The sequence below is a fragment of the Tenrec ecaudatus genome, chromosome 12, assembly GCF_050624435.1.
Source record: "Tenrec ecaudatus isolate mTenEca1 chromosome 12, mTenEca1.hap1, whole genome shotgun sequence".
NCBI classification, from domain to species: Eukaryota; Metazoa; Chordata; class Mammalia; order Afrosoricida; family Tenrecidae; genus Tenrec; species Tenrec ecaudatus.
The window spans coordinates 111,849,442-111,973,405 of NC_134541.1; the positions used below are offsets into that span (position 1 = coordinate 111,849,442).

The following is a 123,964-nucleotide window of genomic DNA, read 5'->3' on the forward strand; positions in this document are numbered from 1 at the left end:
TCAGGCAAAATTTGTCCTTTTTTTAAAAAAAAAAAACATTTTATTGGGGGCTCATACAACTCGTATCACAGTCCATACATACACCAATTGTGTAAAGCACATTTATACATCCATTGCCCTCATCATTCTCAAAACACTTGCTCTCCACGTAAGTCCCTGGCATCAGCTCCTCATTTCCCCCCTCCCTCCTCACTCCCTCATGCACACTTGATAATTTATAAGTCATTATTTTGTCCTATCTCACACTGTCCGACATTTCCCTTCTCCCACTTTTCTGTTGTCCATCCCGATTTGTCCTCTTGTGATGGAATTATTTCTCTTGGAAAATGTCCTTCAGGTTGTTTTTTTTTTCCGTGCCCCTCCCCTTCCATGTCCTTCAGTTTCATCGCTATTATTTTCCATCCTCTGTGTCCCACTGGGCGTTCACGCCACAGCTGTGCATCCGTTCACCTATCCACAGGCCTTTGGCTGTTGGCATCTCTGCTGCTGTGCATGGTGCTGCAGTAAACACGGTGCACGTCTGTCTGTGTGTGTGCTGGCGCCTGTCTCTTTAGAATACAGGCCTAGCAGTGGGATTGCTGGATCAAATGACATTCCCATTTCCAAATTTTTAAGGAAGTGCCGTACCATTTTTCACAGTTAGTACCGTTTACGGTGCTACCAACAGTGTAGGAGTGTGCCAGTCTCTCCACACCCTCACCAGAACGTATTGTTTTCTGCCCCACTGAACATAATTACTAAAACAGTTTTATTATTTTAAAAAATTTGGGGGAGGGAGGGGAAAAAAAGACGAGCTGATACCAAGGGCTCAAAAGAAAGCAAATGTCTAGAAGAGAATGACCGCAACATATGCACAAACATGCGCGATGCAATCGATGTATGGACTGTGACAAGAACTGTATAAGCCCCCAATAAAATGATCTTTTAATTAAAAAAACATTTTTTAACAATGAAAATGTTTTTTTTTATTGGCAAATTAGTAAAACTCATTGCAATAACTCCAAAAAAGTAACGGGGCACAACAAAAACTACAGAAAAATAACCGAGAATCTCATTTCCAATAAATGATTTGTGCTAACTTTAAAAAAAAATCATTTTATTGGGGGCTCATACATCTCTTATGTGTTAACTTTTTGGAGTGTATCTTTCCACCCCTTTTTGAGAGTGGTTATGCCAATCCAAACATAGATTGTCTTTATTACGCCAAGACACAAAAGGAGCTTATAAAACAGTTTTGTTTTTTTTAAACTTATTAATTAATTAATTAATTTTTGCTTATAAAACAGTTTTAATGACATATATGCATATTTAAATAATTGGCATATCATACAATTCAGTGGTTTGAATATATTAAACAGAGTTGAGCAATCATCAGTACAATCAATTTTAGAACATTCTCGGACTCGTTGTTAGAAACTCCCCTTTCCCCCCAGCCCCCTGCCATTATCCTCTTGTCCCTGGGTGCTGTCATCCTGCCCGGCCCTGCCCCTCACCACGACTGTTCACTTGTCTGAGCCTACTGATGCAGCCACCGTGTCAATTCACCCCACAAGGGCCGTCCTCTTTTTTGCTTCTGCTCCACTTTACCAAGTTCATGTCCTTTTCCAGGAACCGGTCTTTCCTGATACCATGCCCCAGGTGCCATCACCCTAAGACACTATTGATCTAGTTACCGTCTCTGTAGATAGAGCATCCTGGATCTCGCATATTATTGAACTTCGTTTTGTCTTGGCTTGGGAGCATGTCAAATAAATGGAGCCACACAGCATGTACTATTTTAAGACTGGCTTCTTTAATTAGGATAATGCCTTTGAGATTCGTTCAAATGCTGGGCGTATCAATAGTTTTCTCCTTAATTGCTGAGTGACATCCTATAGTACATACCACACTGCTCATCCATCACTTGTTGAAAGGCTTTTTCAGGTTGTCTCTAGTCTGGGGCTATGATGGATAAAGCTGATGTGCATGCTATGTCTGGGCCCCTGTTTCTCGAGGGGAGCACCCTATCTTGGAGCAGGCTGGCTGGCTCGGAAGGCGTGTTTCACTTTATCAGAAACTGCCAAACAGCTCTCCAGAGGGATCGGGGAGGCCGGGCTGCCACTGTGCCAGCACTGCGCCTTCCAGTGTGTCTCTCTACCAGGACTCATCCCCCTCATGGCTCGTGATGTCGGCCATCTTTCTAGACCAGGGGTCCTCACACTTTTTAAACAGGGGGCCAGTTCACTGTCCCTCAGACCCGTTGGAGGGCCGGACTATCGTTTTAAAAAAAACTATGAGCAAATTCCTAGGCACACTGCACATGTCTTATTTTGGAGTGAAAAAGAAATGAGGACAAAAACAGGAGCACTGACTATTTGCATTATCACTGTGATGCAACCCCCTTAGAAACCAGCCAACCAACTAACCAACTTAAAGAAGAAGAGCTCCTAACTCCAGAAAAAAAGACCCCCTGCAACCACACAAAAAAGGCCCCACTAACTGGAAAAAACTATATAGACCTCCTAACTTCAAAAAAACCTCCTAACTTGTCCTTACCTAGGTCCTCAGGCTGCAGCAGCAGGCTCTGCGCAGGCAAGATCACGACTCCTCCGATCACACCTGAGACTGAGAGGAGGCGTCGAGAGGCAGAGGGAAGGAGGGGAGTCGGAGAGTGCGGAGCACATTCCACACGTGTGCACTGCACGTGTGCACTGCGGGCCCCGGGGCCGAGTCAGCTGCTAAGCAGGACAGGCAAAAACCCCCGGCGGGCCGGATAGGATAAACGTCCTCGGGCCGTAGTTTGAGGACTCGTTCCAGACGCTTGTTTCCAGTCCAGATGTCCGTCTTTTAGTGGCGTTTTTGAGGGTCTTGCGTACATCAGCTCTCAACTCAAACAGCCCTTTGTCAGATGCCGGGCGGGCAGAATGCCCTCCGTGACTTGTCACATCCTCAGTTCCCCAAGAGAGACCTGACCTGGGCTGGTGCCTAAAGCCCAAGCAGGTCCCTCCGAGTGTGCCTGGCCTCCCTGCGGTGGCTGGTCTCTGTCGGGCCCTGCCCCTGGCTCTCAGGGGTCCCTTTTGTCCACTGGAAAATTCAGAGGCCCCATTTTCGGAGGTTTGCTGGCTTACACTCAGGTAGGGAACAGAGTGAACAGGAGTGAACAAAGGCCCGTGTGGCTGGCACGGGGCCTCCTGCAGACCTTTGCTGTGGCCTGGGGGCTCTCTCCAGGAGAACGCAGACCGAGCCCAGGGCCCTGGGAGAAAACCATGCAGACCAAACCTCATCTCCTAAATCAAGCTTGCACGGTATCATCCTGGCCCTGGTGGCTCTGTGAGTCAGGCATGGGGAGAGAGAGACACGAGGTTGTCTGCTTCTGTAAAGATTTACAGTCCTGGGGTCTTAAAGGCTTGAAGGTGAACAAGCGGCCATCTAGCTCAGAAGCAAAAAAGCCCACATGGAAGAAGCACACCGGCCAGTGCGATCACGAGGTGCCAAGGGACCAGGTATAAGGCATCATGCAAAAAAAACAACAACGATATAAGTGTGTGTATATAAGTGTATATGTATATATATACCATATTAAATGAAGGGGGAAGTGCAGAGTGGAGACCCAAGGCCCAAGTGTCAGCCAATGGAGATCCCCTCATAGAGGGGTTTAGGAGAGGAGATGGGTTAATTAGGGTGCGAGGTAGTACCGATGAAGAACACAGCTTTCCCCCAGATCCTGGATGCTTCCTCCCCCCAACTACCATGATCCGAATTCTACCTTGCAGGACTGGATAGGGTAGAGGTTGTACACTGGTACATATGAGGGCTGGAGGCACAGGGAATCCAGGGTGGATGATACCTTCAGGACCAAGGGTGTGAGGGGCTATGCTGGGAGAGTGTAGGGTGAGTGGGTTGGAAGGGGGGAACTGATTACAAGGATCCACATGTGACCTCTTCCCTGGGAGAGGGACAGCAGAGAAGGGGGGAAGGGAGACTCCGGATAGGGCAAGATATGACAAAATAACAATGTATAAATTACCAAGGGCACATGAGGGAGGGGGGAAAGGGGAGGGAGGGGAAAAAAAAAAAAGAGGACCTGATGCAAGGGGCTTAAGTGGAGAGCAAATGCTTTGAGAATGATTGGGGCAGGGAATGTATGGATGTGCTTTATACAATTGATGTATGTATATGTATGGATGGTGATAAGAGTTGTATGGGTCCCTAATAAAATGTAAAAAAAGAAGAGAAAAAAATGATTAGGGCAAAAAAAATGATTAGGGCAGGGACTGTACAGATGTGCTTTATACAATTGATGTATGTATATGTATGAACTGTGATAAGAATTGTAAGAGCCCCTAATAAATTGTTAAAATTAAAAAAAATTTTTTAAAAATGATTAGGGCAAAGAATGTACAGATGTGTTTTATACAATTGATGTATGTATATGTATGGATTGTGATAAGAGTTGTATGAGCCCCTAATAAAATGTTTTTTAATTAAAAAAAAAAGATTTACAGTCCCAGAAACCCCATGTGGGGTCATGAGCAGTCAGAATTGACTGGATTGCAGTTGGTTTGTTTGGGGGCCAGTCTCAAGACGCTCAGAGTGAGGAGCATCTCAGAGAGGAGCCAGGCTTATGGCCAGAGGGGGACCCTGAGGGACAGAGAAACAGAGACTTGCTCTAAGTCCCACTGAGCCTCTTTCCATTGAAACAGGGGCACACTTCTTCTGAACTCGCAGCGAGGGACAGAGTATCAGAGAGAGGTCTAGACAGACTCCAAGGCCCTAATGCTGGGCAGAGGCTATACCTCTAGAGAGAGAGCTCTGAGGGGACACAAGACCAAGGATGGACCCCTCAGCTCAGGTCTGCGACACCTCCTTGAGGCGTCATCGGGGGGGCAGGTGTTAGAGGTCCCAGGAGCTGCTCACTGTGGCCCCTGGGGTTCCCCCAGTGAGTCTTCTTCAGTAGGGAGACCGACTGGGACCCTCAGGCTCCCAGGGAGGGGCAGATAGGCTCTTCCCCGGAGTGAGAGGCGACCAGGTTAGCTAAGCTATGCTGCCCTCCCTTCCTGTCCCAGCCCGCATAACTGTGGTCAGCTCCAAAGGTGTTCTCTGGACTCAGCTGGCCACCCCTGCCAACAGCCTGCCAGCTCAGGGATGTGTCTGTGACTGTCTGTGTCTGTGACTATGACTGGGACCGGCCTGTACGACTGGGGACTGTGTGGCCAGGACTGGGACTTTGAGAGAAGCCAGTTTGGAAAGCTCTGGCTCCTTGAGGCCTGTTTGCAGGCGTGGTGGTGGTGGTGGTGGGATTGGGGTGTGTGTGTGTCAGGTGACCTGGGTGTCAGGTGTCCAAGGAGCAGGAGCCCAGGGTTAAAGTCACATGCTCGCTTGTTGGTGGCACCAGGGACTGGCTACTCAGAGTTGTCCTACAAGGGAGCCAAGGGTCTTCGGCCTTTGGGGGCTGCTGTTTGAGGCTGCTGGGGCATTGCATCTTCTGGCATGGGCACGGGGGAGGCTGGCACCTGCTCCCTCACCTCCCTTCAGGGCCAGCCCACGGCCAGGGCCCTGTTCGCTGCCTCAGCAGCTGAGGTCCAGCAGCCTCAGGGGTTCTTAGGCGCCTCATCAGAAACAGACCTGGAGACGCATCAGGGCTGAGATTCTGATGGGACCAGAAGCCACGACTTCCCCGCATGGACAGTTCTGATAAGGAATATGTTGGGTTTTTCTCAGAGAGACTGTGGAGCTTAGACAAGCCCTCTGATGAGAACCAAGCCTTCCTCACTGCCATCAAGTCCATGCCGACTCCCAGAGACCCCAGAGGACAGGGTAGACTGTGGGCTTCTGAGACGGCAATTCTTTTTTGGGAGGTGGGAGTGGAGAGTTTGTGGGAAATGAAAAGATCCTGGAATTTCTTTCTTTCTTTCTTGTTACAGCTTTATTGGCATATAATCCACATATCATATAATTTAATGGTTCAATCATATCAAGAATTGTGTAATCATTACAACAATCTTAGAACATTTTTTTTCATGGTTAAATCATTTTTCAAATGAGTTGTATAATCACTATCAATTCTAGTGCTCCCTCCCCCTTCTCACATAGTTTGCTCCCCAAATCTCCTTACCCTTCCCATCTCCCTCCCCCACCCCCACCTCCCCTATCAATCCTTGCCTCAGTTATTATTTCTACACATCTACTCTGTCTGTGCTCCACAAACAGGGAAACACAATAGAAGCGGTGAAAAACACACTAAAGTGGTAAGGATAAAATAATAATATGATAAAAATATAAAAAATGGGTAAGAAAAGACCGCCATCAATGTATAAAAGTCCAGGGAGGAAATGTTTGTCACAGAACAAGCAAGAAACACTTGCATCTAGAACCATTTCAGGTTGGGTCAGGAGGGAGGTCAACTGACCAAGTAACCAGTTCGATCCAGTATCATCACAATCACAAGGATCTCCATCTGAGAGTAAAGCTGTTGGAGACCCTGGCCTGTGGCCAGAGGGGATCCGTCAGTGGCTCAGTCTGACCAGGTGCTCTGCAGACGGGTTTGGGCTCCCACTGTCCTCCACAGCCTTCTACCAATTGGGTGCTCGCCATTTAAGCCCTGCTACTTTTCCCTTCGTCATATTTGGATTTTGTTATTGTCACCTTTGGATCACACAAGCTGGTGTGCTTCGTCCGTGTGGAATTAGTTGACTTCTCACTTAGATGGCTGCTTGTTTGAATATAAGGCTTTAAGACCCCAGACACTATTCAGATTGATAGCCGGGCACTATCTGCTTTCTTCACCACACTGTGGAAGTCTTTATGGGAGCAGACGGCCTCGTCTTTCTCCTGTGGGGCAGCCTCTCTTTCTCTCTTTTTAAACAAACCCTGTTTTCCTTGTGAAGATTTCTGGTGCCAAAGTGGTTACACATTGGGCCGAGACCTGTAAGGTCCAATGTTCGAAACCAGCAGCTGCTCCTCGGGAGAAAGATGAGGCTTCTATACCCATAAAGAGTTATAGTCACAGCTCCCAATAAGATGATTTTTAAAAAGAGCTACTGTCTCTGAGACCCACAAGGGCAGTTCTACCCTGTCTTCTAGGATCACTGTGAGTTGTCATCGACTCGGTAGCACAGGCGTATTTCAGAGCTTAATGAACTGTTACGGTGCCAGACTCAGGGCTCCAGTCACCTCCCTGAAGGTGAGGCCCACCTTGATTTAGTCTCTTGCTTCAAGACTGTCTCCCATGCCCACCCTGAGCCAGCTGCTCTCCTGGCAGGGATGCAGGCCCAGCAGGCAGGCCCCGCTTGACTGGCATTGTGTCTTGTAAGACAAGGGAATGACTTATTGGGGTGATCCATGGGCCCTGTGGAGAAAGATCAGCCCAGCCTGGGAGTACAGTCCTCGGTGGGCCTCCGTTTCTCTACCCAGGATGAGAGGCTACTTGGCCCAGAGCTGCTGGTCTCTGGACTGAGCTCCAAGCCCAGGGAGGGCCTGTGGTGGGGTGGCGGGCTGAGCTCTGGGCTGCTCACCCAAAGGTGGGTGGTTCAAATCCCCCAGAGAGGGAGACCAGCCAGCCTGCCTCCGTGGGGGCACAGACTCAGTAGCAATCCCACTTTATCCTACAGGCTGATGACCATGGGGTTGCTTGGGGTTTCCATGGGTTCTGAGGCTGAGGGTGACCGGTCACCCCTGCAGGTGTGAGGTGGGGGCCAGAGGTCAGCAGAGTAAACCTCTGAGCCCCAGTTTCATTCTTTGAGCCTTTGAGAGGGGTGATGGAGCCCCTACCTCAGGTGAGGCAGTGAACTGTGCCGAATCCCCCTGGAGATGCTTAGGGTGTGGGCCCCAATATTATTGCCACTGTCCTCAGAGCAGCTCTTCCTAGGGGACGGAGGTGCAGCTGAGGGAGTGGGGGTGGCGAGGTGGTCCCCCAGATAGCCAGCTGGGAGCCCCACCCAGCCCCGAGAGCTCCACCCAGCACTATCTGGCAGATGGTGGCAGACTGATCTCAGTCGGCCAGGTGGCAGGACCGATAAGGCCCAGTTGGTCCAAGGGGCCTCCAGTCCTGCTGCCCCCCCTCCCATTCAGGGTGGCTCAGGTGCTGGTTTTCCAAACTCCATTGACCATGAAAAAGGCAGGCTCTTTGGAGCTGTCCCAACTGGTTTGAACTTTGAACTTAGGGGTCTGGGTCAATGCAGAGAGGATCCTGAGGTCCACCCCTGAGGGGAGTAGAGGTTTGGCACCTCTCCACTGCCCACTGCCTCCGCCCCTCACTTCTAGTCCAGAGATTCTCCTGGGAAGTGTGGGAAGGACTGAGAATGCTTTGGATTCTACCTAAATCAAAACAGATGTGGCTGAGGATGCTGGGAATATGGTAACACAGGATGACCACCCAGGTCATCACTACTGGACCGACCACCCACAGGTCAGGAGAAAAGAGAGGCTCTGAACTTAGGCAGAATTCTCCACCTCTGCAGTAACTAAACACCCAGGACCGGGAACAAGATCCCACTCCTGTCGTTGTAGCTCACCGTCCTGGCTGTTACTTGTTTCGCCCCTGTCCGTGTGTGTTGGGTGAGGTTTTATCTGTCAACCTTCCATGTTTCCATCCAGCAGAACTTCATACACATTGACTGGCAGCCTCTCACTGTTCCCACCTCCTCCCCGTATACTGCTCCACTCCTCCTTTCCCGGCCCTTCTGAACGTGGTCCTTGGGGAAAGGCTGCCCTTCTGATCCTAAAAGGTTGAGCATTCTACCCCGAATACCCTGTGGCTTGGCTGAGGATGGAGCCATAAGGAATAAGAATGCTCGCCCTTGGTCAGATGGTTACAATCCAATGTGTTTCACTTGCTTGGGCAAGATCAGCAATGGCCACAGCAGGCTGTTTCTTCTTGTCACTTCCTGATGCCCCTGGGGGTCAGTAAGGTGGTTTTTACTTACTGTTTTTGAATTTCATTTTAAGAGCAGTATACAAGTGAATCCACAGAGAGAGTAACTAGATGACTAGTTCACTGGGGTTGTGGCAGGACAGGTAGGGGCTACTGGGGAGCTAATTGTCATGGGTCCCAGAAGGAAGAGAATGCTCTAACATTGACTGTGAGGACCATTACACAATTCACCTTCATATAGTTAAACCCTTGAATTGTATGGTACATCAAGCACATGTCAATAAAACTTCAAGAGAAATACAATGTACAGTGGTCTTTAGTATTTTCACAAAGCTGTGCAACCATCACCACAGTCTAATTTTCTAAGATATCACCATTACCAGTCCCTTAGTACCCTCCCCCTCTCCCCTTTTCCCTGGGCCTAGTCTGCTTTCTTCCTCTAGGGCAATGGTTCTCCACCTGTGGGTTGTGACCCCTTTGGGGGTCAAATGAGCCTTTCACAGGGGTCACCCAATTCATGACAGTGATGAAGTAGCAACAAAAAAATAATCTTATGCTTGGGGTCATCACAACAGGAGGAACTGTATTGAAGGGTCACGGCATTAGGAAGGTTGAGAACCACTGCTCCAGGGGTTTGCTTGCTCCGCACACTTCCAAGAGATGGACGAATACGTATGTGGCTTTTGCTGTTGACTCCATTCATGCATTACATTTTCAAGCTTCTCCACGATGTAGGCCGTGATTGTGAACGTAGCAGGTAGCACAGATGACAGACATTCCATCATATAATGGACCACACCTTTTAATCCACCCCCCCCTCCCACCACCAATCTGGTGATAGGCATTTGGAGTGCTTCCACTTTTTGTCAGTGATGAATCAGGCAGCAAGGAACCCTCTTGTGTAGCGGTGTCTGTGTGTGCTTGTGCTTTCACCAGAATGGAGTGACGTGGCAAAAGCCTTTGGGAGAAATGTCAAACTATGCATATCCGGGTCATATAGGGTCAGCAATGGGTCAAGGGTTTGTGTTTCCACAGCCTCTCCAACACTTGATGTTTGACCTGGTTTTTCTTTTTCTTTCTAATCATTTTATTGGGGGCTCATACAACTCTTAACACAATCCATACATAGATCCAGTGTGTCAAGCACATTTGTATATTTGTTGCCTTCATCACCTTCAAAGCATTCTCTCTCTACCTGAGGCCCTGGCATCAACTCCTCATTTTTTCCCCTTCCCTCCACCCTCTTTTTTCTTTCAAGGTCCTAAAAATACTTTTTAGTGTAAATTAATTCACCTTCCTTTTTATTTGCTTTTCATTAGCTTGTGTCATCCCAGTCTTCAGGTCCCTCTTCAATTAGACTTGATCTCCTTTATAACCAACTCACTCCAGGGTTTAGGTCTTAGCTTACCTGTTTTACTGTCTAAGTATAAAGGCAACAAAATGTTTTCCATCTCAATATGCTTCCCATGGCTAATTCAGCAAAGTTCTGTACATCATGTTGTGCAACCATCCCCAACATTCCAGAATGTTCCATGACCCTTAACAGAAGCTGTGTCTCATAAATGAGTCCCTTTCTCCAGACAACACTGGTAATTCACTAGTACCTTAGGTCTGTGTGCACTGCCTATTCTGAATCAGTTCCTGTTTGAGGCAGATCCATGCAGTACCTGTCATTTGTCACTGACTTTGTTTTTCCCAGCATGGTGGTTTCAAGGCCTGCTGATGCAGCAGGCATCAGGGCTTTCTTTCTGGGATGTTTATATTGCACTGTGTGTGAGCACCTTAGGTCAGTTATCTATTCACCGGGGGTTTCCCTCGTTTGCATTACGAATAGTGCTGCGATGAAAGGTGTTGTACCATCGTTTGTGGGATTGCTGGATCTTATGTAATTCTATGGGCAGGGGCAGCGAAAAAGAGGAAAGCCCTCCGCGAGACGGATGGACCCAGGGGCAGCCACCCTGGGCTCAGACGCAAGAGCGAGTGTGAGGATGGCCCAGGACTGGGCAGTGTCGTGTTCTGCTGTGCGCTGGGCCCCTTTGAATCGGAACTGACAACACCTAATTCGATGTTCAACTTTTTGAGGAAGCGTCCAGTAAACTTCAACAGCTGTCACACCAGTTCACATCCCTCCTAGTCATGGAGGAAGGTTCTCTCCATCCTCACTAACACCCGATGGTTTCCGTGTTTTCACAAGCAGTCATAGCCATCTGAGTGGTCATGAAGTGACATCTTCTCTCTTTGATTGGAGTCATACTAGTTGGTGTGAAGTGTTACATCACGGTGGTTTTGATGTGCATTTTCTTGGTGACTAATACCCTTGGGTGTCTTTTCGTGTGCATCCTTGCCCTGCAAGTATTTATTTCCCTGGGAGAAATGTCTGTTCCAGTCCTTTGCTTACTTTGTAATTGGTTGTCGTTTTATTGAGTTTGAGTTTTTACAGCTGGACTCGGGATAAAAGTTGTGATTGACAATGATTTTTTCCCATTCTTCGTGTGGTCTTTTCACTTTTTCTCCCTTTTCCGATGGTGTGTTTGAGTAGAAAAACTTTTGAGTTACTGAGTAAAAAAAAAAGGTTTTAAGTCCAATTGAGCTATGCTTTGTACAATTAGTGTTAAGAAACCATAACCTATCCAGTGTTCTGATGAGTTCCTTTTCACACAAAAATATCCTATTGTGTTTTCTGTGGAAAAGTGCACAGCAAATCAGATTCCCATGCAACAATTTCTACAAACTGTCCGGTGGCCTGGGCGACCCTTTTCACAGTGAGCCCCCTGCTTTCCCTGCCCCCTTAACTCTCCTCTTGGCTTTAGATCTCATTGTGACCACTTGTCCTCAGAGAATGATTTCTGAAAAGATCGCAGTACTCATTGATGATACTGTTTGTGAGCCAGTCTCTCACTGAGCTGAAAGACCATCTCCAGTAGTTTCAGCTCAGAGTTTAAAGCATAAAGCATAGTTCTCTGGCCTGTCATCTCTGAGTTCCTCTAGTCTTAATTAACCTAGTAAATCTGCACTTTTAAAGAGAGTTTGAGTTTGTTTTACGAATATATATCTATATCCCATTTTTATCAGGCCCTGTGTTTTGTTTCTACTCAGAAGTCTGTCATGGTACCTGGGCACCACCTAGTTCTGATCTCAGGGTGGGCACGGTTGTGGTTTGTTTAAGCTACTTAACTACTCCCGTCGACGAGTTTCTTCTTGAACCTTGCTTCCCTCTTTCTCCCCAGGACTACTTGTGTAACCACACGCTCATGCTTTGGTGATGGCTGGAAAGTTGTACCTGTTATGGCATCTACCCTGCAACGTCCTTTACCGGGTACTCCTAAGGGGCGGCATTTGCTTACCCACACTTCCCTACCTATCGCATCGCGGAAGTCACCAGAGCCTGATTGGTAGGGTCTCCTCCTCCTCCACCGTTTCGCTTATGATCGAAAACTTACTTGTCTGCTTTCTTCTCAAGTTTCAGCACTTACGTTTAGGCTGGTGATACCTCAATTCGATTGTTTCAGTTTTATGCAAAGTTTAATGTCTGCCCAAGGCAAGGGCTACTCTCCGAGCACCCACTGCGTCTCCCACCCCGGACGCGGGGAGCCGGCGCCACACGTGGCACGGAGGACGCCCCGCGCATGCGCGCGCGCTCAGGCCTCTTCCGCGCGGCGTCCGGACTCTCGGAGGAAGTCTCGCGAACGCGGAGGGAGGCACTTCCGGCGTCCGGCTTCCGGCGTCCGGCCCCGCCCCGCCCCCGGCCCCGGCCGCCTCTGACTCCCTCCCGCCCCCGCCCCCGCCCCCGCCCCCGGTTCTGTCAGCCCCCAACTCCCTCGGCCCCAGCCCCCAGCCCCCCTTCTCTCAGGATGGGGGACAACACGAGCCCCATCAGCGTGATTCTGGTGAGCTCGGGGAGCAGGGGCAATAAGCTGCTGTTCAGGTACCCCTTCCAGAGAAGCCAGGAGCACCCCGCGTCCCAGACAAGTAAGTGGGCGCTGGGCACGCCCCTTGGCGGCCCCTCTGCCGGGGTCTGGCCGCGTCTCTTCCTGGCCGTGCATAGCAGCCCCCTGCAAGGCAGAGAATCGAGGAAGCAATTCACTCAGCCCACTCTCCCCCAAGCCACTGTCGCTCACCGGGGGACCAGCTTGTAAGAGTTACATTCTTTACAAAAAGAGTTACATTCTTTTGATGTGTGAATATACGGAATGTGTTAGGGGGGTGTGTGTCAAATTACATGTGAAGTTTTCGTTGACCCCCCCATCCCCGTCTCCCCCACCCCCACCCCCGCTTCCCCCCAGATGAGCACTTCTTCTGGTAATGACTCCTAACCGCTACCCAGTGGCATGGAGTCCTTTCCAGCTCACAGGCCCCTCCAGAGTGTTGCTGAGGCTGCAGATCTTTCCAGGAGCCCATAACCTCAGCTGGTGGTTTTGAACAATCCGATGCTCACCCCACAGATGAAGTTCCTCTCACATATATGCATCGGCAGCCTCCCTCTCCCCTGCAAGCACCTGCCACTCTGTGCAATTGGGGCCAATCTCATTCTCTCTGGCAGCACCCCACTGCGTCCCTCTCACGTGGTTAGCCATTTCTGATACTTGGGATTTTTTTACTGTTAAGGGTGTGTGATTTTTAATTTAAAGGTTGTTCAACGATTACCTTTAAACTTGCAAAAATGATACAAAGTTTAAAGGTAGAAGGGGGTTTAGATTATGCAAGGGCTGTTCTTTCCTACAGCTGACGCCTAGTAACCCTAGTCTATTTGTGGGGGCACTCACAGCGACCATTTCCACATAGATCTTTCCAGAACCTTCTAGGTAAATGCAAGCATGTACATGCCTTTTCTAAGCTAAGCTGCACACTCTTCTGCTTGTGCTGGGTTTGTTTTCCTCTACAGGCTGGGTAGGTAGTGCATGGAAGCTCCCTTCTTCTTTTTTTTTTTTTTAACATTTTATTAGGGGCTCATACAACTCTTATCACAATCCATACGTATACATACATCAATTGTATAAAGCACATCTGTACATTCTTTGCCCTAGTCATTTTCTTTTTTTCCCCTCCTCTTTTCTTTTTTTATATTTTATTAGGGGCTCATACAACTCTTATCACAATCCATACATATACATACATCAATTGTATAAAGCACATCTGCACATTCCCTGCCCCAATCATTCTCCAAGCATTTGCTGTCCACTTAAGCCCTTTGCACAGGTCCTCTTTTTTGCCCCCTCCTTCCCTGCTCCCCCCTCCCTCATGTGCCCTTGGTAATTTATAGATTGTTATTTTGTCATATCTTGCCCTATCTGGAGTCTCCCTTCCCCCCCCTTCTCTGCCGTCCCTCTCCCAGGGAGGAGGTCACATGTGGATCCTTGTAATCAGTTCCCCCTTTCCAACCCACTCACCCTCCACTCTCCCAGCATCGCCCCTCACACACTTGGTCCTGAAGGTATCATCCACCCTGAATTCCCTGTGCCTCCAGCCCTCATATGTACCAGTGTACAACCTCTGCCCTATCCAGCCCTGCAAGGTAGAATTTAGATCATGGTAGTTGGGGGGAGGACAGCTCCCTTCTTAATTACTGCAGCGAATTCCAGGGACTGAAATACCGGCATGGGTTCATCTGGGTCTCTGTTGATACCTGCTTAAGTTGTTCCCAATCTTTTGTTTATACAAACAGTGGCCTGGCTTTGTGTATGCTATTGTTACAGATTACCTATGAATCAGTTTCCAGGAGTGGAAATTTTGGAGTCTTAAAGAATAATGAGTATTTATAATAGATTTTACTAGGTTTAATGGCATTATTAATCTTTGCTGATCTGATAGTTCAAAAAATTGTGTCTTATAAGTTGCCTTTTAATTGTTTTAGAATTGTCATGGCAATATACACTCAAATATTTGCAACATACCTTCCACATTTGCAATGGATAATTAAATTGATTACATTTTTCATGCCGTACCACCATCATCTCCAGAATACTCCACCATAGTTAGTATGCACCCCAAGCTCCCCAAATGAACATGCCACCTATTTTTCTTCCCTTTTACTCCTTGTAATCATGAATAATCTTTGGTTTCTATATAATTTATTTAATATAAGTAAGATTTAAATCGTTTTCCCTTTTGCAACTGGCTTGATTCACTTAGGATGATGTTTTCAAGGCCCACCCGTATTCTGGTAGGCATAACTTCTCTCTCTTTGGCTGCACAATATCACGTTACATGTTTACACCACGTTTTACTTCTGCCTTCACCTGCTGATGGACATTTCAGTTGCTCCCTCCTTTGATTATTGTAGAAAGTGTTGCGTTGAACCTTGGGGAACTAGTTTTATTTATGTTTTCACTTCTCGTAGTTTTAATGTGCACCGAATCATTTGTGAATGAAAGTGAGCATATGTTCAGCGTTGTATTTGTCTGCACTGCTCTGGCTCTACTTTAGTGTCTATGAGCACGCAGACTCACGAGCTTTAGGCCCTGCTCCCAAACCTGTTGATGTCTTTATTGGAGGTTGCTTTGAATGTGTTACCCGCAAAGGGAATCTTTATGTTGAAGCTTCCTTTTTGCGAATATGGTATGTCTTTTAAGCTTCTGTTTCCCGTTTTCTTTTGGTTACGCTCGGATGTGTCTTAAATTCAACCCTAGAGTTTTAAACTTTTTTTTTTACCTTTATAAAAGGTTGATCTGTATGAAGACTATTGATACATCAGCACTTAAAATGCATCCTTTGGCTGATGCCGTTCCCAACCTCGTTGCCATTTGACTGAGACTTTATGAGTTTGTATAAACACTCGCATATAAAATCCTATTTTAAAAATTTGACGTGATAGCAAAAGCACTTCCCGGGGTTACCATAATCACTGGGAAACCACCCAGTAGAGGGCTTCATGGTGCTGTCGTGTATGGATGCGCCCATCTCCCGGCCGTCTTCTTCTCTGCCCTCACCCAGATAAGCCGAGGAGCAGGTATGCTGTTAACAGCACCGGTGATCACTCTGAGGACCAGGACGGAGACTCGAGGTAAGGGTTACCCTGAGGCTAGTGTGCCTCAGCCTGGTCTGGCTTCGGCGGTGAAATGGGAAACAGGGCTGAGACCTGGGGCTGGCATGAGCCTTAAAGCTCTTTGAAGGTAAGGGCCTCTTGCTTCGCAGCCTTGGAAGCTTGGTCTCTGGGGAAAGCTGTCAGGGTGGAAATCATCAGACGTGAGCTCTGTGGCCTTATGTTGGCTTTCAAGCATAGTAAGTGGCAACACAGGCTCAGCTGAAGATAGACGTTTCTGAGATGCCATCTTGGACCCTCTCTGTGGGGGAGGACTCAGCCTCTGGTGTCGGGGAGAAAGGACCGAGACCTTTGCGTCAGGCTTTTGCCTGCAACCTGATCCCCTCCGGGCCCCTTGCAGGCAGCCTGGCTGCCACCGATGTACATCTGTGCGTTTCAGGAGTGACGTTGGCTCTGTTTGTGGAGACGTTTGTCTCCATCATGACCAGTAAGGAAGAGGAGCTAGTTTCAGAAGAGAGAGCTGCAGGAGTAGCTGGGAGGCGTGGGGGCTGGTCTGCTTGGCGTTGAGGCTTGTGGCAACTGGGGACACAGTTAACGTTGTCTTGGTCACAGTGTTTGAGGCAGTGGTTCACTTCCTGCCTGCCTGCTGTGGGTGTGTGCTCAGCTGGCACAGACCCGCTTTCAGCACGGCTGAGTCCTGCCCCTTTCTCCTTCCACGTCCACAAGCTCCTCTGGGCACCTGAGGTCTGGAGATCAGACACCCTGTCTGACCAAGGGCAGGGCCTTCTGCCAGGGGCTGGAGGGCTTCACCCTGAAGAGCATGCTCTCCAGAAGCTTGTACTGAAATCACCCGAGAGCAGGAGGATCTGCAGGGAATGCAGAGAGGCCTGAGAATGCGTGGGTTCCTCAGCGGGGCTTCCCCGGAGGAGCAGATTCTCCTTAGACTCCCTTACTAAATGCCAGCATTGCTTCATTGGATACTTTTAACCCATTGTCGCCTGTGAACATCCCCTCCCCCCACCCCACACGTGCTTTACTATTAGGCCAGGTTCCATTGCCCTCCCACCCAGATTTGTCACCAAGGAGGCCTGGGGGACCCCTTGCTGCCCTTGGCCCTGGTGAGAACACGCTCCAGGCCCCGCCACAGCACCTTGTCTCCCTGGTTGCTGCTCTATAGCTGGTTCTTTCTCTCGGGAGCCTTGGGGAACCCCTCTCCCCAGTCCCTTTGCTAGAGTGGAGCAGCCCCGATGCCAGGGCCCTAGTCCTTTCTGAGGTGGACTGGCCTGCCTGCGGCCACTAAACTGAAGTGGACTCCGACGAAGTAGAAACCAGCCACACCTCAGGGGCTCAACAACCACTTGTAGCCTAATGGGAAGTTGCCAACTTGGGAGCTTTCCATCTCTTTGGGCGGCTCTGGCCTAGAGAGTGGCTCGTGTGTGCATCTCAGGGCCTCAGGACTCGCTGTCCAGTCAGGAGGGAAGGCACTGGCCTTGGCATCCATGTTCAGAGGAGTGGTGGTGTTCCGCCCCTTGGGTATTAGAGGCCAGGATGTTCTGTGATTGTGTCATGGGTCTCCACCCTGGAAAGCGGGAGAGAAGCCATCAAGAGAGGCTCCAGGGGAGAGCGTGGGTCCCTCAGAAGGGCTGGCATGCGCCCGACCTGTCCTGTGGTGCTGTCTCACCTCCTCCCCCGGCAGCAGTCAGAACCACGCTCCAAGCCCTGGGCTGAGCCACCTCTGAGAATTCATTGTTGACTTCTGGTATCACATGCTCAGGATTTGTTCTACTTTGGACAAGGTAGAAGGCTTTTGCAGGCCTTCCTGCCCCATCCTGCAGTCGGATGCTTCCTCAGAGCCATGGGCCCTGGCAGCTGGACTCCTGGGCTATCTCCGGGCTTTGGGGCAGCTCTGCCTCAGCTGTGGGTTTCCTGCAGTGCTTTCCTGAGGGGTGGGGTGGGGTGGGGCCCATTGCTGGAACAATCCAGGGGGACTGCAAATGCAGATAGCCACAGTTCACCCTGGAATATGGAATATAGTTCAGAAGTTTTCATTGCCAGAGGTGTGCAAAAGAAATTTTTTTTTAAGGAGGCAATAGGCCAAATAGACATTGGGACCTATAGTTTAGAGTTTTTTCTCCGGAGTTTAGAGAGGTGCCGCCTCCCACCTGGGCATGGAGTCAGTACACAGAGCTGAGACACACAGCATCAGGCCTGGGCCTGGGAATCATCCACCCTGGCTCAGCCCTTAGTAACTGCATCCATGTCTGTCAGGTCCCCGAGGGCAGCGGGCAGTGACCGGGCAGCAGAGGGTACGTCCCATCTGGGCCTGCTTTGGGTGTATTCCCTGCCCTGCAAGGCATGGCTCCTCAGTAGGGCAGTGGTGTGTTTGGGCCTGTGGTTGTGGGTGCTCCTGCCATATCTCGCTCTGAGGGCTAGACATGCTCACACCCTGCTCAGAGAGCTCTAGCACAGGGGACAGAGCTGGGTCAGGCCGGGACGCTCTCTGGAAGGCGCCTTGCAGCCTGGAGGCCTCGGCCTGCATGCAGCTCCCATCCTCAGCCACATTGTCACCCGCTGCCCTCCGTGGGGCTGGGATCCGGTGTACCTCTGCTTGCCAGGGCGCAGGCCAGAGGTGGCCCTGGGGCTGCAACCCTGTTCAAAAGTGTGTGCGCCTCCTGGGCCCCCTGGAAATGGGTGTGTGCAGGTGTCTGGCTAAGCGGTGTGGAGCTGGGGTCTGCTGCACCTGGCCTTCCAGCCACACCTGGCCCGCCAGCCCATTGGTCCTTGTGAGTGTGAGCTTTCCTGAGGGAACCACGGGGAAGTTGCCCGGCCCACCGCTCAGCAGGATGGTGGCGCAGCGCCTGCCAGATGAACATGCAGCTAGCTGGTGGCTTCCCGTGGTTACAGCACTGTGTTTCTGTTTGGTCATGGCGGCCCTGTTCCCATCCCAGAGAGCTCTGCCCACCAGCCGATGAGCACGAGGTTGCAGGGTAAGACTGACCCTCCCCCGGCCTCCTGCCACCCTGACTTCTCATCATTGTGCCAACTGTCCCTTCCCCTCAATGTCAAAGAATGAACGAATGACGTGCACAGCCCTGGCTCGAGCTCACTGCCGCCCCTCCCTGCCACCACCTCCCCCTCGCCCCTCACAGGTTAAGGAGCCTTGCTCTCTCACTTCCCTTCCCCTTTGAGGCAGAGTCGGGGGTGGGAGCATGCAGGGAACCAGCAGCAGTGGCCCTCTCCACTCTGCTCTGCTTCTGAGAAGGGGCCCACTCCCCGGGGGGTGGTGAGGGGTGGTCCTCAGGCAGGCTTTCTCCATGGGGTGTGCCGAACTTGTGTGAGCTGAGACCCTCCCCACTAGCCCCATGTCTCCTGACCTGATTGAGTTCCCCTGGAGGTGACTCTGATGGACCATATAGGGCCTGAGCCTGAGAGCCAAGCCTGAAGGTGGGGGTGGGGGCTCAAGCTGCCTCAGCAGGGAGATGATGGCCCGTGGCCAGGACCCTTGGCTTCTCCCGAGGAGTCTCGAAATGGGCTCAGCAGGCAACGCCCTTGCTGGCAGCGCAGAGGAAAAGGATTTTTCTTTCTTTCTTTCTTTTTCAGGCATAGGACTTTCATAATTCTGGGACCGTGCAGAACACTGCTCGCACATGGGGCTGGCCTTGCTTTCTCAGCCACGTGCACGTCATCTCATGACATGGCTGTGTTTCTGTGGGTCATGGCACCAGAGCCAAGCATTTGTTACCAGATTACTTCATTAAGGACTATGAAGCTGCAGGGAGTGGATTTGGGGGGACAGAGGTGCAGACAGACTTGCCAAGCCCCATGACAGTCTCGATCACTGCCTGCTGGCCACCCAGAGCCCCTGAGATGGCCTCATTCCCCCAGCTCTTGGCCATCTGCTTGCAGACTTGAGGCCACGCTGACCTGGTCCTGCCCTTTCCTGGCCCAGGGAGAGCCTCCGAGGTTGGGATCTTTATAGTTGTGACCAGAGCCATCTCTGCCGGCCTCCCCTCCGAGTAGCCCAGGGCCCTGTCCCATGCTGAGCTACCTCAGGGCCCTGGGAGGGAGGCAAGCTGTGCTGGCAGCCAGGGTTGCTGGGGATTTCTGGCTGTCACGGGTCAAGTGAGCTTTCTCTAACCTCCGTGTCCTGAGTCACTGTGAGTGAAGTGGGACAGGCAGTTTTGATGGCATATGGAATGTTGGCACTGGGCCAGTCTGTAGGGCAGCCGTGTGCGCGCACGCGTGTGTGTGTGTGTGTGTGTGTGTGTGTGTGTGTTGGTGGTGGTGGTGACTCCCCACTGTCGCCCTCAACATGACAAGAGTTCCAGGGTAGAGAGCGCCACCTTGAGGGCATGCCTCCAGCACCACCTGTGCCTCTGGCCTGGTAGCCGAGAGCAGGGGGATGGGCGCCCTGGCCCTGCTCACACCAACCTCATCGAGGCCCGGCTGTAGTCCTGGGCATGCCTTCTGTACACAGCAAAGCCACCTCAGAACTAGAGGTCCCGGGGAACCCTGGCTGAGGCTGGGGGACCAGCAGAGTCTCTGGACCCCCTGGGCCTTGAGGGGGGCCCATCCTAGACCCTCATATCCATTGTCTTTGCTGCCACAGTTTGAGGTGCAGTGGCAGAACCCCCTCCCCTCACAAGGCAAGCCTTGCATGTTGACAACCCTCCCATGGTGGGGGCCTGAGGGGGGTGGGCCTGGAACCCCTGTCTTCCAGGGCCTGGTTTAGGTCCAGGTGGGAGGTAGGTGAGGTCAGGGAACACCCTTAGCCTCTCCTCTGATGGCCACTTGCTGCTCTCCCTCTCTGAGGTGCCCCTGGACCTGTTTTGCACCTCATAGCTCGCTTCCTGATGCAGAAGGGCCGGCCTGGGGCTCGGCTGGAGAGGGAGGGAGGGACTAGGAGGCTGTGTGAGGCAACCCGTAGCACCTGGGCCGCAGTGGTGAGGGCTGTCCCCCTGGTGACAGGCCTGGTCACACAGGAGAACCACTTCTCCCTGCCCCTAGCCAGTTTGGAGGGCATGACCCGCTCCCGCCACTGCCCCCGTCCAGAAAGCCCCTGTCCGTGTTTCCTCCCGATCCAGCAGCACACTGGAGAGATGACCGCACATGCCCTTCTGCTTCTTTTGCTTCTCCACCTTGTGATTCCAATGATTGACACCCTGAACTTGAGGACAGCCTCAGACGACTTGAAGCTGCCTACTACGGAGATGGTGGGGAGGGGGGATGGTGGGTGTGGCGCTAAGGCATGTGTTCACTCACTTTTCTGTCGCCCCCCCCCCCTTTTAACTTTTAAGGTTTTCAGATGTTATTTTAGCAACAATTTTGGCAACCAAGTCTGAAATGTGCGGCCAGAAGTTTGAGCTGAAGATCGATAACGTGCGGTTTGTTGGCCATCCCACCCTGCTGCAGCACGCGCTGGGGCAGGTACAGCAGAGACATCCCTCCTGGGCAGTGACAGCCATCCTGGTCTCTGGGGTATGCCTCTTGAGACTCTGGAAGACAGTGCAGAAGGAGAGGGAGGCTTCCTAACCCTGTGTGCATCTGTGTCTGCCCCACATTTGGGTAAAGTTGCTTGTATCCTGGGTCTCTGCTATTTCTGACCATCCCTCATGTAGGGTGCCTGCTCACAGGGAAGCCAAGGAAGCGGGTGAAGTCATATCTACCAAGCCCTGGGACTTTGTATGACGGGGAACAAGCATTGCTCACAAGGCAGGGATGCTGAAGAGCATCCTCACCTGTCCAAGAGCTCCTGGCGCCCAGGAGCCAGGTCCCTGATGGACAATGCCGGGCAGACGCAGGCTACAGGGTTTCTCTGCGAAGATGGTGGGGAGCTTCATGTGCAGGCAGCAGGAGCTGTGTAACTCCAAGCCTGCTTCTTAAACCAGGGCCAGGAAGGAACTCAGAGTTGGGTGGATATGCATACGAGGCTGCCTCACTTCCCTTAGCTGGTGGCCTGTCCCCCATGGGGGGAGAAGGGGAGATTTGGCGCCTTCTTGTAGCTATATGCAGGGGTAGCAGGTGGCCATGCCCAGTCCTGGGTCTGATGTGCCTGGAGATGGCACTGGGCTATCTTCTTGGGCCCAGGAAGAGGGCAGGTACTGAGAGGGCTGGCTGTCAGTGCTGCATCCACTGATCAGGCCTCTGCTCCATGTAGCTCATTGCCTGACCTGCAGCAGGGGCACATCAGCCCCTCTGTCCTCCTTCCTCCAGGCACTTGCAGTCGCAGGTCGGTCCCATCCCACTGGGTCTCATCCTTCCACCTGTGGCCCGGGGCTCCAGGGCTCCAAGTTGTTGCTGCTCTCAATTAGAGCCTGTGTCTTACAGGTGTCTAAGACGGACCCATCCCCAAAGAGAGAGGCGCCCACCATGATTCTCTTCAATGTGGTATTTGCACTGAGGGTGAGTGGGGGGGACCCGCGGGGGGTGCTGCGTCATTTCGAGTGTGTATGCCCTCAGCTCAGAGGGCAGACTGCGGGGAGGGGGACCTCCTAGAGCTCAGATCCCCTTCTTGAGATATGGGTACCTCCTGGGTATGTAACCCCCCCCCCCCACCTGGAATGGAGACCTCCCTCCTGGGTGTCCTCATTGTTTACTGAGTACTTTCTAGCTCTGTCCAAGGTTGTATCCCAACCAAATATAGGACCTTTCTGTCTGATGAAGCTGTCGGGACACAGAGAGGCAGCTAACCAGAAGTGCTCCCTGGTGAGGGCGCTCTGTGAAGGGCGGCAGGATGCTGCAGTGGGGTGGCTGCACTCAGTGAGGGGGCTGGGAGGGATAGCATAGGCCCTGTCCAGTGAGTGGCCCTGCTGCTTTACCGTTGGTGAGGTCCCAGGCACCTGGCTCACAATCAGCTGTGGATGGCACTCTCCCAGTGAGCCCACAGCACCACTGGTGACCACGGCTGGCACAGGGGTAGATTCAGAGAGGAGAGGCACTCCTCTCCCACTCCCTGTATTACCCTGATGAGACAGCCAGAGCGAGGCAATTAGGTAAACACACAAACGAGAACCGGGACAGCACCGTCCCTGTCAGCACCGATAGCAGGCTCCCGGCCCCTCCCAGGTGGTACAGCAGGCCCTCTGCTGAGCGGCAGATGTGGGCCCTCTGCCCAAGGTTCCATGGCATTCAGGAACATATCAGGAAGTGTGCAGATTGCAAGCTGATGCAAAGATTTTTCAGGCCATAGTTACTCAGGAAACCCATGCCCCGCTGGGGGTCACCAGTCAAGGCATTTTCGTAGGGTGAGAGGCCAGAGGTGAGGCGAGGTGCGGATGGCTTCTGCCAGGTGGGAGCCCAGGGTTTGAGCTGTTAGGCGCCCACCAGGCGGGGGCGGGGAGGCCGGGCTGGACGAGATCCTGCCATCTTTCAGCATTGTTTGAAATAGTCGGAAGGGCCCTGCAGACCTGCCCGTCCAGGTCCATAGCCGGCCCACTGTTGGCCCTTGTTCTGGCTCAGCTGGGGGACAGCAGGCCAGGCTCTGTGACACACGGACATTCATTCCATTTGATGCCCCAGCCCGGGAGATGCCCCAGCTGCTAACACTTGGGTCCAGTCCTTCCAGCACCGGGCCTCGACAGCCTAGGATGCTCTGACCGGTCTTGTCCTCGCAGACCTTCTCTGTGTCAGAGTTTGGTCTGGAGGCTGCTCCCCCCCCCCCCCCCCCGCCCTTCCCCGCCCCCAGGCCAAGTTGCCAGCCAAGGCCAGCTCAGGTGTGTGGCTATCAGACCCCATGGGAGCTGCCTGGCCTGGCCCAGCTTTGTGTGTGCACAGGAGCAGGGAGCTGACAGGACCCGCCCCCCATGTTGCATGCAGCACTGGTGTGGCTCGCTCGCAGGCAGCGCTGTGGCCCTGCTGCACTCGGGAGCTCCCTAGCCAGCATCTCTTTCACCTGTGTCTGATTTTGAGGCAATAGTGTTTGCTCTGCAAAACTGGGTCCCAGTCCTTTAATTTCTGGAGGGACACCGTTGAAGGGACACTGTGGACGGGGAGAGTGTACTGCCTGGGGTGAGGCCATGTTTGTAGCCGGCAGGTGGATGCTGCCAGGCACAGGTTGTCTGTGTGACTGTCCAGTCCAGATGGAGGCCAGGCCTGCTGCCCCCAGGTTGGGGTTCTGCCCAGAGGCTGGCTGTGGTCCTCAGTGGGGCTGGGCCTGTTTACTAGATAAACAGGAGGGGGCCGCACCCAAGGCCCCAATCAGTGTCACCACCCATCCCTCTGTCTTCACCCTGCTCCCATGATGACTCATCAGTTCAGGCACCTCCCGAAACTCTGAGTCATGGTGGCCTCTATCTGTCCCTGGGGCGCCCTTGGTCCTGCCCAGCCCACCTGTGGCCCCTGATAGACTCCAGAGGCTGGGGTGAGATGTCCCCCCACCCCCATTCCTGAGAACCCATTCACTTCCTTGAAACACACAGCAGGGTGGGCCTTGGAGTGGGCTTTGCTCCCACAGAGGAGGGGGCAAGAGGGTGTGGAAGAGCCCCTGCTGCTCAGGCACGGCCACAGCACAGTCAGCACTTGTCCTGTGTGTCCCTGCCCCAGCAGCTCACATGGTTGACCAGACCCCCTGCTCAGTAACCATTGTTTTCCTCAAATGAGGCTGGGGCCAGGGTGACCTGGCAGTGGGTGGCAGCCTGGCCAGGCCCCCAGTGGAAGCCCCCCTCGTGCCTTCCTGTGCAGGCCTAACACGGTGGCCCTGCCATGTGGCATTGCTCACAGCAAGCCCCACGCTGCTGCCCTTACAGTGACTCCAGGACAGGGTCAGGCACATCTGTCCATACCGTTCCTCCTCCTGGGCTGCTGGGTGGTCACTTCTAAGGACTGTCTCTGGAAGGGACATGGGAAATGGCCTGGGTGGGTGTCCAACCAGGGGGCCCCTGTAGGGCTCCCTGCACACCTGAGTGGCCCCTGCTTCCGCCCGCAGGCCAACGCGGACCCGTCGGTCATCAGCTGCCTGCACACGCTGTCTCGGCGCATCGCCGTGGTGCTGCAGCACGAGGAGCGGCGCTGCCAGTACCTCACTCGCGAGGCCAAGCTGATCCTGGCGCTGCAGGACGAGCTGGCCGCCATGGCCGATGGTGAGGGAGCGGGGTGGGCAACGGGCCCTGTTTGCCAAGTCTGCGCAGGAAATCTCTTGGGCCTTGATGTCCTCTTTGGGGGTGGCTCTCCGACTCTGTGCCAGGTCAGTGATGAGGATTCTCACTGGCACTCTGAGCCCATCGAAGTTGTGTTTGCTTATTTGTTAACCTTCTCATCAAAGACTTGAGGTCGCAGAGGAAAGGCAGTGAAGAGGTTTCAACCTAAGTCCTGATTGGGGGGGGGGGGGCTCATGACTCAGGCCAGTGAGAGACTTTCCCTCCCTCATGAACTAGCTAGCAGGACGCCTGCCCAATTGTGGGTGGGGGTGCCAGCTCTCGGGGCTGCACATGGGCTGGAAGGTGCCCCACGGGACACTGCTCTGAGCAGGCCCTGGGAGTTCTGGTTCCGCCAGATGCAGAGAGTTTATGGAAATGTTTGATTCAGTCACTAGTGCTTCATTAGTCTCCCGGTCTGGCCTGTGGCTCTGACCTGTCTTCTGCTTCCTGCAGCCAACGAGGGTCCCCAGTCACCGTTCCACCACATCCTGCCCAAGTGCAAGCTGGCCAGGGACCTGAAGGAGGCCTACGACAGGTGAGACAGGGCACTGCGCCCTGCCTGGCCTCCCTCTCCCCACAGTGCTCTCCCACGCTGTGCAGGTGTTGGAAGCCACTTGGAGGCTGGGGTCAGGTAGACCCTGAGGGGAGGTTCCATGCACACCCAGCAGCTGTTCTCTTGGAGCCTCGTGCCAGGCCCTGTTTGTCTCCTGTGGGGTCTCGCCGTCCTGAGCTCACCTAGGGGCCTGCCTGTCTGTGGGCAGTGGAGTCAGGAGCAAGCCTGCGGGGGCGCTTTGGTTTCCAGCCCTTCAGCTCTGGCAGTCCCAGGCCATCCCCGTCTCCTTGGGTCACATGGCGTTGTTTCTGTCGTGGTCATCACTGCCCTCCTGCTGGCGTGGCTTATCCCAGAAGCTCCTCATCTGGAGAGTGGGGATCTGTGGGCCTTAGCTGGATTAACCTGCAGCTAATCTGCGATTTGAGAAACACAGACCAACTGCTTCCTGCTTCTGAAGGGTAGAGGGACTGTGGCTTTTTTGCTGAGTGGCATCTGCTACACAGTGTGGCGCTGGGGGACACTGGAGGCCGCCCCAGGTCAGGACAGATGGCTGTGGGGCCAGACTGAGGCGCAGCGCCACCTACAGGCCATGCTCCAGAACTTCCTTTTCACTGGCCCAGGTCCCTTCCTGTGAGCCACCCCCCACCTCCCTGCCTGCTGCCCACTCCTTAGTGACCAGCTTCCGGCTCCTCTCATGATGTGGGACAGGCCAGAGTGCTGGCCCAGGTGGTGGAGACCTCCCTCGGTGCCTGGGGCTGCCCTGGCAGTCACAGGAGCCTCGCATTGACTCTGGGTTAACAGCAATATGGAGAGACCCCAGGACTCTGGGGACAGGAGAGCCTCTGATATCATCTGGACCCTCTGCAGACACCTGGGATCCAAAGCCCCCCGCCCTCAGTGCTGCCATCAGGGGCTCTGGGGCGGCTGCAGTCTGAAGTGACCACATGGGACCAAAAGCGGGGTTCAGTGCTCCTTCCCAAGTGCTGACACGGGGTGATGGGCTGTGTACCGCCACTCTGAGTGGCTAGCGGGCCAGCCTTTGCCCCTGTGGCCCTGCACAGCCTCAGGGCACAGATGCTGTAGGATCAAGGTCGTAGCTCCTCTGCCTCTCAGCTGAGCGTCCTGGGGCCAGAAATGATGGCCAGCTTCCTGGTGGCCTCAGCGCGTGGGTGTGCCTGAGAGATGGAGTGAGGTCTGCATGGGGGCTAGCGGTGCTGTATAACTGGACATGTGTGGCAGGGCTGTCTCTTGGTCCCCTCCTGCTGACCTGGCGGCAGTTTGACATGCCCCCAGCCAGTCTCGCTCCCTTCTTCCTGGGAGTGCCCCCTCCTGCCCCTGGCAGTGTGCTAGTCCTGAGTGGTGGGTGCTTCACCCATGCCCACAGGAGCAGGCTGGTGGTGCTGTGGATGCTGCCCACTGAGCCAGGCAGTGCTCAGAGCAGGGCTGGGCAGGGGACCGAGAGACGTGGGACACAAAGGCACAGTAGGCACGGGGCGGGGTTCCTGCTCAGTGGGCTCTGAGATGGGTCAGTGACAGTGGCTGAGGTGGGGTGTGGCAGGTTTGAGTGGAGCCTGGATGGACACATTGGGACGGAGAGACTGATGGAGGGTAGGTGAGGACAGTTGGGGGGGGTTGAGGAGTTGACAGTGGGGGCGGGTGGAGGCTGGTGGGTGAAGCGCTGGCTGCAACACGTAGCAGGTGGCCAGGACCAGAGGCAGCCTTGGGTTGTGGCTGCGCCCTGCAGGCAGAGCAGACCAGACTGGGATGGTGTCACAGTGTGGGGCCTGAAGGAATGGAGTCACCATCTCCAGGTGGCTGCTCACAGTAACAGGTGGTCTCCACTTGTAAGAGGCACCAGTATCATGAGGTGGGGGGGGGGGGCGGCACCAGTACTGAGGGGTTCTGGTGGAGTCTCCCACCCCTCACTCTTTCTTCTGGAGATAGGACCTTGCCCCAGGCAGACCTGTGACTAGGCCTCCGTCAGGGGTCAGTGCAGGTATCAGGTGGGCGGGTGGGGGAGGGGCATGGGAATTGGGTTGCACCCGGGTTCTTGGTCTTGGGACAGACAGCATGCTCCTGGCTCTGGTGCACTGGCTGCCAGCACGTCGTCACCTGGTCAGCCTGGGTGGGCTCGGGGTGTGCAGGGTGAGGACCACCCCCCGCGCCTGTCCCCCAGTCTCTGCTCCTCAGGCGTGGTGCAGTTGCATGTCAACAACTGGCTGGAGGTGAGCTTCTGCCTGCCGCACAAGATCCACTATGTGGCCGAGAGCCTCATCCCGCCCGCGGCCATCGAGCGCAGCCTCAAGGCCATCCGGTGGGTGGCCCCAGCCCTGCATGCGTGCTCTGTCTCGTCAGCCTTGGGTGCCAGGCTCACCCACTGACCTGTTCTGCTGGCAGCCCCTACCACGCCCTGCTGCTGCTGAGTGACGAGAAGGCCCTGCTGGCCGAGCTGCCCGTGGACTGCTCCCCAGCCCTGGTGCGTGTGGTCAAGACCACCACGGCCGTGAAGAACCTGCAGCAGCTGGCGCAGGACGCCGACCTGGCTTTGCTGCAGGTAGGCCCCGTCCCCATGCAGGCGCCTCTCTGGGTTCTGCTGTCTCAGTCACACCGGGGTCAGAGCCCCGCCTGTCAGGACACTAGCTGTTGGAGGGTCGGGGATGTTCCTCGTGCTGGGGCCGGAGCTCAGGGAGAGCAGTTGGTGTTAGGGTGAGGTCACGGACCTTCACTCTGGGTGCTCTGCCATTCAGAGGTAGAGCAGTCTGGAAGCAGAGACTGGACCCCACGAGCCGAGCACAGCCCAGTCTCAGGCCTGTGGCTCTGATTGCTTCCCTGGGTCTGTGGCCTGGGCATGAGAAGTTAGAGGTGGTGGGCAGGGGCTCTTGGGGGCAGGTGGCTCTGGCAGCAGCTCACTGACCTCACCAGTCACTTGGGACCCAACAGGCAGCAGCGCTGGTGGCTGGGTTGGCACAGAGCATGAAGGTTCCTGGTTGGATGGGAAGAATGTGGGCACCAGAGGCCGGTTCTGGCATGGCTCTGAGCCCAACATGGTGCAGTCTCTGCCAGCTGGGGAAGGGTGCCCTGCAGGGCCCGAGACAGGAGCCCCAGCACCTGGTGGTGGTGGTTCTGTTATTGCAGCCCACCCACCGGGCTCCAAGCCTGCTGGCTTTCCCAGAGGTCTTCTGAGGGTCTGTCAAGCATAGTCAGGCAGCCTGGTGGTGCAGTGATTAAGCATCAGGCAAGGAACCCAAAGATGAGGCGCTCCTCTCCCCTTAAGAGGGTGCTGCAGAGACCCCTGGGCAGCTCTGCTGCCCTACCAGGTCACTGAGTGTTTCTTCACCCCAAGTGCCTTCTGCTGATTTTTCAAACCACTGTGCCCTCCCCCATTGGACACCCTGCAAGGCCTGCATGTTGCTGCCCGGTGCCCACGGTGCTGGGCCACCCCTGCAGGCCACACTTAAGCCATGACTAGAGCCAGTGGCTCTGCATGGGGACTGTCCCTTTGGAGGCCACATCTGTCTTCCTGGCCCTGGCTTCAGAAGTGCCTCCCACATGGTCAGTGGTCCTCTCGTGCCCCACCCCCACTTTCTGCCCAGCCTCCCTGAAGCCCTGTTTCTTGGTGGGGGTTGCTGGTGTGGCCCCACAGAACTCAGGTGGACACAGGCTGACCTCTGGGGATGGTGGCATCGTCAGGCCCAGGTGTGCCTGGAGCCAGTGTTGGGGACCCTGGAAGTGGGCCAGCCCATACTTCTCCCTACAGCATTGGTTTCCAGGCTCTGGTCAGCTGGGTCTTGGTTGGTGTCCCTGCCTGAGGCTACTGGTGAGCCTGGCCTGATCCCAGCCTTGGCGACCAGCTGTCAGAGGGGCCTGTAGGGCGCTCTCCCAGCCAGCCCTCTGGGCCCACAGGTGTTCCAGCTGGCGGCCCACCTGGTGTACTGGGGGAAGGCCATCATTGTCTACCCGCTGTGCGAGAACAACATCTACATGCTGTCACCCAACGCCAACGTGTGTCTGTGAGTGACGGGCCAGGGGCTGGCAGGGCTCCACCTCCTACCCCAGCTGAGGGCATTGGGTGGGCACCATTACCCCCCAGGGCCCCGCCTCCCCACCTGGAAAGCTGGGTGCCAAGTCCAAGGCGCAGTGGGCCCTGTGCTGAGCCCGTTCCCGCCCATCTACTCCAGGTCTTCCCCGCTGGCCGAGCAGTTCTCCCGCCAGTTCCCATCTCACGACCTGCCGTCGGTCCTGGCCAAGTTCTCCTTGCCCGTCTCCTTAGCGGAGTTCCGGAGCCCCCTTGCGCCCCCGGTGCCAGAGGTAAGGCCAGGTGCACGTGGGCCTCAGGTAGCCTCAGCACCTCTGGGACTGAGCAGGGCAGGCCTGGGGTCCTGCTTGGCGGGGCAGCCTCCTGAGGGCCTCACCTGAGCCTCAGCCTCCAGACAGCATGGGTATTGGTGACACACAGTTGGGATTCTCAAGGTTTTGTCTTCAGGAGCAAGGGCCAGGTAGGCCAGGTCAGGCCTATGGACTGCACCAGGGGACAGCCTGCTCAGATGGTGACGGCTTGAGGCTGGCACTGAATGAAAGCCCAGCAGGGCTGTCTGCCCCTGTCCTCCCCCTCCCAGGCTGCCCTCTTTCAGGATAGAGGTAGCTGGTGGGGGCCCTGCTTCCCCACCATGTTGGCTGAAGCCCTATCCATTTTTCAGCTTGGTCACAGTGTGAGGTTCACAGGGAGTCCGTTCCCTTTGGCTCTGACCAGTTGCCCACTCCTGCGGGGGTGGCCTAGTCCTTTCCAAGGACACTCACTACACTCCTTCCAATCTAGGGGTGCTTTCTCAGTCGTGGGGCAGCAGGGAGGCTAACACCACACTCGAGGGGTTCCTTGTCCTCTTCTGACCCTACTTGGGCAGGCTTTCTGCTCTGGAGTGCAGCCTGCAGAACGGAGGGCAGGTGGGCACAGAGCAGGAGGCAGATCCAGGTGAAGGGGAGGTGCTAAGAGATCCTGTCCACCTGCCAAGGTGGCTGTGCGAGGTGCGGGCCTCTGCCTCCAGGGACAGGTTGTCTCCCGTGATGACTTACGGGAAGGAAGGGCGTGAGGAGCCCCACCCACTGCCAGTCTCGCCCCGCCCCGCCCCGCCCCGCAGACCCAGCTCATCCAGATGGTGGTGTGGCTGCTGCAGCGGCGACTGCTGGTCCAGCTGCACACATACGTCTGCCTCATGGCCGCACCCCGCGAGGAGGAGGCACCGCCACGGGAAGATGACCCACCGCTCCCCGCCCGCGTTGGGGGCCGCAGCCTCAGCACGCCTAACGCCCTCAGCTTCGGCTCCCCAAGTAGGGGACAGATGGGGTGGGGGTGGGGGGCATGGCAGGTGGTTCTCCTAGTAGGGGACAGACTTACAGGGCAGAGAGGGGCACATGGTTCTCTAAGTAGGGAGCAGATGTCCCAGGACAGGGTGGGGACACCAGGGCCACGTGGGCACCACTGTCTGTAGGTGTACATCTGCACACACAGGCTCATACTCACGTGTATACCCACACACACGTGCACCCTCACGTATATCTGCAAGCATGCACAGACACCCCTTGCACACAGTACACATGTGCTAATACACTTGCATGGCACACCCCACCCTGCCCCTTCCCCCTTCTCTCCAGAAGGCAGGCCGATCCAAGCTGTCAGCCCTACAAGGTCCACATGGAGGGGCAGTTCATTCAGGGTCCTGGACACTGATGGGGCTTGACGGGGCTGTGCTTTCTTGACTCGGGGGTCCTCAGGTCCAGGGAATGGAGCCCTGACTTTGCCCACGCCCCCCGGCCCCTCCCACAGCCAGCAGCGATGACATGACTCTGACGAGCCCCAGCATGGACAACTCCAGTGCTGAGCTGCTGCCCAGCGGGGACTCGCCACTCAACAAGCGGATGACCGAGAGCCTGCTGGCCAGCCTGTCGGAGCATGAGCGGGAGGCCATTCTCAGCGTGCCAGCCGCCCAGAACCCCGAGGATCTGCGCATGTTCGCCAGGTAGGCTGACCTGAGAGGCCAGCTGCATGGGGCAGCCCAGGTAGTAGGTGGTGGGGACCCAGATAGGGTTGGAGGGCTGCAAGGGGCTGGGGAGTTGAGGGTGACCCAGAGGCCAGGAAGCCTGGGGCTAGCAGCTGGAGTTGGGGTATCTGATGTGCCCCAGGCTGCTGCACTACTTCCGGGGCCGCCACCACCTGGAGGAGATCATGTACAACGAGAACACGCGGCGCTCACAGCTGCTCACGCTCCTGGACAAGTTCCGCAGCGTGCTAGTCGTCACCACCCACGAGGACCCCGTCATCGCCGTCTTCCAGGCACTGCTGCCCTGAGCCGCCGGCTGCACCGGGAACACCCAGGGCCAGGCCCCACTCCTCCTGTCCGTGGACACGGGGAGCACACCCCACTCTAGAACAAGAGCATTTATTTGTAGCCTAAACAAGTAAAAACCACCTGGTGGGCCTCAGTTCAGGGCTGCACCCGCTCAGCCGCTCTGTCCACCACGCTGACAAAGGGGCTGCCCCGCACGTAGAAGCGCAGGGCCTTGTGGGTCCACTCCCCTGCTTGACCGATGCCCACCCGGGCTGCAGCCACTATGGCGGGTTCAGGCCCTGGGGGGCCAGGCTCCATCCACACTGCCCTGTCTGTGGCCAGGTCACGCTGGTCGAAGCTCTTATCGATGGCCAGGGCCTGGCATAGCTTTGAGGGGCCACTGCAGAGCTGGCGGTCCTTGAGGGCTCGCCCGGAGGTGCCCTTGCCCAGGGAACTCCGCAGCTGCCTCATGCTCTCCAGGCCCTCCAGGGGCTCCAGGGCCCGCAGCAGGACACACGCCCCATCCCCTGCAGGACAGACGGACAGGTTGCAGGAAGACACAGCTGCCTTGGGGAGATGGGGGGTGGTGGCCGTGCCAACGCTCAGGAGCGTCAGGCAGCCCTTAAGGAAGTTCCCAATCCCACTTCCACCCAGCCAGCTCTGGGAGTCCATACTGGGTAAAGCAGGAGCAGTGTTCCCCTCCTCCCCAAGCCACTCAGGCTGACTTAGAGGCCCAAGATGATGACCGGCCTGGATGAAGAGATGGCACTGCCCAAATCCTCTGCTTGTAAAGGTGGGGCTGAGTCCTCCAGAGACCTACCAGCCCCAGCCACCTCAGCTGGCTTCTCCCACCTGCATTGCCAAGGTCACCTGTAGCTCTGAGGGTCAGTCTTGCTCCTGGGTGGACACCTGCTGACACTGGGCTTGTGGCCAGATGTCCCTCAACTAGTCAGTTTTCAAAAAAACATGACCTAAGGCAAGGGCAGGCCTGACACTCAGCCCTGTCTGCTGCCCTGGGCTGCTCCAGCCACCATCTACAGCTCAGCGTCACGTTTGGGCAAGAGTGGGCCCAGCCCCTGGGCAGCTCATCTTCCTACTTCACAGGCGAAGGAATGGCTTGCCCTCTTCCCACAGGTGGGCTGTGAGTTTCCACACCTGACCAATAAAGCACACTGACAACTGACCACCCCCCCTTCCTGTGAGCCTTTCCCTCGCCCTCTTGTGGGCTCTAACCCAACCCCCATCCTTGCTGCTCCCCCTGCATAATCCTGGCACTGACCATTGGAGACATGGCCACTCAAGGAGATCCTCCCTGTGTTGCCCAAGCTCATTGCAGCCCCACATCAGGACCCATAGGCAGTCAGGCAAGCCTGCAGGGGGCCACCACCATCTGACACTGCAGTCTCGCTAAACACCTGCTCAGCAGGTGCGGGGCCTGGCCCCAGGTTCTCCTGTTCTCACCACCCCCTTGGTTGTGGCACCCCCGGGCTCACAGCTACCACTTCAGCAGCTCACCTGCCAGTACTCATGTGCTCTGACACCCCCTCAGGTAACCTCACACCTGGGGGTGCTGCTCAGGCCTCCCCACCCCAATGCTAATGGCATCTGCCTCGCTGGGCCAGCTACTGGCAACCAGACCCGGCTCCTGACGAGACCTGTGAGAATTAGTGGCCAGGACTCCACCCATGGACAGTCATGCAGAAGCACATGCTGCAGATGATGTGCCTGTATGGGGTGCCCCACACCAACCTGGGCCCAGCCTGTGCCCCATATCCACCTGCTCACCTTGGCTGGACACGTTCATGCAGAAGTACATGCCGTAGATGATGTACACGTACAGGGTGCCCGGCTTCATGAACATGCCGCGGTTCCGGGCTGTCTGCCGGCCGCCCCTCGAGTGAGCTGCCTCATCTTCAGGGCCCAGGTATGCCTCAGTCTCCACAATTCGACCCCGGAGCTCCGTGTGGTCAGCCAGCTGCCGCACCAGGACCTGCAGGTCATGTTCTGTCTGCTGGGGCCCTAGCCCTGACACCCCCTCTGCTCTGCATCCACCTTCACCCACCAACCGAGTCCTGGCCACAGGTTTGCAGTCCCTCAAGGCAGCCATCCACTGTCTGTCCCTTGCTGCCTCCTCCAAGAGTCCCTGCAGAACCCCAGTCCTCAGCAGAGAGCTAGGTGGGTGGGCAGGCAGGGTACAGCCCAAGGAGCCCCCACCATCATAGGCTGCCAAAAAGGACTCCCCCCCCCCCCCCCAAGCTTCCGCTGGTGTGGCTCTGGATGGCTGCCCGGTTCAGAGGCTTTTCAAAGGGGCTTTGAGTGAGGAGCCAGCTGCCTGCAGTGCCTCCGGTCCATGAGGGGGAGGGGAAGCGGGCCAGTTTGGGGGGGGGGGTCAGGTCTCCTCACTGGGACCACACCTGGGTCAGCCAGAGAAGCCTGTAGCTCGGGCTCAAGCCCCAAGCCCAGCTGGAGGCCCCAGCTGCCAATGGAAGCCTCAGCTCTGGGACCAAAGGATTAGGAAAGGTCCCAGCCATTGGGGGTGGGGGGGTTGGGGTAGACTCATGGAATGCCACTATGCTTGGAGCCAAAGCCTGTGGGCCTCTCAGCCAAACAGTGGCCACTGTGCCCCGGCTGTGCGGCAAGGCCGTGGCCAGGGCCCAGGAATGGCTGGAGGCCATGCCTGAGCCAGGACACCAGGGCCTGACTGAGCCTCAGGGCCAGCCCACATCCCTGGGGACATGCCAACTCCCACACCCTCCACAGCCCTGGGCAGCCTCCACCAGAACAGGAGAGGGGAGAGGGGAGCTTCAGTCACCACCAGAAGCCAGGAATCTTCAGGAAAGATGGGGAACAAGAGGGCATTCCCTGGCCCCCTCTCTGGGGCCCTGGTACCAATGTTCCTCAGGGTCAGAGCCCACCCCGGGCACTATGGTTGGATCAGTCACTATGCCTTCCCACCCCGCCTGCCAGAGCCCCCAGGGTGGTCCCACATGGAGGGTGCTGCAGCCCCTCCCCACTGCTCTGAGCCTCAGCCCTGGTGACCTTGCCTGGGGAGCCCACTCCCCTTAGCACTATGCGGTTGCATGGCAATTCGCCACACCAAGGACCTGCTTCCAGTGTCAGTGAGGGGTCACCCACGGTCACCCCATCCCAAGGGGTGACCCAATCCTGGCTGACCGAGGAGCTGAGAGTCTCATTCCCAAAGGGCCCAAAGGTTCAGGTGTGCTCTTTCCTGTCACGTCCCGGCTGTGGGAAGCCCCATCCATAATCCATACCAGGGCTTGGCTCTGGAATGCCTCACCTGAGGGAGGGGTCTATCAAGTTCACGCACCCCATGGCCAAGAGACATCCTTGTGGGTGGGCTCTGGGCCCCTGCTCTGCTGCCCAGGTCATGCATCAGCCCTGGTCCATGCAGCAGTGACCCCTGGCCTGGCTTTGTGACCAGCCATGAACCCAGCTCTCTGGAGCATTTCACCTTTTCGGTGGGTCAGGGCACCTCTCACGGAGACAGTGAGGCCCCTATCCCAGGGACCCCAATCAGCTGATGCTGTCACCCGATGCTCAGGCACGGCTGCAGCTGGATGGGCCCTGGGCAGGGCTCACTCTCGTCCTGGAGGGGCCGGCCCTGAGGGAGTCCTAGTGGAGCAGCAGCAGGTGTGGCATCACCCGAGGGCACAATCCAGGTGTCCGGACTCGGCCCCAGGTAAGTGGGCCCTGTGAAACAAGTCACCTGCATGGCGACACCTGTTCCTGCCAAGGCCAACTTTCCCAGGCTCCTGCCCACTTTACCTGTCCCAGAAACGCCTGGGCTAAGGCAACCGCAGGTTGGTCAAAGAACTCAGGTCCCAGTCGGGCAGGGGGTTCCGGTGGGCTCAGGAAGTAGACACTGCGTTGGGGGCCGAGGATGGCGGGGGGCCCTGAGCAGGGCTTTTTGCTGGGTGGCGTCCTGGCCGTGTCCGGTGGCTCTGCCTCTGCCCGGCGCTGCTGCTTCTGCCTGGCCCTGCGTAAAAGCTGCAACAGGAACGGGGCAGGTGAGGACAGGTCAGAGCACAGCTGAGGGGTGGCCTTGCCTGCTTTCTCATCCACAACTAGGGACGGCCACCTCATGGCACCAATAGGAGGTGCCGACAGAATGCCTGTACCCAGGGCTGCACAGCACTGGGGACCCCCGTGGTGATAGGCGGGCACAGCTGGGTGGATGCTCTGAGCTGCGTTAGAAGTGGCCTGGGCTGGCAGGAGGGTGGAGACAGAGCAGGAGGCACATCCTCAGGACCCAGGGTGGCACCCCACGGCTTCTTATCGGACAGCAATGCTGAGCTTGGCCAGCAGGCCTGCCCACCCCCCACCCCCACTCCTGCTTTCTGCTCTTCACACAAGGGGCAGACTTCCTGAGCTTGTTCCTGAACTTTGCCCTTGGGCCCCTCACCCTGACTCAGAATTTAAAAATACAGACAGGAAGTCTCCAGTCCAGTATGTAGGGGACTTGAAAGCCATTGCTCCTGTGTCCACAGCAGGAGGAAAGCTAACAACTCTGCAGAGACTCGAGGTTTCGAGGGAGACTGCCCGCAGGGCCTGGAGCCAGAGTCGGTCCACAGCTGGAAGAGAAGGGCACCCCGAGGCCCATCAGGTTCTCACAGTTGGGTTCAGGCATGTCGGGGCCAGGGAGAGGGGTGGGGTGATGGACAACCATTTGGAAACACTGCTCTCAGCACCCCAAGCCCACCAGCTGCAGGAATGGGTAACAAGTTGGACTGCTCCTGGGAGAAAGGCGAGGTTCCTGCTCCCGTACACAAGGGTCATTATGAGTTAGCGTCTGCTGGATGGCGGCAGTGAGCCTGGGTTTCGTGTTTCCTTCCAGAGAAAGTACTGGAGCCACACCAAAGTGGGCTCTATCATCATGGCATCGAAGCAAGCGCTGTGGGCTGCGTGTTGCCTATGAAGGGCAAGGTCAGTGGTTCAAACCCACCACCCTACCACAGGAGACAGAGGCTGTCTGCGCTCGAACAGAGCCACAGCCTCAGAAACCAGTACATGGAGGAAACATTAACGAACTAGAGGGAAGCTGTGCGTTTCATCCGTGCTACACTGCACCCTGACTGGCTCATCTCTTCCCGTGGCCCTTCAGGAAGGGGATGTCCAGTTGTCAACAGATGGGCTTTGGGTCTCCACTCTGTCCTCCCCTTCATTCACGTCAATGATTTTTTGTTCTGATGATGCCTGATACCTGATCCTATCAACAACACCTCATGATCACACAGGCTGGTGTGCTTCTTCACGTGGGCTTTGTTGCTTCCCAGCTAGATGGCCGCTTGCTTATCTTCATGCCTTTAAGACCCCAGACGTTATATGTTTTGATAGCCGGGCACCATCAGCTTTCTTCACATTTTTGTATGTACCCATTTTGTCTTCAGCAATCATGTCAGGAAGGTGACCTCAATTCTACCTTACAAATCTGGCTAGACCAGAGGATGTACACTGGTACAGATAAGAGCTGGAAACACAGGGAATCCAGGACAGATAAACCCCTTAAGACCAATAATGAGAGTAGCAACACCAGGAAAGGGGAAGGTGGGGGAGAAATGGTGAACTGATCACAGCAATCTACATATAACCCCTCCCTGGGGGACAGACACCAGAAAAGTGGGTGAAGGGATACATCAGACAGTGTAAGACATGAAAAAATAATAATTTATAAATTATCAAGGGTTCAGGAGGGAGGGAGGTTGGAGGAGGGAGGGAGAAAATGAGGAGCTGACACCAAGGGCTCAAGAAGAAAGAAAATGTTTTGTAAATTATGATGGCAACATATATACAAATGTGCTTGACACAATGGATGTATGTGTGGCTTGTGATAGGAGTTGTATGAGCCCCTAATAAATGATTTAAAAAAAAGACATGGACCAGGGGTCTGAGGGGCAATACTGGAAGGGTAGAGGGTGAGTGGGTTGGAAAGGGGGAACTGAGTACAAGGATCCACATGTGACCTCCTCCCTGGGGGACGGACAACAGAGGAGGGGGTGTGGGGAGACTACGGATAGGGCAAGATATGACAAAATAATAATCTATAAATTATCAAGTGCTCATGAGGGAGCAGGGAGCAGGGAGGGAGAGGGAAAAAAGAGGACCTGATGCAAAGGGCTTAAGTGGAGAGCAAATGCTTTGAAAATGATGAGGGCCAAGAATGTACAGATGTGCTTTATACAATGGATGAATGTATGGATTGTGGTAAAAGTTGTACGAGCCCCCAATAAAATGATTTTTTAAAATGTGCTGGAAAAAAAAGACATGGAAAAATGAGTATAAATTATCAAGAGTTCATGAGAGAGGGAGGAGGTGGGGGATATGAGCTAATACCAAGGGCTCAAGTAGAAAGAAAATGTTTTGAAAATGATGATGGCAACATATATACAAATGTGCTTGACACAATGGATGTATGTGTGGATCGTGATAAGAGCTGTAAGAACCCCCCAATAAAATGATATATAATAAAAACAAAAGAAACCAATACCCAGTCTTTAAGGGGGAATCCACCTGAGTGCTGTGTGTGGGAAGTGCTGGTAATAGAAAAGGAAGTGCCCAGTCTGGTCCTCTGGCCTTTCTGTTTCACGTAAGGCCTGGGGCACAAGCTCGCTACAAGACTGAGCCCTATGCCTAGAGTCACAGCACCTTCCTCTCGCCACCCTGTACCGCACATCAAGGCCAACACAGCTGCACATGGGATTGCAACAGAAAGAGCCTCAGCCCTTTGGCCTGATGGAAAACATCTGGATTTCAGCCCTGTTGATACTGCTCAGCATCACAGCACCCATGAGCCTCTGGGACAGAGGTGGTGGCCACCCTTCAGGACTCAAAACCAAATCTTGTGAAGGAGAAGGAAACCGAGGACAGGGGCAAACAGTCCCAAGGACTGCTGGGTCAGGTCAACTCTGGCCTCCACAGCCTTGAGACTTGCCAACCATTCCTGAAAGGGGTCACGATAGAGCAGGTCCTAGATAGTGGGAGAAAAATAATGGTCCAGAACTTGAAAAAAACAAAACAAAAAAGCCCCAGGCTTCCTGGTCTCATAGGGTCTATTGAACTCCCTAGACTGTGGGCCAGGACACCCTTCGAGATTAAGGCAGTGACCTCTACAGCTCAACATTTAGCTGAACCACGGACAGGCCTTTAGGAGTCAAATGGTAATGGCAGGGAGGTAAAGCTAGTCTAGAACAACCAACAACAAGGGCTCCAGGGGGAATCTTTAGCAGGGATGATTTGGGGCAGGTCTGGAAGCTGGAAACACACAGGCAGTGGGCAGACTGCTGTTACCTGCCGGGGGACTGTAGTCACTGGCAGGAAGCAGATGCCCATGCCCATGCATCCTTCTGGGGAAGACCAATTTGCTCAATTTTCACCCACATGATCAAGAGTAAACACACACACACACACACACACACACACACACACACACACACACACACACACGTCCCCCGCATGGATGGGGAGAATTCTACGGTAGCTGTCTGTGGTATGGACAACCAGACTTATTCGGATGTCAGTTATTCCCAATTTGATCTCTAAATGCAATAATACATCCCAATCAAAATCCCAGCAAGTTACTTTAAGAATATTGACAAACTGAGGCTTGGGCCAACACGATCTGGAGAGCAGGGCTGGAGGGTGGGCAGTGGGGTACCCAGTAAAGGGACCACTCATGGGAACAGAAGAGCCCAGAATCAGTCCAGTCCAGTCCACCTCAGGCGACACCCAGCAAAGGTGATCCAATGGAGAAAGGGGTCTCCCACAATCAGGGTTGCAACAATGCCACATGCAAAAATAAATGCAGACCCCCCCAAATTAACTCAAAATGGGGTCATAATTCTATTCCTGTAAAGAATTAAAGTCTTGGAAACTCACAGGGGCAGACCTGCCCTGTCTTGTAGGATCCCCATGAGTGAGAATCAACACAAAGGCAGTGCGCTGAGGGCGTGTGGGATGGACCAACGGAAGAACAGCTGGAGTGTGGAAGTAAACCAGCGATTGTTGGGGGTGGGGTGGGGGGGGAGCGGGGGGCATCCCATGGAAACCTCATCTCCTCGATAAGAAGTGTTGGACAACTGAGAGAACGAAGGTTGGCACATACCAGTTAGAAAAATTAACTAACCTCGGAGCAAAAAGTCAACCCCACTGCTATGAAGCCAACTGACTCCAACTCACAGTGACCGTCCAGGGCAGAGAACTGCCCTGTGAGATTTCCAAGCCATGCACGACCACATCGTGAGCTCTGGGCAGCCTTCACCACGGAGAAGTACAGTACAGCTCTAGAACTTAGTTAGACGGGGTCTCCCGTGCACGGGGCAGCCCCGCTGTTTAGGACCAAGTGGGAGGGTCCACGTTGGACCGAGCGCCCAGGCAACCGGGAGCGAGGCGGGCCCAGCGGCGAGCGCGGGGGTTGTCCCCAGGTGTCCGCCTCCTCGTCTGCAAAGACGAAGGGCCGCCCCGGCCGCAGGCCGTGGATCTGGGAACAGGGTGAAGTCCAGGTGCAAGCTCGGCGGGAAACACCCAGAGGAAGCCCCTCTCCCGGGAAGCTCGGAGCGAAACCTGGGACGCGCCGGCAGCCTGGACGCTCTGGGCCCGCCCCGTGGGCAGCGGAACCTCCTGGGGCTGAGCCCGCCGGAAGGCGCACTCACCTGGGCCCCGCTGCGCTCGGGCATCTGGCGGCTCCGGCGGGCGGACAGCCCACCCCAGAGCAGACCCCGCGACACGGCCCAGGGACCACAAGTCCGGAAGCGCGCTGCAAGCCGGGGGTGGGCTTGGCGCCTGCGCAGTAGGAACAAAGGCGGAGCGTGAACTCCGCCCACCACGGGGCGTGCTCATGGGCGGGGCGTCAGTGTAGGGCCCGCCCCCAACCCGGAGTAAGAGGCGGGGCGGTGGGCGGAGCGGGCCAATACCTTCCCCGCCCAGAGACCCACCCACGTCTGTGCCTCAGCTTCCCAACGCTGCAGAACTAACTTTCCCTGCTGCTGGTGGTCCCACCACCAAGAGGATACCTGGTGTGGGGATGTCATGGGTTGGGGGCACAGGGTGCATTCAGTGGGGTCCATGAATAGCTCCAGAAGCATGAGCGTGGGTGGGGGGCTGTTGGGCACAAAGGGGAAATTGATGGGGCAGAGTGGTCCGAGGTACCTCTTCCAGGGAGTGGACGTTAGGCCTGGCCTGGATCGGTGGTCACAGACCAGTGTGAGGACTGGAAAGGGCGATAGATCAGTGTCTTGGTGGTGAATTCTTGGGGTGCCACCCACCTGTTCGCCTGACTGCACTGATCCAGGCTGGGAGCAGGGGTGTGGGGCAGCCACCCTGCCAGACTGGCACAGGGGCTGCCTGGGAGGGTACCACTCCCTGTCTCTGACATCCCTGTCTTTCTCCCAAAGGGTGGATCTCACATCCCAACGCTTAACCACTATTCCACCAGGACGAAAGAGAGAGAGAGAGAGAGAGAGAGAGAGAGAGAGAGAGAGAGAGAGAGAGAGAGAGAGAGAGAGAGAGAGAGAGAGAGAGAGAGAGAGAGAGAGAGAGCTTTTTTCGCTCCTGCAGAGTGAAGCCCATAGAGTAAGTTTGGTTTTAGTTTTGATGGTGTTGCGTGGGAAGTGGTGGGGCGGACAGAGTCAGGGATGGTCAGATAGGCCTGGCCCTGTCGTCATCAAGGCGGCAGGACCCTGGCCCCCAGTGGCTCCAGACCATCCTCAGGCAGGACTTCCTGGGGAGGGACGGGCAGCGCTGGCTGGAGTCCGCCCACCGCTTTGTGGCTCAGCAGCAGCTTCCCATGGGGGGCAGGGGCAACAATGTGCCATTAACCCTCAGCTTCTCCAAGCTACCCCTCCCCACCTCGTCCCCCCCACAGCCATTCTGCCCCAACACTGCCACCCCTTGTTGGGGCCTAGTGGAGAAACTGAGACTGAGTGTCAGCAGGCACGGCTGGCTCCCTGGAGAGGGCAGGGGGAGGGGCAAGCCTCTTTTGTACTAATTTTTTTCCGAATTCTCAAGTGTAGGAGATCCGGGTTCTCTTCCAGGAGGGTCAGGGCAGCCCGGAGGCCCACACTAGAGAGGCAGCTATGGGGGTGGTACTTTTCCACTTTGCCAGATGTTCTGGCGCCTCAGCTGTGGGGGTTTCACAACATCTGGCCCCCGCTCCCACTTCCTGTGGCTTAGGCCCTTGCCACAAACTGGAAGTGGTGGGCTGAATGCCTTTGTGGCCTGGAGGCCGGCAGACCCCTCTGGCCCCTGGGTCCCCACAATGGTAGCAGGAGAGCCTTGGAGGAGGGAGCTGGGCGGCCCCCTCAGGCTTGGGCAGTGTGATCTGTGGTTGAGCTGGCTGGCATCGCTGAGCTCCCTACAGGCGGTCACCCTTGGGGCACACTGTCTCTGACCAGTCCTGGAGGGCCAGGCACACACTGGGCTTGAGCTCAGGTGTTTCCAGGCACCCAACCCCCCCACCCCACCCCATCACACCCCAAGCCAGTTCAGGGGGCGGCTGCTTCAGAAATAGCCAGTGACATCAGGCCTTGGGCTGGCCTGGCCCACCTCCGCCTCCACTCCCAAATAGCTCTGCCCACCCCCACCCAGGCCTAGCTTAGCCTAGGCTAGGACAGGGGTCTGAGCACTCAGGGGCCGTTTCTCCAGGGTCTCCTGAGGAGAAATAGATGGTGAGTTCTTCCACCAGAACATGCCTGCCCATTGGACAGCCCCCCACCCAAGAGCCCCATTCACTCAGCCCTTGGAGAGCCCCTGAATCATGCAGGGTGGCTTCTGTCACTGTCTCTGGACACAAACAGCTGGCCTGCCTTAGGACAGAGGGCCATCCCTCCAGGGCAGACTCTAACACCACAGGAGTTTAGTATGCAGTCATGGAGATGAGCCCTAACTGTGGAACACGGGCTCTCCCAGTCTACTGGCCGTGTTCCCTGTCTGAGCATCCAGGCCATGCAGATGTGATCTCTGGCTGCCTTGAGGACGGTCCTGCCTCTGGCCCAGAGCCTGGCACCAGAGGTCTGCGCCTGAGGCCCCGGGGGCCATCAGAGTCAGCTCTCCACACCCAAAAGCTTAGTGCCAGGGCTCCTCGGCCTTGGACACGCCTGTCACCTGACTTTCCCAAGGGTCCTTATACCCATGGGCAGCAGCAGGTCAGCTGGCCCTTGCCCTGGGACACCCCCCCCCCCCAGCCAAACACACCTCCACAGCTTACACTGTCCTGAGCTTCTGTCTCCCAGGATGGAGTGGGTGAGCACAGTACTGGGCCAGCCTGCGGTGGGGGTTCTGGGAGGCGTGGAGGTTTTCAGAGGAGAAAGCAGGTATGTGAAGGATGCCATTCCAAACCTAGGCACAGAGTGTCTGGTCTCTTCCCACAGCTGCTGGGGCTCCCTCTCCAGTCACCTTCACTCCCACACCTACACTGAGCAGTAGGGGTACATGTGTACACACACATATACACACACACACACTCTCTCTCTCTCTCTCTTTCTCTCTCTCTGCTGGTTCCACAACTTCCTCTGGGTGGGTCCCCCCAGGAACGAGAGAGGAATGCTGGGAAGGTCCCACCCTCAAACAGAAGCCCTCTGTGTGTCTCTGGAGACTCCGGGCAGAAGATGGAGGGGGAGGTCCAGGCCTTTAGCAGGAGAGAGGCAAAGCCCAGTGGGCACAGCCTCTGCACGCTTAGCCCAATCCTGCTAGGGCCAGGGGCCCAGGGAGGTCACACGCACACGCGTGTGTCATGACGGCCTGGGTACACAGATGAGCCTGGGTGTATGGATGTGTGTCCTCGTCAAAGTAAGCTTTTGTGGGCCAAGTGGACTTGTCCTTGTCAGTGCGCTGGGCTCAGCCCCCTGACTGCCCCGCAGGCCTGAGCCCCCAGCTCGCAGGACCAGGGGTGGGGAAAGCTTGGGGTCCAGCCTGGGACCCTGAGTACGCTCCTCCCTCCCCGGCCTAGGCGGTCTGCGCTCAGCCGCCGGAGGCTCCCCACTGGGACTCCTGCACCCCGAGGGGGAACCCCGAGGCCTCCCCGGAGGAGGAGGTGATGGGGGGCCAGCGCCCGCGCATTCCCGAGCCCTGAGTCAGAGGGCCGCCCCCTCCGGCCGGGCCCGCCCCCGGCGCGCACGCCCCTCGCTCCCTGGCATTCCCGGGCGGGCCGAGGGCGCGCGGGCGGGGACTCGGCGCGGGCGCCCTCCCGGCCGGCGGCGGCCGCTCCCTGGACCCCCGGAGCCGGCGGCGGCGGTGAGTGGCACGCAGGAGGGGCGCGGTCCCGAGGCGGCTCGCCCGGCGGTCCCGGGGCAGCCGGCTGGCAGCGCGGGGCCGGCTGGACTTTCCGCCGGAGTTCCCCCGGCCGCCCCGGAGGCGGCCCAGCCCCGGATTCCGCCCGGTCCGCGCGCCGCAAAAATAGCCTTTGGCCGGATTAGCGCGTCCCGGCGGCCTGAGCGCGCGGCCGGCCCGGCCCCAGCCCCCGCCGACAGCTGAGGGTCCCGGAGTCCAGGGGTGCCAGGCGTGTCCGGGCACCCCACGTTCCCCTTCCGGCCGCAGCGGGCGGCGTCTCGGCCTGGAACTCACTCGGGCTCCGAGGGCGGAACTTTCCGGGATCGACCCAAGATGGGAATGGTGCCCTAGACGGGGCCGCGGCCACCCGGGCGGGGGGACGGGGCGCGTCTTCCGTTACAGCCCCTGCCCCCGCCTGTCAGCCGCGAACCCGGAGCCAGGAACCGCGTCCCAAAGCCCCCGCCCGCACCCGAGCGGCAGGCCGCGCCACAGCCTGCGGCCACTGCCCAGTGCTTTGGGCAGAAGGGCCTGTTCCGAAGTGGGGTGACAGCTGGACCCCAGCGCTCTGCGCAGGGGGTCGGGAAGCTGGCTGTTTGTCCAGCTGAGCCTGTGTGTGGGGTCTCCCACCCAGCCAGCCTCAGCCTGCATGGTTGTTCCACTGTGAGTCTGTGTGTCTGTCTGGGAGGGTGGGGCTTGGGTCTGGAGGTTGGGGCTCCATGCTGGCATCCCCCGCCCCCACCCCACCATGAGACTTCCTGGTGAAGACAGAACATTCTAGGATGAAACTGGCTTTTCAGGTTTGGCCCCGCTGGATGGGTTGCTGGGGCAGTCCCTTCCTGGGTCTCCCCACCCTTCCAACTACCCTCAGCCCCCTGGCCCCCAACCCCTAAATCGAAGCAGCTGGAGGGGCCGGTGCCCAGTACTGGCTGAGGGGTGCCCTAGACTAAGACTCTTTCACCTGCCTGGGTCCTCTGAGATGGGGTGAGGGAGGTAGGGGTTGCTGGCCCCAGACTGAAGGCCCCTTGCAGCCCCCCTTTGCTGCCTGTCCAGCCCCACCTTCTGCCCAGACAGGCCACCCACCTAAGACTGAGCTGGGGCCCCTCTTCCACTCCCTCCTTCTAGGAACCACCCTGGGCCACAGGATCTTCCCAGCTCCAGGGGCTCTTTGGGGTTCCCCAGCTCTGTCCCTGGGATGTGAGGCCCCCTCTCACTGGCTCCAGTTAGCCGCTGCCCCCACCGGGTATCAGTGACAGACTGACTCTCAGCCCAGACTGGAGTTCCTGGATTTCTAGTGGAGACAGACCTGCTTTATGGGCTGGGGGTGTTTTAGGGCAGCTCCCTCCTCCCCCAGTGGAGATGCCTGGCGGGAAGTGGCCAGTGTGGGGCAGGGCGCCTGTTCCCACAGTCCAGAGCCCGCCTCCCCTTTCCCTAGGGCTTTGGCCAGGCTCTGCAGGGCCTAGAGCCTCTGTCCACTTTTACCCTCAGTTCCTGGACTGGTCAGGGGAGAGGTTTCTAACCCAGTCAAGGTTCTGGGAAGGCATGACTCCTCCCTCTCAGGATCTGGGAAGGTTCACTGGGATCAGGTAGGGTCAGAGCCAATGCAGGTGTGGGGGTGTTGTTCTCCTTGGGCCACCCCCAAGGAGCATTCATGGGGGTCCGTGGGGGCCCTTCTGGGGCATTGTATTGGGGTGCAGCCTCTCCTGGTTCCAGCCAGACCTCTGATTAGGGCCCCTAAGTGCCCATCTCTGAAGGCAGAGTCCTAGCCCACGGGGAAGGCTGTGGGGTCAGGGACTTCTGTCTGGTCATCTCTGTGTGGGCTGGACAGTGGACAGACCCTGCTCCCCCCACCCCAGGGCAGTCATTGCTCTATGCTTTTGGCTCCTCTGCCGGCTGGTGGCCAGGCCTCTACTCAAAACACCATTGCCTCCTGGGAAGCTGGCAGTGACTGTATTTTGGGGTCCTTGGGTGAGTAGAAGGCTGTCTGTGTCTCAGAGGCCTGGAATTAAATGTGAGTGCCTTCACAGATGAGGGCACAGAGGCACCGAGGGGCCAGCTACTTTTCCTCAGCTGCCCAACAGCGTGTGAGGATGCGAACGCCAAGCTGCTGGCTAGCTGGTGGCCCTCACCCCAAGGGAGATCCTGAGCTGGAGGTCAGATTGGGCATCAGGCAGAAGTCAGGATCAGAGATTGGGGTGCAAACAAGGAGTCCTGGGGAGCCAGCCCTCTTGGGACAGTCTGGTGAGCTGAGGACATGACTGGGCAGGTGTCCTAGGTGGGGCCAGTGCCCCAGCTGACCTCGGTGGCATGGCGGACAGCCCCCTGGGTGGGGCCTAGGCGGGGTGAGGCTTGAGGCCTGGCTGTCCATGCCCCAGCCAGCCATCCCTGCTGCTGGAATTGTCCTGAGGGTGTGGGGGGCAGGCTCGAGTGGCTCTGCTGCTTGAGAAGATGAGGGTTCCTCTTTCCAGGTCCCCGATGACCTCACCTCCCTGCCCACACCTGTCACTTGGCCATCTCCTCTCCCTTAGTCCTGAGCCAACTCCAGCTGGTGGTCACTTCTCTTGAGTCGTGGACACCTCAGTGTGTTCTCCCTGCACTGCTTCCTGTCACCTGACCCGTGGCCGACCTTAATTTTATTCCTGTGAGATTCCCTGTGTAACTCCACTGGTGACTGTCAGGCAGGGGACTGGGCTGGGCAGGGGGTGGCTAGGCAGTGTGACCCTGCTGCTGTGGAGATGCGGTTGGAATTCCCCATGAGGGGCTGCTCAGAACAAGAGCCCACTGTGGGGCTGCGGCAGGGGTGGCAAACACTGACCCACTGTCTGCTCCGCACCCTCCCAGCTCAGCCTTTGTCTGCCCTGGGCCTGTCCCCGCCTGCCTGTGGACCCTCTCATGAACCCCACCCACATGAGATCTAGATGGGATGCTGGGTGCAGGGGGCCACCTCCCCATTATAGAGAGGGGGCATCCAGGGAAGGGAGGGTCAGACAAGAGGGGCATGGTGTGGGTTCAGCCTTGGGGCTGCACTGAACGCCTGCCCTCTGTGGCCCGAGTCTCCCCTCTGTTTGCACAGAATCTGGCTGTCCGTCCTGCAGCTTCTAGAATCAGGGTGTGCACCCTGAGGACAGAGGGGAGCAGCAGGGACCAATCTTACCACAGGAAGCTCTCTCTCTCTCTCTCTCTCTCTCTCTCTCTCTCTCTCTCTCTCTCTCTGTGTGTGTGTGTGTGTGTCCCAGTAGCAGGAGTCCTCTGTGTCCCTGGGTGTGGAGGCTCTTAGGGGTGGCTGCCCTACTGGTCTACTAACTTTCCCCCTTTATAGCGGACAGCAGTTTTTTTTGGGGGGAACATCAGCCACTTTTTAGGCTGAGTCATGTGGTAATGAGAGGGGAGGTTATGGATGACGCTGTCCCCCAGCCTCAGACACAGGGGAGGCCCCTAAACTGCTAAGGCGGTCTCTGTCCTGCCCAGGACTTAGTACTTACCCCATGGGCGGTTCTCAATGAGAGAGCGCCGCCCCCTCCAGGCACACAGTTGTCACCTCTGCAGGTGGAGGGGCAGGACACCTGGGCACTGAGCACAGGAAGCTTGGCTGGGTCATAGGGTCTGCCTGGGGCTAGGTGCCCAGGCCTGTGAGGACTGAATGGGTGGCCCTAAGCCCTCTTAGATGCTGCTGTCGGGCACGTGGCTCCCCCTGGTGGCAGCTGCAGGCTCTGCAAGGTTGCTGCCACACCTGCTGCCCCCTCTCCAAGTCTAGGAGGCCTCACCTGCCAGGGTCACCCCAGCCACCCTTCTGCAGGTTCTGCAGGTCTGGAAAGGAAGCATGTGGGGGGGGGGCTCCTGCCTGCATCCCTTTATTCCTCAGCCGATGTACTGTGAGCACCAGTGACAAGACCTGGGCGCAGCAAATTTGGTCACTTTGGACCACATGGTGTGTGTGGTGTGTGTCGGGGTCCACAGCAATAGTGCAGTGAGCCTCAGGGTCAATGCTGAGCCCGGCCTGTGCCCCCAGCTCCCGTGCACCATGACTGAGGCCCGCAGGGACAGCACGAGCAGCCTACAGCGCAAGAAACCGCCCTGGCTGAAGCTCGACATCCCAGCTGCAACGCCCCTGGCCGCAGAGGAGGCCAGCTTTCTGCAGGTAAGCCTGGGCCAGGAGGGGCTTTGGGGACTGCCCTCACTGGCTCTCTCACTCCAGCCCCTTTCCCAGCCGCTGAGACGCCAGGCTTTCCTCCGGAGTGTGAGCATGCCCGCCGAGACTGCCCGAGTGCCCTCACCTCACCCCGAGCCCCGGAGGCCTGTGCTGCAGCGTCAGGCTTCTATCACGCAGACCATCCGCAGGTATCACTTCTGGGGAGCTGCGGCTGGGGCAGGCCCCCAGCACGCGTCACCCTTGCTCTTGTGCCTCCAGCACCCACTGCACCCCTCGGCTCCCCTCAGCCTTTCTCTTGTTCTGTCTCCCCCACCTCCACTGCCGGCCCACCCAGCAGCCGACAGGTCCGCTTTGAGCATGTCCACACATTGCCTTTGTGGGGCCCCCGGGCTGCCCGCAGGGCCCTCCCACAGCGCCGGTCTCTCTCCCGGTCCCTGCTCAGGTACTCACAGCGCATGTGTGTGCCAACGTGTGCATGGTGTGCAACCTCAGAGGGGGCCTGTCCAGCAGGGCAGCTGAGCCCCAAAGCTCCAAAGGGCACCATGTCTCAGCCTGCATGCCCCAATGCTGTGGGCTGCCTGCAGCAGCCACTAAGTTGGGGTCCCCTTGGCCGTGGCGACTACCTGGGTAGGCTCTTGGGTGACATGTTCACCTGAGCGAGGCGGTTGCGTTTCAAGTGGGAATTCCGAGTGGGCTTTGACTGGGCAGGGTAACCAAGCTCGGGCTGTTCTTCCGTCTGCTTAATCAGACCTTGCCTGCTGGACCTGTGCCCAGGAGGAGGGCTTGGGGGCTGAGGAGGGGCCCTGGTGGCACTGTGCTCCCCTGGCAGGGGCACTGCCGACTGGTTCGGCGTGAGCAAGGACAGTGACAGCACACAGAAATGGCAGCGGAAGAGCATCCGACACTGCAGCCAGCGCTATGGGAAGCTGAAACCGCAGGTCATCCGGGAGCTGGACCTGCCCAGCCAGGACAACGTCTCCATGACCAGCACCGAGACGCCTCCCCCACTGTATGTCGGCCCGTCCCAGCTGGGCATGCAGAAGGTGGGCGTGCCTCCTGCCCCACCCCTGACAACATCCCACGCCCCCCTGCCCTGGGGTTGGGGTGGCAGCTGGTGGCTGAGGATGGCAGGAACTCAGCCGGTGGTCATCTGATGGCCCCTAATCCTAACCCTTGGGGAAAGGGTCTCTGGGGGGGGGGGGTTCCCAGGTCCAGGGGGTAGCCTTAAGGCTCCCGGGAAGAACTGACCCCGCTCCACTCAGGCCGGATAGGTTTGGTAAATCACAGTGCCCTTCTGGTGCCTGCTCTAGCCCGACTCCACTGTATCCTCTCCTCCACGCAGATCATCGACCCCTTGGCACGCGGACGGGCTTTCCGCCTGGCGGACGACACCTGCGACGGACTGAGCGCGCCTCACACACCTATCACGCCAGGCGCCGCCTCCCTGTGCTCGTTCTCCAGTTCCCGCTCCGGCTTCAACCGCTTCCCTCGGCGGCGGAAGCGAGAGTCTGTGGCCAAGATGAGCTTTCGGGCTGCCGCCGCGCTGGTGAAGGTGAACCCGGTGAAATGTGCTGACCGTGAGGCGCGGGCAGCCCCTCCAGAGCCACACTCACGCCCCCCACTCACGCGCAGGGCCGCTCGGTTCGCGACGGTGCAGGGCGCAGGGCCCAGCGGCGCAGCTTCACCCCGGCCAGCTTCTTGGAGGAGGACACGGCGGACTTCCCTGATGAGCTGGACACGTCCTTCTTCGCCAGGGTAAGTTCCGGGTGCCGGTGCCTCCCACCTTGCGCCAACCCCGGGCCCTGATCGTGCGTTTTTGCTTAGGAAGGAGTCCTCCACGAGGAACTGTCCACTTACCCGGATGAGGTTTTCGAGTCGCCGTCGGAGGCGGCGCTCAAGGAGTGGGACAAGGCCCCCGAGCAGGCCGACCTCACGGGCGGGGCCCTGGACCGCAGCGAGCTCGAACGCAGCCATCTGATGCTGTGAGTCGCGCACCCTGCGCATCGCGCTGGGGTGGGCTCACGGCCCACAGGGCCCAGGGGAGAGGGCTCCCTGCGTCGCCGGGAGCCAGCCTGGCCATCGTGGCTGGGGACACAAGGCTGGACGTGGAGGAGTCCGCAAGCTGGGGAGGACGCCCGAGGCAGCTCCTAGTTTCCTGACTCCATTATGCCCCAGGGGTCGGCCAGGGCCCCGCTGGGAAGGGACCACAGGAGGACTCCCCCCTTTGGGGGCTGACTATGGCCCCTTCCAGGCCCCTGGAACGCGGCTGGCGGAAGCAGAAGGAGGGCGGCCCGGCGGCCCAGCAGCCCAAAGTCCGGCTGCGGCAGGAGGTGGTCAGCGCAGCAGGTCCACGGCGCGGCCAGCGTATCGCAGTGCCAGTGCGCAAGCTCTTTGCCCGGGAGAAGCGGCCATACGGGCTGGGCATGGTAGGCCGCCTCACCAACCGCACGTACCGCAAGCGCATCGACAGTTACGTCAAGCGGCAGATCGAGGACATGGATGACCACAGGTGAGCAGCAGGTGGGCGGGGCCTGGGGCGGGGCCTGGGGCGGGGCCCGCTGACCCTCCGCCCACGCAGGCCCTTCTTCACCTACTGGCTTACATTCGTGCACTTGCTCATCACCATCCTGGCCGTCTGCATCTACGGCATCGCGCCTGTGGGCTTCTCACAGCACGAGACAGTGGACTCGGTGAGCCCCGGGGTGTGTGGGCTCGGACCAGCACCCTGCCAGCGCCTGAGGCCCCGCCACCCGCTTGATACACGCTCTTACGCAGGTGCTGCGGAACCGCGGCGTCTATGAGAACGTCAAGTACGTGCAGCAGGAGAACTTCTGGATTGGACCTAGCTCGGTGAGGAGAGCGGGCCTGCGGGGCGAGGGTGGCCGGCTGGGCAGGGCGAGGGGCCGGCCATGGTACCATGTGCCACTCGCTCACCCGCAGGAGGCTCTCATCCATCTGGGTGCCAAGTTCTCCCCCTGCATGCGCCAGGACCCACAGGTGCACAGCCTCATCCGCACAGCACGAGAGCGCGAGAGGCACTCGGCCTGCTGCGTGCGCAACGACCGCTCGGGCTGCGTGCAGACCTCGGAGGAGGAGTGCTCGGTGGGTGTGCGCGCAGGGCTGCCGCCCTCTCTGTGCCATGTGTTCATAGGGAGCTTGCAGGGCACCGCTGCCGGGTCTGTGCAGGCCCCTTGCACATTCCTCCTGTACCCCCCCAAACTGCTCTTCTAGCGAAGCACTTAAGACCACTGGTGTGTGGCATCTTGGTGTGTCCCTTTGAGCACGTGTCCCTTTTGTGTGCCTGCGTCTTTCTTAGTCATTAAGTAATTTAAAAAAAAGTCCCATCCATTGCTTGAGGATCATAGTTCTTACCACTTCCTTCATTTGGGGGCTGTTTTGCAATTTTAACAATACAAATTATGCTGTTGAAAAACGTCCTCTGGATCAGAAATTCTGGAGGCCGAGCTGTGGGGTCAGAGGCTGCCAGCCCCTGCTCCCACCCCCAGGATCTGAGCAGTTCATTTGGACCCTGAGCTACCTGAGCCCCTCTTGCTGCCAACTTGGGGCTGAACCCATGTCTCTCACAGTCCACCCTGGCTGTTTGGGTTAAGTGGCCCGTCCACCCCAGTGCCCCAGACCTCGATGGCCACAAGAGGCAGTTTGGTTCCGTCTGCCACCAGGACCCCAGGTGAGTCCCCGTAGCTACTCACCTATGGGAACAGGGCTGTACAGTGGGTGGGTCTGACCAGGTGCTGTGATCCTGCAGGGTGTGTGATGAGCCCTCTTCCGAGGACCCTCATGAGTGGCCTGATGACATCACCAAGTGGCCGGTGAGTGAAGATCCTTGGGGTGCCACCTTCTCGTGGGGTGGGATCACCCTCACATCTTTCCCATCAGTGAGAGTCCTAAGGCCTTCACTTAGGCCTCTTAGTAGATGGTATGAGCAGGGCCGGCAGATGTGGAGGGCTGGGGACTCAGGGTGTGGGTACAGTGGCCTGTGCAAAGCCCAGGGTGGGCCCTGTTCTACCCTTGGAGCTGCCTGCACCCTTCCCCCAAGTGTGGAATAATGGCAGGGTTGGGAGGCCATTACCCAGCTGCTGTTCATCCCCATCTCTGACCCAGATCTGCACGAAAAGCAGTGCTGGGAACCACACCAACCACCCCCACATGGACTGTGTCATCACCGGCCGCCCCTGCTGCATCGGCACCAAGGGCAGGTGTGTGTGTCTACAGGAGGGAGTGCACACAGGCTTGTGTGTGCTCACAGGTGCCTGGGAGATGGGTGCGTATGCATGTGTGTGCAAACTTGCAGAACAGGGTGGACACATGCGTGCAGGCACAAAGAGGGACATGTAACTGAAGCAGCAGATTTAGCTGTCTGCAGCCACTGAAGGCAGGCAGGACTGGAGTGTGCCCCTCTGTCCCTGGGGCCTCAGTTCTCTGACACGGATACCCTCCCACCTGGCCCTGTCTCGACAGGTGTGAGATCACCTCCCGGGAGTACTGTGACTTCATGAGGGGCTACTTTCATGAAGAGGCCACACTCTGCTCACAGGTAGGGATTGGGTGGGGCAGAGTGAGGTGCCCACCCCTTGCCTGGGTGCTGACAGCCCTTCTGTGCAGGTGCACTGCATGGATGATGTTTGTGGGCTCCTGCCCTTCCTCAACCCCGAGGTCCCTGACCAGTTCTACCGCCTCTGGCTGTCGCTCTTCTTGCACGCAGGGCAAGTGACACCCTGGGTGGGGTGGGTGTGGGTGTGGAGTCGCCGGGCTGGAAGAGCGTGCCCACTCTGCTGGCTGAGCACCCCCTGCCCTCCCCACCTCAGGGTCCTGCACTGCCTGGTGTCCGTCTGCTTCCAGATGACCATCCTGCGGGACCTGGAGAAGCTGGCTGGCTGGCATCGCATCTCCATCATCTACCTGCTGAGCGGCATCACTGGGAACCTGGCCAGCGCCATATTCTTGCCATACCGGGCGGAGGTGAGCCTCTCGGGGGGAGATGCTCATGCACGCGCCCCACGCCAACAGTGGCCTGGGGCCTTCTCTCTCTCTGGCCCTTGGTGCTGACGGGCACCTAGCCTCAGCACCCCAATTCCCACAGGTGGGCCCGGCTGGCTCGCAGTTTGGCATCCTGGCGTGCCTCTTCGTGGAGCTCTTCCAGAGCTGGCAGGTCCTGGCGCGGCCCTGGCGCGCCTTCTTCAAGCTGCTGGCCGTGGTGCTCTTCCTCTTTGCCTTCGGGCTGCTGCCCTGGATCGACAACTTCGCCCACATCTCCGGCTTCGTCAGTGGCCTCTTCCTCTCCTTCGCCTTCCTACCCTACATCAGCTTTGGCAAGTTCGACCTGTACCGCAAGCGGTGCCAGATCATCATCTTCCAGGCTGTGTTCCTGGGGCTGCTCGCGGGCCTTGTGGTCCTCTTCTACTTCTCCCCTGTGCGGTGTGAGTGGTGCGAGGCCCTCACCTGCATCCCCTTCACCGACAAGTTCTGTGAGAAGTACGAGCTGGATGCGCAGTTGCACTGAGCCGGCCCGGGGGGTGGGGGCTGCGTCTGGCCAAGCTCCAGCAGGCCTGGAGCCCCGTGCCAAGGCTGCCCCTGCCCCTGGCGGGAACCCTGTGTGACTCAACACAGACCTCGTGCCTTGTTCGTTTCTGAACCCCCTTGAGCTGCCATGTTCGTTATGCTACCTTCTAACGAGTCTCTGGACAACCACCTCATGTGACCAGTAAACCGACGGGAGCGTTTTAGCTGCCAGTACCTTGGTACTCCCTGCCTCCTCCTTCAGGGTCTGGTTTGGGGGGGGCGGGGGCGGTGACCACACACATGGCACCTGCCCACTGGTGACTGGGAGGGATAATGGGGAGACCCCGACTTTGGGTTCTACTTTTTGCCTCTTGCTCCCTCCTTTTCAGAGTGAGGCCTGAGAAAACCTGGTCCAGCAGCTCAGCCCGCCCCCTGGCTGGACAAGATCTGGCAGGAACAGTGAGGTCGGGGATACTATGTGGCCCTAGAACTCAGATGAAGTGACATGTACCTTGAGGCCCACCTGCTCCCAACCTCCCTGATGGGCAGCATCTTTCCTTCCTGCCCAGGAGAGTGTAGCCTTTTGACTTTAACACCAAAGAAACCTATATAGATTTATTTTGTATACAGGGTATACCCATAGCCCTGTGGGGTCCACATGTGCCAGGTTTAGGTCTTGGTAGGGGGTGGGGGGCCAGGCCGAGTGAACAAGAGAAGCATGAGGGCTGATTTTGTCAGATGGAGGAGGCAGAGCCTGCAGGGGAGGCTGTAACCTGGTGTCTGAAGGAGGCAGTACCAGGGCAGTGACCCGCTTAGCCCCCACCCCTCTGTTGTCCTGGCAGGGGTTAGGGTGGGGGGGGTTCATTTTTGCCTCAGTTTTTTGATGAAAGAGACTTCATCCCGATTCCGGATGCCGTAACTGAAAGAGGAGGAAAGTGGGGTCTGACTACAGTGATACCCACCTGGGCTGTGTGGGGAATAAAAAGGTTTGGGAGTACGGGGGAGGGGGCGCGGGCAGAGTGAGAGTTTGATTCATGCTGGCCAACAGGAGGCCTTTCCCTCCTACTCGTTCTTGGTCCTTCCACCTGGCCCGGGCAGCCATAGGACGCAGGGCCTCCGGCAGTGGCTTTGGGAGCCTGAGCCCTTGCCTGAATGCCCAAGAGTTCAGTGAAGCACTGAACGGCCAGCAGAGGGCAGGGATCAGCCCCTCTCACACTGTGGCCCAGTACGTACTCTCGGAGCTGCTTCGTGTCCTCCGTGAGCTTCTCTCCTGTGAAGGTCAGGTGGTAGGTTCTCCACACATAGGACCTGCGAGAGAGGGTGCTGGGAAGCAGGGGGCACTCTTCCTGCAGGAGGTGCACACCAGCCACAGGCAGCTGCAGGCTGCGGAGGAGCTTGTGCAGAAAAGCACTGGCTAGGAGGGTGGGCTCTGCTAAGCTGGGTTGCCTACATCTAGGGAGACCACTTCTGGTCACGCTGGAAACCCCCAGAGGTGACCTGGAGAGACCATTCCAGCAGTGAGGGTGGGAGGCACAGAGGAGTGTGCTCAGAGAGAAGATGGATGTGTCCTGCAGACAGGTTGCGGCTTAGTCACGTGGCACTGGAGACAGCTGCCTTCCCCACTCACCAGCTGATGTGCCGGATGCCACCTTCTCGCTCCTGGCGGAGCTGCATGTATCTCTGAATGGCCTTCTTCAGGTCCAGGACCGTGGCATTCTGCACCACGACCACAGCTGCAGCCAGGGACACAAGGGGGAAAGGATCCTGGGTCGGTGGGCACCACAAGCCAGTCCTGATGCCCCCTGCAACCCCCAGGAGGGCACTTGCTTACGCATGACCTCTCCGTCCATCTTGCACACGCGGACTGTCATGGCCTGGCCGTACTCCAGCGCTATCTGGGAGTTGACCTCTTCTAAAGTAACCTAGAAGGGAAGACAGAAGCTTACCGCTCTCCCCATCCCAAGCGACCAGGAGCAAACACCGACAGGCCAAAACAGGGTACCTGTGTTTTAGGAGCCCCGGTGGCAGAATGTTAAAACCGTGGCCTGCTAACCCCAAGGTCTGCCTGTCTAAACCACCAGCAGCCCCATGGGAGGAAAATGAGGCTTTCAGAGGCACAGATGTACCCTGGCTTTAAAAAAAAGTCGCCATTAAGTCGGAATCCACTCCACAGCGGTACATTTTTGCATTTTTAGGGGGTGTGATTTAGGAAATGCAAAGGCAGAGAGACCCAAGTTAGGGCTCTTGGCTTCTCTGCACCCCGATCTCACATTGCACCCACACTTGGAGGCCCAGCGTGGATTGACGTTCCGTGGCAACGGCGGCACAGAGCAAGGCTGGAGGGGCGACCGGGCGTGTGCCCCACCCGGGGCGTCCTCCAGCCCGGGGCGCCCACAGGGCCTCGGGGTCCGCCCTTGCCCGGCCGTGCACCTGGATCGGCAGGTCGCAGAGCAGCGGGTCCTGCACCACCATGGCGAGCCCCTCCTGGAACACGTCCACCACCTCCGAGTGCGGCAGTGCCTCGTCGTCGTCCTCATCGTCCTCGGGCCGCGCCGCGGCCTCTGCCCGCTCCAGGTCCGCGTCTGCCGCCAGGCTCTGGGTCCCGGCAGTCTGGGTCCGGGTGCTCCCGCTGGGAAACTGTGGTCCTCAGAGCGAATCCAGGCGGCCATTGGCGCTCCTGGGGCCGGAGCGGCCGCCATGGCCAATGAGAAGAGCGAGTCCGTTCTGCCGCAGGGCCCGCTGGGAGCGCGAGTCCTGAGTGTCTATTGGTGGGATGGAGGGGCGGGGCACGCCTAAGCCAATGCGAGCTCGAGGCGGGCGGGCGCTTGCCCTGAGCCGCCGCGGAGGCTGCTGGGAGTTGAGCGCACTCTGAAGCTTCCCGGAAGCGCGATCACTTCGCTATCATGCTGCTCTTCTGCCCGGGCTGTGGCAACGGACTGATCGTGGAGGAGGGCCAGCGCTGTCACCGCTTCGCCTGCAACACCTGTCCATACGTGCACAACATCACCCGAAAGGTGGGGCGCGCTGTCAGCCAGCGCACGCCCAAGGCCGCGCTGCCTCTGCCTCTGGCCTCTCGCGGGTCCGGGTAGCCCCGCGCCGAGTCAGGTCCCGGGAGTCTGGACCCTTCGGTGGCCTGGGCCACCTCGGAGTCAAAGATAAATTCCGCCCGCCCCTCGGAGTTCGCTTCCCGCTGCCCTCGCTGCCCGACGGTTATTGGTCTCCAGCAGCGCCGGCCCGGAGCGCCTTCCGCACTCGGAGCTGCAGCCGCAGTGCGTTTGCTCTGGTTGGTCTCCTTCGGGGAGATTGGACCGCGCGACTTTGGTAGTCCGGCTGGACCAAACCGTTCTAAGACTGCTGCCCTCTTTCCAGTTTGCCCTCGGTTTTATGTTTTGCGTGGGACTGATCACCGTACACGCTGAGCAATCGTGCTCACGTGCTTTGATGGTTACTCCGACAACTTCAGCTGCGGGTGGATGGAGGGTTTTCTCTGTCTCCGATGTGAGAACACCCGGAATGAGAAGCCCGCATGCCTGTCATTCCCATTTGCTAACCAGAAGGCCTTGGAATGCGCTGTGTTATAAGTGGTTAATGTTTTAGTGTTCCCGTGGTAAAACATTTTGAACACTGTGTTTCAGAAGTTGAGTGCGTTGGCACTCCCTTATGCCTGGTGTTTGCACAGTACTCCACGACTGGGGGAATTTAACGTCCAAAACGGAGAAGAATGGGACTTTAAGTAACTGAAGTTTCCAATTGTAACCTGCTTTGAAAGCTCTTGCCATCTGCGTGGGGAGTGTATGGCTACCCCGTTAAGTGGTAACTGTTTAGCGCTCCCCTGCCTCCCCCACTCCACAGTTTCATTTTATTTTTTACCCTTTTCCTGGGAGTTCTTACAGATATTCTGACATTCCATAGTTCCATCACCTCAAGCAGTATTGTAGAATCGCTTCCACAGTTTCAAAACATTCTTCTTGAACTTGATACCAGCTCTCCTTTATCCCCTCCCACCCCATTAGCTGACCTTTTATCTGTTTCATCTTCGATTAGCAAATATCTCGGAGAGGTGGGCAAGGATGAAGGCTGAATCTAACCCAGTTTTCGTCCTCATCCTCCCAGACTGACTGCAAAAACCCTCCCTCTCTCCCCAGTGGGCAACTTGATGGGACCCTGTGTACAAGGAGGAAGCCCTGTCTGGTTCTGTGCCCCCCTCACAATTGTTCTTTGGTTTGAGTCCATCCGTGGACTCAGACAAACCTGCTGCAGATTCTGTAAGGCCCAGTGGCAAGGCAGAGCTTGTCCTGGGAGGGCAGGAACTTGGTATAGACAGCCCCACTGCCTATGGGAGGAAGTAAGTCTGGGCAGACACTCCAGGGCCCTGTGGTCTTGGTGGCTCAGAGTTTGTACTAGTGACTTCCTTGTCCTGTAGGTGACAACCCGGAAGTACCCCAAGCTGAAAGAGGTGGATGACGTTCTTGGAGGAGCAGCTGCCTGGGAGAATGTAGACTCCACTGCAGGTGAGAGAACTTTCTTAGGTGTCCAGCGGTACGGAAGCACCAGGCTACCTGGTGGTCTTCCTGGCAAAGGCTCCCTCATTGCGATGGGGCTTCAAAGAGTAGAAAACACGTACTGTCTTCCTTTAAAAGTGCACTTGTCCCAGCATCTGCTGCTGCCAGCTCGGCATCACGGAGACCGGGCCAGATTCTCCAGGACCCCTTGCTGAGCCCTTGGAGAGGGCCTTGGAGAGCCCCTGGCCTTGTGGGGCTGATGGCAGCTCATGGGTTGTGCTAGAATGAAGTGACTTGTATTGCTGGGATTCCAGAAGCACTTGGCTTACAGTAACTATGGCCATGCTAGCAATTTAAGGAGACTGGATGATCTTTCTGCTTAAATATAGAGGGGAGGAAATAGGTTAGCATTTTTCTTTTTTCCGCTCATTGGGAAACATACAGATGACTAAATCAAAGAGATACACTTGTGGAATTTGCCATGCATGCATACATGCACACACACACAAACTCACTTGAGTGGATTCTTTATTTTTTTAATCATTTTATTGGGGGCTCATACAAGTCTTATCACAATCCATATATCCATCCATTGTGTCAAGCACATTTGTAGCCATCATCATTCTCAAAACATTTGCTTTCTACTTGAGCCCTTGATATCAGCTCCTCATTTTCCTCCCTCCCTCCCCTCACCCCCTCCCTCATGAACCCACTTGAGTGGATTCTGACAGACTCAGTGACCCTACAGGACGAGTGGAACCACCCTCCTGTTTTCCAAGGGAAGCCTCATTTTTCTCCCACTTGATGGTTGGTGGATTTGAACTGCCATCCTGTGGTTGGCAGCCTCTCACGTCACCCACGGAACCACTAGAGCCATCGAATTAGCCACGGGAAATGGAATGTGCACTGAATGTTCCAGCGTTTTGAGAGTGTTGTTGGTTACTCAAAGGATCCCTGGTGGCAAAACAGGGTAGGCACTGAGCTGCTAATGGCAATGGCGAAGTCTGCAGTTTGAAACCCCCAGCTCCCCCACCCCACAGGAGGGAGATGAGGCTTTCTGCCCCATTGAAGAGTTACAGTCTGTTACCCACATGGACAATTCTGCCCTCCCTGTAGAGGCACTGAGTCAGATGGCCTTGAGTGTGAAGATGCCCCTGAGGCACTTTGTAAGGAATGGGGTGTTTGCTGAGCTCCTAAGAGTGGCCCGAGGGCAGGTTGCACCACTGGTTTCTGAACACAGTGGGGAGGGGTGGTCTCAGGCTTAGCATGAGAAAGCCAGTTAGAAACCTAGGGTGTGGGTGTGGGCCCAGAGTCACCTACCCCTCTCCCCAACCGGTTTCCATCCTGGCAGGAGCAAAAGGTGGGGCCCTGAGAGCCCAGAAGGGTGTTTTCAAGGCCCCCTGTCCTCTGGGACCTGAGCACGTGGGAATGATGTCACTGGTAGTGAATTTCAGGGGAGAGGTAGGTGCCTGTTAGGAAGGTCAGGTTAGCAGAGGCCCTCGCCACCTCCTTCAGGTGCTCTGATCCTGAGCAATGATGCGGGGAGGAGGTGGGGGCATATCTGACCTGTGGTTTCCCCATTGCCATGAGGCAGGGGTCAGACACGCCTCCATGCCCCCTCCTCCTTTACCTATTCTCACCCACTCCTTCGCCCACAGCACGTGACATCTCGCTGGGCTCCTTAATTCACTGCAGCCGCCACACAAAGCCTCAGTAGGGAAGTCAGTAGGGTACCACAGTGAGGAGCAGTAAACAGTAGGGATGCAGTCTTTGACCTCCTCAGCCAGCATTTAGGTCTCTCTGGTCCTCAGTCTTAGCCGGGTAGTCCCTTGGCCTTTGCCTCCGTGGCCCAGGAAGCCAGCGGCCTGTCGCTCTGTCCCACAGTTCCCTAGTCTGGTGTCCCACAGTCTCTGCGCTGCTCCTCTGAACCTCTGAGTCACAGTCTCCGGTACATTGGTCCCAGTGGCCTCAACCACTGGGCGTGCTCAAGTCAGGCCCTAGCCCCACCTTACTCATGTAGCGGAGAACTCCGTCCAGTGTGGTTCCCAGCCACAGGCCTGGAGCCCAGAGATATAATCCATCCCATACAGAGTGAGGGAAGGTCTTATCTCACTGGGTTACAAGTGTGTTTTTCTTGTTGCCAGAACCGTGCCCCAAATGCGAGCACCCCCGAGCCTACTTCATGCAGCTGCAGACCCGCTCCGCCGATGAGCCGATGACCACCTTCTACAAGTGCTGCAATGCCCAGTGTGGGCACCGCTGGCGGGACTAGGGCCAGGCTGGCCGGGCAGCCCTGTCTGCTCTTGTGTGGCCTCGGGGGCCATGCTTCGGAGCCTGAAGACTTACAGACCCTTTTGAGGTGACGAGACGCCGCAGCCCCTGTGCAGTCGGGATGGGCAACTTCATTTCTGCCCAGGGAGTTCTTGTTGCATGAGCAAGGACCCCCACCGCTACGTCTGCCATGTTTAAGGTCTGGGCAGCTGACGCCTTCCTTCGCCACCGTCCACGCTCGTCTGTCCATACTGTCCATGCCAATAGTCAAGCGGAGCCCTCAGCCTCAAACATGACATCTGCCTCCACCTCGAAGCGTTCCTTGGGAACCTGTTTAATAAACATGCAGCCTGAATATTAATGTGTTTATTCTTGTTATTCTATTTTTCAAAACATGGGGTTTAAGGCCTGCCTTCCAAATTGCCCCTGGATGAGCGTGAAGCACCAGCCTCCCTGTCTTGTGTGCAGTGCTTAACTGCTTGTGCCACCTGGGACACTGATTTGGGTCCTAGGACTGTGTTAAATATCGTAGGCTTTAAAACACTTTAAGGATTAGATTTAATTAGATTGTTTTATTTTAATTTGACAGTGCTTTTAAAAAAATTTAATAGTTTTTTTACTTGTTTCAATTTCCTCTAAAGACCAGGACGCCTCAGGACAGTGGGGAAAGTGGTTGTTCTTCAGGGCAAATGCAAATCTCTTCAATGATGGATTCTTGATTATTAAATCACAGGGCTCCCTCTGCCCTTGAGTCTCACTTCTGTAAACCTCTGCCGTGGAGCAGGGCTCAGACAGGCCCGCACTCCATCCCCACCCAGCCCACAACACTGCTTCTTTACCGGGCTTAGAAGTTCAGGGTGGTCACACAGCTTGCGGTCACCCGTGGTTACTGGGGGTTTATTAGGGAAGTTAACAGTACAGTATTTAGTCTACAACAATGGCTCTTTGCAGCCAGTACCCAAGTGTCTCTGGTCCTCGGCCTCTCAGCCACGTGGTCACTTGGCCTCTCCCTCCGCGGTCCAGGAAGCACACCTGCCACTCTGCCACACAGCCACATAGTCTGCGCTGCACCTCTGCTGTCTCACGGTCTCCTTGCCTCGGCCTCTGGTCTCAGCCTGGCTCCTTGGCTCTGCCCCGTGGTCTCTGCCACAGGCTCTGGTGCAGTGGTTCTCAACCTTCCTAATGCCGTGACCCTTTAATACAGTTCCTCATGTTGTGATTCCCCCCAGCCCTAAAATTATTTTCATTGTTACTTCACGACGAATTTTGCTACTGTTATGAATTGGATGCCCCCTGTGAAAAAGTTATTCAACCCCCCAAAGGGGTCACGACCCACAGGTTGAGAACCACTGCTCTGGTGCCTCTAGCCTTAATGCTGCCGCTTCAGAGATCTTGGGTGTGCCCCATTGTTGACTCGTATTCCAAGGGTCCTGGGATTTCTCTGGGTCCTAGGTGGCACTTCCACACCGAGGAATGGCTTTGAAGGAGATGGGCTTTTGTCAGCTGACCGCACCCCTAAGAAAACAAAGTGGGGAGGCTTAGCCGTACCCTCTTCTAAGGTGGAAATTGAACCCCACCTTAATCTTGTCATAAGCATGGCAGAGAAGTCCCTCCCAAATGGGATTATAGGCATAGACATAAGGGCTAGACTTTGTTACATCACACAGGATTGACAGGATTGCATCTGTCTCTCTAGTATTGATGTGGTCGTTCCAGGCAGCTTGGTAGCTGTTTTGTTGGAACACACTGACCAGGTGGTAGGTCTTTTCCTCTTGTTGGCTCTTTCCCCCAAAATCTCCATTCCCAAGTCTGATGCTTTCAGTTGAGGCCAGTGATTGTGGGGTGTCCGCTTCTGGTGTTTGAATTTGTTGTTGGGTGTGGCATGGACAGGTGTGACACGCAGACCCTCCAGCCAGCCTGCCTGACTGTACCTTAGCTTAAATCCCATACCTTCCTTTCGGCAACTGTAGACCGGGGACAGTAAATGTATTTCAGAGGTTTGCCAACTTGTAGAAGGGGCCAGGTAGTGATCGTGTTAGGGTCAGCTGACTCCAACAGGTAGTAGTAATGAACGAATGTACCCTTCGCGATCATGTCGATTAGTGAGGAGCGTGGATGGCATTTTGATTAATTGGGGTTCAAAGTCCAAGGACGACTGGTGACATGGGGGTCAGAGGTCGGGTTACTCACTGGAGAGCCGGCAGTTCAGCCCGTGTGCCCACAAGATTGTACAGCTCTGCCAGCCCTACAGAGCAATTCAACTCCCCAGAGATTGACCGGAGTCGGAGCCCACCCACTGCAGGGGGCCTGCAAAGATTCATGCTAGTGATAGTTCCATTCCAAGAGGCCCCGTGAAGTATGAGTGGGGGTGGCCATTGAGTAGCCGCACATGGCAGCCTCCGATGTCTCTGCAGAGTCCCTGTGGGTGAGCGGGACAGTGGAAAACCACAGAGGTTACCAGAGATCGGCTTCACAAGTCTCGTGACTTTGACCCGCTAAACCCTGTACAGCTTCATGCATACTTTTACCACCAGGGATCAGAACATGTGATCTATGGATTTCACATCCATCTGGCTGTGAGGATTAGGTTTCCGCAATGGCTTTTAAATGTGTCCACCTGGAGTTAGTGGGGACCCCCGTGGCATAGTGGTTGCTTGCCAGGCTGCTCACCGCAAGGTCGCCTTAAAAACTTAGTCTTGGAACCCACAGAGGCAGTGCTGCCCTGTCCTATAGGGTCGCTGTCAGAATCGACTTGATGACCGTGGGGTTTGAGTTGGGGAGTTGGTTATCCCACGGTGGCAGGGTACGAAGGCCCTTCCCACATGAAGAAACCCCCCACAGCTGAGATGTGTCCATCACCTCCCTGGGGCCATCAGGAGGCAAGGACACCTCTTAAAGGCACCTGCTTTGTCATGGATCCTGAGACTGGCCTCTGACAGGCTTAACCACAGAGCAGCTCTGCTCGCCCCGAGGCTGGCACGTGGGCATTCCTTCTCCCTGCCCTGTGTTGGCTGTAGGCCGTCCTGACTCATTGAACACCCTGTCCATAAATAGCCTTCCTTGGCTGGCTTACAAGCCAGTCCTTCAGAAACTTGAGTGCCTTATGGCCTGGCTTTCCATCAGCTTCTGCTGCCGCCACCGCCCTGCTTCCCAGGCACTGATTGGTCTGACTCGCTTCTCTGTGAGTTGGGGCTGGTCTGGGAACTTGCACTGAGCACAGCCGTGGGCGCCCAGGGTTTCGAAGCCCACTCCCTGGCTTGATGTATGGTCAGTGCACCGCCATCAAAGCCGTCACAGTGCAGAAGGGCAAGGCCCTTGTCGCTCGCAGCTCACGCTCCAGGAGGAGGGACTTGGAGGCCACGCCTGCACCCGACCGCGTGGTCGGTCCTGCGCACGGACGTGGGGATTTCATGATGTGGGTCACGGAATTTCACCCTTGGACACGTCTTTGAAAGCTGTGGAAAGACACAAAGCTGTCCGGGCGCTCTGTGCAGAGATGCGGGTGTGCAGGCTCCGGGGGCTGTCGGTTTCCCCCAGGGCTGCTTTCTGGGGAGGGGTGCTGGCTCCTGGCTGTGCCCTTGTGGTACTTGAGCCCCACCCCGGGGCCCTGCCCCATCCCGATTGATCTCTGAATCTGATTTCTATTTCACTCCTGTGGGCAGCTGGGTGGGTGTCAGCAGGGCGGGCCTCCCTTGGGTTTCCTGGGGCTTTGGGCTGACTTTGCAGTTAGCAGCGCAGCGGGCTCCTCACAGGCACCTAGCCTGTCCGATGGAGTGCGCCTGACAGCGGCCCCATGGGACAGAGCAGACGCCCTCTCAGGGGTCTCGACCCCTTTGGGGGTCAAACGATCCTTTTACAGGGTCGCCTAAGACCATCGGAAAACAGATATTTCCAATGGTCTTAGGAACCGAGACTGCGCTCCTCTCTCTGACCCACATGCTAATACCCTGCGTGAAGACTGTTACTCATGAGTAATACTGTTACCCATGATACACCAAGCTTCAAGACAAAAATCTCACTTATTTGTAATTACTAATAACTATTTCATAATCTATAATTACATATTGTTTTTTGTGATTCATCACTATGCTTCAATGACGTTCAATTTGTAGCAATGAAAATACATCCTGCCTATCAGATATTTACATGACGATTCATAACAGTAGCAAAATTACGGTTGTGAAGTAGCAACGAAAATAATGTTATGGTTGGGGGTCAACACAACACCAGGAACTGTATGAAAGGGTCGAGGCTTTAGGAAGGTTGAGAAGCACTGCTCTAGAGGGACAGGCAGTCTCATCTCTTCTCCTTGAAGCAGCTGGGGGGCTCGAACCATGAGCCTTCCCTTCACAGTCCAGTGGTTTACCTGCAGCACCACTAGGACTCCCTTCATACACAGATAGATGGAAATGCGCCCTTATTTGGTAGGACAGAGCACAGGCAGTCAATGCTGGCAAGAGTTCTAATCTTTACTAGCTCTCAAAAAACCACACCAAGCTCACCATCAGTCCTGACTGAAGGAAATGCAAATTAAAGCAACATTGAAATAGCTTCACCTATCAGATTGCCAAAGATGGACAAGGCTGATAAGTTGCAAAGGGTGGGGCTAGCAGGGGGACAATTCTGGAGGGCATTTGGCAGTGTGGACCAGCAGCAGGTGCTGGCCTGGGGAGCCCTGGGCAGCGTGGGCCTGTAGGTGTGGGGTGCTTCCTGCTCACTGGTCAGCACTGCCTCTGGGGCATGTGAAAGAAGGCTTCCACGAGGCTCTCCAAATTTCTTTTGTGTTTAAAACCCCTGTCCTGCCCGGACTCCCAGTCTCCGCGGGACAGCAGAGCCTGCCCTTAAAGGCCGAGGCTCCCATCTGCTGGGAGGGGGAGCTCCCTGACAGCCTGCAGCCTCGCTGGCCTCTCAGCCCGTGGTGGTGGCTTGAGGTAGCTCTTGGTTTCCATGTGGGCGGTGTGTCCGCCTCTAGCTGACTCCCATCAGCACTGCGGTACTGGTCCCCAGCAGGCTAGGGGCTTTGCTGTCACCAGACTGAAGGTGCCACGGCCTCCAGCTCCCAGAGCACGATGACCCAGGTCTGGAGCCTCCGGGAAGGTGAGTGTGCCAATGGCCGGCCAACTGGCCGGCCACAAATTCAGGGCTCCAGACTCACTTGGGGTCTAAGGTGGCCGAAGGCGCCCTTGCAAAGAGGTGAGTGTTGCCCCTCTCGCCAGCAAAGTCCTGAGCCATTGTCCTCCAGCTATGTTGTCTGAGGGCATGCTCTGCCGGGGCCCAAGGACCAGTGTTTCTAGCATGGCCAAGATGACTGTGGGGAGGAGGGCAGCTGGGCTTTTCTGGGCTGGAGGAGGAGGCTTGGGAGTGGGCTCTGCCAAGACAGCAGGGAAGGAGATGTGGCTGAGTGCCCCGACTCAGGGGGTCCCTGTGGGGCCCTCCCCCGGAGGCAGCCCTTGCCCTCCAACACTTGGGTTCCACCTGTGCCCAACCTGGCCTGGCCTTTCCTCACATCCATGTCCCTGAGTGGAGGATCTGTGTGTTGTGCAAGGCCAGCTGTGAGTCCAGGACTGCTTGACCCGTCCCAGGCTGGGTGGCCAGCCCCAGCTCTGAGGGGTGGAGGGAGACAGCTCTGAGAAGGGACCCACTGGCCACAGGGGGCGGCAGAACCACAGAGGAGATGTCCCGAGGATGGACACTGCTTCCCTCTGCCCACAGCTGGCCTGTGACCTGGGGTTGTCCTATCCAGGAGCAGGCCCCTCTGACCTTATCTGGCGACTTCCTGGACTGACAGTGTATGGGTGGGGGCATCTGTGGTCAGGGTCAGGGTGGTGCTGCCTTGGAAATGCCCCTTCCCAGTGCCCAAGGGACTCCGAGGAGAGGGAGGCTGGGGCCAGCCTACAGCATCTTTCATGTTTCCATAGCCATCCTGTCCCCCAAGGGGCACTCAGCCCTGTAACGGTCATTGTGAGGACAGAGGGGACAGGGGTCTAGCTGTTTTCAGCCCTGGCTGGCCTGAGTCTCTCCATCTGAGTGGGGCTTCCCAGTGATGTGGACAGACATGAAGTGGGCGGCCTCGAGGCTGGGAGCTGGCCTGGGGGGCACCCTGCAGACCCGGGTGCCTGGGGCTGAAACAGCTCTCTGCAGGGGGCACTGTGTTCCAGCTGCCCTCATGCCCCCCAGAGCTGGCCAGGACACCAGCCTTTCACCCCTGCAGGACGGCTGAAGAGAATGCTGGGACACCTCCTGGGGTCCACCCTGAGGGCAGGGTGGTGGGGCACTGAGAACTTCCGGTGGGACCTGCAACACGCACAGGGCCACTTCCTCGCCCCTTATCAAGCATCAGACTTGCTTAATTAACTGGCGCCTGTCTTCCTGCTGGGCTCTTATCAGTGCTCCATCTGGGTACTAGGCAGCCTCCCGGCACCTCAGCACTTCCTGACACCCAGTCTGGTTCCAGGGCCTGAGGGGAGGTGGGGGCTCTCTGCAGGGCACAGCAGAGCAGGGCTTGGGGAGCCCCGGGCTGTATGCTGCATAAGCCTCCTGCTGCGTGTACTTTCTCACTTTCCTGGGGTTGGTCTTTACTGGAGGGGTGTGTGTGTGTGTGTGTGCGTGTGCCGGTGTGCACACTGTGTGGTGTATATGTATCCCATGTGTATGTTTGTGTGTGTAATGTGCACTGCTGTGTGTGTGTGCAGGTGTGCATGCTGTGTGCGGTGTGTGTATATAGGTATGTGGTGTGTTATGTGTGTGCGCGCACATGTGCAAGCATGCATGTTGTGGGTGTGGAGTGGGGGCATCCCATATGCATGTGTATGCGAGTGCATGTGTCTGCATGTTGGTGTGTGCTTGGTGTGTGTGTGGGGGCTGGGGGGACCTGCCCCTTGGGTGAGGGAGGGTCCTCCCACAGTCTCTGTGAGGATTCCAATGGCAGGACACCAGCTTGAGATGGGGCACCAGGTGTGTGAGTGGCACTAAGAATTATCCTCAGCAAGACCCCTGTCCTGCCGCTGCTGCAGGGTGGGCCTGGGCTGGACAGAGCCCTGCTCAGGAGACATGAGACCAGGGCTTGAGTCTGGGATGTCAGGTGATTTCAGCTCCTCAGGGTGCAATAGGAATGGGGTCCGCCTAACTGAGCCAACCACTCCGAGCCCCAGTGGAGACCTCTTAGGACCATGTCTTCTGGAAGAGCACCTCACAGGGAATACTAGAGAGGAGAGCACCCCAAGTAGACTGCCCCTCCTGGAGGAACACTACCTGGGGAGCACCTGTTGGGGGAGCACCTCCTGGGGGAACACCTCCTAGGGAGCATCTATTGGGTGGCACTTCCTGGGGAACACTTCTGGTGAGCACTTCCTGGGGAGTACACTGATGGGAGGGTCTCTTGCAGGCTGGACCTCAGAGGGCAAGGCCCTGGTATGGGCAGTGAGCACCTGGCTCCTGGTAGGCACCTGTGCCTGCTGGGGAACTTCGCTCCCAGGTGAGGGCCAGCTTCTCGGTGGAGGGCGGTCATCTGTCTGGACTGCGGGGTGGGGGGAGGGCTTTGCACCAGCTCTGTGTGGTCTTCCCAGGGGCCAACATGCCCAGGAGGGGGGCTAGAGACCACCGTCCCTCAGCCCAGCCCATGGAGAATTCTCCGGGGTTATTTCCTGGGGCCACCCCTTTAGTGTGTCAGCTGCCAGTCTCCCAGCCCTGTCACCACCTGTCCATCACTGTCCCAGGCCCCAGGAATGTCACCTGCCTTAACAATAACATCCTCCGAATTGACTGCTACTGGTCAGGCCCAGCGCTGGGTCACGACGCAGACCCCTGGCTCCTTCTCACCAGGTGAGGGGAAGGGCCGCCCGGGGTGAGGGTGGGGTCCCCTCAGAAAAGGCACTGACAGGAGTCCCTTCCCCCAGCCACCAAGCTCCAGGTGGGAGACACAGGTGTGCCTTCCAGGCCGGCCTTTGCTCCGTGGAGCTGCCCCCCGAGGAGGTGCTGGTGCCCACCGACAGCTTCTCCATCACGCTGCACCTCTGCGTTGCTGGGCAGGAGCACACCAGCATGGTGGAGCCACAGTACCTGCCCCGGAGACACAGTGAGTGGGGTGCTTAGACCCAAAGGGTACCCCCAGCCCTGACCAGTGAGACCCAGGTCCAGGGGGGACCTGGGCTGCAGCCCATGCATCTCCTTCTGTCCCAGTCAAGCTGGACCCACCCTCTGGGCTGCAGAGCAACGCCAGCCCTGAGTACTGCCTGCTAACCTGGAGGGTCAACCCTGCCCTCGAGCCCCTGGCGGCATTCCTGGCCTACGAGCTGGCCTTCAAGAGGCAGGAGGAGCCCTGGCAGGTCAGGCTTGGCCACTCCCTCTGACAGACAGCCCGCACACACCAGAAGTCAGCGTGCAGTGGGAGGATCTGGCACGAGGGCAAGAGTGGGCACCCCCTGTAGGAATGCGCATGCAGGTGTGGGTGTTCGTGTGCCCACAGCCGTGTCTATGAGCTTGTGTGTGCCTGTGTGTGCACATGAAATCATAGGTGAGCATGCCTGTGTGTGTGTGCCTGCGTGTGCATGCTTGTACCCCCTCCAGGGTGGACCCCCAGGCCTTCCAGCACTTTCTACCTGCTTCGATTCCACAGAGGGCCCGCCACAAGGACCAAATTGTTGGGGTATCCCGGCTAGTGCTGGAAGCCGCAGAGCTGGCCCCCGGCTCCCCCTACGAGGCCAGGCTGCGGGTGCGGATGGTCCAGGAGGAGGACGTGGCAGAGGACGAGCGTTATGAGGGCACCTGGAGCGAGTGGAGCCTGCCTGTGCACTTCCCTGCTCCCCAGAGACCAGGTGGGGTGGCCCCTGCTGACCCCGTCAACCAGAGGCCCCTCCCTGAGGCAGCTACCCTAGTTAACCACCTGTTACAACCCCCCGCCACAAGCTGCCGGGCCCAGTAGTGCCCACAAGTGTTAGGTTGGGTGGGGGGAATGAGTCCTTGGCACTGGAAGCTGGGCATGGCCAGAACCTTGAGGGGTGAATGGGCCCACCCATGTACGCGAGATGCTGGGAGGTCTGACCCTAATGACCAAATACATGTGGGGAAACTGAGGCTGGAGTCATTTACCAGGCAAGACCCCGGGCCTCCTAAATCCTGTCCCTTAGGCCCAGAGCACCGACAGGGGGAGGCGGAGGGGAGAGGAGGAAGGAGGAGGCCTGCCCTGCAGCTTCTCATGGCCCTGCCCCATTGCTCACAGAGCCCCGGACACCCCCCTGGGGCCAGCCTGACCGCTTGCTTGTGGCTGTGCCCTTCTTTCTGCTGCTGATTGGCCTGTCTTACCTCTCATTCAAGCTGCTGTCCAGGTGTGCGGGGGTGCACGGGGGTGTGGGCGGGGGGTCGGAGAGCCAGACCTGCAAGCTCTGGATGCTCCTCCATGCCCCTGTCCACTCTGGTCCTCGGTGGGACTGAGCCAGCTGGGAGTCCCTTGATGCCAGAGGACAGGGTGGCTTCTGCTACTGCCCTGGAGCCTGTGGATGACCTCAGAGTCCCTGGCTGAACTACTTGGGTCCCCGCCTCCCAGTTACTCCCCTTAGGGTGAGCCCCAGTTCACCTCTATGTGAAAACCATGGGGGGCACTGGATGCATGCCAAGCCCTTCCCTCAGACCATGGATGGCAGATGGGGGGATGCTGACCACAGAGCAAGACACAGTGGGCTCTCCAGTGTGTGCTGATGGAGCCGCAGCACGTGAGGGGCCAAGGGTCGGAGGTGGTGGGCAAGGCAGGCCCCCTGTACACAAGGACAGGGCAAGAGGAGGCGGGATACCTGGACAGAGCGAGCAGTTGTTTGGGGGAGAGGGGAACCAGGGATCATGACTTCAGGGTGGGGACTTCCCTTGGAGCAAAGAAGATGCTAGAAGGTTAGTTAAGCAATGGGTCTACCCTGCGCACAGGGTAGAGCCACCAGGGCAGGTGTTTGGGTTTGGGCTGGCCTGGGACTGGAAGGAGTGCAGAGCCTAGGAGAGAGTGGTGGGCCCAAGGGGGGTGGGAGGGGCTGGAGGGGCTGGGGTAGTGGTGGGGTGATGGGTAGTGGCTGGTAGTGAATGGTAGTGATGGTGGATGGTGATGGTGGTGGTGGTGGTAGGTGGTGGGTGGTGGGTAAGGCTTGATTTGGAGGGGTTGGATGGAGACCCCATCCAGTAGGGCAGTAGGCTGCAGTGGTCACTCCCTCCCCAGGTGCCCTCAGGGACTCACTATAAAGGCATATGGCCAGTGTAAACCAGGTCTGTGAGTTGTCCATCGAGACCCCTAGGTAGACACAGCAAAAGGGCAGCAGGGGTGGTCAGAAGGAGTCCTGGTTCCGGGCTGACTGCCTTCTCTTGGCACAGGGTGAAGCAGGCCTGCCACCAGCACGTGCCCTCTCCAGCTCTGTTCTTCCAGCCCCTCTACACTGAGCACCATGGGAACTTCCAGGTGCGTGCGTGCAGGGCTGGTCCCGAGCGCTGGAGGCTCAGGATGTGGGCGCTGCTTGGAGCTTTTTTTGTCTTTTTGAGGGGGTTGAAATTCATGCAGTCTAATGCTCAGAGGAGCATTATGCATTTCCTATTTCTCTCTGTCAGTCTGTCTAATCCCTCTCCCCCCACACCCCCCTCTCCTCAAGGCAGCCCTGTGGGTAGTGGTTGGTTCAAAGTGGGGACCATTTGGGGCTGATTCTTCCGGTGTGGCCTTCGCCGGACTCCTTGAGGGATTTGTCCTGCTGCCACTGGGAGGAGGAGGGGTGTCGGGGGCAGGCAGCACTGCCCCTGAGGACTCTCATCTCTTCATGGCATGCCATCAGACATGGGGGGTTCCAGCCCCAGGCACGGGGATCTGTGGAGGTCAAGACAGCTCTCCCAGGTGGCTCCTGCCTCCATGAGGGCCAGGGGAGGGTCCAGGGCCCTCGGTCTCCATACCTGTCACCCTGTACACCAGGCTTACTCGGCAGGGGGCCCATGGGTGCACAGTATCAGCCCAGCCATGGAGGGCTTGTGTTCTGGGCAGTCTGGTTTAACATAAGGGGTTGGGGTGCTCTGTCAGTCTTGGGGTGAGCTGGGGAGCTCCCTACAGGAGGAGCCACCCCTGGTGTGTCCCAGCAGAGCACCCAGCCTGAGTCCCTCTCACCATACTCTCTTGCAGACCTGGACAGGGACTCACAGGGCAGGACTGCAGTTTGGCCAAGTGGATATCAGTGGCCAGCCTGCTGCTCCAGAGCTGGGCTGCCAAGAGGCTGTGGCCCTGCTCACCTGCAGCCCAGCGTGGCCCTGGCTCTGCTTGGAGGAGAAGAGTCCACCTGCTCTGGGCTCAGAGGACATGCGGCCCACAGGGGTCTTGGAGTGGGGGGACCAGCCACCTGCCTACCTGCCACAGGAGGAATGGGCCCCAGTGGCCCCCACCAGGCCAGGCCTCCCAGACCCAGACTGCAGTCACAATGACTACTGTGCCCTGGGGTGCCATGAGGAGGGCCACCCCTCAACACCCCTAGGACACACCCAGAGCCTAGTGACCACTCCTGCGTTGACTTGTGACCTTTTCTGGCACCAAGGGGACTTGGGGCCTCAGCATGGGGCCTCCTGTATGGACGCTGATCATCTTCCAAGCCAGGGCCCCATTGAAGGGCCCCTTTCTGTCTGAGCCTTTTCTGCCAGCAGCAGACAATGGGCCTGGCCTCTTCCATGGGGATAGGCCAGCACTGCGCCTTCTGCTCACACCTGCTGGGAGGGGCTGCTGCTAGGTGTCCCCCAGCCCCGTCATCCATTTTGGTCTCCCAGCCTGTGTTGCCTCAACCCTTGAAGGGTCAGCTCAGTGACCATCGGTGCAAGGCCCTGTTGCTTCAGGCCTTCAGTCTTCCTGAGATTAAAATTCACAGTGCCTGTCCCAAACTGCCCGTGGTTGGAAGGAGAGACCAGGGGAGGGACAGGGGTCCTGGGGGAGGTGTGTCCGGGTGGCAGGGAGGGGCAGTCATTGGCTGGCTCTGAGGGGGAGCCCTCCTGTACCTTTTCCTCTTTCCTCGCTGGCCTCACCATGTGGCCTCACCCATGCCCAGCAGCAAGTGGACAGTGGTGGGAGTCCAGGTCCTATTCTGCAGCCCAGGCCTCCTGAGGGCAGGGCGGGGCTGGCAGGCAGCTCAGGAGCGCCCTCCTGGGCAGCAGGTGGAGGCTTCTAGGGAGGTGCTAGGCCTGGGAACTGAAGGGGACAGGGCCTATCTGTACTGCAGAAGCCTTGGGTTCAATGGGGGGTGGGGCAGGTTCCCAGAATGTATCTTTAGGGGGCAGAGGCAGGGAAGGGTGGGGACAGAAATGTGCTGACCAAATCTCAAAGCACTCGGCAGAATCGCTTCTCGCAGGCTGTGGGGAAGCCCCAGGAGGGTGTATTTATAACAGCCCTTCTGCGGCCACGGCAGGGACACACGTTTTTCTGACCACAAACTTCCCTTGACTGCCCCTCGGAGCTTTGGACCTCCCCACTTGGGGGCTGTGTGGAGGCGGGGCCTAGGCGAGTGACAGCTCTGGAAGCTTATGCTGAACTGGAATTCCTGCAGATCCAGGGCCAGCGGTGGGGCAGGACCGGAAAAGACTGTGTCCAGCCTGGCTGCATTGTGGAGGGACATGGACTTTACTGCTGAGGGCATGTTCCGGCAGATTCTTCTCATCTTTTGATTTTTATTAAGGTGAAAACCCCTTAGCAAGCACAGTTCATGGGGGTTCTGTGGGTTCTCCCTCCCCAGCCCCAGGTAACCATGGAGACACATTCCGCTGCAGTCTGATTGTTCTGAGCGATATAAACAGAGTTGCAATATTTTGTCTGTCTGATGTCCTTCACTTTGCCTTATGCTTTGTAGTTTCACCCAGTTGGGGCCCTGATTGGAGCGTCACTTCGCTTTGTGTGTCCAGACCTGGGTTCTGGTTCAGCTGTGGAGTTGGAGGGTCCAGGGTTTGTGTTCAGTTTAGTTTGAGTTTGGGGTGAGGTTAGGTTTCTGATTGTGGTTCCAGTTCCAGTTCAGGGTCTTGATTCAGAATTGGGTTCAAGATAAGGATTTTTATTCCAGTTTAGGGGTATGCATTAGGGGTTTACATTCAAACTTGGGTTTGGGCTAGGGTCAGGTTAAAGGTTAAAGTTAGTGTTAAACTGATCCCAAACCAAACTGTTGAGTCAAGGCCTGAGGATGCCACAGAAGGCAGGCCTTGGATGGACGACTCACACTGCAAACTTGGGGGTTGGTTCCCCACAGACCTCCCAGGTGAAGCAGGGCTGGCGGGTGTACCCTCTATTGTCCCCTGCCCGCTGGGGACAGGTATAGCAATGCAGTTGAGGGGCACACACTCCACAGTACCCCAAACAGTGAGGGAATGTCCCCGATCTAGAAGAAGGCGGTGCGCAGAGGAAGGCTCTGTGTCCAGCATCATTATCAGGCAATGTCCCTGCCCCAGCTCATGACCAGGCCTAGGTAGGCATGGGGAGGCCAGGTGGCAGACAGTACTTTCCGGAAAGTCAGCGCTGGGGTTCCAGAGAGAAGCATTAGAGCACTGGCCCAGTACTGGGGATGCGACCTCATTTGGAAATAAGCTTTTCTTTGTCGTGCACATTCAGCCATATAGTGTCCAGAGGGTCCTAACCGGAACCTCTGCCGAAGATTCCAGAGACAGACTAGCTAGCGCTGACTACCAGGGTCACCAGGAGGCACCATAAACCAGAGGAGGAAGCAACACTCTGAGCCCCTGATCTACAATTGTGAGAAAATGAACTGTGTTTTCCCGGCCGCCACTGCAGTGTCTCTGTGACGGCAGCGCAAAGTCACGACGCAGAATCTGATGACAGACACCGCCCACAGACACTGCCCACAGACACCTTAGTAGAGTTTCCAGACTCGGAGAGAAACAAGGAAAAAGCTCTGGTGATATACTTGTAAAAATTAGGCAGTGAAAACAGTCTGTGGATCACAATCCAGTATTGTCAAATTAGTGCTGGAAGGGCTGAGTCTGAGCAACCAACCAACCAACCAAGTCATCAAGCCAATCAATCAACAATTAACTCACTGACCAATCAAATCAGGCAGTCAACTAATCTATCAAACCAATCGACCCACCAGTCAATTTGAGTATTTAAGCAAGCAGTCAAATCTTTCAGCCAAACACAAAACTGTAAATAAAAGTATCTAACACAGATAAAATATAAGAAATAGCAAACTGAGTGTAAATAATAAAAAGAAGTAGCATGTGGTAACCAAATGCCAAAATAAATTTAAAATAAATTATTTCATTTACTTAATATACACAATTATGTATGTAAATGTAATTTAGTATTTTACATGCAAATTATTTTAGTTACATTTAAAAATTGTATTTAATAATATACTTTACTAAGAATTAAATATATTTATCTCATATGTACATAAATCTAAATATATGTAGTATATAATATTATCCATTTAAAATATTAATAAAGTAACATATATTTAATGTATTTTGTTATATTAATATTTAATTTTATTTGATACTTTATTTTGCTAAAAAATACCTTAACTTAATTTTGTGCTTTATATTTTTCTTTATATTAATTTTATATGTTATTTTAGATAAACTGTAATTGATGTTCATTTTAAATATTAATTTTATTTCATTTTAATATAGTTTCATTATATTGACTTATTGTTTAATTTGATTGCACCATATATAATATTTATTTATCATAATCTATTTAGTTTTAATAATTTAATTTAGTTTGCCATATTACTATATACTTCTTATAAATATACCTATTATACTTTTTATAAATATACATACTATATAATATTGTATTTCATTTATTGAAAAGGAAGTAAAAAAAAAAATGAAAAGGAAGTTAATTAAAAAAAGAAAAGGAAGTTAATTAAAAAAAGAAAAGGAAGTTAATGAAAATTATTCTGTATTTTAATTTGATTTTATATCTAATTTAGTGTTGTTTTGTATTATTTTATTTTTTAAATGGTTTGATATTTAATTTTATTTAGTGTTTTGATTTATTTAGGTTTGGTTTCCTTTACTGAATATAATGCTTAGTATAATAATTAGCTTAATCTAATATATAATTTAACAGATTTTATTTACTATTTCACTGACTGTATTTTATACATTCTTTTATTTAATACGTACATTAATTTATTTATATTGATTTTTATTAGTTAACATAATGTGCTATTAAATTAGAATACATTTCATTTTCTCTTTTTCAGTTTTAAAACATTTTTATTTATTTATTTTTTAATCACTTTATTGGGAGCTCATACAAGTCTTATCACAATCCATACACACACCAATTGTGTAAAGCACATTTGTTCATTCGTTGCCCTCATCATTTTCAAAATATTTGTTCTCTCATTTTCTTTTTCACATATTATTTTATCTTATTTTAAATGTAATTTTATATAATTATTTTATTGTATTTTGGAATCCTTCAACTGCAACTTGAACTTACAAGTTGAAATTGAAGACGATTAAAACAAGTCCACGAGAACCAAAATACAACAGTGAGTATATTCCACCTGCATTTTGAGAACATTTCAAGAATGGATTTCACTAACTGAGGAGTTGTTGGGGGACATCAAGAACATAACACATGAACAAAAGATCTTCAAAAAGACAGGAAAGAAACAACAGATCAAAGTGACTATATCAGAAGAGGCTCTGAAACTTGCTCTTGATCACAGAGTAGCTAGCCAAGTGGAAGAAATGTTGTAGTAAAAAAGTTGAACAGGAAATATCAAAGGGTAGCTGGAGAAGACAAAGTACCACAGTGAAATGTGCAAAGACCTGGAGTTAGAAAACCCAAGAGGAAGAACACGTGTAGCATACATCAAGTTGATAAATGAAGATAAAATTAAGCCTGGAGTCTCAATATTAAAACATTCTATGGACACAATATTGCATGATGCTGCTGCTGTAGGTACTTCAGGCCCTTAGTGACTGTGGTGGTTACATCATCTGGTGTCAATTTGGGACTTGAGAGGATTAAGAGTGAAAGGGTGGAGTCTAGTCTGTCAATTGAGGCCCCTCCGTGGGCATGGCTTTCTCCTGAGGATTCTGGGAACTCTGGTATTTCCTCCTTGTAGGCATGAGACACTGTCTCTCTCTCTCTCTCTCTCTCTGCTCACTCCCTGAGAGACGCTCTACTGACAAAAACACATGGCACTAAGCTGATACACCCAGGTGCCCTGGGAACTAGAGGAACCACATGGAGAGCCCTGCCAGCGCTGAGATGCTTCTACCGCCACTGGATCCACAAGACTTTGAACCCACTAGCTGGCAATCTTCCTGCATTCAGTGTCATTGCATGTGTTTCGTGAGTCTGAAGACGAACTTTTAGACTGGTATCGGACAGATGGGTTAATAGTGGACTTGATCTGGACTGGGCTGGGATGTTTTCTCAATATTCAACTGCTCTTGTATATAAACCTTTCTTATACACATAAGAGTCTCTTTATGAATTTGTTTCTCTCGTCTCCCCGGACTAATACAGTGACCTTACGGACAGCAGAGTGAAACACTGCCGGGTCCGGCACCATCATCACAATTGTTTCTATGCTCGAGCCCATTATTCAGCCACAGTGTCAGTGTGTCCCCTTGAAGGCTCTCCTCTCCTCCACTGCCCCTTAGCTTTACCAAGCATGATGGCCTTCCCCAGGGCCTGGTCCCTCCTGACAACACGTCCAAAGAATGTAAGATGAAGTCTCACCATCCTTGTTGCTAAGGAGCACTCTGGCCGTCCTTCTTCCAAGACAGATAGGTTTGTACTTTTATCAGTCAATGGTACTTTTAATATTATTCTCCAGCCCCACAATTCAACTGCATCAATTCTTCTGTGGTCTTCTTTATTCAATGTCCAACTTTCACATGCATAGGAGGCTATTGAAAATACCATGACTTGGGCCAGGTGCATCTAAGTCCACAAAGCAACATCTTTGCTTTTCAATACACTAACGAGGTCTCGTGCAGCAGATTGACCTAATGCAACTCATCCTTGGATCTCTTGACTGCTGCTTCCATGAGCACTGATGTGGATTCAAGCAAGATAAGATCCTGGACAACTACAACCCTTTCTCCGTGTATCATGATGGTTCCTATTGGTCCAGTTGTGAGGGGTTTGGTCTTTATATTGAGTTGTCATCCATGCTGAAGGCTGCTCTCTGTGGTCCCCATCATGCCCATGTGGAACCTGAGCATGGATCAAAAGGAAGTTGTTTGAACAGAAGGGGATACTGCATGGTTTTCAATTAGGCAAGGTGTGTGTCAGGGTTCTACACTTTTACCATACTTACTCAATCGGTTTACTGAGCACATAATCTGAGAAGCTGGGTTATAGGAAGAACAAGGCAGCAGCATCAGGATGGGAGGAAGGCTTACTAACAACCTGTGATATGTAGATGACACAATGTTGCTTGGTGAAGGAAGGAGAGGAGAACTTGAAACATTTGTTGCTGAAGATCAAAGATCTTAGCCTTCAGTATGGACTGAAACTCAATGTAAAGAGAGAAAAAAATCCTCACAACTGGACCAGCAGGTAACATCATGATAAATATTGAAACTGTGAAAGACTTTATTTTGTTTAGATCTATGATCAATATTCATGAGAGCAGCGGTCAAGAGATCCAATGATGGATTGCAGTGGGTAAATGAGCTGCACTTGGAAGTGTTGAAGAGCTAGGAAGTTACTTGGAGGACTAAGGTGTACCTGATCCAAGCTGTGACATCTTCCTTTCTTTCGAAAATAATTTTATTGGGAGTTTTTACAGCTCTTATCCCAATATATATGTGCAGCCATTGTGTCAAGCACATTTGTATATTTGTTACCATTATCATTTTCAAAACATTTTCTTTCTACTTGAGCCCTTGGTATCAGCTCCTCATTTTTTCCCTCCCTCCCTCTACCCTTCCTCCTTCACGAAATCTTGATAATTATAAATAATTATTTTTTCATGCCTTACACTAACCAATGTCTCCCTTCACCCACTTTTATGTTGTCTGTCCCTCAGGGAGGGGGTTATATGCAAATCATTGTGATCAGTTTCCCCTTTCTCCCCCCACCTTCCCCTTACCCTCCTGGTATCACTAGTCTCATTATTGGTTTCTCTGTCCTGGATTCCCTGTGTTTCCAGCTCTTATCTGTACCCATGTACATGCTCTGGTCTAGCCGGATTTGTAAGGTAGAATTGGGGTCATGACAGTGGTGGAGAGGGAGCATTAAAGAACTAGAGGGAAGCTGTATGTTTCATAGGTGCTATACTGCACCCTGACTGGCTTGTCTCTTCCTTGTGACCAGGATGTCCAATTGTCTACAGATGGGCTTTGGGTCTCCACTCTGCACTCCCCCTCATTCACATCAATATGATTTTTTTTGTTCTGGGTTTTTGTTGCCTGATACCTGATCCCATCAACACCTCATGATCACACAGGCTGGTGTGCTTCTTCCATGTGGACTTTGTTCTTCTGAGCTAGATGGCTGCTTGTTTGTCTTCAAGCCTTTAAGACCCCAGATACTATGTCTTTTGATAGCCAGGCACCATCTGCTTTCTTCACCACATTTGTTTATTCACCTGCTTTGTCTTCAGCGATTGTGTCGGGAAGGTGAGCATCATAGAATGCCAATTTAATAAAGTATTCATACACTAAGGGAGTACTTGAGTGGAGGCCCAATGTCTATCTGCTACCTTGATACTTAACATATAAATGTATGTACATAGATCTATTTCCCTATAATTATATATAAATCTATTTACATATGTGCATGTCTGTATTTTGACCTCTAAAATGCCCTTTGCCTCCTAGTTCTTTCCTCTATTTCGTTTTATTTTCCTCTTGTCCCACTATCATTTCAGTTTGAGTAATTCCTCTCAGTTACATTGCCTTTGATCAAGCCCTACCAGGCATCCTCACCATTGATTTTAGATTATTTGTTCCTCCTTTGTCCCTGGGTTTAATACACACTTCCTTTCCCTTCCCTCCCCCTTTCCACTGTCACCCCCCTCCCCCCCTGCCCCAAACCATCAGTCCCCTTGTTTTCTCTTCTGTATTATTTATCCTGCTGCCTACCTTATCTAGATAGCCATGCAGAGACAATAATAAGCACAAAAGCAAACAAAGCAAAACAAATCAACAACAAAAAGGAAAAAAAGACTATAAATAGTTCCAGGTCTGCTTGTTGACCGTTAGGTGTGTTTTTCTGTCAAGTTTGATGGGGTGTCACACTCTGTCCCCAAAGCCTATTTTTGGTAATCCCCGGGTACTTCATTGCTTTGCTCCCCTTGCTGCTCTGTTGTACACCCTTAGCGTTTCACCCCAGTGTGGTGGGGTCAGATTGGGCACAATTCCTGAACTGAGCCTCCAGTGTTGTCCCTTATAGTGATATAGGTCAGTGAGGGACATCTTGTCTGGTGGCAGCCCGCCCTATGGTCCTCTCTGTGCATTGGCTGCTCTGAGAGGAATATCATCCTTGGGGCTTTGTGGTCCAGGATGTGTTCCACTCTCTCCTTCGCTGTTCGTTTGCTCCTGCCATGGTATTTTCAATCACTTCCTATACATTGAAAATTGGGCATTGACTAAGGAAGACTGAAGAAAAATCAATGCATTTGAATTATGGTACTGGTGAAGAATACTGAAAGTCCCAGACTGCCAAACAAACATACACATTTGTCTTGGGAGAAATTCAGCCTGAGGGTACAACTTGGTCTCCAGTTCTTTCGACATGTTATCAAGAGGGACCCGTTGGTCACCCAGCTTGGTACAGTGGAAGAGCAGGGAAAGACAGGAAGACCCCCCCAGGAGATGGATTGACACAGCGGTGGCAACAATGGGGCAGGTTTTGAGTCAGAATTGATTCAAGGGCACCTAACAATTTTAGAATTAATTTCATTTACTATTTAGCTTAAGATAGTTTTGTTTCATCACATTTACTGTATTTTAATTAATTCACACCAGCGACAGCTCCTGCCAAAGACATTCCCATAAACTGAATGAAACACCATTGACGGTTGTCACTGGGTCGTCAGAAGAGAAGCCATAAGAAATTCACGAAGCGATTTCCTCTAAAACCCAGAGGAGGAAAACAATCACAGTCCTGGTTTGGGAATAACAGCTATACATTTAAAATAATGTGACTTTAAAGGTCGACCTGGGCACGGTGTGGAAACTGTGCGATGCTGTGCGGGCTATTGGAGAAGGCGCATCTGCGGTCTGGGCTGGACAGTGGCCTCTTTTGAGGGTTCGATCCCCGCGAAGGGAGCGCCGGGTCTGGCCCTGGGAACGGCGCCGAGGTCCGTCTGCGCCCCGCGCCAGGCCTTTCTCACACGCTCCCTCGTGGCCCGCCGCTGCATCTCGGACATTCAGTTTGGGTTCTCGCTGGGCCAGGGGTTCGGGGTTCGCAATGGGCACCTGCGTTCAGCAGCAGCACCAGAGTGCGTGGAGTGTGAGGACGGTCTGCAGGGCGGAGAGCGGAGGTGCTCTCTGACCTGGATGCTGTCCTTTCAGCTGCACATGCCCCCCCGTCCTCCCCAGGGCCATCTGAGCCCACAGCAGAGTTGACAAGGCCCCTTGCGGTTGCCCAGGCGACCAGCCACAGCGGGCAGGGGATATCCAGGGCGGGGAGTGGTTATTGATTATTACTATGGGCGGGGGTGGTGGAGCCATGACTGTGAGTGGATTCATGATCCACCAAGAAACGGAGGCGACAATGAGGCTCCTGCGTTCCTGCCCGGGTGCCTGCTCTTGGGATGAGGCGCAGGAAGTTTCCCAGGCCCTCTCTGGGAACTGCCCACCTGAGGGTCTCGCTGAGGGTACCCAGAAGCTGCCTCCGTGCCCCCACCCATCCCTGGGATCCGGCTATCTGGGTCCAGTCCCTGCGCGCGTGTGCCCCTAGCCCTTGGGGTCGCGGTGCCCAGGGGTCAGTGAAGAACGGAGGACACTTGTTCCAGGTGGCTGGCAGCCCTGCTGACAAGAGGGAGGTCCTCCACTATGCCCGCAGGGACAGTCCTCGGTATTAGGTGGAGGGGTGGCCTTCAGGTGCGTGTGGGTGCCCACAGCAGAGTGGGGGGAGGCGGGCCAGCAAAGTTCGGCCTACCTTGGCCCACCACTGAGGCGGGTCACTATGGTTGGTGTTACGCCACCCCACCCCCTCTTTTTTCTTTCTTTTTTTTTTTAAGTAGAACTCGCGCCCAACGTGGGACTCGAACCCACCACCTCTTAACATACCATATAGCACCCTTAGTGACGTTTAATATCAATGTCAATCATTGATACTACGTGGTTAACACTTGCAAATTGCTGTAACATTTCTTAGGCCCTTTGAGTATAAACAGCAAAATTGTCTTGTAAAATTTTCCTGCATTGAATTACAGCGTTACTCACTACAACATTATTTGTGACTGGGAAATTTCCTGCTTTTCCTTTAATTATTAAGGAACCCTGCTGGACTGTTGGTGCCCTTGGCTAAGTGTTGGGCGGCAAGGTTGGCTGTTCAAACCTGCCAGCTGCTCAGGGAGAAGTGGAGGCTCTCTGCTGCCTCAAAGATCGACAGCCTGGGAAGCTTTGAATAGGTCCCTGTGAGTCAGAATTGACTCGATGGCAGGGGGTTCGAGTTTCCCATTAATTACCACTTCACTCTCAAAAAAAGTTATTGAAATATGTTCTCAAATAGGAATTACCATAGCAATGTATCAAAACTCCAGAAATTTTAACGGTAAAATCAGGATCTATGAATACACGGGCAGCAAAGAAAACAACATTGGGCCTGCAGCAAGAACAGAGGAAGCCATGTGGCTTGAAGCGCCGTTGTGATTGGTCAATACTGACTGCTCTGACTGAGTGACCTCAAGCTCCCCGCCATCCAGTCTATCTATGCCCCCTCATAGTGACCCTATAGGACAGGGTAGAACCACCCCTGTGAGTTTCCAAGACCGTATCTCTTTATTTCCAAAGTGTGGCTATCCATACATTGGACCTGTTGTCAGGAGAGATCAATCCCTGGAAAAGAACACTATGCTTGCTTGGTAAAGTGGAAGGGCAGCGAAAATGAGATGGATTGACACCGTGGCTGCAACAATGGGTTCTATATGTATTTATACAGATAGTTAGATAACATAAGAAATAAACAGTTAATCTATGAAGCAGTACAAATGGCTCAGTGCAACTCACTCCCATGAGACAGCTAGTACACTGGCAGTCCTTCAAGTCTTGAGGGCTGCTGGGTAGTCCTCTGTAAACCAATTCAGGCTCTCCAGCCACAGGCAGCAAACAGCAAGCAGATCACCAACAGTCAGCCAGATGACAGGGTCCGACAGTCCCCAGCTCAAGAGATGTACCTTCCAGTAGCGTGGTGAAGCAAGACTTGAAGGAACCTCAAGTTACAGCGACACAGTCCAGTCCACGGGTTAGGTGTCTCATGCCACAGATAGTGTCGTTTGCAAATGGAGGCCCAGAACAAGCAAGGCAGCCAGCAGCACACTGGTCCGATGATCAAAGATCAAGAGAGAGAGAGAGAGAGAGAGAGAGAGAGAGAGAGAGAGAGAGAGAGAGAGAGAGAGAGAGAGAGAGAGAGAAAGGGGGGGAGAGGGGGAGGGAGAGAGAGAGAGGAGAGAGAAGGAGGGAGAGGGAGGGAGAGGGGGAGAGGGGGAGAGGGGAAGAGGGGGAGAGGGGAAGGGAGAGAGGAGAGAGAGGGAGAAGGGGAGAGGGGGAGAGGGGGAGAGAGGGAGAGAGGGAGAGAGGGAGAGGGAGAGAGAGGGGGAGAGAGGGAGAGAGGGAGAGGGAGAGGGAGAGGGGAGAGAGGGAGAGAGGGAGAGAGGGAGAGAGGGAGGGAGAGGGAGGGAGAGGGAGAGAGGGGGAGAGGGGGAGAGGGGGAGAGGGGGAGAGGGGGAGAGGGGGAGAGAGGGAGAGAGGGAGAGAGGGAGAGAGGGAGAGAGGGAGAGAGGGAGAGGGAGAGGGAGAGGGGGAGAGGAGAGAGGGAGAGAGAGAGGCGAGTCTCCCTGAGCTATTTATCTCTCCGCCCTTCAACTAATCTCACATGTGTTCATTGGCCAGGTTGGCACAACAAATGGAGGTTTTGTTCTTGTAGCTAACTACAAGGATCTATATTTAATGTTTTTTAATTTTTAAAATTGTGGTTTGGGTGGCAATGAATACACATTTTGATGCCTGACACTGACTGCAATACAGGACTATTTATATAAAAATGAGACATTTTTGCTCAAACAACTTCTAGGCACTTCCTGGGGCCCTGGTAGCACAGTGGGTTACTAACCTCAAGGTTAACTGTTTGAAGCCACCAGATGGGAGAAAGATGAGGCTCTCTACTCTAGTAATGACTCGCAGGCTTGGAAAACCACAGGAGCAGTGCTGCCCTGTCAGTGGGTTGGCTATTAGTTGCAATTCTTTTTTTTGAGTTGCAATTCTTCACTGAAGTTCCAACAGAAGGTGGGAGGGATTGGGTAAATGGGCAGATTTAGGAAGTGGCAGGGGCCTGCCACTAGGCGGTTCCCACACTCTCGGAGGGGGTTCGTCTGCCCTCTTGTGGCCATTAGCTGCATAGCTCAAATTCAGTGTCGTGATTAAAAAAAAAATCGTTTTAGGGCCTTATACAACAACTCTTAACACAATCCGTCCATACAGAAATTGTGTAACGCACATTTGTACATTCATTGCCCTCATCATTCTCAAAACATTTGCTCTCCACTTAAGCCCTTAACATCAGCTCATTTCCCCCCTCCCTCCTTGCTCCTCCCTCCCTCATGAGCCCTTGATAATTTATAAATTATTTTGTCACATCTTGCACTGTCCGACGTCTCCCTTCACCCACTTTTCTGTTGCCCATCTCCCAGGGAGGAGGTCACATGTAGATCCTTGTAATCGGTTTCCTCTTTCCAACCCACTCTCCATCCACCCTCCCAGTATCGCCACTCACATCATCCACCCTGGACTCCCTATGTTTCCAGTTCCTATCTGTACCAGTGTACATCCTCTGGTCTAGCCAGATTTGTAAGGTAGAATTGGGATCATGATAGTGGGGGTGGGGCGGGGGGGAGGAAGCATTTAGGAACTAGAGGAAAATTGTATGTTTCATCGTTGCTACATCTCACCCTGACTGGCTCATCTCCTCCCCGAGACCCTTCTGTAAGGGGATGTCCAGTGGCCTACAAATGGACTTTGGCTCTCCACTCCGTACCCCCACCTCATTCACAATGATATGATTTTTTGTTCTGATGATGCCTGATACCTGATTCCTTCTACACCTTGTGATCACACAGGCTGGTGTGCTTCTTCTATGTGGGCTTTGTTGCTTCTGAACTAGATGGCCGCTTGTTTACCTTCAAGCCTTTAAGACCCCAGACACTATATCTTTTGAAAGCAGGGCACCATCAGCTTTTTCACCACATTTACTTATTTACCTGCTTTGTCTTCAGCGATTGTGTTAGGAAGGTGAACATCATAGAATGCCAATTTAATAAAAGAAAGTATTCTTACATTGAGGAAGTACTTGAGTGGAGGCCCAATGTCCTTCTGCGACCTTAATACTAAACCTATAAATATAACCTCATACATAAATATATTTACATATGTGCATGCCTTTAGACCTCTATAAATGCCCTTTGCCTCCTAGCTCTTTCCTCTATTTCCTTTGATTTTCCTCTTGTCCCACTATCATGCTCAGTCTTCATTTGGGTTGCAGTAATTCCTCTTGATCACGCCTTACCCTTGATCACACTTTACCAGGCCTCCTACACCCTCCTCACCACCGATTTGGTCACTTGTTGTTCCTGGGTTTGTTAACACCACTTCCTTTCCCCCCACCTCCCCCTGTGCCATGTCCCCCTGGAACTGTCGGTCCCATTGTTTTCTCCTCCAGATTGTTCATCCAGCCTATCTTATTTAGACAGACCTGCAGAGATAATAACATGCACAAAAACAAGACAGAGCAAAACCAAACAACAATATACAGCCAAACAACAACAACAACAAACCAATGACAATAAAACAAAACACAACAAGAAAGAAAAGCTTGTAGTTAGTTCAAGGACTGTTGGCTTTTAGGAGTGTTTTCTAGTCCAATCTCTTGGGGCACCAAGCCCTGGACCCAAAGTCAGTCCACCTTTAGCATTCCCTGGGGACCTTGCCGCTCCATTCCCTTGCTGTTCTGTCACACCCCCTTAGTGTTTTGCCTCAGTGTGGGTGCAATTACTACAGTATGTCTCCAGTGCTGTCCCCTGTAGGGCTATGGGTCAGTGAGGGACGTTGTGTCTCATGGTGGGGCCAGTCAGGTGGTCCTATCTGTGGACTGGATGCTCTAATTGGGAAAATCATCCTCAAGGCTTGGTGGGCCAGGATATGCTCCACTCTCTCTTCTTCCCTCTTCAACTGCTCCCGTGTGCTCCGATCAGATATGTCCCTCTCCTGTTGTCCCTATTTTTTCATCGATAATCATATGGTCCTGGAGTTTATATTTAGGTCTTTGTTCTATTTTGAGTTCATTTTTGTACATGGTGTGAGGTATGGGGTCCATTTGTCAAACAGTATAGTTTGAAGAAAATCTGCTCGGTGTAACTTTGCTGGATAGTGGAACTAAAATTTTCACTTGAAAAAACCTGGACAGGCTGAGAGCGAGTGTCCTTAGCATCTCACCTCAGTTCAGACACAAAGGGGTGATGCTTTTACTCTAAGTACCACCCTTGCTGCGCATTGGTCATTGTGATTTTTTAATGCTTTATTTATGTAAAATAACATAACCATGGTTCCAAAAAGGGGAATGATTACCAGCATTAAATCTAAGAGGAAAACTGTGAGAATCACGATAGAGAGGAAGAAATAAATCATTGCAGATCGCTGCTTATCTGATTTGGCAGCTGAATACAACATGGCTGTTATCAATATTTTTGGAAAAAATGTTTTGATGAAAGTGGCTCATGTAGCAAAAGGTGTGAAATTGTTAACCACAAAGCTAAGAACCCAGAAGTGGGTTTACAACCTTGAAAAAATGACTGTTAATTTGGATAAATCAGAAACAAGTTGATGGTAATAGCGTATCTGAGACAGTGATATGCAGGAAGGCTAAAAGCCTCACTATAGAGTCTATAGTGATGTAGGGTCCTGGAAAAATGAATTTGTAAATATAATATTTGGGCCTCAGAACCAGTGTTTTGGTTTTCCATTGTTTCCTATGGGAAAATATGATCAGTTCTTGGCCTTTTCAGTGTTTGAACATGAACTTGGAAGGAATTGGGTTTGACAACTGAGGTATTTTATGTTTTATTGAACATTTTGGCATCTATATTCATCAGAGATATTGGTCTGTAATTTTCTCTTTTAAAAAATCATTTTATTAGGGGCTCATACAACTCTTATCACAATCCATACATCCATCCATTGTGTAAAGCACACTTGTACATCCATTGCCCTCATCATTCTCAAAACATTTGCTCTCTATGTAGGACCATGGCAGCAGCTCCTCATTTTTTCCCTCTCCCTCCCCACTCCCTCCTCCCTCATGAACCCTTGATAATTTATAAATTATTTTTGTCATATCTTACACTGTCGGACATCTCCCTTCACCCACTTTTCTGTTGTCCGTCCCAAAGGGAGGAGGTTATATGTGGATGCCTGTAATTGGTTCCCCCTTCGCTCCCACCCTCCCTTCACTCTCCTGGTATCGCCACTCTCACCACTGGTCCTGAAGGGATCATCTGTCCTGGATTCCCTATGCTTCCAGTTCCTATCTGTATCAGTGTACATCCTGTGGTCTAGCCAGATTTATAAGGTAGAATTAGGATCATGATGCGGGGGTATGGGGGTGTGTGGGAGGGAGCATTTAGGAACTAGAGGAAAGTTGTATGTTTCATCATTGCTACACTGCACCCTGACTGGCTCTTCTCTTCCCCATGACCCTTCTGTAAGGGGGTGTCCAGTTGCCTTCAGATGGGCTTTGGGTCCCCACTCCGCAGTGCCCCTCATTATGATCTTTTGTTCTTTGATGCCTGATAACTGATCCCTTTGGCACCTTGTGATCACACAGGCTGGTATGCTTCTTTCACGTGGGCTTTGTTGCTTCTGAGCTAGATGGCTGCTTGTTTACCTTTAAGTCTTTAAGACCCGAGACGCTATACCTGTTGATAGCCGGGCTCCATCAGCTTTCTTCACATTTGCTTATGCACCCGCTTTGTCTTCAGCAATTGTGTCGGGAAGGTGACCATCATGGAGTGTGGTCTATAATTTTCTGTGATGTCTTTGTCTGTGTTAGCAACCAGGGCTATTTATACTTGCTTCATAAAGTGAGTTTTGTTTATCCTTTTGTATATTCTAAAATAGCTTATGTATGATTAGTATTAAGTTTTCCTTTTTCTGGGTTCTGTAATGTGCATTTCTTTTTCCTTTAAAAAATCATTTTATTGGGGTCTCATACAACTCATCACAATCCATACATCCCTACATTGTGTCAGCACATTTGTACATTTATTGCCATCATCATTCTCAAAACATTTGCTTTCCGCTTGAGCCCTTGATATCAGCTCTTCATTATATTTTTGTAATGTGCTTTTCTTTTCCTTTTTTTCTACCAGCTTTATGGGCACTTCATCCACATATCATACAAGTCAATAGTTCCAACATATAATGAAGAGTTGTACACGCTTTACCACAATCAACTTTAGAACATTTTCATCTTTAAATGCTTGGTAGAATTCCTCAGTAAAACCATGTGATCCAGGAGGATTTTTTTCTATTGGGAGTTTTTTAATGACCAAAACTATCTCTTCTTGTGTTTTAGGTGTGTTGAAGTTTTCCATATCATTCTGTGTTAATTTAGGTAGATAATGTGTTTCTAGAAATTTATCCAATTCTTCTAGACTTCAAATTTGTTGGAATATTATTTTCTATAATATTTGTGTGTCTTTTTAATTTCAGTTGGTTCAGTTGTGATGTCACCCATTTCATTTCTTATTCATAATATTTGCTTTTTCTCCTTTTCTTTTGTGAAGTTTGCCAATGGCTTGTCAGTTTTGTTAAACACTGATGTGTCTTCTGCTGACAGCTACTATAAAAGAGAAGTGACTCAACTCCTTTTTGTCTTGCAGGTGTCACTAAAGCCACATAGCTGCTTGTATTCGTTCTAGTGATAGTTCTTAGGATGGTGACTGGTCACTAGTTACTTAGAGGGGAGTGTGAATGCGCCAGCATTGCTCCAGAATGAGGTCCTCACCTCCATGCAGGCCTCAAAAGGCCAGGGCTAAGGATTTAGTGGCTAGGGGTAGGATTTAGGGGTTAATGGCTAGGAGTTAGGGGTTAGTTATGGAACATGGTTGAAGTTAGGTTTAAGAGATATGCTTAGTGTTAAGGTTAGGGATTTAGTGAAGGTTAGGGTCAAGGGAAAGTGTTAGTGTTAGTGATTAGGGTCTGGGTTTAGGGTTTAGAGTGATTAAAATAGAGCTAAAGTTAAGGGACATGCTTGGGATTGAGGGACACTTTTGGGGTTAGGTTAAGAGATATGGTTAGGGTTTGGGTTTAAGGCCAAGTGTGTAGGGTGATTAAGAGTTTTAGGGTTTCAGTGAGGGACTAGGGTCTGGGGTTGGCAACTGGAATTTAGTTTTATGTTTTTGCTTTTGGGATTAGGGGTTAGAGAGTCAGGGTTAAAGTTCTTGAGGTCCCTTTGAAGGACCAGGGCAGGATCCTTCCTGGGGTCACAGCTTCTGGTGGCCCACCTATGGTGCCATCACCCTAAACATTGCCTCCATTTTCACACAGCACTCTAATTCTTCACCGTGTCTCCGCCCATAAGGACACTAGCCATTGCATTTAGGTCTAGCTGGTTAACCTTGGACACTCTCACATAGAAACCCTTAGGTTAATTTGTAAGGTCTCTAGAGTGGGTAATACCTCCGTTCTAGGCTTTGCAAGAGAAATAATTCATGCCAAAGCCTGTTTTGTAATTCAAGTGGGTTTAAAAAAATCATTTTATTGGGGGCTCATACAACTCTTATCACAATCCATACATCCATCCATTGCGTCAAGCACATTTGTACATTTGTTGCCCTCATTATTCTCAAAACATTAGCTTTCCACTTGAGCTCCTCATTTTTCCCATCCCTCCCCCTCCCTCATTAACCCTTGATAATTTATAAATTATTTTGTCATATCTTACACTGTCTGATGTCTCCCTTCACCGACTTTTCTGTTGTCCATCCCTCCAGCTTTCCAGTATTGCCACTCCCACAACTGGTCCTGAAGGGTTCATTTGTCCTGGATTCCCTGTGTTTCCAGTTCCTATCTGTACCAGTGTACATCCTCTGGTCTAGCCGGGTTTGTAAGGTAGAATTGGGATCGTGATAGTGGGGGGCGGGGGTAGGGAGCATTTAGGAACTAGAGGAAAGTTGCATATTTCATCGTTGCTACACTGCACCCTGACTGGCTCCTCTCCTCCCCTCGACCCTTCTGTAAGGGGATGTCCAGTTGGGTTTTGTTTGGGTTCCGACTCTGTACTGCCCCTCATTCACAATGATATGATTTTTTTGTTCTTTGATCCCTGATCCCTTTGACACCTCATGATTGCACAGGCTGCTGTGCTTCTTGCATATGGGCTTTGTTGCTTCTGAGCTAGATGGCTGCTTGTTTACCTTCCAAGTGGGTTTTTATGAAGGCCGGGAGAAGTTTCAGGTTTTACAGTCTCAAAAGGGTACATGATATTTCAGGGAAGCATGCCAAGCGGAAGCTGTGCTGGGGCTCACAGCTGGTCATGAGTAACCTAGTGGAATCTGGCACCCCCATGTGCAGAACCAAGGACAGAGGGGCACGAGCGAGTGCTGGGGGAAGAGTGTAAGAGAAAAGAGACCCTGAGTAGGCCTGCTCAGGGGTGGGGTGGACACCTCACCCTCCAACTGCCACTGACGAGAGAAGCAGGGTAAAAGAGAGACCGGCCTTCCCAAAGTCAGGCTATTTCAAACCTCCAGCTGGGGAGGCGTGGTTGATGGTATTGGTTGACCCTGTTGGCTGGGTTAAGCCCAGTTGGGCCTAGTTTGGACTGTACCTCCCACCTGGCTCTGGAGATTGCCTTGTAGCATGCTCTGTTAAGGGGTCCTCATAAAGATATTTAATATTACCTGATTTCCTTCTCAACCTCCTCTCGGGGTCTGTGCAGTCTTGGGAGGGACAACATCCTTCCACCCCTTGGATACGGATAACACAATTTTGGGTAACCAAATTCAGTCCATTTCGGTAGGGTAGACATGGAGAGGGCAGAGCACCTAGGGGCCCTGGAGAACAGCACAGGGACCCCAAGCAAACTGAAAGGGGCACTGTTCCCTTGTTGGCCACAGACAGGAGAACTCAAGAATTGCACTTGCTGATATTGAACTAGAGTTGGAAGAGGCGAGTCCGGTCTCAAAATGGAGGGTCATGATCCAAAGGGACCTGAGCAGCTGTGAAAACTGTTCATTGGTGGTCTGAGCTTTGAAACTACAGACGATAGTTTAAGAGAACATGTTGAGAAATGGGGCACACTCACAGACTGTGTGGTGATGAGAGACCCCCAAACAACACGTCCCAGGGGCTCTGGTTTTGTGACTTACTCCTGTGCTGAAGAGGTGGACGCAGCAATGTGTGCATGGCCACACAGAGAGCTGTGTCCAGAGAGGATTCCATGAAGGCTGCTGCCCATTGAACAGTGAAGGAAAGTTGTGTTGGTGGTATAAAGAAAGCCACAGAAGAACGTAATTTGAGAGTCTACTTTGAAAAGTGTGGCAAGATTGAAACCATAGAAGTCGTGGAGGACAGGCAGCGTGGGAACCAGAGAGGATTTGCCTTTGTAACCTTTGATGATCATGATACAGTTGATAAAATTGTTGTTCAGAAAAACCACACTATTTGAAGTGAAAAAGGCTCTTTCAAAACAAGAGCTGCAGTCTGCTGGATCACAGACAGGTCGTGGAGGTGGCTCTGGCAACTTCATGGGTCATGGAGGAAACTTTTGGACGCGGTGGAGGGAACTCTGGCCGTGGTGGGAACTTTGGTGGAAGAGGAGGCGATGGTGGTGGAGGTGGTGGCAGCAGAGGGAGTTCTGGAGGAGGTGATGGTGGCAACTGTGGCGGAGGTTCTGGTTATAGTGGTAGAGGGGCCCGTGGTGGTGGAGGACCAGGATATGGAAAGCAAGGTGGTGGATATGGTGGAGGTGGAGGACATGATGGCTACAATGAAGGAGGACATTTTGGCCGTGGTAACTATGGTGGTGGTGGGAACTATAATGATTTTGGAAATTACAGTGGACAACAGCTATCAAATTATGGACCCATGAAAGGCGGGGTAGTTTTGGTGGAAGAAGCTCTGGCAGTCCTTACGGTAGTGGTTCTGGATCTGGGGGTGGAAGTGGTGGATATGGCAGCAGAAGGGTCCAACAATTCAGAAGAAAAGGGCTACAGTTCTTAGCAGGAGAGAGAGCGGGAGCTGTCAGGAAAGCTGCAGGTTTCTCTGAGACAGTCATCCCAAATGCGCTAGAAGAGCTGGAAAAACCTGCCACAGAAGGAGCGATGATCCATAGTCAGAAAGTTACTGCAGCTTAAACAGGAAACCCTTCTTGTTCAGGACTGTCATCGCCAAGGTTTGCAAAAAGTGCAGCTATGGATTAATGCAATGCGGTGTCAATTAGATGTACATTCCTGAGGTCTTTCATCTGTTGTAGCTCTGTCTTTTTCCTTTCATTACATCAGGTATATTGTCCTGTAAATTGTGGGAGTGGCACCAGGAATAAAAAATTAAGGAATTTTTAACTTTTCAATATTTGTGTAGTTCAGTTTTTCTACATTTTAGTACAGAAACTTTAACAAAATGCAGTTTTGAAGGTGTTTCCTTGTGAGTTAACAAGAAGATCATTGTTAATCACTATTTTGTATGAATTTTGCTAAAGTTAACTGTAAAGAAACACCTGCTGACTTGCAGTTTAGGGGAATCTAGTCTCCTATTTCCAATCCATGATACGAATGGGCGCTGACCCGCGGAGAGAGTGGATATTTGTATGTTTGCCATGTGTGCTTTAGATAACAACTAGCATTGGGTGTTTCCACTAGTGTATTTGTGAATTTAATAGCATTAAGATTTACCTTCAATGAAAAAAAAAATCTCAAAATTCCTGTTTGGTTTTTGTGCATTTTCTTTAAAAATGTATTTCAGATATGACTTTGTGTTAGCCTTGCTAAGAGTCCTAGCTGTTCAGAAAATACACATTTACGTTGGTCACATTTGAACTGCTGCCATAACTTTATTTGAGTGTAACTGTCTGCTGCCCCCTGCTTAAATTCTGGAATGGGGGAGTGGTTTTTTTTAACCCGTCCTTCTTACTTTAAAAAACATTCTTAAATAAATTTTAAAGTAACAGACCACTAAGACTGATGTACTCAAGCACATTAGTGGCTACCTTTAAAAAAAACCAAAACCAACATTCTTTTTGAAGCATAAGAGGCATAACAAATCTCCAGTTTTTCCCTTGGTTTAATTTGTTTTAATTTATATAACCTCGCAGAGCAAGAAAATAAAAATCATGCATTGTAACCCTAAAAAAAAAATTGCACTTGCTAACATACCTAGTGGGAGACCTGGTGGCACAGTGTGGGGGGAGGTCAGATGCTCACAGGCATCCTTCCTGAGGACTACCAGTTGCCACGCAGCAGTAAGCCTGCGCCCTGCTGTTAAGGACAATGGACGCCTGCAGTCATTGATTTGGTGCCTGTAGGTGGAGTTCAACCCTACTGATAATGGTTCCTATGGAGATCCAGGGAGCAGATCAAACCCGCTAGGTGACATCCACAGTTAAGCTGCCATCCTAAATCGAGGACCCGCCCATCTTGTCACATGTATACCCCCAATCCCTCCTCTTCCTATTGTGGGTATGTCCCTAGACCACCCTCTCACCTTGTTGTATAACCTACAGTGGAACCCCTTCCTGTGACGTATGTCTTTACCTGTAAGTAGTGGGCTTGCATGCCCCCCAAAGCTATAAAAGCCTGGGTTAGCACTAGCGGCCTCTCTTGCTGGTCTCTCCGCCCCTCTCTCCTCGGCTCCCTCTCCCCTGTTTCCCTTTCCCCTTGTCCTCCCTTCCCTTCCCCCTCTCTCCACATGGACCACCTCAACAGGGCTGAGGTGAGCAATGCTACCATGAATTGTGTCTGATTCCGTTATTCCAATCTCTCCTGTACCTCTCATGTCTCAATGACTTTAATACAACATATATATACATATATACTGTACAATTGTGCTTACTGAACCCGTGATTAGTGATGGAGGCTGGCACCCCCCAAACTTATACCATAGCATAATGGTTATGCGTTGGGCTGCTAACCACAAGGTCAGTAGTTAGAAACCACCAGCTGCTCCGTGAGAGAAAGGGTGAAAAAGCACACAGCCTGTGTGATCACGAGGTGTCGACAGGATCAGGTATCAGAAGACTATATTGATGTGAAGGAGAGGGGTGGGAGTGAAGACCCAAAGCCTGTCTCTAGACCAGGGGTGTCAAACTGGCAGGCCGCATGTGGCCCCAAAAGTAATTTTTTGTGGCCTGCGATGCTCTGAAATAACATGAAAATAGAAAAAACTGTTAAGAAGAAAATAGTGCTTAGGGGAGAGCAAGGCAATACCGTACGCACAATTCTCTCGTTAACCCTTTAACTACTGAAGACACTTTAAGTATACACGTGGCCCAGTGACTTTCCTGTGGGTCTGTGGATGTGTGTAAACGTGCTGACTCATTTCCGGTGACGTTTGGAAGCGATATGTCTGCCACTCTCAGTGTCACGTAATGTAAACAGATCCCAATAGCGAAAAGGTTAAAAAGAGCACTCTGGGTTGTGCTGTTTTGAATCGGACCTAGCGGCGGCGCTAGTTCACATTTTCAGAGGGAAGCAATTGTGATTGTGTTAGGCAGATAGGGCAGGGATGGGATATCCGGTGACGCATGCCTAGAGAGCCAAGCGCAGGAACAAAGGGTGGCGCACTGCACATGCTCAGAGGCCCAGGGTTTCCCCGCCAGTGGGCATGGGTGGGCGTTAAACCTAAATCGGCCAACTTGGGCCAGGTGAATTCAGTTCAGCCAATGGGGTCAATCTGGGGTCGTCCACCATGCCTCCCTGTGGAATCCTTGAAAAGGAAGGAGCCCAGAGGAGAACTTGGGAGAGATCTAACAGAGTCGCAGGGAAAGAGACGCTGGCTGCGCAGTCTCTGCCAGGCCGCATGGTCTGGAGGAATCCTATGGGAGCCGCGTAAAACCTGAAACTTCTTATAACTCTCATTAAACTCACTTGGATCATGAGCCAGGCTTCGGAGTGAATTCTTTCTCGCGCGGAGCCAAGGACGGAGTGCAACTCTATTTCCAGATAGATCTAACAATTGTGCATCACGTTTGTCAGCTGTCCAACATTTTGTGTTTTTTATTAGTTACTTTGTTACATTTTCTGGTCACAACATAAGAGGTAACTGAAAACTAGTAGGAGGAAAGCACTGGCAGGTTTCAGGTAAAAAAAGAATAATTTTAGTTTTATAAGTACATTAAATAAATGTTTAACTAAAGCAATTAAATAGTGTTTTAATTATCCTATCCATATTCCTGAATCCTCACTTCAAAATATAAACTTAACAGAATTTGTAAATGTGGTGTGGCCCACGTGAATCTTGCTTGTTGCACAGATGGCCCTTGTTTTAATTGAGTTTGACACCCCTGCGCTAGACAACTGGACATCCCTTCACAGAAGGATCTCATAGACGGGATGACTCAGCCAGGATGCAGTTTAGCACCGACAAAACACACAACATTCCTACGCTTCCTCCCGCCACTATTATGACTCCAGTTCTACCTCACAAATCCTGCTAGACCAGAGTATGTACCATTGGTACAAATAAGAACTTTCGACACATGGACAGATAAACCCCTCAGGAATAGTAATGGGAATAGCGGCAACATGAGAGTAGGGGGTCGGGAGAGGGGAGAGAAAGGGGGAATCGATAGCAGTGATGGATATATACTGCCCCTTCCCCTAGAACAACAGAAATGTGGGTGAAGGGATACAGCAGATGGTGTCAGATATGAAAAAATAATATATATATAGGGTGGGAGGGTGAGGGAGGGAGGGAGGGAAAACACAAGAGCTGATAAGGGGTCAAGTAGAAAGATAATGCTTTGAAAATGACGATGGTAACATATGTACAAATTTGCTTGATATAATTGATTTATGGATTAAAATATGTTAAAAATGATTTAAATTAAAAAAAATTTTTGTTACTGTCTGACTTCCTGGGAAAGGCTCAAGAGGGCTGCCGCCAGCCTAGGCTAGGTGTCTGGACAACAGTGACACACGTGTGTGGTTGTAGGATAGGTGAGAGCAATGGCAGGGAGGCTTCTTTGGGGAATAGTAGGAGCTTGTGGGGCTGTCGCCCTTGCCTTGCACAACCTTTTTTCTGGGCATTTCTGGATTGTCCCATGTAAGAGTCACCCTCCCACCCCTTAAAGTCATTGATCATTGGAATAAGAAGGCCTTTGTTCAGGGTGTATGATTTTGGGATTCTGGGTAACTTTGGGAAACACCCCAAAGACCTGATCAAGGGTCCCAAATGGCTTCGAGGTTGGAAGGGGAATGAATTACAGCATTGTATCAGAAAGAAGAAAATGGTTGGGAATCAAATGTCCACTGATGGCCTACACAATCTTTATAAACAAATCCATTATCTTTATATTTTAATCAGCACGGAAAATACTGGTTGAAAACAGAACCGTGGAAGTGTAGAGCTATCACCTAGAAAAAGGGAATAGTTCATTTCCTTATGAAGAAAGGACATTGTATGTTTTCTGTAATAAAAGGGGTTTTGTTTGGAATCTTACGTATTTATAAAAAAGAGTTATATTCTCAGCAACTCACAGGGGCAGTTCTACCCTGCTGTATAGGGTCTCTTATCAAGAGTCAGAATCAAGTCGATGCCAGGGAACTTCTGTTTTTGCTTACCTACATTGTAACCTCCTACCCACCCTCCATTGCCATGGCCCGGAGCTGTCTGCTGCATCTTCTTCCCACGGCCCAGCTGGTTTCAATCCTGCAGTGAGCAACTACCAGAAAACCTTGGATTCTCTTCCTAAATAAAGAGACACCAAAAATCCAAACCCACTGCCATCGAGTCCATTCAGATTTTTAGATAACCTATAGAGTTCTGAGGTTTTCTATATAAATTTTTACAGGTGCATCATCCTACCACAGAGCAGCTGGTGGGTTTGAACCACCCACCAACCTCGTAGTTACTTGTGAAATGCCTCTGTACTGCCAGGGCTTCATTGCACCCTCCTTGTGGGGTTTCTGTGATGGCAGCAGGTGGGGGGGGGGTTGGGGAGGGGGGGGGGAGAGTCCCTCCTCCTGCTGTGGCCTCCGGCGCCCTCAACTGACCAAACTTAGCATAGCACCCACTACCAAAGGAAAAACACTTCAACACATTTCTTTCCTTTCCAGTCACGTTAAAGAGTAATGAAGGGCTCAGTGCAGGACCTGCAAGAACATGGGCAACAGCCCTATGAGGGGAAGAGGTGTGGTGGGCAGTGGGGAGGGGATGTGGACATGAGGCTGGTGGCCTGGGCAGGGCCAAGGATCCTGAAACCCTGAGGGGAAGCCAGATGGAGCCCAGCCAAGGGCTGGGCCTGTGCTTAGTGTGTTGGAATGAAGGCAGTTCGGGGGTCCTTTAGGGAAACTGTAGGCCCTTCAGTGGGGGCCACAGCTCCCAGGAGACCAGGGGTTATTCCTGGGCTGATGGACTATCCTGTCCTCTCCCAAGCGCAGAACAGATGTGCCAGTCATTTAACCAAACCCTTACCTGCTGTGGCTTTCTGGGCTGCCAGGATGAGCTCACTGTGGCAATGAGGTATGGGGCCTGGGCTACAGGGGTGTGGAGGCAACATTTATTACAAAGGTCAACATACCGAGAAAGGGGCTGGCTGAGGAAGAAACCAGCCAAGACTTTAGAAATCCTGAGCTTTTCACTCCTTGACATGAAGCAGAGGGTCTGTTTACTCAGTTATTTCTGCTCTCTTTACACTCCTCGGGAGTGTAAAGAGTCAACTGACTTGTTCTGAAGCCCCTCAGATCTGGAGAGGTGGAGGGCATGGTGGTCATATTTCCTTCTCTGCCCTGCAGACAGAGGGAATCTCCTCTGTGTCCTCTGGTGTTTGATGAGGTCTGACTTCTGACTAAAGCCTCGCCCACACTTCCTGCAGACAAAGGGCTTCTCCCCTGAGTGTGTCCTCTGGTGCTGGATGAGGTGTGACTTCTGACTAAAGCCTCGCCCACACTCCCTGCAGACAAAGGGCTTCTCCCCTGAGTGTGTCCTCTGGTGCTGGATGAGGTTTGACTTCTGACTAAAGCCTCGCCCACACTCCCTGCAGACAAAGGGCTTCTCCCCTGAGTGTGTCCTCTGGTGTTTGATGAGGTCTGACTTCTGACTAAAGCCTCGCCCACACTCCCTGCAGACAAAGGGCTTCTCCCCTGAGTGTGTCCTCTGGTGCTGGATGAGGTGTGACTTCTGACTAAAGCCTCGCCCACACTCCCTGCAGACAAAGGGCTTCTCCCCTGAGTGTGTCCTCTGGTGTTTGATGAGGTGTGACTTCTGACTAAAGCCTCGCCCACACTCCCTGCAGACAAAGGGCTTCTCCCCTGAGTGTGTCCTCTGGTGTTTGTTAAGGTTTGACTTCTGACTAAAGCCTCGCCCACACTCCCTGCAGACAAAGGGCTTCTCCCCTGAGTGTGTCCTCTGGTGTCCAATGAGGTGTGACTTCTGACCAAAGCTTTGTCCACACTCTCTGAAGCTGACTTTCACAGTTCTTGAGCTTACTGCCCCCTGTAAGAACGTCCCTGTATCTTCAGCATTCACTTTCTGGCCTGGGCTGGGGTCTATGTCCATTGTTCTCCTAGCCTTCCTAGATCGCCCCATTTGTCCTTTGGGTACGTTAGAGGAGGCCTTTGACACCCCCCACTCCCTTATCCTGTCATGAACAGGTTTGGACCCATATTTTTTCTCTCCACCTTCTGCTCTGTCATCCCTTGTATGTTGTTCAGAATGCTGCTGCATCTGGCCCCCTGGGTGGGGATCCCCTGGTTGAAGGTGCTTTCCTGCAGTTGTTCCTAGAGAGGACTGAGAGGGGTGGTTGTACTTCATGTGTTGGTTGAGAAATGACTGACTGGAGAAGGCCAAAGGGCAGGAGGGGCATGGATGGATCTCTGGTTTTGGCTCTCCTGGAAGAGAAAGTGTTCCATCAGAATCACTGTAGACAGCTGCATGGAAAGACTGCCCTTCACCGTCCACACACAGCTCATTCACCTCACAGGCTCTGAGGCCCCCTTTTCACTCCAATCTGATCCTTTGTGTTTCCTTCAGCAAGTTGGAAATCGCATCAAGGCCCTTCCCTATCTCCCAGCCAGATGGGGCCCTTCAAGTAGGAATTGAGGGTACACTCTCCATCTGGCCTATTTCACAGTCCACACGCTTCTAAGCCCTGTCACTACTAAGATATTGTGTCAGCAGCCATTTCTCCTGAGGATGCTGCTCACAGTACCCCGAGTGGAACTTCCATGAGTCCTTTCCTATGGAGTGGGTGGAGTCCACTGAATAAGGAACCTGGACAGCCAATGTGGAGCAGTGTTTATTGAGGGTATGGGAGAAGATGTGCTTATGTGAGGATCACTCTGCTCTCTCTCAGACAGTGGGCTCTCTCTCAGACAGTGGGAAAGACAGGGCTGGCGCAGGCCACTGATGAAGGGACACTAGACTAGGTCTTGCTGTGTCTCTTAATCATAGCCCAGCTGAAATACAAGGGGGCTTTAAAAAGTCCATGGAAAATGGAATTACAAGATGGTAACAAATGTGCCTGAATGTATTTAAGCCATCTCATGCAACAGGGAGTCTTACTTCAAATGATACTTTGTTCAGACTTCTCACACCCTCCTGAATGTCACCTTCACTTACCATCCTCTAATATGACACTGAGGCAGCCCATCTTTATTCCAAAGATTAACCACAGTGCCACCTTAGCACAGTGGACATGTCATCCCTCAGCTGAAAACACCCAGTGGCTTCTAAAACTCTCAGGAAAGATGTCAGTTTTATAGAATAAACCCCTTGCCTCACTTTTCCCCATTCCTCTGACACCCCTCTCTGTTCCTCTGTGTCTCTGAACCTTCTCTGACACTCCTCTGCCTCTGTGCACCTCTTTACCTCTGATTTCAACTCTGACCCTCCTTCTCTGCTCTTCTGTATCTCTCAGACCCCAACTTTGTCCCCACTTCTCAGATCTTCTGTGTCTCTCTGAACACAACTCTGTTTTCCCCTATACACCTCTGTATCTCTAACATCAACTCTGACCCACTTATCTCTGGGATTATGAAGAGACTTTTCCCCAGCTTTTTCTCCCCCAAAGACATGCCAAACATTAGAGGCTATTTGCCAGCATATGGTGGGAGGTCAGATGCTTAGAGACATCCTCCCTGAAGGCAGTCAGTTGCCACCAGAAGAAGGGCACATTCCCTGCTGTTAAGGACAATGGGCTACTTCTCCCTAAAGACTTGTGACCATTAGTTTGGTCTCTGTAGGTGGGGTTTACACCCTACTGATAATGGTTTATATGGAGATCCAGAGAACAGGTCAAACCTGCTCAGTGATATCCAAAGTTAGGCTGCCATCCTGAATCTAGGAGCTACCCTTCTTGTCGCATGTGTGCCCCCAGCCCCTCCCCTTCCTATTGAATGTATGTCCCTAGATTGTCCCCTCTCGTTGCTGTTATTACCTGTAGTACAACCCCTTCCCATGATGTATGTCTTTACCTGTAATTAGGGGACTTGAAGCCCCCCCCAAAGGTATATAAGATTGAGTTAGCCTGCTTCCCCTTCCTATCTCCCCTGGTCCTGGCTCCCCAGTTCCCTTTCCCCTTGTCCTCCTTCCCCTCCCCTTCTCTCCTGCCCTTTGGTCTCCCATCTCCATGTGGACCACCAAGCAGAGCTGAGGTGAGCATTGTTACCATGAAATGTGTCTGACTCAATTACTTCAACCTCTCATCTATCTCTCATGCTCTCTATGACTTTATTATAATCTTCATATAAACTGTACAATTGCACCTATCGAACCCACAATTAGTTGTTGGGGGCTGACCCTTCCCCCTACTTCTCTACTCCTCTCTACCTCTGACTTCAACTCTGAGCCCCCACTCTGTTCCTCTGTACCTCTGACTTCAACTCTGACAATTCTCTACTCTGAATCCCTCTGATCCCAACTCTGACCCTCCTCTACTCTCTCTACCTCTGACTTCAACTCTGACCTCTGCTCTGTGCTCCCCTGTACCTCTGACTTCAACATTGACCCCCCACTTATCTACTCTTCTTTATCTTTCTAACCCCTCTTCTCAGATCTTCTGTGTCTCTCTGACCCCAATTCTGTTCTCTCTCTGCTCCTCTGAACCTCTGACTTCAATTTTGAGCCCCCACCTCTCTGTACCTCAGATTTCAATTCTGAACCCTCTCTGTATCTCTCTCCCCTCCATTCTGACCTCCCCTTCTCAGCTTCTCTGTAATTCTGACTTCAACTAAGACCTCTCTGTACTTCTCTGTATCTCTGATGGCAACTCTGACACCCATTCTCTGATTTCAACTCGGACCCCTCTCTGCTCCTCTATACCTGTGACTTCAACTTTGATCCTTCTCTGGTCCTCTGTATCTCACTGATTCCAACTCTGATTCCAGCCCCCCCTTCTCTGTTCCTCTGTACATCTGACTTCAACTCTGAACCCCTCTCTTTGCTCTCTGACAAACTCTGACCCCTCTCTGCTCCTCTGTATTTGTCTGATACCAAAAGTCAGCCCCCTTCTCTGCTCCTCTGTATCACTGACTTCAAGCCTGATCCCCACCCCGACACCACTCTCTGGTCCTCTGTATCTCAGACTCCAACTCTGACACCACCACCCCCTGCTCCTCCGAAACTCTCACTTCAACTTTGACCACCACCATCCCCGGTTCCTCTGTATCTCTCTGACTTTTCTTCTATCCCCCTTCTGCTCTGTTCACTCACTTCTCCCTCAGGGCTCTCTTCTTCAAGCACCCTGACCCTTTCCTGCTTGGGTAACTGTGCAAGTAGCTCCTTTTCTTCCATGTTTTTGCCACAGGTATATGCAGTTCAAAGTCCTTCTTTCCCTGAGGATTCTGAGAGATGCCTTCCCAATCCCTTTCTCATTCACCCTCCCCTCAGACTCCCTTATCCACCCAAATGAGACTCTGCACAGCACTGCTCACTGTTTTGTGTGACAAATTTGTATTTCCAGTTCCAGCAAAGGAGCCTTGTGCTGCCATGGGTTAAACACTGAGCTGCTAACTGCAAAGTCAGTGGTTCAAACCCATCAGGCAATCCACAAGGGAAAGATGAGACTGTTTGCTCCTGTAAAGACTGACAATCTTGGAAACGCTATACGGGGTTGCTATGATGTGGATCCATCGTGATGGCAGTGAGTTTGGTTTGGCTTGGGGACTCTGTGTAGTAAGCACAAGAGCTCACACGACAATTCATTGAATGGTAGCATAGGAAGAATCACTTTCAGAAATGTGGGGGTGACAAGATAGACTCAAAGGGCCACAAAAACTACCTTAGTAGGAGCTGGACATGCCCGAGGATGTGTTTGGCATTTAGCATTGTTGTGAGCTGTTATACATGTTGGGCTGAAACATTAAGAAATCAGAACAAAAAATTTTAAAGTTATTAAAACCATTCTAAAAATAAAAGTTGTATGTATCTTTCATTTATGAAATTCATACTTTAAATTTCATTGACTTCAAGTGGACTCTACTTAGGTCTTGGGCCATGAATATTTAGAAGGAGCAGAACCCCTGGTACACACCTGTCCCTGAAGTGAGCTCCTTCTTCCACCTGCTGCCCCACTTGATGCCCAGCTCCAGGCCATACTCATCCCCATACCAGACCAGCAGTTCACAGCCAGGTCGGATGGCGCGGCAGGTCCGGTAGAAGATCTGCCTACGGTACTGAAAGGCCACCAGGTTCTGCTCCTCTTCGTCCCGGGCACAGTTCACATACCTGGGGTGACAGGACAAGAGGGGATCATGGGCAATGAGTGCCCAGGATAGTCAGGTCCTTGTCCTCTTTCCTCCTGAAGTTCAGGCCCAGATACTGCCCACTCCCCTCACTGCTCCTCACTGTAACCTTATGTTCTCCTATAAGCCTCATGTGCAAGGTCACATGAATTCCTCTCCCCAAGCCCAGCTTATGGGCTCATGATGGCCGCCTTTAGGAGGGTGGCCCTCCCTGCAGTATCAAGCATGTTCTAAAGTTGAATCCCAGATTTACCTTCACTTTCATTGGCCTGACACATGAGTGTCAGCATCTCTGCTTTGAAATAACTACATCATCATCTAACACTCAACCTAAGTCCATGTTTTTCTGAGAGGACTTTCTAAGTATAGTGCACTGCATGCCTCATCAGGCCCCTCCAGAGACACGAAGGGCTATTCCTATTAGTTTCTTCTTATTTGTACCCCAATAGAATCAGGTTCCATAGGGAGAGTGGCTGGTCATGACTTGGTACTCATGAAAAGCCTGCAGCCCACCCCTCGCAGGCTGCTGAGCACCCTTTAGTCTCTGGCCTGGGGATATCTATGGCTGCCCAGGTTAAACATCCCTTGTTTTAGGCAAGCTTGGTACCATGTAGTTTTTGGACAATGTGAAAAATTTACATAAAGAAAATTAAAAAAAACTGTTTAATGTCTGCCTCCTACAAGTCCATAGGCTCCACAAGAACATGAGCTGTGGAGCTTGGCCCAGAACAGTGGTATTAGAGCCCAGGTACTCCAAAACCAAATTCACTGACATCCATTTGATGCCAACTCGTAGTGACCCTATAGGGCAGAGTAGAACTGACTTGTGGGTTTCTGATACTGTAACTCCTTACTAAGTAGAAATTCTCATTTTTCTCCTACGGAGTGGTTAGTAGTTTTGAACTGCTGACCTTGGGGCGAACAGTCTAGTACTTAACCCATTACACTCCCAGCGCTCAGAGCCCAGGTAAACACATGTTGGCTAGATGTTGGCTAGATATAGGAAATGTGAGTCCCTGCTTGCTAGATGAGCATCTTCAGTATCTAGCACACATGGTTTGCATAGAGTAAATATGTTTTTAATCTCCTTATTTCTAACTATCAAAACACGAAAGAGAGTTGTTTGGAGAATAAGTGACAGAGGGTGTGCAATCCACAGAGGGAGGTAAGCTTATTCTCCGAAACCAAACACCTTCAGGCCTTACCTCATCCAGTTCGCCCAAGATGTATCCTTTCCATCCACGTATTCATAGCAGTTCCTCCCCTTGGTGATCTGAGATTTAGAAAAAGAAGTTAAGACATGTTTATTAATAAAGAGAGGAATTATTTTATTTTCAATGCTTGTCTGTCACTTTGCTACAATACCCCAAGTCCTTCATTGGCCTCTGCAGTCCAGTCTGTGTTAATTGCCAGTCGGAGGAAAGCAAGGGGTCCTCTTCTTTCTGACCATGCTGTCCCCATTTCCCTCTGCTATTCAACAGGAGTTCTAAGGCCATGCAGAAGCTACACACTGAACAAAGCCAGCCTATTACCCCCCAAGCTGTCCTAGCGTATCCTAAGCAAGGCCCAAAGGGAGGTGGGGCAAGGGGACAAAGACAAGGACGAGGCAGCAGAGTGGGTGTGTCTCACCAGCCAGGAGTAGCCACTGTTGGCTGCCTCCTCATCTTCTGTCATCTGGCCCTCATAGGGGCCAAAGTGCAGGCCTAGTGGCAGCTCAGATGCTTCATTCCAGACTCCAAGCCCAGCCTCAGGGATGCTGGATGGTCCAATTCTCAGTCCAGGGGGCAGGGTGAGGGCTGAGTGATTAGGGCACCCCTTATCCATGGGGCTATCCTTTACAAATGTCGGGGCTCCATGAACTGCACAGGTTTCAATGAAGAAGTTCTGACACTTCTCACAATCTGAAGGAGAGAGAAATATGGATGAGGATGGGTATAGCATATAACCTATACAATAGGGATTAGGATGGGTACCGGGTACCACCTATTTTGCTGGAGCAGAAAGAGCCCAGAGCTCAATCCTGAACTCCAAGCCACTAGAGAAGGGAAATATTTTGAGACCAGGGGCAGGAGGAGCACTTACAAAGGTAGTCGTCATCCTGGGGCTCGCCCAGTTCCTGGTATACGTGGTCCTTTCTCTCACGCAAGCTGTACATCTTCACCTCAACCTCCTTTCTCCTGGGCTCTGAGGTGGGAAGAAAGGTGGATGTGGTGTCCAGTGTGAGCCTTGCCTTGTCAGAAAATGTGAGTTCTCCTCTCATCAAGTCACTACTGTCCTTCTACAGGCTATTCAGAGACCAAAACTCCACACCTTGATGAGAGATGCTCCCTGCAACTTTTAGCTTCTAGCTTCTCTCATTTTCAGGTGTCACTTGTCAACCTTCCTGCTTAAAAATGTTTCTCACACCTTTGTGCGTTCTGAAAATATTGGCTGAGGCATATTATGTGTGAGGCATCGAGTGAAGGCTAAAACATGGAAGAGGAGTAGAAAGGCTTGGGCTCTAACACTACAGATGGATTTACAGGTCACCTGGCATATGTCAGCTCCTTTGTATTTAATTTAATGCCTTCCAATAAGTTCTAGGCTCTGAATCTTTATCTATTTTACAGTCTAGGAATCTAGACCACAGAGAATTTTGAAGATTTGCTCACACTCAGATCTTCTGTGTAAATTATAAGCCATGTCTGTAGCTTTCTTTTTATTACACTCACTACTGCATCCGATTTCTGGTCCCCAGTGTAAACCCAGGCTCATAACCCACAGACCTTTTTGGAAGAGTCAGTTCCAGATGATTCCCTCTTACCCAGTTTCTGTCTTGAGTGCTGAGCAGGGACACTTCCTCCTTCAGGAGGTGACAAGAACTTCTGGGATGACTGCTCTGAGTTACATGCACTCAGTGAATTTGCTGTGGCTGGCGGTTCTTTCAAACTAGATTCATTATCTCGTGGTGCCCTGGACATTCCCTTTAATGTGAGAATCATATATTAGAGGACAACAAGCATTTCTTTAGTTTTAGATGGGCCATTTCCACATATGAGGTGGCTTCAAAATGTTTGTGAAAATATTCCCTATTTTTCAATAATTAAAAAATCAATTTTTAGGGGCTCATACAATTCTTATCACAATCCATACATACATCAATTGTGTAAAGCACATTTGTACATTCATTGCCCTCATCATTCTCAAAACATTTGCTCTCCACTTAAGCCCCTGGCATCAGGTCCTCATTTTTCCCCCTCCCTCCCTTCTCCTCACTCCCTCATGAGCCCTTGATAATTTATAAATTATTATTTTGTCCTGTCCAACGTCTCTCTTCACCCACTTTTCTGTTGTCTGTCTCCCAGGGAGGAGGTCACAAGTAGATCCTTGTAATCGGTTTCCTCTTTCTAACCTACTCTCGCTCTACCCTCCCATTATCGCCACTCTCACCACTGGTCCTGGAGGGATCATCCACCCTGGATTCCCTGTGTTTCCAGTTCCTATCTGTACCAGTGTACATCCTCTGGTCTAGCTAGTGAATCCTTGATCAGAACCCATTTCCTCAGGCTCTTTCAACTTTTGCTTAAACGTCTGTGTGTGTGTTTGATTGAAGGTGGGAGAAAGCATGGGGAAACTAGCTTAGCATCAACATGGTCTGTGAGAGGTGTGGGTTTTATAAACATGTGTAAATGTTAATGAAAAAGTAAGCACTTTGGATTAGACTTTACTCCCCTGATAGTGTGATCTCAGGTGTGTACCTGAACATGTATGCACCGCAGTTTCCTCATCTGTAAAATGATTGCTAAAATACATGCCTTGTCGGCTTGTTGGACCAGCAACCCTGGTGGCATACTGATTACATGTTAGGCTGCTAACCACAAACTCAGCAAATCAAAACCACCAGCTGCTCTGAGGGAGGTAAATGAGGCTTTCTACTCTGCCCAAAAGTTATGGTCTTGGAAATCCACAGGATCAGTCCTACCCTTTCTTATAGGGTCACTAAGGACTGGAATTAACTTGAGAGTAGTGATTTTGAAGTTTGTTTGAACCAAGGGTGGTTTGAAAATTATTTCCCATCTATCTGAGAAGCAACAAAACCCACATGGAAGAAGCACACCAGCTTGTGTGACCAGGAGCTGTTGAAGGGATCAGGTATCAAGCATCAAAGAACAAAAAATCATATCATTGTAAATGAGAGGAAGTGTGGGGTGGGGACCCAAAGTCCAGCTGTAGGCAACTGGACATCCCCATACAGAAGGATCGCAGTGAGGAGATGAGCCAGTCCAGGGGGCAGTGTAGCACTGATAAAACATACAACTTTCCTCTAGTTCTTTAATGCTTCCTCCTCCCCACTATCAGGATCCCAATTCTACCTTACAAATCCGGCTAGACCAGAGATTGTACTCTGGTACAGATAATAAGAGCTGGAAACACAGGGAATCCAAGGCAGAGAAACCCCTCAGGACCAATAATGAGAGTAGTGATACCAGGAGGGGAAGGGAAAGGTGGGGGAAGAAAGGGGGAACCGATCACAACGATCTACACATAACTCCCTCCCTGGGGGACAGACAACAGAAAAGTGGGTGAAGGTAGACATCGGTTAGTGTAAGACATGAAAAAATATGTATAAATTATCAAGGGTTCATGAGGGACGGGAGGGTCAGGGAGGGAGGGGAAAAATGAGAAGTTGATACCAAGGGCTCAAGTAGAAAGAAAATGTTTTGAAAATGATGATGGCAACAAATGTACAAATGTGCTTGACACAATGGATGGATGGGTGGAGTGATAAGAGTTGTATGAGACCCCAATAAATTGATTTTTTAAAAAGAAAGTTATTTTCATAGTATCATTCCTTCAAGCCTATACTTAAAAATTTGGAGTCTCTGCATGATTAAGTGTCACTATCACTAGATTCAGAGGTGACTGATTTTCTATTAGGAGTCTCTGGGACACAAGCAATGAAGCTGTCACATTCTATTGAAAAGGTTGGGGGTTAGAGTTCATCCAGAGGTTCTTGAAGAAAGGCCTGGTGATCTACTCTGAAACATCTCAGCCATGAAAACCTTAAGGAGCAAGGTCTACTCTTGACAAACAGGTTTTCATGAGCTGGAAGACACTTTAACAACTCCTTTTTTTTTGGCTATGACCTTTCACACACTCTCTCATTCCCTCCTTTTATTTTGGGGAGCAAAACACACGCAGGGGAAAACATGCAAAACACAGTTGTACCGTCTATCTTGTCAGGAGAGGTTTTTGTTTTAATGGGATCGCTACTGAATATGTTCCTTTGAATGTTACAAAATATAGATGACAAAATTTCCTCTCTGCTTTATCCTATGTTCTTAAGTTATTTTTTAAAGTGAGTTTATTCGATGAAGTCTGGAGCACAGTGGAAATAAAGTTAGCGTAAGTGTTACTGACCCAGTTGTCTTATGAAGGTGGGGATGTGCCAGACTATATGTGAGCCTGATCCAGCAAGGGGTCAGCAGGCCTGGGCTCTGTCCCTCCCCTGCTCTTACCTGCAATGTGGCTCCACAAGGAAGGTGTTCTTGTCTACAGTACTTGAAGATACTCACCTTCTGCTGCTTATTCTGCTCTCCTCTGGAGGCCACCCAAGGAGGTCTGACTGAAAGGTAATAAGAAATCAGAACTTACTTTACTTGGTGAATGTTTACAAATTCTGAGGACACTAACATCCTCCAGGGACAGAATTACCAAGAGAGATGGAGAATTATGCAAAGGTGATTTGAAAATGTTTTTTTCAGTATGATTAATTAATGGCTAGCTGGTTTTAAAAATATGTTTCAAACCTAGTTCATCTTATTCACATAAAGGATCCCTCATATCTATTTTAGGGTCCTGGTGGCATAATAGGTTACACATTGGGCTGCTAACCACAAGTTTAGCAGTTAGAAACTACCAGCTGCTCCCAGGGAGAAACATGAGGCTTTCTATTCCTGTAAAGAGTTACAGTCTCAGAAACCCACAAAGACAGGTCTGCCGTGTACTATAGTGCTTCTGTGAGTGGAAATCAATGGCTACTTCATGACCATAATAGTATGTCTGTTAAAAATAAAAGTATCTGGGTTGGTGATTTACCTGAGTCCAGATGGAGATGTGTGATAAACCATCAGGGGTATGCTTATTTAAGAAGACTGTCTTTTTATGTCAAAATTGGACAAGCAAGCATTGGATTTTCATCTCTCAGACTAAATTTCCTGAGACTGAAATACCTAAAATCCATAGATGGGAATCACAGACCTTGGACCCAAGGTTCTCCTTCACATTTAGGAGCTGTTTCATGAACTCCCCTGTCTATATAGCAGAAAAGGAGGTGGGTATCTTATTTCTTTTTTTATAAAGGTGCCTACCAGATTTGTCCTCTGCTCAGAGCATGTGAAAATGCTCAGGAAGTTTAAACAGCTCTCTCAAAGCCAAGATCAAGACCGTCCCCACACCCAAAAAAAAAGTTTTATTTTGGGTAAGTGGCTCATTGGTGTGATTAACGATCATACATAAATTATGTACTTTCAAATACTCGTATGGGTTAGTAATTTTCTCTGGTAAACCATGTATTGTAGTGACTACGAACCGCTTGAAATAATTAGAAAGTGTTTTTACAGTTAAAGCAAGGTGCCCTTTGATAGATGATCAATGTTTAGCAAAAACAAGGTAAGTTTTAAGCATCAAGAAAAGTATGGAGTCCCTCCTCCCCCGAGAAGAATGCACTTCAGAGGATAGCACTGAAGCTACAACTCAGGGAGTGGGGAGCATGTCTGATCAGAGCACACGGGAACAAATGAAGAAGAAGGAGAGAGAGTGGAACACATCCTGGCCCACCAAGTCTCCAGGATGATATTCCTGCTCAGAGCAGCCAATGCACAGAGAAGATCATAGCGCCGGCCCCACCATGAGAGAAGTCATCCCTCACTGACCCATAGCGCTTTGAGAGACAACACTGGAGGCACAATGCGGGAATTGTGCTGACTCCACCACTCTGGGGTGAAATGTCAAGGGCGTCCAACAGAGCAGCAAGGGGAGTCAAGCAATGAAGTCCCAGGGGAATAACAAAAATAGACTTTGGGGCCACGGCATGGCACCCATCAGACTCAACCGGAAAACACTCCTAAACGTCAACAAACAGACCTGGAACTATTTATAGACTTGTTTTTTTTCTGTCCTCGTTAGTTGTTATTTTGTTTTCCTTGGTTATTTTGTTTTGCTCTGTCTTGTTTTTGTGCTTATTATTGTCTCTACATGTCTATCTAGATAAGATAGGGGGGATAAACAATCTAGAGGAGAAAACAATGGGACCTACAGTTCTCGGGGGGGACATGGGAGAGAGGGAGGCAGGGGAAAGAGGTGGGTGTTAACAAACCCAGGAACAAGGGACAAATGATCTAAAATCTATGATGAGGAGGGTGTAGGATGTCTGGTAGGGCTTGATCAAGGGCAATGTAACCGAGAGGAATTACTAAAACCTGAATGAAGGCCAAACATGATAGTAGGAAAGTAAAAGGAAATAGAGGAAAGATCTAGGAGGCAAAGGGCACTTATAAGGTTCTATATACAGGTATGGACATAGGTAAATATATTTATATATAGTGACAGGGACAGACATGGAGTTTTGTAAATATATTTCTATATAACAATAGGGAAATAGATCTATGTACATATATTTATAGGTTTAGTAGTAAGGTAGCAGATAGACATTGGGCCTCTACTCAATTACTCCCTCAAGGCAAGAACGCTTTGTTCTAATAACCCGACACTCCGTGATGCTTACCTTCCGGACACGACCGGTGAATACAAAGCAGGTGCATAAGCAAATGTGGTGAAGAAAGCTGATGGTGCCTGGCTATCAAAAGATATAGTGTCTGGGGTCTTAAAGTCTTGAAGGTAAACAAGCAGCCATCTCTCTGAGAAGCAACAAAGCTCACATATAAGAAACACACCAGCCTGTGTGATCACGAGGTATTGATGGGATGAGATATCAGGTATCAAAGAACAAAAAAATCATATCATTGTTAATGAGGGGAAGTGTGGAGTGGGGACCCAGGACCCATCTGTAGACAACTGGACATCCCCTTACGGCAGGGTCTCAGGGAGGAGATGAGCCAGTCAGGGTGCAGTGTAGCAATGATGAAATATACAACTTTCCTCTGGTTCTTTTTTTTTTCCTTGTATTTTTTGGTTTTCCTCTTGTTTTAGTCTGAGTAGACTAGAGAAACAAACTCACAGACACTCATATATGTATAAGAAAGAGATCCATACAATGAGTAATTGTACACTAAGAAAACATTCCAGCCCAGTCCAGATCAAGTCCATATGTCCGACACCAGCCCATATGTCCAACACCAATCTATAAAGTCCTCCCCAGACACATACAACACATGATATGACACCGAATGCAAGAAGGTCACAGGCTAGTGGGTAGGAAGTCCTATGGATCCAGTGGTGTTGTAAGCATCTCAGCACTGGCAGGGGTCTCCATGTGACCGCTCCAGCCCAGGGCACTATGGTAGCTCCATGTGTCTGTCAGCTACAATGTCTCCCAGGAAGTGAGCCCCCTCTAGTGCTTAAATGCTTCCTCCTGCCCTCCCTCATCACAACCCCAATTCTACCTTACAAATCCGGTTAGACCAGAGATTGTACATGGGTACAGATAAGAACTGGAAACACAGGGAATCCAGGACAGAGAAACCCCTCAGGACCGATATTGAGAGTAGTGATACCAGTAGGGTAAAGGGAAGGTGGGGGAGAAGGGGGAAACAAGTTACAATGATCTATCTATAACCCCTCCCAGGGGGACAGACAACAGAAAAGTGGGTGAAGGGAGACATCGGTCAGTGTAAGACATGAATACATAGCAATAATTTATAAATTATCAAGTGTTCCTAAGGAGGGAGGATGGGTGAGGGAGGCGAAAAAATGAGGAGCTGATACCAAGGGCTCAAGTAGAAAGAAAATGTTTTGAAAATGATGATAGCAACAAATGTACAAATGTGCTTGACACAATGGATGGTTTGTGATGAGTTGTATGGGCCCCAATAAAATAATTAAAACCCCAGACGCTATATCTTTTCATAGCCGGGCACCATCAGCTTTCTTCACCACATTTGCTTATTTACTCACTTTGTCTTCAGCGATTGTGTTAGGAAGGTGAGCATCATAGAGTGCCAATTTAATAGAAGAAAGTATTCTTACATTGAGGGAGTACTTAAGGTAGCAGAAGGACATTGGGCCTCCACTCAATAGTAAACCTATAAATATATGCACATAGATCTATTTCCCCATCCTCATATATATATTTGCACATGTATATGCCTTTATTTAGACCTCTATAAATGCCCTTTGCCTCCTAGCTCTTTCCTCTATTTCCTTTGACTTTCCTCCTGTCCCACTATCATTCTCAGTCTTCATTTGGGTTTCAGTAATTCCTCTTGGTTACATTACCCTTGATCATGCCTTACCAGGCCTCCTACACCCTCCTCACCACCGATTTGGTCACTTGTTGTCCCTGGGTTTGTTAACACCACTTCCTTTCCCCCTACCTCCCCCTCTGCCATGAGCCCCTGGAACTGTCGGACCCGTTGTTTTCTCCAGATTATTCATCCAGCCTATCTTATTTAGACAGACCTGCGGAGATAATAACATGCACAAAAACAAGACAGAGCAAAACCAAGCAACAACATACAACAAAACAACAACAAACCAATGACCCAAAATACCCAAACACAAGAAAGAAAAGCTTATAGTTAGTTCAAGGATCATTTGTTGGCCTTTAGGAGTGTTTTCAGTCCAATCTGTTGGGGCACCATGCCCTGGCCCCAAAGTCCACCTTCAGCATTCCTTGGGGACCTTGCTGCTCCATTCCCTTGCTGTTCTGTTGCATCCCCGACAGGGCAAGATAGGACAAAATAATAATTTATAAATTATCAAGGGTTCATGAGGGAGTGGGGAGAGGGGAGGGAGGGGGAAAATGAAGAACTGATGCCAGGGGCTTAGGTGGAGAGCAAATGTTTTGAGAATGATGAAGGCAATGAATGTACAAATGTGCTTTACACAATTGATGTATGTATGGATTGTGATAAAAGTTGTATGAGCCCTAATGAAATGATTAAAAAATAATTTAAAAAGAAAATATGGAGTATTAAACTGTAAAAACGTATCTACCCTGTCATTTATTGAAACCTCAACGTTTTGCTATGATGGCTTCAAATTTACAAATCCTATTATTTCAAAATTAAAGCAAAACAAATCCAACCTCAAACCAAAAGCAACAAACCCAAAACTAACCAACTTTCTCTTCCTCTAGCAGTGACAACTATTTTGAATTTGATATTTCTACCCACGTTCATATTTTTATCCACTTATGAATGTAGCTACCAATAACATATCCTATACTTTCCACATTTTAAGACTTCCGATGCACGGAAGGTAACCTTTGCGCTAGCTCTCTGGGTGAACACGTATGTCTTTGCAGGAGCAAACACTCTTGTTAGCCCGAGCTGAGCCCCGGGGTTCCTGCTGGCCTCACCGCGCCGCTGCCGAGGGGTCCACTCCTCATCGGAATCCTCACTGTCCTCCACCTGGCCTTTGGCGGCTGGCCTGTGGTGACACATGAAAGCTGGGCGCGGAGCTCTGAGGCCTGCAAAGAAGCACAACCTTGGTCCTCAGAGGGAACAGCCGGGAGGAAGAAGTGGACGAGCCGAGGGAACCCAGCATGGGCAACAGGCGGGAGTCACAGGAGGGCAGGGTTGTGGCTCCCTGGGTGGGACCCCCAGCTCTGTGCACCCCGCGGATACCTAGAGCGAGCAGCGCCTCGTAGTTCTTCTTCACATTCCTGTAGCGGAATTTCTCCCACTCGCCCATCTCCGCCCACTCTTCCTTGGAGAAGTATATGGAGATGTCTCGGAAGGAGTCCTTGGTCTAGAGAAATGACAGTCACGGTGGCGCATCAGTACGCTGACCACCTCCGGGGCCGGGGCGGTGCCTCCCAGTGGCCTTTTCTCAGCCTCACGCCCCCCCCACCCCCCCCACCCCCCGCGAGTCACTGGAATTCCTTTTCAGGAGCAGACAGCCTCATCATTCTCGAAGGGAGGGACTGGTGGTTTGCAACCGCGGGTCTTGTGGTTAGCAGCCCAGTGTGTAACCACTAGGCCACCGGGGCGACCTTCCAAGACTCCCCACTCGGAGGTGCTCCGAGGTCCTCCTCTGCTACCCTCCTCCCCAGGACCCCGCCGCCCCCGCCGCTCCCTCACCTTCTGCCCCTCACTGCCTTCCACTCCCTCAAGGCTCTCCTCCCCCGCCATGGTGCCAGCTCTGCACCCCCAGTTAGCACAGCCCCAGGCCAGGGCACGGCGCCTGTGGAAAGAGAAGGTTCCAGAAGAAGCGAAGTCGCCAGACCACCTGCCAGGTGCCCAAGTGCCTGCCAGGACTGGCGAGGTGGGGCAGGAGGACTGGGGGTGCCCCACAGCAGGGTGCTGGCCGCTCATACGCCCCTGGGGATGGGATAGCGCTGCTGCACCCCAGGGGTCCTTGGGGTCCGACTGTTCCAGCGAGAGGAAAAAGGACGTTTCTTAGAGAAGGGTCTGGGGGTGTTCCACTTGGGAATGTGGAAGGTCTGAGCATAGAGCAGCCTGAAGGGATGTGGGTCTCTGGAGGGGGACGGTCGCTCAGGGTGGTGGTTCTGGCAGAACGAGGTGCCGAGAGAGCTCTCAGGCTGAGGGGACTGGGGGGTCTCTCAGGCTGAGGGGACTGGGGGGTCTCTCAGGCTGAGGGGTTTGTGCGTCCTCTCAGGCCGAGGGGACTCAGGGGTCTCTCAGGCCGAGGGGACTCGGGGGTCTCTCAGGCTGAGGGGACTGGGGGGTCTCTCAGGCTGAGGGGACTCGGGGTCTCTCAGGCTGAGGGGTTTGTGCGTCCTCTCAGGCCGAGGGGACTCAGGGGTCTCTCAGGCCGAGGGGACTCGGGGGTCTCTCAGGCTGAGGGGACTCAGGGGTCTCTCAGGCCGAGGGGACTCGGGGCTCTCTCAGGCCGAGGGGACTCGGGGGTCTCTCAGGCCGAGGGGACTCAGGGGTCTCTCAGACTGATGGAACTGGGGGGTCTCTCAGGCTGAGGGGACTCGGGGTCTCTCAGGCTGAGGGGTTTGTGCGTCCTCTCAGGCCGAGGGGACTCAGGGGTCTCTCAGGCCGAGGGGACTCGGGGGTCTCTCAGGCTGAGGGGACTCGGGGCTCTCTCAGGCCGAGGGGACTCGGGGGTCTCTCAGGCCGAGGGGACTCAGGGGTCTCTCAGGCTGAGGGGACTCGGGGTCTCTCAGGCTGAGGGGTTTGTGCGTCCTCTCAGGCCGAGGGGACTCAGGGGTCTCTCAGGCCGAGGGGACTCGGGGGTCTCTCAGGCCGAGGGGACTCAGGGGTCTCTCAGGCCGAGGGGACTCGGGGGTCTCTCAGGCTGAGGGGACTCAGGGGTCTCTCAGGCTGAGGGGACTCAGGGGTCTCTCAGGCCGAGGGGACTCAGGGGTCTCTCAGGCCGAGGGGACTCGGGGCTCTCTCAGGCCGAGGGGACTCGGGGCTCTCTCAGGCCGAGGGGACTCAGGGGTCTCTCAGGCCGAGGGGACTCAGGGGTCTCTCAGGCCGAGGGGACTCGGGGCTCTCTCAGGCCGAGGGGACTCAGGGGTCTCTCAGGCCGAGGGGACTCAGGGGTCTCTCAGGCCGAGGGGACTCGGGGGTCTCTCAGGCTGAGGGGACTCAGGGGTCTCTCAGGCCGAGGGGACTCGGGGCTCTCTCAGGCCGAGGGGACTCGGGGGTCTCTCAGGCCGAGGGGACTCGGGGGGTCTCTCAGGCCGAGGGGACTCAGGGGTCTCTCAGGCCGAGGGGACTCAGGGGTCTCTCAGGCTGAGGGGACTCGGGGGGTCTCTCAGGCCGAGGGGACTCGGGGGTCTCTCAGGCTGAGGGGACTCAGGGGTCTCTCAGGCCGAGGGGACTTGGGGGTCTCTCAGGCCGAGGGGACTCGGGGGTCTCTCAGGCCGAGGGGACTCGGGGGTCTCTCAGGCTGAGGGGACTTGGGGGGGTCTCTCAGGCCGAGGGGACTCGGGGGTCTCTCAGGCTGAGGGACTCAGGGGTCTCTCAGACTGATGGAACTGGGGGGTCTCTCAGGCTGAGGGGTCTCTCAGGCTGAGGGGACTTGGGGGGTCTCTCAGGCCGAGGGGACTCGGGGGGTCTCTCAGGCTGAGGGGTTTGTGCGTCCTCTCAGGCCGAGGGGACTCAGGGGTCTCTCAGGCCGAGGGGACTCGGGGGTCTCTCAGGCTGAGGGGACTCAGGGGTCTCTCAGGCCGAGGGGACTCGGGGCTCTCTCAGGCCGAGGGGACTCGGGGGTCTCTCAGGCCGAGGGGACTCAGGGGTCTCTCAGGCCGAGGGGACTCGGGGGTCTCTCAGGCCGAGGGGACTCGGGGGTCTCTCAGGCTGAGGGGACTCGGGGTCTCTCAGGCTGAGGGGTTTGTGCGTCCTCTCAGGCCGAGGGGACTCAGGGGTCTCTCAGGCCGAGGGGACTCGGGGGTCTCTCAGGCCGAGGGGACTCAGGGGTCTCTCAGGCCGAGGGGACTCGGGGGTCTCTCAGGCTGAGGGGACTCAGGGGTCTCTCAGGCTGAGGGGACTCAGGGGTCTCTCAGGCCGAGGGGACTCAGGGGTCTCTCAGGCCGAGGGGACTCGGGGCTCTCTCAGGCCGAGGGGACTCGGGGCTCTCTCAGGCCGAGGGGACTCAGGGGTCTCTCAGGCCGAGGGGACTCAGGGGTCTCTCAGGCCGAGGGGACTCGGGGCTCTCTCAGGCCGAGGGGACTCAGGGGTCTCTCAGGCCGAGGGGACTCAGGGGTCTCTCAGGCCGAGGGGACTCGGGGGTCTCTCAGGCTGAGGGGACTCAGGGGTCTCTCAGGCCGAGGGGACTCGGGGCTCTCTCAGGCCGAGGGGACTCGGGGGTCTCTCAGGCCGAGGGGACTCGGGGGGTCTCTCAGGCCGAGGGGACTCAGGGGTCTCTCAGGCTGAGGGGACTCAGGGGTCTCTCAGGCCGAGGGGACTTGGGGGTCTCTCAGGCCGAGGGGACTCGGGGGTCTCTCAGGCCGAGGGGACTCGGGGGTCTCTCAGGCTGAGGGGACTTGGGGGGGTCTCTCAGGCCGAGGGGACTCGGGGGTCTCTCAGGCTGAGGGACTCAGGGGTCTCTCAGACTGATGGAACTGGGGGGTCTCTCAGGCTGAGGGGTCTCTCAGGCTGAGGGGACTTGGGGGGTCTCTCAGGCCGAGGGGACTCGGGGGGTCTCTCAGGCTGAGGGGACTTGGGGGGTCTCTCAGGCCGAGGGGACTCGGGGGTCTCTCAGGCTGAGGGGACTCGGGGGGTCTCTCAGGCTGAGGGGACTCGGGGGGGTCTCTCAGGCTGAGAGGGTTGGGGGTCCTCTCAGGCCGAGGGAGTTGGGGTTCCTCTCAGGCTGAGGGGACTCGGGGTCTCAGGCTGATGGGTGGGGGGGAATCTCTCAAGGTGAGGGGACTTGGGGGTCTCTCAGGCTGAGGGGACTTGGGGGGTCTCTCAGGCCGAGGGGACTCGGGAGTCTCTCAGGCTGAGGGGACTCAGGGGGTCTCTCAGGCTGAGGGGACTCGGGGGGGTCTCTCAGGCTGAGGGGTTTGTGGGTCCTCTCAAGCTGAGGGGACTTGGGGGGTCTCTCAGACTGAGGGGACTTGGGGGGTCTCTCAGACTGAGGGGTTTGGGGGTCCTCTCAGGCTGAGGGGACTTGGGGGGTCTCTCAGGCTGAGGGGTTTGGGGGTCCTCTCAGGCCGAGGGGGTTGGAGGATACCTCAGACTCAGAAGGGCGAATCTTGGGGCTGAGCGACTTGGGGTCTCATTGAAAGGATTTAGGGCTTCTAAGCATGAGGTGATTTGAGGTCTCTGGGGCTGAGGGGATTAAGGGTTCCCAGGCCGACGGAGATGGAGGATCTCCAGAGCTGGGCTAATTTCGGGGTGTCTGTGGACGAGAGACGTACAATTTCACAGACAGAAGGGAATTGGGGCCCGCGTCTGAGGGGAGTTGGGGTTTGGTTTTGACTTCTACCCCTCAGAGGAGAGGTATTGGGGGTCCCGGGTGCTGAGGGGCCCCGTCAAGCAGGCGGGATTTGCAGTCTCTGGATGAGATGCGAGGGGGTCTCCCACGCTGACATTTGAAGGTCTTGTGCTGATAATTTTTGAGGGTTTAGAAAGGCAGAGCACCCTGTATGCCGTCCGCAGCCCCCGCCCCCTCCGGCTTTCCCGCGCGCCCCACCCCGCAGGCGCCCCTCTGAGAACCTGATAGACGCCGCTCTCTGGAAGGACTGAGCGAACAGTGTGCTAGGCGGCTGCTTTTAATGTGTTGTCGGGCGGGCAAAGTCCACCAATCAGCTCGTGACCACAGCATTCAGCCAATCAAGTTAGGATAGGGCCACAGGGGCAGGGTGTAGGGCGGAGCGAATTTGTCAATCACGGAAACGGCCCAATCAGGAATTCCTGCGCCTGGCACCTGATCTTCCTGTCCCAGCCAAAGGTCCCGCCCCCCATCCCCGCCCCATGATTGGCTGCTCTGGGTCCCGGGGCCTGGGCGGGGTCTGTGAGGCGCGGTGAGAACCCAGGATGAGTTCTCTCCTGGTCAAACTCGAGGGTTCAGACCTCTTAACACAGAGAAACCCTGAGGATATCTGGGAGTAGGGAAGCTGCTAGAACACACACTTTAAGGAGGAGCCCAAATTTGGCAATCTAATTTTTTTTGCAAGCTAATTAAAAATTGATGAAAAATAAGTGAATTGCTGCTGCTGTAGTTAGGTGCTACGGTGTCGGTTCCGACACATAGTGAATTTATAAAGCCTGGTCCTGCACCATTCTCACAAGTGTTCCTATGCTTGAGCCCATTGTTGCAGCGCCAGTGTCGCTCCATCTCCTGAGGGCCTTCCTCTTTATCGCTGCCCTCAACCAAGCTTTATGTCCTTTCTCCAGGGACTGGTCTCTCCTAACAATGTCCACAGTATGTAAGATGAAGTCTTGCCATCCTTGTCTCTAAGGAGCCCTCTGACCTTACTTCTTCCAACACAGTTGGGTTTGTCATTTTATCGGTCCATGGTATTTCAATATTCTTCTCCTGCACCACAACGCAAATGCATCGATTCTTCTTTATGATGATGAGAATGTTCTCTTCCATTCCTATTTTATTGAGTGTTTCTGTCAGGAATGTATGTAGAATTGTATCAAATGCCTTTTCTGCATTGATTGATAGAATTATATGGTCCTCCTTTATTTTGTTTATGTGGTGAATTATGCTTTTTCTAATATTAATCATTCTTGCATATTTGATGACTCCCTCTTGCTTATGATGTATTGTATTTTTATGCTTTGTTCAGTTCTGTTGGCTAAGATTATGGTAAAAATATTGGTGTCTGCATTCATCAGAGCTATTGGTCTGTAATTTTCAATTCTAGTGATGTCTTTGCCTGGTTTAGGTATCAAAGTTTTAGTTGCTTCATAAAATGATTTTGACAGTATATTGTCTATTTGTATATTGTGAAATAGTTTACGTAGAATTGGTATTAACTTTTCTCTAAATGTTTGATAGAATTCCCCAGTGAGATCATCTGGCCCTAGATTTTTTGATGTTGGGAATTTTTATGACTTGTATTTGAAATATATGAAATACACAAGTATTTTGTCTTGTGTTATATAGGCTTGTTGAGGTTTTCTACATCCGTCTTATGAGTAATTTAGGTAAACATGCATTTCTAGAAATTTGTCAATTTCTTCTAGATCTTCACATACAATTAAAAAATAAGTTTTATTGGCACATAGTTTACATATCATACAATAGTTCAATCGTTCAATCATATCAAGGAGAATTGTGCAATCTTTACCATATCAATCTTAGAACAACCCCCCCCCCATGGTTAAATCACCTTTAAAATGAGTTGTGCAGTCAGTTCTAACGCCCCCTTTTACCCCCTGCCTTCATTTTTTTATTATCCTTTACCTTCTTATCACCCACCTACCACCCTTGCATCCCCTATCAGCCCTTGTTATCAGTTATTATCACTATGCATCCACTATCACAAACTGGGAAACCCAACAGAAATAAAAAACAAAATTTAAATAAGGTGGTAATAATAATATAAAAATCATGAGTAAGAAAGAAAAGACCCCCATCAACATTAAAAAATCCAGGGAAGAATTTTCTGTCATGGAACAAATAAGATACTTGCACCTAGAGTTAATTCAGGTCAGGTCTATAGGGACGTCAACTGGCTTAGTATCCTTGATTCAGCATATTCAAGGTTACAAGGGTCTCTGCATGACAGTAAGGCTCTTGGAGACTCTTGTCTGAGGTCAGAGTGGTTCTGCCAGCAGCTCAGTCTGAGATACTACGCAGACACTATAGGTTTTGGGCTCTCACTGTCCCCTGTAGCTGTCTACACACTGGGTGTTCATCATTTTAGCTCTGATACTTTCCCCTTCACCATATTCGAATCTTGTGATTACCATCTTTGGATCACACAAGCTGGTGAGCTTCCCCATGTGGACTTATTCGACTCGTTGCCTAGATGGCTGCTTGTTTGAATACAAGTCTTTAAGGTCACAGACACCATCTACTTTCTTCACCACACTTTGCCATAGAACCCTTATATTTAGTGATCCTTTCATAAAGGTGAGTATTGAGCAGGGTCATGTTATTAGAAGTAACTGTTTTTGAATTGGGGCTAGAGTTAAGTAGGGGCCCAGATTCCATTTGCTTGTCCCTGGGGTTTACACCTCTCAGGTTTACTTTGGTGGTTGTAATATGACAAACTCACAACCTTATAAAATCAGCTGCATCAATAGAAGCCATAAGTCAACCAGCAACCAAACAAACACACTGTGAGGTAGGTTTATTGTGCCAACATGGCCAATAGGAACATGTGAGATTTTTAATAAGGCTAGTTTGATTGGATGGCAAAGAGATAAATGGCTTGGCAAGCCCCACCCCTCTCTCTTTCTTACTGTCTGGAGATCAGACCAGCATGAGGCTGCTTTAGCTAGTTTTCTTCCTCAACTTGTGAGCTACACTACCTGTGGGACGGGCAACTCATGGATCGTGTCACTAGAGGTTTCTTCGAACCTGCTTCACCATGCTGCTGGTGTGTACATTGCTTGAGTCTGAGGCTGGTGGATCCTGTTGTCTTGTATTGCTTGTTTGATTTCCCCTCCAGGTCTGCTTTACTAAGCTCCTGAGCTGCTGACTGTTGGTGACCTGCCCTGTTTGCTCCCTGTGGCAGGACTGCTTGCATTGCCATAAAGAAGACTCAGCTGTCTGCTTCCTTGACCTTGGACCTAGAAACCCTCGAGTTGAAGGACTTCCAGTATACTAACTGTTCCACGGAAGTGAGTTGATATTCCTTCGTGCTGTATCTATCATCTATCTAATCATGTGTCCTGGTTTTGTTTCTCTAGAGAACCCTAACATACACACCAAAAAAAAAAAAAAGAAAAATAAAGCAAGCTACAAGCAGGAAAGTGAACCCCCATATAAAAAAAGTATATAATTGTCAGCCATCCCTCCAGGGTTATTTGTGCACAAATGTTATCGTGTGAATTTTGTGTTAGTGTGTGTACATATCAGCATGCATATGTAATATTAGTGTTTCCATTAGTGTATTTTATTCCATGTTTACTGTCATCACACCAGTTAGCAAAGGACCTAAGTGTTTCCTCATAATTTCCTCCGTTTTTTTTTTAAAAGAAGATATTCTGATGCTGCAAACATCTGCCTGAAAATTTTTTGAGTTTTGGATTTATGGTTTCTGTTTTAATGTTTCTACTGGTTAACACATCTGAAAGGCACAGATGTATGTGTACACCCGTTAATTATACCTCTGCTCACCCATCTGTGCACCACACAATTCAACATGCAGAGTCCTCATGTGTGTGTTTGATCATGCTTCAGGAGCTGTATTTGACGGGCAGAACAGGGGCCTCTGCCCAGCCTCCTATGGGAGTTAAGAAAGGACCCTGTGAAACAAGTAACGAACAAAGGATTTTGTGTGAATTGGCGTGGCGAACACTTTAGCCTTGAAGTCAGGCCTTAGTGAAAATCCTGAGGCAGGACTGTATTTGGAGCTACTCCTGAAACATTGTAGCCCAGATAAACCTGAAATTATTCATGAGACATAAGGACTGATTAACTCATTAGAAAGTTACCATCTGCAGAGCAGCAAGTCCCTCACATTTGAAACTATCGTATTAGAACTAGAAGCGTCCCCTAGACAAGAGTCCTCATCTCTAGAGGGACGACCACTTTGGTTCTGGAGCAAAGTGTATCTGATCTGTGCTTACGGTGGTCCCTTCTCACCACGAGGGAGGGACTCACCTCACTCCTTTAGAAGTGATGCTGTTTTAATAAAACCTAACTCTTTGCTGCTGTGTGCATGTGTGTTTGAGCTTGGTTCATCTCTGGACACTAATATTAAACTACACAGATTTAGAGCTTGCTAATATTCCGTGGACAGCCTGGGAACTAAACTTCACATCTGGAGGATTGTCCAGGGTTGAAATAGACCTCATGGAGACAGCAGAGCCGTGCCATCCATCTTCCTGTTAAAACTAGTGGCTCACTCCAGAGGTAAGCCAATGGGAAGTCAAATCGTTCTCCCAGCACTTGGCTCTTTGCCCCGTTTCTTCATCTTCCCTGGTCATCAGGCTCAATGCTTTGGTGAGGCCATGAGAGGAATGGCTCCCCGAGAGTGTGAGAACTCTGGTCTACCATTTGAGAACTCTACAGAGGTTTTCACTGCTTGAGGGAGAAAGTAGGTGATCAAATTCAGAAACCAGGCTTCTCCCTTGGCTCATGATGCTCCCTGTGGTTGGGGGGGTGGTATTACAGTCTCAGATTTTGCTAAGTGTTGCTTTCTTTTTATATAAGGAAGCATGTTCAAACTTGCTTGCAAGACACATAGATGTTTAAGGTGTTTTCTTCCTTCTTCTTGATTAAAGAAACGTCTCCTCATTAGCGACATTCTCGTGTCATAATTTCAAACTCTGTTTCTGACCATCCTGCTCCTCTTTGCTTGGGGCTTTGATTACAATTCCTAAAGACTGTCTTTTCTCTTTATTTCTTCTTTTATTATTACCATTTTTAATTGAAAGATCATTTTATTGGGGGCTGTTAGTATCTTTAGCTCTTTTTAAAGATTCAATTTTAGTGTTTTTGATGTTACTTAACCAGCAAATTAGTTTTCCATTGGACATTTTCCTCACACATTTCTGTGACTATAGATTTTCCTCCCATGTCAGCTATTATTTTCCGCCTACTCTCCACTATCTTCTCATCTTTGCCTTATAGTAATCACTCACTTAAAACTATTATTTTATTAGTAGCTTGTACAGATATCACACTCCACAGTTCAATTACATCAAACAATTGCTACCACTAACAATTTCAAAACATTTTCTTTCTTCTTGAACCCCACAATATCAGTTTCTTTCCCCCCTCTCCCCCACCATTCCACCCAGGAACCCTTACTCGTTTTTCTATATTTTCACCGTATCGCACACAATCCACTATAACCGTTCATATACTTCTGCTGTTTGATGCCATCCAGTGGGGCTGTACAGTCATCAACCCTATCAGCTCCCCATGCCCTCAGGGAACCATTTCTCCTGGACTGTTTCTGAAGGGTTATCTATTTTGATTTTCATGTACCAAATGATATTAAATGAACATACACAAACCTAACATGATTAATGAGGTAAAGCAAATAAGAACCCTAATAGTAAGGGGAGGAATATTAAGGGTTGCAACCCCTTTGGGGGGGGGGTCAAACAACCCTTTCATAGGGGTTGCCCAAGACCATTAGAAAACAAATATTTCACAATATATAATTACATATTGTTTTGTGATCACTATGCTTTAATTATGTTTGATTTGTAACAATGAAAATACATGCTGCTTATCAGGTATTTACATTACAATTCTTAACAGTAGCAAAATTAGTTATGAAGTAGCAACAAAAACAATTTTATGGTTGGGGTCACAACATGAACTGTATTAAGGGGTCCCAGCATCAGGAAGGTTGAGAACCACTGAACTAGAGGAGTTACGTGGTTCCCCAGTGCCATACTGCACCTGGGTTGTTCATTCCTTCCAAGTGGCCCTTCCGAGAGGGACTTCACTACACTCACGTCCCTTCACATTGATTTGGTTGCTGGTTTTTGGCTTCCCTGATAGATGCTGCTTGTTTAACTAAAAGCCTTTAAGACCCCAGACTTTCTTTTAATAGCCAGCCACCATCAGCTTTCTTCACATTTGCTTA

At 52.7% G+C, this 123,964-nt stretch overlaps 7 protein-coding genes and 1 pseudogene across 12 annotated transcripts; 5 read left to right on the forward strand and 3 right to left on the reverse strand.

Moving 5' to 3' along the window:
* The first annotated feature begins 12,640 nt into the window (after positions 1–12,640).
* On the forward strand, positions 12,641–31,999 carry NPRL3 (NPR3 like, GATOR1 complex subunit). Of its 2 annotated transcripts, none has more exons than XM_075564528.1 (13): positions 12,641–12,820; positions 15,782–15,851; positions 21,128–21,257; positions 22,158–22,232; positions 24,754–24,907; positions 25,418–25,499; positions 27,694–27,831; positions 27,915–28,071; positions 29,421–29,527; positions 29,696–29,825; positions 30,653–30,842; positions 31,339–31,531; positions 31,695–31,999. In XM_075564528.1, exons 1-13 carry the CDS (start codon positions 12,703–12,705, stop codon positions 31,858–31,860), a joined length of 1,710 nt encoding a protein of 569 aa, XP_075420643.1. In that variant the 5' UTR covers positions 12,641–12,702; the 3' UTR covers positions 31,861–31,999. The 2 variants fall into 2 exon arrangements, with proteins under 2 accessions (XP_075420643.1, XP_075420644.1); XM_075564529.1 differs by lacking the exon at positions 12,641–12,820 and adding an exon at positions 12,851–12,983.
* Positions 31,936–40,638, reverse strand: MPG (N-methylpurine DNA glycosylase). The gene is made up of 4 exons (XM_075564530.1): positions 40,507–40,638; positions 35,627–35,848; positions 33,626–33,830; positions 31,936–32,367 (listed from the first exon to the last, which is right to left on the reverse strand). Exons 1-4 carry the CDS (start codon positions 40,528–40,530, stop codon positions 31,997–31,999), a joined length of 822 nt encoding a protein of 273 aa, XP_075420645.1. The 5' UTR covers positions 40,531–40,638; the 3' UTR covers positions 31,936–31,996.
* A 3,297-nt stretch (positions 40,639–43,935) lies between these two features.
* On the forward strand, positions 43,936–54,028 carry RHBDF1 (rhomboid 5 homolog 1). Of its 5 annotated transcripts, none has more exons than XM_075564532.1 (18): positions 43,936–44,083; positions 48,126–48,254; positions 48,312–48,454; positions 49,096–49,309; positions 49,609–49,818; positions 49,899–50,021; positions 50,091–50,248; positions 50,518–50,775; positions 50,845–50,956; positions 51,042–51,116; positions 51,207–51,368; positions 51,854–51,954; positions 52,033–52,096; positions 52,389–52,483; positions 52,746–52,821; positions 52,890–52,990; positions 53,093–53,246; positions 53,351–54,028. In XM_075564532.1, exons 2-18 carry the CDS (start codon positions 48,138–48,140, stop codon positions 53,882–53,884), a joined length of 2,697 nt encoding a protein of 898 aa, XP_075420647.1. In that variant the 5' UTR covers positions 43,936–44,083; positions 48,126–48,137; the 3' UTR covers positions 53,885–54,028. The 5 variants fall into 5 exon arrangements, with proteins under 5 accessions (XP_075420647.1, XP_075420648.1, XP_075420649.1 ...); XM_075564533.1 differs by having other exon boundaries at positions 48,324–48,454; XM_075564535.1 differs by having other exon boundaries at positions 43,937–44,083; positions 53,368–54,028.
* Positions 54,029–54,387: 359 nt separating this feature from the next.
* Positions 54,388–56,436, reverse strand: SNRNP25 (small nuclear ribonucleoprotein U11/U12 subunit 25). Its single transcript, XM_075564537.1, has 5 exons — positions 56,217–56,436; positions 55,618–55,708; positions 55,414–55,519; positions 55,020–55,094; positions 54,388–54,705 (listed from the first exon to the last, which is right to left on the reverse strand). The coding sequence occupies exons 1-5, from the start codon at positions 56,256–56,258 to the stop codon at positions 54,648–54,650; spliced, it is 372 nt and encodes a 123-aa protein (XP_075420652.1). The 5' UTR covers positions 56,259–56,436; the 3' UTR covers positions 54,388–54,647.
* Positions 56,437–56,644: 208 nt separating this feature from the next.
* Positions 56,645–60,914, forward strand: POLR3K (RNA polymerase III subunit K). Its single transcript, XM_075564538.1, has 3 exons — positions 56,645–56,800; positions 58,210–58,297; positions 60,433–60,914. Exons 1-3 carry the CDS (start codon positions 56,690–56,692, stop codon positions 60,558–60,560), a joined length of 327 nt encoding a protein of 108 aa, XP_075420653.1. The 5' UTR covers positions 56,645–56,689; the 3' UTR covers positions 60,561–60,914.
* Positions 60,915–65,628: 4,714 nt separating this feature from the next.
* On the forward strand, positions 65,629–72,188 carry IL9R (interleukin 9 receptor). Its single transcript, XM_075528100.1, has 8 exons — positions 65,629–65,656; positions 68,275–68,380; positions 68,455–68,633; positions 68,738–68,883; positions 69,174–69,372; positions 69,777–69,882; positions 70,907–70,991; positions 71,694–72,188. The coding sequence occupies exons 1-8, from the start codon at positions 65,629–65,631 to the stop codon at positions 72,186–72,188; spliced, it is 1,344 nt and encodes a 447-aa protein (XP_075384215.1).
* An 18,751-nt stretch (positions 72,189–90,939) lies between these two features.
* Positions 90,940–92,109, forward strand: LOC142422873 (heterogeneous nuclear ribonucleoprotein A3 pseudogene; annotated as a pseudogene).
* A 6,609-nt stretch (positions 92,110–98,718) lies between these two features.
* Positions 98,719–113,945, reverse strand: LOC142422874 (histone-lysine N-methyltransferase PRDM7-like). The gene is made up of 11 exons (XM_075528101.1): positions 113,895–113,945; positions 113,439–113,562; positions 113,174–113,281; positions 108,207–108,256; positions 105,455–105,614; positions 104,734–104,835; positions 104,281–104,552; positions 103,857–103,924; positions 102,441–102,634; positions 100,359–100,369; positions 98,719–98,799 (listed from the first exon to the last, which is right to left on the reverse strand). The coding sequence occupies exons 1-11, from the start codon at positions 113,943–113,945 to the stop codon at positions 98,719–98,721; spliced, it is 1,221 nt and encodes a 406-aa protein (XP_075384216.1).
* Between the last annotated feature and the right edge of the window lie 10,019 nt (positions 113,946–123,964).

Bases quoted from the DNA above. Each gene is read 5' to 3' on its own strand.
- NPRL3 (XM_075564528.1), top strand. From the start codon at position 12,703: ATGGGGGACAACACGAGCCCCATCAGCGTGATTCTGGTGAGCTCGGGG. The intron at 21,258-22,157 runs GTACAGCAGAGA...TGTGTCTTACAG, and splicing joins TGCAGCACGCGCTGGGGCAG to GTGTCTAAGACGGACCCATC. The intron at 22,233-24,753 runs GTGAGTGGGGGG...TTCCGCCCGCAG, and splicing joins ATGTGGTATTTGCACTGAGG to GCCAACGCGGACCCGTCGGT.
- MPG (XM_075564530.1), bottom strand. From the start codon at position 40,530: ATGCCCGAGCGCAGCGGGGCCCAG. The intron at 33,831-35,626 runs GTAAAGTGGGCA...CATGACCTGCAG, and splicing joins CCCAGGCGTTTCTGGGACAG to GTCCTGGTGCGGCAGCTGGC. The intron at 32,368-33,625 runs GTGAGCAGGTGG...TCTGTCCTGCAG, and splicing joins CATGAACGTGTCCAGCCAAG to GGGATGGGGCGTGTGTCCTG.
- RHBDF1 (XM_075564532.1), top strand. From the start codon at position 48,138: ATGACTGAGGCCCGCAGGGACAGCACGAGCAGCCTACAGCGCAAGAAA. The intron at 48,455-49,095 runs GTATCACTTCTG...CTCCCCTGGCAG, and splicing joins ATCACGCAGACCATCCGCAG to GGGCACTGCCGACTGGTTCG. The intron at 50,022-50,090 runs GTAAGTTCCGGG...GTTTTTGCTTAG, and splicing joins ACACGTCCTTCTTCGCCAGG to GAAGGAGTCCTCCACGAGGA.
- SNRNP25 (XM_075564537.1), bottom strand. From the start codon at position 56,258: ATGGTGGTGCAGGACCCGCTGCTCTGCGACCTGCCGATCCAG. The intron at 55,709-56,216 runs GTGCACGGCCGG...CTTCCCTTCTAG, and splicing joins TCTGCGACCTGCCGATCCAG to GTTACTTTAGAAGAGGTCAA. The intron at 55,520-55,617 runs GTAAGCAAGTGC...CCCTGGCTGCAG, and splicing joins GATGGACGGAGAGGTCATGC to CTGTGGTCGTGGTGCAGAAT.
- POLR3K (XM_075564538.1), top strand. From the start codon at position 56,690: ATGCTGCTCTTCTGCCCGGGCTGTGGCAACGGACTGATCGTGGAGGAG. The intron at 56,801-58,209 runs GTGGGGCGCGCT...CTTGTCCTGTAG, and splicing joins TGCACAACATCACCCGAAAG to GTGACAACCCGGAAGTACCC. The intron at 58,298-60,432 runs GTGAGAGAACTT...TCTTGTTGCCAG, and splicing joins GAATGTAGACTCCACTGCAG to AACCGTGCCCCAAATGCGAG.
- IL9R (XM_075528100.1), top strand. From the start codon at position 65,629: ATGACCCAGGTCTGGAGCCTCCGGGAAG. The intron at 68,634-68,737 runs GTGAGTGGGGTG...CTTCTGTCCCAG, and splicing joins GTACCTGCCCCGGAGACACA to TCAAGCTGGACCCACCCTCT. The intron at 69,373-69,776 runs GTGGGGTGGCCC...CATTGCTCACAG, and splicing joins CCCTGCTCCCCAGAGACCAG to AGCCCCGGACACCCCCCTGG.
- LOC142422874 (XM_075528101.1), bottom strand. From the start codon at position 113,945: ATGGCGGGGGAGGAGAGCCTTGAGGGAGTGGAAGGCAGTGAGGGGCAG. The intron at 108,257-113,173 runs GCGGTGAGGCCA...ATTACCTTTCAG, and splicing joins GTGGACCCCTCGGCAGCGGC to TCAGACCTCCTTGGGTGGCC. The intron at 104,553-104,733 runs GTAAGTGCTCCT...TCTCTCCTTCAG, and splicing joins CCAGGATGACGACTACCTTT to ATTGTGAGAAGTGTCAGAAC.